The sequence below is a fragment of the Martes martes genome (genome assembly GCF_963455335.1).
Source record: "Martes martes genome assembly, chromosome: 7".
Taxonomy (NCBI): domain Eukaryota; kingdom Metazoa; phylum Chordata; class Mammalia; order Carnivora; family Mustelidae; genus Martes; species Martes martes.
The window spans coordinates 63842325-63965254 of record NC_137894.1 but is presented as its reverse complement, the minus strand read 5'-3'; the positions used below and the strand labels follow the sequence as shown (position 1 = coordinate 63965254).

Here is a 122930-nt window from a genome sequence, read left to right as displayed (position 1 = left end):
CCTGCTTTCATGACTGGACATTTTCAATTGGCTGCTCTTTTCAAGGTGGGGCTGCAAAGTGTGGATGAGCGGGTCTCCACCAAAACAGATCAAGCAGCACCTCTTTATAATAAATAGAGGGTGTCCCAAAAGTCTTACTACAATTTAAACTGCCTGAGACCTTGAAAACTGTAAGATACTGATGAAAGAAGTTGAAGAACACACAAACGGAAAGACAGTTCATGCTTGTGGATTGAAAGAATTAATGTTAAAATGTCCACACTACCCGAAGCGATGTGTAGGTTCAATGTAATCTTTCCAAACATTTCAATGACATTTTTTCCCACAGAACTAAAACAAGCCCTCCTAAAATGTGTATGGAACCACAAGACCCAGAATATCTAAAGCAATCTTGAGCAAAAAGAACAAAGCTAGAGGTGTCATGCCTCACCTAAGACCCCTCCTTCTTCTTCCAAGGCCAGTGACTGTAACGTCACACAGCCAGGAAGGGGGCTAAGAGTTTGTGCACTCACTCATGCAATCATTCTTTCATATGATGTATCTCCCCAGTCCCCTGCCTGCTAGGTGTCCAGCAAGTGCTGTGCCTGCTCCCTGGTTGTACAGTTGACAAAAGCAGACTTGGTTCCTACCCACGTGGGCCTTGCAAAGTAGTAAAGTGTGCTTGCCCTGATGGGGGTCTAGCACAAACATCACTGAAAGGTGGGAAGATGAAGCTGTTTTTCAGAGCAGAAGCACTAATGTAAATGGAGGAACTTCAACTACAGAGGGCTCTATCTCAATCAGCATTCTTGGTTGTGAGCAGGAAACAAGCTCTGGATACCGTATGTAGAAAAGGGTTATTAAAGACTCTCAGGGGTTCACGGAACCACCAAAATGATGCGGTAATGGTGGCAGGAGAAGTGGACAGGAATCAAGACAGCTCTGCAGAATCAAAACCCAGAAAGCACAATACCATCTGGCGGCACCAAGAATGTTCCACTGCACTCGCAAATGACCCAGATATAAAGGAAATGAGAATTCAAGTCCTCTGTGGGAGTGTCCACTGGCCAACTCTATGTCAAAGACCAGCCCATAGCTATTGAAGCAGAGTGAGAGCACGTTCTGTCCCTCTTCCACCAGTGTTCTTATGATGGGTGTGCCCCCAAGTGGGGAAAGGGGTGGAATACTGGGCGGGAAAACAGAAGGAAAAAAAAAAAAAAGAAAGACGCTGTCTACCATATATAAGATCTTACTAGTATAGATTGTTTTCTACACACATAAGCAAGGTGGTATGAAAGTGAAAACTCTCAGTCCTAGAGCAACCAGGGGTTCCGCCAAAACTTTCACTGTTAGAATGCTGTAGAGTGGGGGTGTGGCTCAGGGCGGCTCAGACTCTCCATCCACAGGAATCTCTTGGAATATAAGAAAAATACTGGGTCTGCAATCCAGTGTTTCTCAGAAACATAGTTCCAAACTCAATTTGAGGTAAAAAAAATTTTTTTTTTTTTGCCCAAATTTCCTGGTCTATAAAGTCTCTCCTCTGATCTCAAGGATATACTAGAAGAATAAACATTGTGTCTCTTGGGCCATGAATACTTCAGAGGGTATGGAACTAGGAGGACCCATATACTTTGGGTTTATGCACCACCAGTCTCAAAGACTGTTATCTGTATCAGTAAAATGGGTATTCTTTTAAAGTGCCTACCTCATAGTTATGCCTATGAAAATTTAAATGAGGGACGCCTGGGTGGCTCAGTTGGTTAAGCAGCTGCCTTCGGCTCGGGTCATGATCCCAGGGTCCTGGGATCGAGTCCCACATCGGGCTCCTTGCTCGGCAGGGAGCCTGCTTCTCTCGCTGCCTCTGCCTGCCTCTCTGCCTGCTTGTGTGTACTCTCTCTCTCTCTGTGGCAAATGAAAAAAAAAAAAAGAAAATTTAAATGAGTTAATACATATTAAAGGGAGAGCACTTGGGCGGCTCAGTTGGTTAAGCAACTGCCTTCAGCTCAGGTCATGATCCTGGAGTCTCAGGATCGAGTCCCACTTTGGGCTCCCCCATCAGCAGGGAGTCTGCTTCTCCCTCTGACCCCCCCACCCAATGATCTCTCTGTCTCTCCCTCTCTCATTCTCTCAAATAAGTAAAAATCTTTAAAATAAAAAAATCATATTAAAGTGATTGGGACCATATGCGGCACACAAATGCCCTTTAGACACAAAATTGAACTTGAGAGTGAGAGTGATAATCCCAAGAGATGAAGCAAAATGGGAGGGGAGGGCCCCAGCCCATCCTCTGGGGCAGATACCTGCTGTGCATGTTCCTTCTACCCCAAGGGCAAGAGTTGGGGAGTAGGAGGGGTTTCTTTGGAGTTGATGCTTGGCTCCTTGTCAGCATTGGCTCCTTGCCAAAGATACATTTCTTCCCAAACCTGCCCTAATGGCCACAGTGAGTCCCATCATTCACGGTCTCTGTTCTTGTGATACTTGTGATGTCACAGTTACTTACCACTCCCTCTAATAAAGTTATGTACAAGGTGGCAAACTGTATCTCTCCCAGAAAAATATAAACCCACTGAAGACAGGAACTGTCTTCATCTTCTTGTCCCCAGGGTTTACCACTATGTCTTTTATACAATAAAAGTGTGTTGGGTTCAACAGAATGGTTTCTAGGTAAGAGCATCAAAAAAAAAAAAAAAAAAAAAAAAAAAAAGATAAGCATCAAAAGGGGGCTCAAACAGGCTGCCTCAAAGGAATATTAAAATCCAATAAACTTCTAATTCACATGTGATAAGCACCATTGGGCTAGTAATTCAAGGAAAAACTCAGAATTTGGGGCAAGTATGGTGATTTAAGGCCTTTGGGACCCCCAGAGCAGGTAGCAATTCTCGAACTTGGCCATTTACCACTTTTCTACATGTTTTGAACAACACAGGAAAAGTCCACCTAGGAGGGAGCTCTAGGGGGCTGTAAAGTTGCAACAAGCATTGCCCTGGGGGCCTGGAGACTCCCATGGTTCCAGATGCAGCATGAAGAATGGAGGGAATTCGGGCCTGGTTTGTGGTAACTCTATTCAGTTTAGTTGGGCAGTTGACACAACTCTGACAAAGTTACTGGGTGCCTGAACACAGCAGTGAGAGAAGGAAAGCAAGTAGCCTTTTTCCAACAGCCAAAAGCATTGGCCCTGGGGCCACCAACATCCAAGATCCAAAGGGAGCCCTACCCAGGGTCTTTCTCCAGAAAATGCCATTTTAGGGCTTTCTTGTTTTCTCTCTCAGTTATGCTCTACTTTTGTCCTTTCTTAAGTACATTCTCTCTCCTGTTACTGATTTCTCACTTTTTTATCTGTTGTCTCTTTGCCCCCACCCAGGAGTTTTAACCTCTACTACCACCTCATGCCCAAAATACAGCCTTGCCAAACAGGAGAGAAGTCATGATGAAAATGGAATAAAAAGGCTTAGCCTTTATATAACCTGGGCCGCCCACTTGAAATCAGGTCATTTTGTGAGTAAGCAGTATCATCCAGCTTGGACCCAGGAGACAGGGGGCCTAAATTGTTTTTATTGTTGGGAAGAAAGCCCTTGAAGTCATGTCGAAGGATTTGTAACATACATATGTGATAATGGCAGCAGGATTAATGGGCTGTGATAGTCTAGGCATTGTGAGAAGCAGATACCAATACAGAATTAAACATGCAAGGATTTTATTGGGAAGCTCTTGGGAGAGAAAGTGAGGGAGATGGAGAAGGCTGGGATAACCATCAGAGCAGGATCCAAGTCTGACCCTAAAAGAAGAGAGGGAAGAAAAGCTGAATGGAAGCTTTCTAGACAGCTGTGTAGTCTAAACAAGGTTCAGCAAAGCTATCAGGGGGAAGTCAGCTATTAGAGGAGACCAGTACTCTCCCAGGCAGAGCCACCTGTAGTCTCACAGGGCCCACACCTGGTTCAATGTTCTGTGGATGCCATCTTGAAATTCTCAATAGAATTGAACAAGGGGACCTGGGCTTGCCTTAATATCCCCACTGAGCTCAGTCATTGGCTTGGAGCAGCCCGCTGGAAGCATACTTTAGCAAAAATGTGGCAGTGGAATCCAGAGTGAAGAAGCTGAGGCCTTTGTTCAGTTATGTTCCTGTAGTTGGAGAGCTGTGAGCCATGGTCTCTTGGCCCCCAAAGTCCCCCTCCTGTGCCACATAGATCTCCTTCTCCACAAAGGTGCAGAAAGCAGCTCCTGCATGGGTCTCCGGCCTCCCTCTTGAGGAGCCACTGAGACGAGGAAATTTACTGGATGAACTATAGTCCCCCAAGATCATCACAGCTGATCCCAAAGCCACAATGAATATTCACTTTCTCCCTTCTCCAACATCCATTCTAAACCCCTTTCAGCCTCTGCTCTCACTTTGGCGGGTCTTGAGACAAACCTTGATTCCTGAAGGGTCTGAACACTTGATAGTCATAGCCTCCCTTCTCAGGCTGGGTGGCTGCATGTGTCCTAGTCACGGTTATAGTGAGACAAGGGAGTAGAGGAGGTGCCTACATGACTCACCAGTCCTACCCGTATTCCTCCTGGTCCCCACGGTGTACAATCAGGTTCAGTTACTCCTGCTAGGGTGGCAACTCCCCTCTCGCCTGCTTGTCCCTGACAGGAAACTCCAAAGTGCCCTCTCAGCAGCCATAACTTCTCATTCAATGGGGCCTCCGTTGTGCCTCTGGCGAGGGTGTTCCCTTTGGGGGCCATGCCCCTCAACCATGCAGAGCCCAGGGTTGCGAGGAAAGGAAGCAGATTCCTTGGGGGTCATCAAGAATGATGGTAAGTTAGGCCACTTCTGCTCCCACCCCTTGGTTTTCAGAGCCTTGTGTCCTTCCTACTGAGAACGCAGCACCACACAGAGGGCTCTGATTCAAGAAATGCACCATGTCCTAAAGGACCGCACTCCACCATTTCAGTGTGACTTTAGAAGGCCGTTTCAGCAGTCTATCAGACCAATTAAGTCTCCACTTGAAGTAGATCCCGTGGTTGGACACTTTGCTAAATGGGATTCCACACCTGTGGATGTGACACTTAAGCCTCCAGCGAGAGGCGTTGGTGGAGACTGTGGGCAGGGAAAATAGACAACATTCAGTTGACAGTTTGCTTCAGGGTTATGTTAACGCCCCCACGTCCTGTCATAATATGGTCTGACAGATCTGGGCCTGATATCCAAGAGAGTATCACACTGATCCATTTCACTGATGACATCCAGTAACTGGACAGGACCAGCCGGAGGGGCCAGAATGCTAGCAGGCCTCGATCAGATGCATGCACTTGACAACGGGAGAAAACTCTACGAGGAGTCAGGAATAGGCCATTTCCTTGACATTTTTAGAATTCTAGTCATCAGGGGGTATTCTGGGATATCCCCTCCCCAAATAACAGGCCGACTGCTGCATTGTACCATCCCGTCACAAAAAAGGAAGCACAGCGCCTCGCAAACATCTTTGTGTTCTCGATACAACACATCCCACTCCGCGGGGGGTTTGCTGGCCCATATACCGGGTGACACAGAAGGCTGCCACTTCAAGCAGAGCTGAAGCGGGAAAAGGTGTTGCCAAAGGTTCCAGCCAGTGCCTTCAGCCCTGCCCCCTGGCCACTGTGGGCGGGGAGGGGTTAGGGGGAGGGGGTTAGACAGGTCAGTTGTGGGAAAAGATGCAGTATGGCCACTGGGTGGAGCTGTGGCTCCCGCAGGGCCATCATAAACTGGACTTGATGCTTGACCTCATTTTTCACCTGGTCCTCATAGGCCCCCATTCGAACAGGAGGACCATGATGCTCCTTTGTGTCTCTACGAATCAGGGTCAACTCAGAACCTTTTGTCCAACAGTCCTAGTACACAGTCACCCCAATCAATGGCTATCAGTTCCTAAAAGGAAGAACTGGAGGGACTGTCACAGTCTGTACATGCTAGTGTTGCAGGGTCCTTTCTCCAACCACCTCTTTAGTCAGTGGGTTCCAGATCTCAAAACTAACTCAAGTTTGGGAAGTGAGCAAGAGATCATGACTTGTATTGAAATGACTGCCCTTAGCTTCTTGTTCTTTCAATTCTGCTTAAAAAAAAAAAAAAAAAAAAAAAAAAAAAAAAAAAAAGATAGATAGATAAGGGATCAGTAAAAAATGGTCCATGAACCAAATCAAAACAACCACCGGTTTCTGTAAACTGAAACACAGCTACACTCATTTGCTGACATAGTGTCTATGGCTGCTTTTGTACTACAATAGCTGATGTGACCTATAAAACCTAAAATATTTACTATCTAGTCCTTTACCAAAAAAGTTTGCTGACTCCTGTTACAGATACTAAGCCGCACCCTTGCTATCTCCCTATTTGGCCCCCAGATGCAAAACCAACACCATGCCCCATTACCTATCATCATGACACCCTGCTGGCAAAGCCCACTAACTGCCCTCCAACCTTGCCTTCTAGTGAGGAAGGTAATTCTGGCCTTGGGACTTTTGACAGTTGAATGCCACTCCTGGCCTCCATCAGTCTTCACATATGCTAACATGTTCAGTTTATAATCACTTCTCGGAACTTCTACCATCCCTGGCCTGCAGAACTTCCTAATGATGTTGGTGCCCCTCCTGGTGGTGTGCTCTCTCATAGGACATATTCCTTGTGGGTCTTTTGGTTAAGTAACACACCCTTCCCACATGCCCACTTCCATCCACCTCTTTTCTCCTTCTTGTGCTGCCTGCCGGGATGAAGAAGAAAAGGAAGTTTGGGGGTAGGGGTGGGGGAAACATCCTACACTGCTGAACAGAGGTTTGGTAATGCCAAGGGGGAGACCTTAGCCAAAGCTGAGCATCGGGGAAGGCCCATCTCTCCTAGGAGCAGGCTGTGCTAATGCAGAGAGGCCTCAGAGCACCGCAGCTGGGGCCCCAGGTCAGTTATGGTCCCCACAGGTAGAGGTGTGCAAGACATAGTCTCCTGGCCACAATGGGAACAGAAAGAAGATTAGGGTGGAGGTGACACAGCCTGCTTTAAGTGCCAGTCTGCATCCTTCACGTTAGGTGGGACTCATAAGGTGGCACAAGCAGCAGCTTGTCACCTTACAAATTTGTCACCTCTCTTGGGGAGCAGAGGGTGCGTCAGTAGAATAAGAGGACTCCCAGAGGGACTACAGAGACAGAGGGTGACTCATGTGTGCTTTACCTCCTCTCCTTACCATTATGCTTTCAACCCAGATGGGAAAGGGGCATCTGCCCTCATTTAGAAGCAGGCTCCTGCACTATGTCTCACCCAGTTCCAGTCTCTCCATCGCTTGTTTCTATCAGAGAGGTGTGGGGCTTTGCAGTCAGCCTAGAATTAAAACAGCCTTGCAGGAAAATCGAAGAGTTCTGTGCTGTCTTCCCACTCACCTCTCTACTAACGGAGATGCTCAGGCCTCCACTTCCATTCTTGCGATATTATCAGAATGCATTAAGAGGTTTAGCAGGTGAAATGGTGTATCCATGTAACTCCCTATCTTTGGTATAGTTTTACCACAAGAGTTAAGGTAAAACTCTTACATTCTATTGTTACAATCTCTTGTGTCTAGGGTCTCCAGCACAGGAAAATTCCCCTGCAATGCAGTAGCTTTGGGTTTTTCCCTAAACCAAATCCCTCCTCCACCACTTGTCCTCATCTGGAAAATGGTGACAAGAACAGTGTTATGGGGATGACCTCCTAATACCGCTGGTACAAGATAACATGTATAAAGCAGCACCTGGCGTGTGACAGATGCTCCACAGAGCTGGGGCTCTGAGTGCTGGGCTTGAGAATAAGCTGCAAGTATAGTGGGATCAGAAAGATGAAAATACTTGAAGAAATTGAACAAAACAAGGGGAAAAACCCAATAAGCAATGAGAACAGATGAGTGGCTGATAGCAGGACTGCACCTGGGCACTGGTCATCGTCCTCTTCTTCCTTGAATTCCTGGGTGAGCAAGGCATGGACATACCTATGCCCCTAAGTAGCATCTTCATTATTAAATTAGTTCGTGCATATTAAAACACTCTGAAAATGATAACATTCTAAAGTCACCTGAAAGACAATGACAATGTTAGGTGCTTCTAGTTGTAATAAATGGAGATTTGTTCAGGTTACTTCAGAAATGGGAAAGGTAGGAAGGAGATGGGAGGGAGGCATTATAAAATACCTGTGGAAAAAAGTAAACTTCGCTCTGCACTCAAATCCCATAGGAACCTAAGAAAAGAGCCTTCTACAGGAAAATGGCTCAGGATCCATGGCATTTTGAGAGATCTGATCACCTTGTCGCCTTTTTTAGAAGTGGAAGTTCATGGTTCCTTACTCCTCACTTAGCTATTCTCAGTCTGCTTTCTATGTCTTTTTATTTCTCCTTCAATGACTAAAGGGCTGATTCTGATTCTAATACATATTCCCAAGACAGTAATCAACAAAGCCAGTGAGATTCTCTGTAGTTCCCATTTAGGCAATTTTTACTGCCAGGCTAACTTTTCACCAACTGGCATCTGGGTTTGCTGCCATTGGGTCAGGTGCCCATCCCAGATCCTATCAGCTGAGGCCCAATGTGGAAGTTCGGGGGAATAAAAACAAAGGACTTGCCCACAGCGAGATCTCTGGCCTGGAATGTTTTTCTTAGAACAGGACACTGAGTGTGGTTGATGATAAATTACACAACTGGAAAAGAAAGAGAGAGCAAAAAAAAAAAAAAAAAAGCCCTCAAGCCCAACATCAGACTAAGACTCAGGGTCCCTTGCTGGCTCAGTTGGTAGAACATATGACTCTTGATCTTAGGGTAGTGAGTTTGAGCCCCATGTCAGGAGGTAGACTGACTAAATATTAAAATAATGTTTTTTTAAATCTCTTAAAAAAAAAAAAAAACTCAAAGACTCAAAAAGTTAGAAAAGTGTACTTGTAAACTTTATCAGACATTTCACACAGATTACTTTCAAACACCTCACTGTTTAAGCAAAAGTTCAGACCATACAGAAAAGCATGACTTACCTAAAACTATAGTTGAAAACCCTCAGCCAGGGGTGCCTGGGTGGCTCAGTGGGTGAAAGCCTCTGCCGGCTCAGGTCTCCATCCTGGGATCAAGCCCCACACGGGCTCTCTGCTCAGCAGGGTGCCTGCTTCCCCCACCCCCACCGCCTGCCTCTCTGCCTACTTGTGATCTCCGTCTTTCAAATAAATAAATAAAATCTTAAAAAAAAAAAAAAAGAAAGAAAGAAAGAAAAAAAAAAAGAAAGAAAACCCTCAGCCAAATTTCATCAAAGACAACACTAGAACCTGTAGAACGAGGGAAGCAAAGAGAACCACAAGATGGCAGCATTGTCCCATCCATGCTCTATCGGGGTATAAATCTAAGACTGTGTTCGGCTGTTGAACCTGCTCTAGACTGGCCCACCTTCTTCCTTGAAGCTGTTTTTAAGAGACTGGAACAGCCTGTAGTTGACAGAGAAAGTATAAATCTAAAAAGCACATTCATTATCTCTGTGCTCATTTGATTCCCTAGATTTGGCTATCATGTTTTTAGTCTAACTGAATTAATGGAAGCAGTAACTTGGATTATCCAAGGATTACAGGCTCCTGAGGCTAGTCTACATTGTAAAATTTAATTTTTTATTGTAATATTCCTTATTTGACACTTACAGAATCCAGTTGTTTTATTACAGCTATTTTTAATATCTGTATCTGTCTCTCCTACCAGATTCATTTCAGGCTCTTAACCGAGGTTAATTTCCTGTGGCAGCTTGGCTAGACCGTAGTATCTAGGTATTTGGTCAAATGTCAGTCGAGATGTTGCTGTGAAGGTTTTTCTTAGACTTAAAGAGTACTCTCCCTAATGTGGGTATACCTTAATCATGTGAAAGCCTCTAGACAAAAAGACTTATTAGGTCCCCTGAGCAAGAGGGAATTCCCTCCAGACTGCCTTTGAACTCAAGCTGCAACATCAGCTCTTCCCTGGGTCTCTGGCCTGCAGATTTTGGAATTACCAAGCCCCAGAATCATGGGAGCCAACTCCTGAAAATAAATCTTTCTCCTCTCTCTCTAAACACACACACAAACACACACACACACACCCTATCGCTTTTGTTTCTCTGGAGAGCCCTGACTAAGATACCAACTATAGACCAGGCATTAACAGCACTATGGAATAAAGAAAAAAAGACTACGAATTATCTTTGATCCTGAGATACATGTGAGCACATAACTAATACTGTAAATGTGAAGGCATGTGTATTATTAAGTACTACAGAACACAAGAAAAAAATTCTTTAGGAAGTGGTTTGGAAAAGACTGCAAAGAACAAACAGGTGTCTCAATGGGCAGACATTACAGGATGAAGGACCCCTGCCAGCAGAAATCCAGGGAGCCAAAATCAACATGTAAAAAGGGGCAAAATAAGCACCACTGCCCTGTGGCTATGTGTGACCTCAAGCTACTCTAACATCCACCATTTCCAGAGCTCTACTTTGTTTTTATGTGGGTATCATAAAACCTTGTAAATTAGAAAGCCAGAAACACTCATCCCACCTTACAGTTTAGAAAACTGAGGTACACGAGGATCAAAAAGTCCAAGGCCCGAAGATAATCAGGAGTATAAATCACACAAGCCTGACTTCAGAGGCTGCAGTCCCAACCACTATACTCCGAAAGCCCTACACACTGTAATTTTATGACCAAAGCAGAGGCCAGAATGTTCCGGTCTGTATACATATTTTTGTTGCTTAGGATTCCCACATTCCCTTGTACAGTGTTCAATACACTTTTTGACTGCCTTTTCCAAAGTTCTAATAAAAGTCAAGCCTAGAATAGGAGTAAGCAGCACCCACACGTACTCAGAGATTTTCAGCCCTGTCCTTTTCCAGTCTGGAGCACTGCAGGCCTCCTGAAGCATATTAAGAATATATTTATGATCTAAACCAGAATGAACAGCCAGCTACAACCTTCTTTCCAATTTACAATGAAGTGACAGTAGGAGGGCGACCTTATGCGAAATAGGTGGATTTTACTAATTTATTATTCTGTACATGCCTATCAGCTTCCCTTCTTTTCAGGCTACACAGGTCTGCAAAAGATCATTACCTTTCCTTCTACTTCAGTCTTGGCCTTCCCTTGTCTCTTTCTTGATTACCATTTCCACGCTGCCCCAAATTTTACCTCTCCTTGACCGCCCTTCCTTCACACTGTGTTTCTTTGGAATTTTTGCTCTAAGTGCTTTTCAAACTAGTTATTAGAATGTCTCTCTTGACTACTCTCTTCACTCTCTTAATGGCTTTGAAATAAACCTAGTCTCACCCAAATGCTAACCTGAAGACTGGATGGCCTCTGGCCTCATACATGCAAACAGAACTAAAATAGTATGAAAATGCAAGAGAACAAATCTTAAATACCTGATTAATCTGTATAAACATAGTCTTTGAACAAATACACAACATAGGAACTATCCGGGTGCCTGACTGGCTCAGTGGGTAGAGACTGCAACTCTTTTTTTTTCTTCCTTTTTTAAAATTTGTTTGAGAGAGAGAAGGCATGAGCAGGGGTAGGGGTAGAGGTAGAAGTAGGTTCCCCACTGAGCATGGAGGCTGACGTGGGGCCCAAACTCAGGACCCTGGGATCATGACCCAAGCTGAAGGCAGATAGTTAGCTGAGCCACCCAGGCACCCCTCTATCATCTTTCCGAAAAGGATTTCATAAGTAGCCCAGTCATTTTGTAATACAATCTACAGAGAACATTAAGAGGTAGATAATAGGAGAGGAAAGCAAAGGAATGAAATGTTTGAAATAATATGCATAAAGGGAAATATACAGTGCTATATACAAAACAGATCTTCATAAATGACCTAGGATAATTCGAGACCTTTTTTTTTTTTATTAAATGTGTAAAAAGTAGTCCACATTGTACAAGCTCAAAATCAGACAAATGTACAAGGGTGTATAATTGGCATATTTATGAACTATATCCACCCAAACACTCACTGCAGACACAATCCATATTACATTCAATGTCTGCATATTTACATAATACCACAAAGTAAATACAAAATTAATTGTCATCATTTTAGTTCAGTATGTATGTGATATACTTCAAAACAAAGGCAATTTCTTCCACCAAAAAACTAAAAGTAATTATTTTCAAACTAAATACCAATTCATTATACTGTGCAAAAATATTTCAAGACTAATATAAGGGTTCCATTTAGGTTTAGTCAGTAAGATATGTTTCTATGCTACTGAAATACAGCTAAAGTTTTAGATTGTAATTACCAATATAACAGTACTTCTGATTTACAACTGACCAAAAAATAGTGGCTGCTAATATATATTCTTGACATTTTTAAAAATCTTCAAAACTTAAATGCAATTCAAAAAGTATATGTGCCTTGCCACTCACACAATAAACATGATTTACTTTAATACAGGTCACAGAAATTCAACTAATTAACTAGAATTCTGTATCTATTTCCTGCCTGCTATCTATTTCAGTGTTAAATCTGACTTTGTATCAAAAGCAGCAGTTCAGAATTCACTTCATAAGATTAATCCCAAGTTACCGGGTAGCTTTTAAACTATTTCATTCCTTATAAATATAAATCGCTAGATAGTCCAGATGGGTAGTTCCCTGTATTAGACTTGTATGGGGAGCTCTTAAAATTTGCACGGGCCCACCTCAGAACTAATAAGTAAGAATCTTTCAGAATGTCTGTTTTGTTTTGTTTTATTTTTGTTTTAAGTTCCTGGGTGATAATGGCATGCAGCCTAGTGTGAACCTCTGACCTAGACCACTAGACCAGTGGGTCTCAACTTTTAAGGTATATCAGGAATCACAGGAGGGGTTTAAAAAAAAAAAAAAAAAGACAAAACAAACAAATAGATTTGCTTCAGTTAGATTCAGAGCTTGGTGTCCAGGAACCAGCATTTTAAATAATCACTGCAGCTGGCCCATAAACCACTCTGAAAAACAATGTACCGCCCTTCTAAATGAGGACATTCAGCAATTCAGGTGCCAATGACTCCTGCCCTGGGCAAGTTTTAGCTAGTGTCTGAGGGCAAATGTGGCCTTTTAAGATAAGATCTATTTATACTTTTAAATATCCAGTAAAGTCAAGTAAATTGTGAGATCATAATTCATTCATGAAAGGGACTGGCTTTCCAATAAACTGTTTAAACCTTTAAACAGACCAGTTTTGAGCAGTCAGCTTAAATCTAATGCCCTCTCCCTGATAAATTGGCCTGATATGAGATCAGAGGTAGTGATTCCAGCTTACCAAAATGTAACGTAGACTACAAAAGATACACAGTTTTAAGCATACACCTTAATAGATTCTGTACAGTCTCTATGTAATAGAGATTGAAGACCAGTTGGGTATTAAATAACACCTAAAACAATGAATAATATATTCTCAATCTTAAAAAATGAAACTTCATGTAATATTTCCCTCACATAAGTTCCTACTGAAAATATGGAGGGGAACAATCTAGAAAATACTAAAGGTATCATGCTGCCTCTTTGTGAAGAAGCTATTTGCTAATTTTCTACCATTCTTATTATTATTTATAAAATGGGTAGTTGCTATAGGTATCATTTTACTTTATGAATTTTTTTTAAAAGCACAGAAAAAATAACCACATGTAAGGCCACAGAGCAAATCAGAGGACAGACAGACCTTCCAATGGAAAGTTGGACTCATATCTTATCAATCTGACAACTGGATCTCAGTGTGTGACAATTCTAAGTATTATAAATATTGAAGCCTACTTGAGCATGTGACAGCTCTATCACCCTTGTCAGACGTTAGAAGTAGGGATCATCTACAGAGAACATACAGAACATCAGCACAGAGAACATACGAACGAAGAGCAAAAACATTAGGAATCAGGGGATGGTTAGCAGGATCTGTCTAGAACTTGCCCACCTGTCCCACGTCTAAGATGCTATTTCCTGTGTACACATGTCTCCATCATCTTCTTCACAAAGGCTTATATCAACACTTTTCCAACGGCATGGCATATGCGATTAAACAGTTAGCATTTCTTCTTAACCAACCAATGAAAAGGCAATTACCAAAAACCAGCAATGGGTTGCCAGAAAGGCAAGTTATTCCATAAATAAGAAACTGAATCTTTTAAATCCACACTTACCAAGATGCTACAAAACTCATCCTAGTTTTTAATCACTTAGAGTCTATACCATGTCCCAGTTTATATATCATTCAAGGCCAAAATAATAAATTTGAAAATTATGCACAACAGAAGCTGGAAAATTACATACAAATACTCAAACCGAGTGACATTATGTCTTCTACTCGGGGGGAAGCTTCTTGAATGTGGAAATGAAGATATGGAGACAGCAGTCCTGGGGAAAGAACTGCAAGACATGAGACAGTGGTGTAAGGCACTACCTTCACTCCAGTCTACACTGAGGCCACCCTGGATGCCAGCCACACAGGCAGGGAAGTGGGGACACACACACGCTCTCTTGGCTTCTCACATCCTCTTAGCTGGTTTGGCAGTTAACTGCTTTTCTCTTTCAAATTCCTTCTCACGTTGCTGCTCCCTTTCCAACTCTTCTTTCTGCCTCTTCTGCTGCAGTTTAAGGGCTCTTTTCTGTGTCAAAAAAATTTAAAACCGAGAGAACAATCAAGGCTTATCAGCTGTAGCCTCATTTCAAAGAAGCAGCGCTCTGACTTGAGGTAATCCACATGTGTTAATAAATTTCATGTTTAACTTTTAAATTTGCTCTGGGTAATGTAAGGTCCCCCTTAATATATATAAAAAAAATTAATTTCTTACTCCAAACTTATTGAATGAGAACAGCAGGGAAAATGAAAACACAAGCTCCTTAGTCCAGCTATTAGTAGAAAAGCCCAGAGTAGAATGTGTTTTAAACAGTGAACCATGAATTAAGTATGTTATTGAATATAGATATCTAAGAAGTCAGAAAATGAATACTGAAAAAAACAGAAATTAAACCTCCACTTCTATAAAGAATGTGAAAGAATTTTCGACTCACTTTTAACTTGGATGTCTTTTCATGAAGCATCAACATCTCTTTTCTTATATTCACCAACTTGGCATGATAGTGTTTAGCTTCAGTGAACTAACATGGAAAAGAAATGAAAAGTCAAGTTAAAATAGGCTGAAATTTTTTAAAAGGGGGGGGAACAGATTGAAACAGTACAATGGATGAGTTATAAATTACATTTCATTCCATCTCAACTGGTCACATCTTTTAAAGCCTTAATTACCTCCACATTTTATTTTATTTTTTTTTTATTTTTATTTTTTTAAAGATTTTATTTATTTATTTGACAGAGAGAGATCACAAGTAGGCAGAGAGAGAGAGGTGAGGAAGCAGGCTCCTCGCCGAGCAGAGAGCCCGATGTGGGGCTCGATCCCAGGACCCTGAGATCATGACCTGAGCTGAAGGCAGAGGCTTAACCCACTGAGCCACCCAGGTGCCCCTACCTCCGCATTTTAATGCCAAAATTCAAATTTCCATTTAAACCATTAATAGGTATTTGAAAACACTTGATTTAGTTCAAATTGAAAACAGTTACTAAACATAAAATAGACATTTATATTGTGTACAGGTAATGTTTTGCTTTAAAAACACACATCATAATCCCAAAATTTTATTAAAACTATCCAATAATGCTATTGGTTTCATGTAAGAAAAAGTAAAACATTCTACTGTCTTGACAATGGAGAGCCTGAGCCAGAGTACATAGGACAATTTCAGTGAAGTGTCCGTCCATCAAGAAAAACCAAGCTATGGCCAGAGAATCCTGAGAGGGTTGTGGACAAACCTGGTCATATTCCTTGGGCTTCTAAAGTCAGACCAAGCAGAACCACTTCTGTAAGGACACTTTTCTTCCCAAGTCATGCCATATATAGACATTCCATCTCAACCACAGATGGGAGCAAAGGAAAAAAGCACCTCATTCTCAGGAGCCAAGGTTAACAGAAAGAGAAGACCAAGTAACAATAACGAGAGAAGCACCAGTAAAGAAATTAGCAACCTACATATATCTACAAGTAAAGTCTTAGTCTGATGAGCTCTAGAACTCACAGACTCTCTTCCTTCTCTCTCTCTCTGGGCTTTACAGTTTTCAGATTCTGAATGATAACCGAACCACTCTTGGGCTGAGAGAGTTAAAAACAGGAAGACTCCTGCAGACTGAAGCAATACTATTACATTTTCTTGGTTCATTCATTTAGCATTCATTCACTCAGCAAATGTTTCTTCTGCTGCAATATGAATTCAGTGGGGAAGACAAAAGTAGGTCAGCATAGCCTTGTCCACATCCTTCACAAGTTAGAAAACCATTAAGTGGAAGACTTTGTATTTACTACCCCAGGCCTCTGCCTAATGCTAGAGATGAACTCTGTTTTTGATAATTACAAAGGGAAAACATTAATGACCCACATTTGTTCAAAAAAAGTCCATTTTTTGACATACATGTGAAAGTCCATAAAATCATGCAAACCAAGATACTGCTTAATGTTGAGGTGAAAAGAAAGCTAGCCACAAATTCCTAATTTTTGTTAATTCCCTGTTTCTTAAAACAGAGTATCAGGGGGCACCTGGGTGGCTCAGTGGGTTAAAGCCTCTGCCTTCAGCTCAGGTCATGATCCCAGAGTCCTGGGATCGAGCCCTGCATCAGGCTCTCTGCTCAGCAGGGAGCCTGCTTCCCCCTCTCTCTCTGCCTGCCTCTCTGCCTACTTGTGATCTCCCTCTCTCTCAAATAAATAAATAAAATCTTTAAAAAAAAATAGAGTATCAGTTCCTCTCATCAAAAAGCTATAAAGCTTCTGATGAAATTCACTACTATCACATATACTGAAAGATATAATGAGCTATAAGAGGACCTCTGAAGGGTCCACTTCAGCATTATTAGGTTATGGTATTATGAATGGACCATACAATTAAATAAAATGCTGATTTTTAAAAAGTCATGTAACTGATTAGGAGAGATGCACTTTCCTTAAGGGGAAACAGTACCCTAAAAGTTCCTTACTTTTGGTTCTTTTAGTTCTCTTTTAGAAGTCTTTAATTATTATGAGCAAATCTATTCTAGACATTCACAAATAAGTTCCATTTTCTACTACAAGTTCAACATTTGAAAGATAACAATTCAAGACAATGGAAGTTCTAGTAAAGTAAATCAAGGTTTCCTATTAAAAGACAGATTCTAAACATTAAAAATCAGAGGAAAAGATCCTAAATATACCTAAGTACAAAGTTGTACAGAATAAACCCAGCTATTTCTAAGCCAGTTCTCATTACGCTGTGTCAACTAAATCATACTTACCAAAGCATTAATATCCAACATAGAATGACATTCTTTAAATTTCGAAATCTCTTGTTCCAGTGTGTCTAGTAATACAACTTGGTTCTGTCTGAAACAAAAGCACATAGCCAAAATAAATTGTACATACTGTAAGTGCTGGAATCACATTTCATCTTGGTTAATGTCAAAGGTAAAAATTAAGTTGAATATGTATTGCCTTTCTGAGGCTTATTTGGTTTAACAAAATATTTTTCAAAGTAATATTCCAGGGGACTGGGTGGCTCAGTTGGTTAAATGTCTGATTCTTGATCTCAACTCTGGTCTTGATCTCAGGGTCATGAATTCAAACCCCACACTGGGCTCTACATTGGGCATGGAGCCTACTTGAAAAAAAAAAAAAAGATAAAATAACAATAATAATGTTGTTATTATTACTTCAAAGCCTCATTCTGGTAACTGTATCTTTTATTCTTGCCTAAATGAATAATAATTCTAATAACTGAATCTAACTGTGGATAACTCAAATCACCAAATCATTTAAAATCATTTTATTATTTGCTATTTCTAGCAACTCTATTATCCAAAAAAGTTTTTTTTATACTATCTTGCCCCCAAAACAAGGGGGCAAGATTTTATGTATTTTAAAACTGCAAAATTACCATAAAGGAAATGAGGAGCAATGACTTTTTAGATTAGAGTTGGGGAAAATGCAGTTAGTTATCAATGCATTTAGTGAATACTAAATCAAAAGAGGTAAATAAGATGAAAAAAAAAAAAAAAAGGACTAGGAAACACAAGATTCCCCATTAAGAACCAGTTGTGTGACCTTGGATATTTAGTTTATTTCTCTGGTCCTAAATTTCTTTATTTATAAAGTGAGAAGGTCCAACCAGGTAACTTCTAAGGGTTCTCATTAAAATTCTGATTCAAAACCTTCCACTGAAGAACAGAAGCAAACTTCCCTGATACTCCACTCCAGATCAACCAGTGCTAGTATCACAGGAATAACTAACACTTATTTTCCAGCCAACACTGGAAATCAATAAATAAAATCTTTTAAAAAATAAGTAACTTCTGCTAAAAAACAAAAAAATCAAAAAACAAAAAACAAAGACAAAACAAAACGAAACAAAAAACCAAAAAAACTTCTGCTCTGTAAAAGACACTATTAAGAGAACAAAAAAGCAAACCAAGCACTTGGAGAAAACACTTGGCAAGACACATAAAGGATTTGTATCGAAAGTATACAAGGAACATTTCAAACTCAACAATAAGAAAATAACTAAACCAATTTCAAAATAGGCAAAAGATCTGAACAGACACTTAGTGTATAATCATGAATTTGTCTGATCTTTGTCCCAGGTTCCTGGCATGCCTATTTTAAGACACTTGTAATTTCCCAAATGATAGGAGTATCTTCATTATTCACAAATCTCTCTTGGAGCATCTCAGAGTTTATACTAATGAGGTGATAAGGGCTGGTCATGCAGGAAAGATCAATCATGTGGTTAAAGGGTTGGGGCTTTGAACTTTGTGATATCAGTCCTCATGATACCATGACTGTTACCAGTCTTCTCTCCACAGAAGGGAGGTGGGGGGAGGGTGCTGGAGAGTGAGTTCAATTACATGGCCAATGATCCAATCAATTACGCTTACAGAGCGAAGCCCCAATAAAAACTTAAAACATTGAAGCTCATGGGGCACCTGGATGGCTCAGTGGGTTAAGCCTCTGCCTTCAGCTCAGGTCATGGTCTCAGGGTCCTGGGACTGAGCCCCACAGCAGGCTCTCTGCTCAGCAGGGAGCCTGCTTGCCCCTTTCTCTCTGCCTACTTGTGATCTCTCTGTCAAATAAATAAATAAAATCTTTAAAAAACAACAACAACAACAACAACAACAACACTGATGCTCAGTAGAGCTTTCTGGTTGGTAAACACACTGATGTGCCAGGAAGGTCACGGGCCCTAATTTCACTAGAAGAAGGGCGCCTGGGTGGCTCAGTTGTTTGGGCGTCGGCTCAGGTCATGATCCTAGGGTCCTGGGATCCAGCCCCACATGGGGCTTCCTGCTTAGCAGGGAGTATGCTTCTCCCTCTCCCTCTGCCTGCTGCTCCCCATGCTTGTGTTCTCTCTCTCACTCTATATCTCTCTGTCAAATAAATAAATAAAATCTTCCAAAAAAAAAAAATTCAATAGGAGAAAACACAGAAGCTCTGTAGTGAAGATACTCCCAAAGCCCGCCCCTATGTGTCTCTTCATGCAGCTGGTCCTGATGTGTATCCGTTATAATAAAATAGTAATTCTAAGTAGTGTTTTCATGATCCATAAGTCTAGACACTCTAGAAGAAGATTCCACAGAATATTTAGCTACCATGTCAGGCAGAAATGACTGGCTTTCCTTTCCCTTAAAGTTTTGTATTATCTGTGGCACATATGCTGGGAGTGACTGGGAGGCCTTGATGCAGTATCTGGGGAATGATCCTGTGAGAAAAAAACTATTTCCTTGGAAGGTCCAAGCATGGATTATCTCAAAGTGAATCCCGCTAAGGATACTTACAAGTACTTTGCTAGAGACTTTTAGGACCTAGATCCCAGAACCTCTTTTTTCTTTCTTTCCAATGTTCTTAAAATGATGAACACATGTACAAGAATATTCATAACCTTTCTTATATATAAAGTCAAGTTTTGTTCTTGGTCTTCCCTACCCACTGTTGGCTACAAAGTGAACTTGATTTGTGTCTACCACTACCTACTCCTTCAAACCTCTATAGGCCTGTAAGCCTACATGTAAACCACATGTAAAGTGGCTTAATGAAAATTAAACTGTTTGATAACACAGCCAGTACTGGATCCCAGCTGCCTCTCAGTTCAGTACTCTTCCCCCTAAATCTTTATCAGCAGTGGGATTTGTGGAGAGAGTGATGAAAGAGGCAACTACTAGAAAACACCTCTCTTTTTTCTTTCTCTGAAGTTTGCTTATTTTTCCTTAATGCTACAGAGGTATAATAACTGCTTACTCATCATATTTAATTATGAATTCTACCACTAACCACTGCCTGTGTAATCTTTTTCAATTTACTGACCTTTTTGGACCTCGGTTTCCTCAACTATAAACAGCAATAATATTAATACTTCATAAGGTGTCGGAATTGAGATATAGTATACAAAGTGCTGGGCAAGTAGTCTATATAGTAACAGCAACTGAGTTTACCATCATCATCATCATCGTCACCATCATCATTTAGGTGCCTTGGAAGGTAAGTGAGATTATTTAAAACACTGAATTGTAGCCAATGTCATCAATTAAACTCTGCAATTAAACTGTGCTTCCCAGCTCCCTGTAAGCAAACTGCTATCCAGACATGTTTTGCTTGCAGAGTTTATCTTTCTTCAGTCTGACATACTTCATCTAAACTCCTCTACAAAATTTTTATGACTTTTTGCCACAAAAATGGACTGGCTTTCAAATATAAGGAATACGGGGCCTTGAGAATCAAAATCAACTTTCCAGCAGATACCTATTCAAAACACCAAAGATCACATTTAAAACAAAGATTGATCACTGGAACATCGATGAAAAGGGGCAGGTCTGTCTGCCAGTAATTAGTGCTGAAAACTGGAAGCCAGAAACCAAAACCGACCAAGTAAGCCAGTCCCTCATAGCACTGGTGAATGACCACCAGCCCGAGCACCCACTTAGAGCTGATCTAGCTGAACAATACTCTAAGGGCCATAAAAAATTCTGTCAGAACGCTGAAGAGTTTACAAAGAAATACAGGGAGAAGAGACCTGTGGACTAAACTCTGCCAGGACTGATTCCAATAAGTGTGACCGGAGACCCCAAGCAGCGCATTCAGACACCCCTGCAAAGCAGGACTCTGTGGAAAACTGGCACGTGCCGCCGCCTGGCATTTGCTTGTGGCAGTTACTCACTTTCTACAGTTTTCTTAATGAAAAGTGGTCTAGAGAGCCTGTAAAGAAAAGATTAAAAATTTAAGATGTTCCTGTTCTGCTTTCTTTGTTTTAAAAATCACTGCTTCAATCTACTTAATAAAAAAAGAAATACAAGGAATACCACACACTAGGGATTAAAAAAAAATGCCACTGGAACTAGCAGAAAACCAGGAGTGCTGCCAACTCCCTAACTCCAGGAGGATCCCACATAGAGAACACAGCACCACTTTCATACTCATTTATCACCTTCAAATACAAGGATTATAACATTCCTTACTAATATGTAGAAAATGGACAGTGGTTGATTGATCCTCTCCTTTTGCCCTACTACAGGCTTTTAAGGTAAGTTTTCAAAGGGTAGGTCTTAGAGCAGCAGCAGCTCATAGCTGGTTCATAGCTAACGACCACGAAAAATGATAGGCCAGTTTGGGCAACCAAGCGAGGTCCTACCCAAGAGGAAGTGCAAGTTCAGTCTGCTCTTCTGGGAGCTGATAAAGTTAGTATTTATTTTGCATATTGATCCTACTTGATGAAATCCTTTTTTTCCTCTTGGTATATCCTCCAATCCTTTAGTTAAGTAGACTTATCTCCTAGAACTAAATGGGTCCTCTCAAAAAAAGATACTTACAAACTTTTGGCAACTCATGTGAACCAGCAACTGAAAACCAATGTGGCTCTTACGGAGGCAATTTTGCAACACTACTCAAAAACTGGTGAGTGCCCACCCCGCAACACTCCCAGTAGGCAATGTTTTCATAAAATAATGGTAAAACACCAAAACTAATCAAATAGTCCAGATCAGATTTAGGGGTACCTCTTATAAAAGACCAAACACTCTAAAAGTAGTATTCATACCACTTTTTACATTTAAAGTTTTATTCATTTAAGTAATCTCTAAGCCCAATGTGGAGTTTGAACTCAGGACCCCAAGGTGCAGAGTCACATGCTCCTGCTTCTGGGACTGAGCCAGCTGGGCACGTCTCACTTTTTACATTTAGATTACTAAGTACTCCTTCACTCCCAACTGCTACCACTAAAGACAGAACTACTCAATGTTACAAAATGTTATACCTTAATACAGTTTACATACACATATACAGTAAGTTATAACTATGCCAAGGGGAAATGAGTGCATATAAGGTTTCTGTTAGCTCACGTGAGTTCCTGAAGAGCTTGTTTTGATCTCTGCAAATCTGGCAGGTAGTGAGAAAGCAATCCTTCTGCCAGCTGCTCCACAGCTTTGTCCTCTACAGTCAGGTCCTCTAGTAACCCTTCATCTGACGAAGCGTCACTTAAACCTGTTCCCAGAAAAAAATTAGATGTAGGAGTTGTGTAAATGGACATGGGGGTAAGAGAGTAGAGGGGAGGGAGGGGTTGGCAGTCGGGATCACAGCACACACACAGGATACTACAGGCATCCTTCCTTTGCTTTTTTTAGTTTTACCTTCTGAAAGTCCTCTGAAAAACAGGATATGAACACTCAAAAAATGTTTTTAAACTACTAGTATAAAGAAAATCTGGATTAAAAGAACATTTACACCTGCAAAACATATTCTGTGTGTTTATGTATTTTCAAGGGCAGAGGATTTACAGTTTTCAATGGATTATTAAGAGTCCGAGGCCTAAAAGTGGGAAACAGTCACTGAATGAAAACAATATATTCTTTTCAAAAGCATGCAGAAATGCAATGCCTAAAAAAATTTTCTTCAATTGAATGTAAGTAAAAATGTGGGTCAACATTTACTTTGCATATAGCTTGATATATTATTTACATGTAAAAGGAAGGTTGTTTTATCATTTGTTAGGAGAAGACTTTCAAAGGATTTCTCTTCAGACTTAGCACCTTAATTTACCATAGAAAATAGTATATAATAATTGCATGCAAATCTCAACGTAATGCCAGGAACTATGCTTCATACTTCTCCTTTGAATAACAGTGTAAGCACTTGTATCAGCCATTCAAAAACATCTTAAATCAAGACCCATCATTTACTACTCCTACCAAGTAACAGTAACATGGCAAACAACAGCAACTCTCTTTAAGGAAATATAGAAAACAAGTATTACAGACAAACAACAGAAACGTCAACTTTAAGGAATAATAACTAATACACTTCCCTTACATTATATAAACATTTTAACTCACAGACCTCCCCCTACTCTACCCCAATCTTCTGGTTAATTATGGAAGAATCTAACTTACATTTCTAAATACATCAAGTCACTAAATTCAAGGTACTTTATCTTGAGAGGTATAGTGAGAGGTAAAGGGAGAGATTAAGAAAAAAGAAAGGGGTCCTTACCCTACTCATACAAAAAACAATAGATACACACTAGTATTAATACCAGGTACTAGTGTACCAGTTTCCAAGATTATAAGAATAAACTAAGCAACTCCCCTTCTCTGAAAGGGCAGGGAATCATAATATATAAGAAGTGCCTTTAGAGAAAAAGAAACTGTTATGGGAATTCAGAGGACAGAAAGATCACGTTCGTCTGGGAAGTCTCGGAACGACTTCTAAAAGGAAGTGTGGGAACTGGAGCTTAAGCTTGCAGAATGGATAGAATTTTCTTTTTAAGTATCACTCATTGTAAGAACTTGAAATACAAAAGAGAGAAGTATAATCTGAAAAGTAAAAATACTATTTCTTGGGGCACCTGACTGGCTCAGTTGGTAAAGCACATGACTCTTGGTCTTGGGGTTATGAGTTCAAGCCCCACGCTGGGTGTAGAGATTTCTTTAAAAATAAAATCTTAAGGGTGCCTGGGTGGCTCAGTCAGTTGGGCATCTGCCTTAGGCTCAAGTCACGATCCCACTCTGGGATCGAGCCCCACATCAGGCTCCCTGCTCAGAGGGAAGCTTGCCTCCCTTTCTCCTCCTCCCTCTGCCTGCCACTCCCGCTGCTTGTGTGCTCGTGCATGCTCTCTCTCTCTCTCTGTCAAATAAATAATATATTTAAGCAAATAAATAAAATCTTAAAAAAAAAAACTATTTCTCACTCCCTTACTCCAATCACTCTGTAGTTTCATACACAGGCTTCAAAAAAATTACCTCTGCATATCCATGCATAAACCCGGTTTTTAGGGGCACCTAGTGGTTCAGTTGGTTGGGCAACTGCCTTCAGCTCTAGTCATGATCCCAGGGTCTTGGGATCGAGCCCCACATCAGGCTCCCTGCTCAGTGGGGAGCCTGCTTCTCCCTCTCCCTCTGCCATTCCCCCTGCCTACGCTCTCCTGCTCTCTCTCTGTCAAATAAATAAATAAAATCTTTTTTTTTTAATTTACTTATTTGACAGAGAGAGAGAGATCACAAGCAGGCAGAGAGGCAGGCAGAGGGAGAAGGAGAAGCAGGCTCCCAGCCGAGCAAGGAGCCCGATGCGGGGTTCGATCCCAGGACCCTGAGATCATGACCCGAGCCGAAGGCAGAGGCTTCAACCCACTGAGCGACCCAGGTGCCGCAATAAATAAAATCTTCAAAAAAAAAAACAAAACCCTATTTTAATCGTAAATGAAATACAACACATATTGTTCTTCTCTTAAATAGACATTTTAGATATCCTTCCATATGCATATATATACATCCACTACATTCTTTCTAACATAATAGAATTCTACTATATTTTGTTTACTAGTTTTCTGTTATGGATTATTCTCTGTTACGTTTGTATCCCTCCCCCACCCAAAAATTCTTTTGTTTAAGCCCCAACCACGAACATAAAAGTATTTGGAGGTAGAGCCTTTGGAAAATAATGAGGTTTAGATGAGGACATGAAGGTGGGGGCCCATGATGGGGTTATTATTCTTAAAAGATAAGAGAATCCAAAACTCTATCCCTCCACTGTGTGAGGAGACAGTGAGAAGGCAGTTGTCCGCAACACTAGAAGAGGGTTCTCACCAGGACCTGACTGGCCAGCATATAGATCCTGGACTTTGTAGAACTCCAGAACTTCAAAGAATAAGTGTCTGCTGTTTAAGCCACCCAGCCTATGGTATTTTGTTGTAGCAGCCCATGTAGACTAAGATACCTAAGAATAGGTATTTAGGTTATTTTCACTTTTTGCTATTTCAAACAATGTTACCATTAGTTTCCTTGCTTGTCTTTGCATATCCATGTCAATGCTTCTGTAGGATAATTTCTTAGAAACAGAATGATGGGATAAACGGTTTATGCATTTCTTAAACAGACATTGCAAAACTGCCTTCCTAAGATAGGAATAATTTATACTCCTACTAACAATCTTTGAAGGCCACTATTTCCAAATGGGTAAGAGTTCTAAAAGAGTGGAAGGAATACCATATGGTTTAAAAAAAAAAAAGGCAATATAAGGAAAGGTGGACATAGGAAAGAGGAAAGAGGACGTAGTTTGGAGTGTCTAGAACATAGGACATATGCAATAGTGATCTTATAAAACCATGTGGCCAGCCCATGAGGAACCCTGAGTGTCAAGGTGTTTGGCTCTTTGGTCAGTAAGTAGTAAGGAGCCATTTTAAGGTTTCCAAGCAAGAAAATTACATGACTGTAGCTGTATTTTTGGGAAGGGATATGACAACAGTGGGACAGGTGCAGTGGAAGAGTAAGAGACTGGAAGTGGATAGCCTTAGAACTGTCCTTGAGAGTGAAACTAGAGAGAGGAGATGGAAATTGCATAGCAGAATCCCCTAAATGGAGGTAGGAGGCAAGTGAGAGGAAAGTCAAGAGTAATGTCAAAGTTTGAACTGAGAGTGACTTGGCACCATTAACAGAACCAGACATCGACTTTTACTTATGCACACACTATATGCGAGGTTAGAGCAAACAACCAGGTCAAAATATCCAGAAAGCAGATGGAGAGGCAAGTGAACCCAAGCTGCACATATACACAAGGAAGTCATATTAATAGAAGCAGCTTATGAAAGAGTAAAGAGGGGGCAATCACTGAGGAAGAGCGTGACCAAGAAAGGGCTGAAAGCACTATTTTTTTTTTAAAGATTTTATTTATTTATTTATTTGACAGAGAGAGATCACAAGCAGGCAGAGAGGCAGGCAGAGTGAGAGGGGGGAAGCAGGCTCCCTGCTGAGCGGAGAGCCCGATGTGGGGCTCGATCCTGGGACCCTGGGATCATGACCTGAGCTGAAGGCAGAGGCTTTAACCCACTGAGCCACCCAGGCGCCCTGAAAGCACTATTTTTAAGCAGCCCCTATATTCCTAGAACTGGAGGTAAACACATCTAAAGCCCTGCAGCCTTCCTCATTTGGGGTTCCTCATCTGAACAGAAACTGTTTTGACTGACTACTTTCTCAATTCTCCTAAGGATGGTACATAAGTAGTACCATTCAGGATTCCTGGCAAGACAAGTTATTACAGTCAATGAATGCCTTTGGGTATTCGGGCTTAAATCTCTCCAGGAACTCAGGCTGAGAAAGCTGCTGGAGGAATGTCAACACGCAAGACAGCACTTCATGAGTGTGTGGGTCAATAATATTTGGATACCTCAATTCTCTGAACGACAAAACCGATCATCTTTCTGACAGACTCATCCTCAACTGCTAACATAACCAACAGCCAACAACGTGCTGGAGTCAACACCCAAACGCAGAATGACCTCACCATCACCCGCCCCCCCAAACACCGCTTCCCCTCCAGACTTCGTTTCCCACTCATTCAGCTCCGCACCGGGGCGGACGCGATGCCCCACTTCCGCGATGGGGCCAGAGCCTCAGAGACCAGCAGCTCTGCCGCGCGAAGGAGCCGGGGAGACCCAGCCACTCGGGTCCCGGCCGGCCGCCCCGCCCCCACTGCACGTACCCGGCGTCAGCTTCCCGGCCTCGAGGCCGTGGGGTGGCCCTGCCAGGACCCCGTCCGGGGACGTTGGCCCAGGAACACTCATGTCCTTCCCGCTGGGAACAGGGAAGGGGCAGTTGCGCAGACGGTCAGATGCAATAAGAGAGGACCCAAGGCATCCAGCGCTCAGCCGGACAGAAGCGGCTGTCGCACCCGGAAATGACGAAAGCGGAAGATGGTGTGACCGCGGGTCCGCCCCCCTTTTGTAGCCTCCACCTGCCGGACCACTACCCGCGGTGCTCGTGGGAGTCCGCGCTGACGTCGTAGTCGGGTAGAGGGCGCGCTATCATTAGAGTCTGCGGAGCTGGGGTCGTGTTCTTGCGACCGGTGGTCGCGGAGCGGGCGAGTCGCGCGTAAGGGAAGAACTTAGTGTTGAACGTGATCGCGCAGTCAGGCTTTGTTCACCGAAGCAGGCACAGCTTTTCAGTTTGTCCGTGATACGGGAACGCTTTAAGAACAAGGACTGCGTGGTTTTCCTGCGGGTTGGAACATTAAAGAAAAAGTAAAAGAGTGTTTAGCTCTTTGAACTTCATACTTGCTAATTGGAGATTTGCCAGGATTCCGGTCTCCGCTTGTTGATTGTAGGTGAATGATTTTAAGGCCTGGGTTGCAGTATCTACTGGACAAATTGATCCAAATTACCGGAAACTGCCCATATAGAGATCCTGCGGGATGATGTCATGATTTTAATGAAAAAACTCAGAAATGGGTAGAGGCAGCCTCAGGCCAAATACAAAGATCAGCTATTCCCTCCCTACCTTAGACCATCTCACCTTGAGTGTAATAATGGCTTTCTGATGTTGCACCCCCAAATTGCCGGTTCAGTGTTTTATGGGGCAGCCAAAAAAAGTTTTTTTTAAATGTGGATTTATGTCAAGCCTCAGAAACATGCACCTGCTCCCCATTGCTCTTACCAGTGCATTCACACCCTTTTGGTCTCCTTTCCTCTCAAGATCAGCTCCTTACTACCTGTGGTAAGCAGAATAATGCAACCCCCCCCACCCACCCAGCAAAATGTACACAGTCTTAATCCCCAGAACCTGCAAATATGTTAAATTTCACCCACAAAGAATAGTTAAGGTTGCTAACCATTTGGATCCAAAACAGATTATTCTGGATTACCAAAATGGCCAATGCAATCATAAGGGCCTTCAAAATGAAGAGGGAGGCAGAGAGATGTGACTATGAAGAATGATTAGAAAAGCTTTGCCCGCCAGTTCTGTGGTAACCTCTAGAAACTGGAAAGACAAGGAAGTGAAATTCATCCCTAGAGCCTCTAGAATGGAACTCAGTCCTGCTGACTCCTTAATTTTACCCCAGTGAGACCTGTGTTAGACTTCTGACCCACAGAACTATAAGAAAATAAATTTGTTGTTTTAAATTTGTGGTAATTTGTTACCATGGCAATAAAATAATGCACTACCCTTCAAACATCCTTTGTTCCTTCCCAACATACGACTAAAACTATGCCCTTTGATGTCTTCAGTGTTCTTGCTCATGTTTCAGCCTGGAATATTCTCTTCAAAGTCCTACTCATCTTTCAAGGCTTGATCTAAATAATACCTTTAAAATAATTCACAATTCCCCTCCCCTTTCAACTTCCAGAAATTATAGTAATAATCTTTTCTCAACTACAAAGCATCTTGCTATTTAGCACTTAATCCATTCTTATATGAGTTATTTCCTTTGACTTCCTTTTATTAGATTTTAAACCCTGAGCCGAAAGTCTTACTCAGAGAAAACCATAATGAATTTTCAATAAATGTGTACTGAATGAATGAAGTATTGATTGTCCAGAGCCAAATTCCAAATACCTATCATCTCCAAAGTCTGAATCACACAAGATGGCAATAAACTGCCTGGTAACCCTAGCTGATTATTAGTATTATCCCAACTACATATTAAGGTCCTTTAGAAGAGACCTGTGTCCTACCAGTTGTCTGTAACCTCTTTATCTCCTAGCAGAGTGTTAAGCATATTACTTGGATTTTAAAAGACTGGTTGTTTGAACTGTCACACCCTGCTATTTTTATTATCTTGTCCTCTCTTCTCTTTTGCTTTCAGGTAAGATTCATGTTAGAAATTTTGATGAAGTTTCTTTTTCAACATTTTACTTTAATAAAAAAGGCATCAGCTAAAGAGACAAGGAGGACTTTCTGCCAGACCCATCTTTCTTTTCTCCTTCTCCTTGTCCTTCTTTCCCCTGCAGATTTCAGCTCAATACATCAACTGTTTGTTGAAAATCCACTGTGTTCCACCCTCCATTATGCAGGTACTGTGCACCTAACACTGCATTTGAGAGAGAGCTCAAAGCACAAGATTAGAATTTGATGCTGAAGAAGTAAATTCATTGAGTCATATATGTCTTTCAAAATATCTTTCATCTCCCCATTGGTAGGGGCTGTCCTCTCTCTCTCTCTCTCTCTTTATTTGAGAACTCATGCAAAATATTCCAAATGAGTTTTAATCTTCCTCTTCCTCTTCCTTCTCCTGGTTCATCTGGAAGTAACACAATTCATAACTCTCTTTGCTGTTAGCAACTACACATAACCAATCACCTTGATTATTCTTCAAATATTTTTTGGTGAGATATTTCAAATGCCTTTTAGAAAAAGACACCTCAGAAGTTACAGAAATCTTGCTCTTGCTCCTTTTAATGGTTGCAACCCCTCCACCGAGATTCCCAGCTCTTCCATTCACTTCTTTTCTTTTCTTTTTTAAGTCCAAGCCTGTTTATTTGGTCACCTTGATTCTCTCTTGCAGAAACAGCTCAAAATTGGCACCATCCATGATTCCATCTTCTAGAGGGTGAGTGCAGTCAAGGGTAAGCTTCAGAACTTGGTGTTTTTTTTTTTGGCTCCCTTTCACTAAAAGCTTTTTCTTGGGCACCATGGCAGCAGTGGAGACAGAAAGGGGCCATTCTCTTTTATGCTTCAATCCATTCCAAATACCTCAGTTCCTAAGATTGGACTAGACATTGTAGGGTGTTAAAAAAAAAAAGAGGGATAGAAATTCTGGTTCCTGTCCACCAAGAATTTATATTCTACCATTTAATGTAGTAGGCTTGGAGAACATGACAGTAAAGTGCTAAATTATGTGGAGCAGATCTAGAGGATTGTCAAAGGTATAATGATGTCATGTTAGTTTCCTACTGTTGCTATAACAAATTACCACAAACTCAGTAACTTAAAACAATACAGATTTATTATCTGACAGTTCTGGAGGTCAAAAGTTCACAATCAGCCTCAGTGGGCTAAAATCAAGCTGTTTGTAGGACTGGTTACTCTGGAGGGTCTGAAGAAGAATCTGCTTCCTTGTCTTTTCCAGCTTTAGAGACTGCCTTCATTACTTGACTCCTGGCCCCATGTCTCATTGCCATTTCTCCCTCTACTACCATTGTAGAATCACCTCTTCTCCCACTCTGATCCTCTGGCCTCCCTCTCAAAAGGACCCCTACGATGACATTAAGCCCCCCTGCATAACCTAAGATAACTTCTCCAATCTCAATGTCCTTAAGTTAACCACATCTGCAAGGTACTTTTTGCCATGTAAATCTGTATCACAGATTCTAGAGAATTGAAAGTGGATACCTTTGGGGGCAGGGGCCATTATTCAGCCAACCACAAATGCACAGTTGTATAGGACACAATTGGGAAGTAACTAGAGAAATTTTTTTAAAACTTAGAAGAGGAAATGAACTTAAGCCAAACCTTAAAGGTCAGATAAAATGTAATGTGCAGAGAAAAAAATAGTGAAGCTTTCCAACAGGAAGAAAACACCACAAGTGGCAAAACAATACTTCAGACTCAAGGACCTCAAGATGCTGGCTTTGGGGAAAACAAAACTAACACAGATTCAACAGTTAATAGAAGAACCTAAAGAACCTAACAGGAAAAAGGGGTTGTATAGTCTTTTAGAACAAAATAACTTAAGAAAACAAAGGATAACATGCAGTGTAGTCATATAACTCTGAAGAAGTTGGTCCAAAGAAATGATGTCCAGAAAGAGTTAAATACTGTATGTATTCATAGCAAAAGGAAAACATGCCCATTGGTCCTTGAAATCCAAAAGAGAAGGATCAAATATAATGTAATCCATTAAAGCCATTTATTCATCTCAATTTTGTGGTTTTCCTTAAATTTTCTTACATCCTTTATTTTTGCTAACTGAAAAGGAATACGTAGGTAGGGGATTCAGGTAAAGAAAAAAATGTTCACATTAAGACTTTCTATTCCTTTTATTGATCAACGATGTCCTATATTTAGAACGCTCTAAGATTGATAAATCTACTCCCAGTTTGACCTACTTCTCTCACAGGATTTGCTTCATCTTCCCCTTTATTTTTCTCCATCCTTTTCCAAAAACAAAAGAAAAATGGAGGAGAGGGGACAAAAAGATTTGAGTGAGGGGGTGCTTGAGTGGCTCAGCTGGTTAAGTGGCTTGCCTTGTCTGCCTTTGACTCAAGTCATGATCCCATGGTCCTGGGATTGAGCCCCTTACTGGGCTTCCTGTTCAGTGGGGAGTCTGCTGCTCCCTCTGCTCTGCACCACCCCCATGTTCTCTCCACCTCTCTCTCTCAAATAAATAGATAAAATCTTGAAAAAAAAAAAAAAGAAAAAGATTTGAGTGAAAAAGATGAAGGAACCAGGGCCTACAGAGAAAAGGGATGATAAAGGGAAAGATAAACAGGAGAAAGACATTACAGCCCATGACCTTTTGGTTCTGGTGGATTAAAGCATAGCAAATTTGAACACACTCACACAAGGTATATGCTCACAAAATAATAAAAAAGGAAAGAAGGAGGGGTGCCTGGCTGGTTCATTTGGTAGAGTATGCTATTCTTGATCTCAGGGTTGTGAGTTGAGCCCCACAGTGGGCATAGAGATTACTTTGAAGTAAATAAAATCTTTTAAGAAATAGAAAGAAAGAAAGAAAGAAAGAAAGAAAGAAAGAAAGAAAGAAAGAAAGAAAGAAAGACAAACTGAAGATAGGAAATCAGAGAGGTTGGGGTACTAAGGAAAACTAGTTCACCATCTTACCTATGGCTAACCAATCTAAAGGGTTGCTCAAGCAATTTTAACCACTTTTCTCATATATTTACATGAGAAATATTCTTTTACAGTCACAAAGTGCTAAAATATTTCCACTTGGTGCAAGTCTGCTGCATTTTCCATCATTCTATGAAAATTAATAAAGGAAAACTTCACTAAAGTAGAGTCAGGAGACTAGAAGGGGAGAACATTACTACTCAGTTACAGGAAGAATTGTCAATTATAGGTCCCAACAGAAGAATCTTCAACAGGAAGAATCATCAATTACATGCCCCAACAGAGAAAAATGTACACTGCATCTCCTATAAGAAATCAACTACTGCTGCAATTCAGCCAATGAGAAACTCCTCACACTGAACTTTTACTTTCCTCCAAGGGACTTGTTCTCAAAACGATCCAATTTCCTCCTCCTTCTCCATAAAGTAACATTCTTCTTTGTTGGATTTTCCTTTGGTTATTGATGTAGTATGTATCCCTCCCATTGCAAGTCTTTGTTATTCCTGCATAAACTCATTTTTTGCTGGTAAAATAACTGACAAGTTTTCTTTTTAAGGTGAACAGTTCCTTCCTTGCACTAGGTATGGATTATTTCACCAACACATTCTCTTAACCTTGTCACCAAATGTTTGTAAGATATATGCAGAGGTCAAAAGCAATGGGTTTTGAAATGTTTTAAATAGACTGTATTTTATTTTTATTTATTTATTTTTAAAGATTTTGTTTTTAAGTAATCTCCATACCCAACGTGGGGCTCAAACTCACAACCCTAAGATCAAGAGTCACACACTCCACTAACTGAGTCAGCCAGGCACCCCTAAACTATTTTGAGAGATTTTAGGTTTGCAGCAAAATTGAGAGTAAATTTTTAAAAAACCCACCCCCCCAATCCAGTAGTTTTCATTAAGATTCACTCTTTGTGTTGTATATTCTGTAGGACTGCACAAATATATAATGACATGTATCCACTACTATTAGTATCGTACAGGGCAGTTGAACTGCCCTAAAAATTCTCTGTGCACTGCATAGTCATCCATCCCTCCCCCAAACCCTGGCAATCACTGATCTTGTTACTCTACAGTTTGTCTTCATATATTTGGAATCATATAGTATGTAGAATTTTCACATTGTCTTCTTTCGTGCCGTCATATGCATTTAAGTTTCCTCCATGTCTTTTTGTGGCTCGGTAACTCATTTCTTTTTGGCAGAGAGTAATATTCCATGGTCTAGATGTGTTGTCAAAAACCAACCTCCATGCTTCAGAGCCAAAATAAAAGGCGAAGACAAAGTTTGGGATAAAGAGGCACAAAATCTTTATTGCTCTGGCCAAGAAGGCTGCAGCAAGCCATGGCCTTCAAAACCTGCAAGCCCACCTAGAGTCAGGAGCTGAGGCTTTTATAAGGAAATACAGGGTCTAGCTCGTTGTGACCGGAAGTGCTTACATTCTACTGGCCTCCTTCCGCTTGTCTGGAGGGTTGGCACCTGCTTCTTGAAACAAAAGGCTAGGAAGGGAGGAAGGGAGGTTTGCAGAAAGAAGGAAAAAGACTATTTTAAAATCGAGCTTTGCTGAAGCCTTAGTGCGGCCATTGTGATTTTTGTTCAACTTTAACCCATTTCAGATGTATCACAGTTTATCCATTCACTTATGGAAGAACATCTTGGTTACCTCCAAGTTTTGGCAATTATGCATAAAGCTGGTATCCGTGGACAGATTTTTGTGTAGACCTAAGTCATTAAGCTCCTTTGGGTAAATACCAAGGAGCAAGATTACTGGACTGTAGGGTAAGAGTGTGTTTTGTTTTTTAAGAAACTGCCAAATTGTCTTCCAAAGGGGCTGTTCCATTTTGTATTCCCACTAGGAATGAATGAGAGTTTTTATTCTGCACATCATCACAAGCATTTGGCAATGTTTGTGTTCTGGATTTTGGCCTTCTAATAGGTGTATAGAGGTATCTCATAGTTGTTTTAAATTGTATTTCCTAATAACATATGATGTGGATATTTTCATATGCTCATTTGCTTCTGTTTATCTTCTTTGGTGAAAGTTCTGTTTAGATCTTTTGCCATTTATTTATTTGTTTATTTATTTTAAAGATTTTATTTATTTGACAGAAAGAGATCACAAGTAGGCAGAGAGGCAGGGAGAGAGGCAGGGAAGCAGGCTCCCTGCTGAGCAGAGACCCTGATGCAGGGCTCAATCCCAGGACCCTGAGATCACGACCTGATCTGAAGGCAGAGGCTTAACCCACTGAGCCCCCCAGGTGCCCCATTTGCCCATTTTTAAATCAGGTTGTTTGTTTTCTTGTTGAATTTTAAGAGTTCTCTGTATATTTTAAGTAACAGTCCTTTATCAGATATGTCTTGTGCAAATATCTTCTCCCCTTCAGTCTGTGGCTTGTATTCTCATCCTTTTGATATTATTTTAAAAATGAAAACTTGAGGGGCACCTAGGTGGCTTAGTCTGTTAAGTGTCTGACTTCGGCTCCGGTCATCATCTCTGGGTCCTGGCCAACCCCACATCGTGTCAGCAGGGAGTCTGCTTGCCCCTCTCCCTCTCCTTCTGCCTCTTCCATGCATGCTCTCTCTCTCTCTCTCAAATAAATAAATAAATTTTAAGTAATGAAAACTTGGGCACCTAGGTATGGTTAAGCTTCTGCCTTTGGCTCAGGTCCCGGTCCCAGGGTCCCGGGATCAAGTCCTGCATCAGGTTCCCTGCTCCAAGGGGAGTCTGCTTTTCCCTCTGCCTGCTGCTCTCTCGCTCTCTGTCTCTCCCCGGTTGCCCCTCCCCCCATCTCTCATGACTAAATAATTAAAATCTGTTTTAAAAAAAAAATGAAAACTTGAACAGAACCTAGAACAGAGGGCAGGCTGTCTCCTCGAAAAGAGGGCAGTTTCTCAAGTCTCCCACAACAGCACCTGATTCTTTTTGACATTTATGCGTGGGGTACCTTTCTGAAAAAAGTGCAGCAGTGGAAATAGCAAAGGATGTGATGTCAAAAGATGTGTTTCAATCATAACTAAGACTTTTATTAGCTGTATTGGGATTTTTCTTAATTGCAAGTGAATTAGTCTAAACTTACCAAGCCAAACAAGGAATTTATTAACTCACTAAACTTGAAAATCCAGGTTAGGGGTGCCTGGGTGGTTCAATTGTTAAGCATCTGCCTTTGGCTCAAGTTATGATTCCAGGGTCCTGGGATCAAGCTCTGCATAAGGCTCCCTGCTCTGGAAGCCTGCTTCTCCCTCTCCCACTCCCCTTGCTTGTGTTCTCTCTCTCGCTGTGGCTCTGTCAAATAAAGAAAGAAAGAAAATAAAGAAAATCCAGGAGTTGATCTGGATAGCTATATTCATTTCCCCAAATGAAATCAAGAATATCTTTCTCCCTCTCTCTTTCATTCTCCACTGGACTTTCCTCCATGTTGGCTTCAGTCCAGCAGTTCTCTCTGGAAAACAGCTCCAGGTTTTCATAATTCTTACAGTTCTCAAGTGAAGCCACCTCACTCCTAGAATTCACTTATTTCACTCTGTTGAAAACAAAAACAAAACACCTTGCATTACTTGGATCACAACACCTACCTGTATATCAGTCTCTGCTTCCAGAGGCTATAGAAGATCCTGATGTGCCAGTGCGGGTCACGTGTAGTGGAGAGAGGAGGAGCCCCTTGGTGACAGTCCTGTTAGGAGTTCTAGAAAGGCACAGGAGTAGTTCCTTAAAGGAAAATTACAGTCCTATTACCAAAAGGAGGAAGGAAATTGGCCCAGCCAAAGCAACAGATGTCAACTATATCAGTTATGAGATTTGAATTAAGGCACTTAACCTCTCAGTGCCTCTGGTTTGGTTTGTTTTTTGTTTTTATTTTTATTTTTATTTTTTTGTTTTTTCATCAGGAAAAGAAGTCGGAGGGCCTCCTGGGTGGCTTAGCTGGTTAAGCCTCTGCCTTAGGCTCTGGTCATGATCCCAGGGTCCTGGGATCGAGTCCTGCACCAGGTTCCCTGCTCAGCAGGGAGCCTGCTTCTCCCTCCCCCTGCTTGTGTGAGCTCTCTTTCTCTCTCTCTCTCTCAGACAAATAAATAAAATCTTAAAAAAAAAAAAAAATTCCAGTGAATCATGGCACCTGGGTGGCTCAGTCAATTAACCGTGTCTGACTCTTGGCTTTGGCTCAGGTCATCATCTTAGGATGGTGGGATCGAGCCCCATGTCAAGACATGCTTAACACAGAGTTTGCTTGTCCCTCTCCCTCTGCCCCTCCCTGCCCTTGCGTGCTCGCTCGCTCTCTCTCTCTCTCTCTCTCTCAAATAAATAAATAAATAAACAAAATCTTTTTTTAAAAAATCCAATGAATCAAGTTATTTTAAAATTATTGCCCTAGTCTTTGGCCTTCCTATAAATTTCCTATCAACATGTTTTAAATTATCTTATGAAAGTGACATCTTTAAATTTATTCACTTACCTTCATCTTTTAAGTTGTTTTTCTAAACTGCTCATTTAATGTACTAGATGAAAAAGCACATTTAAAAGCATTAATTTTTATTAACAGCTGTTAAAAACAAGACAACAGTCCCCAAACAAAGGCATTGAAGCCCCAGGTCACCAAACCAGATGTAAATACATTTTTGGCTCTCCCAGAAATGGAAGTTTAAACGAGTTCAATCAGAAACCACCGGTGAGCACTAGTTAGGCCATGTACCTGGGAGACCTCTACCATCTCCTAAAGGAAAGTAACTTTGCAATAAGCAACAAACAGTAAGCAATCTGCTTTCTCACCACTATAAATTCCCAGGTCCTGCTCCTTTCTGCCTGTGAAAGTCTTTCATTTTGTACAGCTCCTTGATGCTCCTTTCTGTCTGCTAGACCGGATGCTGCCCGATTCAAATTGATTTCTGCTCAAATAAGCTCTGAAAATATTTAATATGCCTCAGTTTAACTTTTAACACAGCTAAAGAGTCATTTTCCTTTTTAAGGTTTTGGAAAAGTCTCTGTTACGTGTTCTCATGGGGAACAATGAACTCTAATTTAATTTACATAAAGAGATAAATATAATCTGTCTGTATTTCATCATAAACCTGGCAGAACTAATTCCTTAATGTCAGTAACTACAGCAGGATTTTGCCAGTTCTGGTTGCCCTCAGGCCTATTAAGTAACAAAATTCAACCAAGTGTATTTGAAGACCTAATTGGTTTTGGTCAACAATTCACGGGTCAGACAGCACCCCATCTAGCCAGCAGAGAGGTGCTCTGAGGAGGTGTCCAAAATGGAAAGATTTTTACAGGCAGAGGGTGGGGACAAGAAGGTTACTAGCAAAACAAAAGGACTGTTCCAGAGGAAGCTGTTTGCTAGGGGAAAAGCCAGGGCTCTTCTCATGCATGTTACCTCATCTTTCTTTGGGAGGATGGAGAGGACCCAGGCGACAGACTCCTTGGCACTGACGGAAAGAAACATTTCCTGACTGACAGGTGAAGGCCATGTTTCTTTAGGAGGTTGAAACTGCCATTAGATTGGGTATTAAGCTCTGGTTTGGGAACTCGGTCTAAGTGACACCATTTGGGGCCTTCGATTTTCCCTTTTATAACAATTTTCCCTTCTCAATTACATCCCACTTTGAGATGTGATCAAACATGATGGCCTTAGCACCACTCTCAGCTACTGCTCTGCAGTTCCCAGGTTCTGTTGCCCCTTTGTGTGGTATCCATAACTCCTAACTTTTTAGAATTTAGCCTTTGTGATATAGGTCATGGTTTCTGGTTCACAGTCTTTAAGTTGGCTATTTTCCTCATTCCTTACATGTACCACCCTTAGGGAGAGCATTTGCTTGGTGGTTAGCAGCTGTAAACTATTTAAGGCTTTTGAGAGAATACAATGCCCCAGATTATTAGGATTACTATAAGCAGGGGAATTCCCAATACTTGGAATGTGCTTTAGAGCCATGGTCCCTAGGGCCTATGCCAATCAAAATCATATAAGCCAGAAAAAGACCCCTTAGGAAGAGTCCCCTTTTTTAAGCCAAACAGTTTTAACTTCCCCAGGAGGGTAAATCCAGGCTTAGCACGCGGTGTTGGACCCTGCACAGAGACCTCCCTGATGAACTAATTTTAAGGCCTCTTCTATTATTCAGGACAATTTAACCAGAGAGTCTAAGGATTTGTGTGGGACAGCTATTGCTTTAGCAGCAGATTTTGTAATGATTTTAAGGATTAAGGAGAAGTTTTTTTGTGTGGTTTTTTTTTTGGTTTTGTTTTTATTTAAGGATTTTATTTATTTATTTGACAGAGAGAGACACAGTGAGAGAGGGAACACACGAGAGGGAGTGGAAGAGGGAGAAGCAGGCTCCCTGCTGAGCAGAGAGCCCAATGTGGGGCTCAATCCCAGGACCCTGGGATCATGACCTGAGCCGAAGACAGATGCTTAATGACTGAGCCATCCAGGCACCTTAAGGAGAAGTTTTTGATCAATGCTTCAATTTGCGTTTATGCCTAACCAGGGAAATAGGGACCTGTCAAAAGAAGTGTCCTTTTTAACTTAACAACGTCAGTTTAGAAGAGCAACCAACGAGACTGTCACCAGCTAGACCCCAAGACCTGACTTATACTGCCCACCTGCTTATAGCCACCAACTTTTGTCCCACATTTTTCCTTACGTTCTTCTTTCCAGCTAATCTCTTAACTTGGGCAAGAGACCTTAGGAGGCATGGCATCCCATGCTGGAAACTGAAACTGACCTTTAAGCAATAATGGCTGCCTTGACAAGACCTCCACCTGGCCCAGACCACCCAGAACAGTTCAAGCTCAACCCTCAACTCACACCTGTGCAGATGGACCATGGAGTGACACACAGAGTAATGACTCTCGCCTTTACCTCATTATAATGCCAAAATCTCTGCACAAGGAGCGCATAAGCCTCCTTGACCTAACATACAATGTACGGATAGGTGTGTTTCCTTCAGACGCACACACAATTTTATGTCCACCTCTGTGTACAAGGATCCCCATGATCTCTGTATTTGCTGCAAATAAAGTTTATTATATGTGACATCTCCACCTGGTATAGTTTCTCTCTGTGACTCACCAAAGGAGCAAACTAATGTTTGTTCAGTTACAAGAGGTCTTATTTTGCTTGTGAAAATTAGAGGCGCAGTTAGATTCTTTTCCTAGCCTGAAATAAAAGAGGTTACCGTCCCTCCTTAGCAATGACCTGGGAGATACAGCTGAGGATGCCATCCTTTTGGGCCAGTACCAGAAAAGGACGGGAGAAGAAAAAGAAAGGGTTTTATGCTTAAAGTGTGATGTCCTGATCTGACGTCTTGGGAAGTAGTCTACACGTGGATGTCAGCTACTCTTCTTCCGGGTCAATTTGATTTAGAGATCTCCCACATCTTTTCATTTTGGAGCAGTGTTGGTGGTCAGGAGCACTTGGGAGAATCCCTTTAATGGCCTGAGGCTGTTTACCTCCGAGGATGTTTTACAATACCAAATTATTAGACTCTAGACTATAAAAGGCAGGTTTCCTTTCATTAGGATCCAAGAAGACTTCTTAACTTGTTGATGACAGGCTTGAGCATAAAACATTAGAGATTTATAGCAACTGGTCATATTGGCATAAAACAGCAGGGATCCAAAGAAGGTTGTATACTGATAGAATTTCTAGAGTTTTGTAAGGTTTTGTTAAGACTCCTATGATTTGTCCAGTGAATGGGTGCCTTGATCCCTAGAGATGATGGAAAGTATAACCCAAATAGGAAACATAGCCTTTAACAGTTGTTTTGTTTTGTTTTACTGTGAGGGCATCAGCCTTGTAGCAAGGAAAGGTTTTAGCCCATCCAGAAAAAACACAAATACAGTAACAAGTACACATTGATAACTCCTACTAAGTGGCAGCTTAATAAAGTCCAATTGCAGGTGTTAAAATTCTACAGAAGTCTCTACACTTTTGTCTATTCATAATCTGAGTCATCTTAAATATACTATGGATGGGGAAGGAATGCAAAAACCGAAAAGTGGGGTTTGTCAAGGAGCCAGAAAGAAGCAAGCAGCTGTCTTGGGCTTCTCATAGCCTGACTGTTTATTGAATTTATAACCACTCTGTGTCTATTTTAATACTAATTTTTTTCAGTTGCAGACTGCTGCCATAACACAAGGACATTACGATGGCAAAAGTGTGGCAATAAGGGGCCATGTGTACAGCAGAATGGACTTTGTGTACATGTGCCACAATCTTACAAATATAAAGAAGGGAAAGTACTATTTATTTGACAATATTTTCTATGCAAATTTACATAGTGAATAAACCTAATTAGTTTTACAACTCTTTTGGAATATTTCAGGTCAAAAAGACTTTTTTTTTAAAGAATTTGATTGGAGGGGTGGTCTGGGTGGCTCAGTTGGTTAAGGGTCTGCCTTTAGCTCAGGTCATGATCTCAGCATCCCTGGATCAAGTCCCCTATAGCATAGTGCTTCTCCCTCTGACCTTCCCCCCATCTTGTGCACTCTCTCCCTCTTTCAAATAAATAAATAAAATCATTAAAAAAAAAAAAGAATTTGATTTGGGGAAGTTTGTTAAAAATGTCAAAAAAAAAAAAAAAGGTTTGCAAGCACTTATCTAAATAGGATCATGGATCATTATGAAATGATACTTAGAGGGTAAAGAAACTTACAAAACCTCATCAAAAGCAGACTAAAAGTCCAAGAAAACTTCGTTCTTTTAACAGAGATAAGACCAAATTTTAACTTTGTACTGGTTTAATTTTGATATAAAAACATTATTTTTATTAAATTTATTTTAATCTTAGCCAGCTTGACCACACATTAAAATTTTTTTAGGATTTTTTTTTTAATAAGCCACTGATTTTTGTTTTCTATATTCTGATCTTGTCCCATTGTTACTAAAACCCAAGTTCAGCTGCTCAACCTCGAAAGCCAGTAGTTGAGAGACAAGTGTTGGTCAGAAAGGAGAGGTTGCTAGGGGCACCTGGGAGGCTCAGTCGGTTAAGCAACTGACTCAGTTTTGGGTCAGGTCATGATCTCAGGGCCCAAAAATGGAACCCTTTGAGGGGCTCCACATTGAGTGCAGAGTCTGCCTGGGATTCTCTCTCCCTCTGCCCCGCCCCCTGCTCGTGTGGTCACATGCTCTCTAAAACAATAAATAGGGGGCACCTGGGCGGCTCAGTGGGTTGAAGCCTCTGCCTTTGGCTCTGGTGGTGGTTCCCAGGGTCCTGGGATGGGGCCCCACGTCAGGCTCTCTGCTCAGCAGGGAGCCTGCTTCCTCCTCTCTCTCTGCCTGCGTCTCTGCCTCCTTGTGATCTCTGTCTGTCAAATAAATAAAATCTTTAAAAGAAAAAAAAATAATAAATAAATAGATAAATCTTAAAAGAAAAAAAAAAAAAGAAGGAAAGTTTGTTTTACTCATGAGGCCAAGCGACCCGGGAAGATGGTGGACTAATGTCCAAAGATGGTCTCCAAGTCTCCAACCAAGCATGGGGTTTTTAAGGGGAAGGCACTGAGAAGTGGTAGGATTGACGTGCTGGGGAAGCATTCTTAGTGTGAGCCCAAGTGGACTTGCCAGCATTAGGAAAGGCTGTTTACTAATGTGGTCCACCTTGATCTTCTAGGAATGCCTCGTTCCTTGTTTCCCCAGGGTCAGTGTTGTGTTGCAATCTCAAGAAAGCTATGATTAGTCAGGCTATACGCTAGAGGACCCAGGTCAGTGGATTAGAAGTATGTGGCCTTTTTAAAGGGCTGGGAGCACAGTTACACTGTGTTTTCATTTCAAACAAAACTCATTTTAGGACAAAATTATTGTTGTTGTTGTTATGACTACTATTACCATTATTTGTGGGGCATCCCAATTAGGTCTGGGCCGGTGGTGCATGTGGTGAAAGGATTCACCCAAGGCAGAACAAAAGAGACGGAAGTTTATTGAATACACCGCCTCAAGGCAGTGGTGGGCAGGACAGCAAAGGAGACACTGTGACAGGGCAGTGGTGAAGGACCACAGTTATAGGGTAGAGTGAGTAGGTATGAGAACATATGGAATTTTCCCTTTTTTGATAATCTTAAGAACTGTGTCTGGTCACTGAACAGTTAGGGCCTATGGCAACTTCGAGGAGGGTCATGTAATGAACCTGTTTGCATTGCTCCAGCTTGTTGCTTAAAAGGGGCCTCTAAATTATCATCATTATTATTATTACTGAAAATATCTCTCATTTTCCTGGCATAGGGAGATGTTTCTCTTATTATTTTTAGTAGTTTTAATTACATATTAATTAGAATTTTTAACCCTTTGAAACCTTGGTTTCTAATTGTGGGGGCCAAGGGCAGGTCCCCCTAAGACAGGCCACTTTGGCATGAACATTATTTTGAGTTAAAAGCAATTAAAACCCAGAAGACTCGGGGAAAACTCTTTAGGTCCCCCTTGACTGCCTGCTTGTACTAGGAAGAGAGCTTTTAACAGAGTCTCTTTACCTAAGTAACCTAGCTCCATCACAGGGCAGCTTTTGTTTTCCAACATCTCCTCTCACCTTCCTGCTAATGGTCTTTCTCCCTTTTGTATCCCAGACTCTACCCCTCTCCTTAGCTTATACAAACATCATGCTGCCTCACTGTCTTTGGAATTTCCATTTCTGTGTGGAAATGCCTGTACATATAGCATTAAACTAGATTTTCTCCTGTTTATGTGTCACATGTCAATTTGGTTCTTAGTCCAGCTAAAAGGACCTCAGAGGGTAAAGAAAATTCTTCCTCCCTGACACACTGAAAACTAAGTAAGTGATTGCACTCAGTCTGTCATATAATTTTTTACATTTGCAAATTAATGAATATTTAAAATTTTTAGAAGCATGTCTTTTTAACTTATCTAAAAGTAACATATTCAAATAACTTTAATTTCTCTTTAATAGAAAGCCAAAAGTAGATAAACCTATGTTTAGTAATTAGTATTCTAGTATTTGTCTTATTTGGACATAATCTAGATGTTTAATGAATTTAGTTTAACTCTTAGCAAAACTTTTAAGAATTTTTTTTAAAGGTTTTATTTATTTATTTGACAGACGGGGATCAGAAGCAAGCAGAGAGGCAGGCAGAGAGAGAGGGAGGAAGCAGGCTCCCTGCCGAGCAGAGAGCCCAATGCGGGGTCCGATCCCAGGACCCTGAGACCATGTCCCGAGCCGAAGGCAGAGGATCCAACCCACTGAGCCACCCAGGCACCCCAAAACTTTTAAGATTTTAAGTTGCCAAAAAAAACTGGGGGAAACTATTGTTGGAGAGGGCCCTGACCTCTTACCTGAATCTTTTTATTTAATCCACTTGTTTTTTATTTTAACAATTATAGTTAGATTGCTTCCAAAAACTTCATGAAACATTAAACAAAGTCAGTCATTATTTTAAGCCATTTTTTTGTTGATAGATCTTAGAAGAGATAACAAAATTATTTGGCAGTAAACCCATATAGATAAAAGTTTTATATTTGGGGTGTCTGGGTGGCTCAGTCATTGGGCATCTGCCTTCGGCTCAAGTCATGATCCCAGGGTCCTGGATATAAGCCCTGCATTGGGCTCCCTGCTCAGCAGGAAGCCTGCTTCTCCCTCTCCCACTCCCTCTGCTTGTGTTTCCTCTCTGGGTATCTCTCTCTATCAAATAAAATCTTTAAAAAAAAAAGTTTTACATTTAGTGTTCATATAAGGATCCTGAGATCATAACTCCAGTGGAAGATAGACACTTAACCTGAAGACAGACTCTTAACGAACTGAGCCACCCAGGCGCCTGGCTAAAGCTTTTCAAAAATATACTATGGCTTTTTGTGAGTGGGGACGAGAGCAGAGAGTGCACCATGAAGGCCTCAGGTATCATTTCAAGAGTACAAGGTGAGGGGCACTGCCTCCCCACCCCCAAATGCAGCCCTCCACCCCCCTATTGCATACACATCTTTGTACCTCATCATATTGTTGCCCAGGCCGCTTCTGGTACTTTCATTGTGGGATTGTTGGGTGTGATGGTCAAGAAAGAATTCTTGAGATGTTTGATGTTGTTTAACAACTTAGTAAGTTTACTTAAGTGGTGTGGGGTCAGGACAGAAAGAGCTGCCTTTTTCTGGTATGAAGCTGGTGAGGAAATGCTTAGCGCTCCGGGGGGGAGGGGACATGCAGGAAGTGTTAAGAGTGTAAATCTCTTCTTCAGATTTCTACCTCTACTTTTGCAAGATTTCTTTGGCACTTATCGTTCAGCTCAATATTCCTCATTGATGAGATGTACAAGCAGTCATGCGACCCTTTAAGAATGTAGCGGCCAGCCCCTATCTGATCCTTGTCCAAACTATGCAGACTACCGGTCAGCCTTTGGGGTTCAAAGTGAACATTTTTCTTCTTCTATTGTTCATCACTTTGTGTCTCAGCAGAAGGAGAAGAAGAAGGCTTCAAGGGAAATTGCCCACTGTGGACGGGTGTTCAAGAAATCCCCCTTATGGGTGAAGAACTGTGGCCTCTGGCTGTGGTATGATTCCCACAGCGACCCCCACAACACCCACCAGCAGTACCGGGACCTGAACACTGTGGGCGCTGTCACCCGGTCCTACCAGGACATGGGTGTCTGGCACTGTGCCCAGGTCCACTTGATCCAGATCACTAAGGCAGAGGAGATTGGAGCCAGCAAGCACCGCCTAATGGCAGTCAAGCACTTCCAAGACTTCAAGATCAAATTCCTGCTACGCCATGAGGTCCTACCTTGCCAGCACAAGCCATGCTTCACCACCAAGAGACCTAAAACCTTCATTTAGAGGCAGAACTCCCTGTCCCCAGGTCTGCCCAAATCAACTCCTTGAAAAACCAAAAAAACAATAATGGATAGATAGAGAGATAGATAGATAGACAGACTGATAGCTAGCTAGATTTGTGAAGAAGACCCTTAAGATTTGTATTTGTCCTTGGCAAGTCAAGTTTTAAGTAGACTTTCCCTCTTGTTTTTACTTGGTAAGTATTACTTCCATGGAATTTGCATTTTAAGGAGATGGACTAGATTAAGAATTCCTAGAAAAGACGAGGCAGGACACTGTATTTAGTATGAAGGTATGGGGTGGGCAGGGGGAATGCAAACACTTTCTAGAAGGACTTTCCTTCTCTTTAGGCCAGAATTTTTCAATACTTAGAGGCCTTTTGAGATGAATAAGCGAGGTTTTGGGATTGGTAAAAGGATTGGTCTTTGAATTGTTTTCGGAACCACACTTCTGGTCCTGTACCAACTAGATTGTAAAACACAGAGAGTCATTTTTCGTTTCTCAACAAAACGAACGTTTTTCATTTTTCTTCTTTTCCTCTGGGTACATTTAGCTTAGGGGAGAAGGTCTTTAAAAAATTTCTTTTTAATCAGTGGGCACCCGGGTGGCTCAGTCCACCAAGTGTGTGTCTTCGGCCCAGGTCGTGAATGCAGGGGTCTAAGGATAGAGCCCCAGATTGGGCTACCTGCTTAGCAGGGAGCCAGTTTCTCCCTCTCCATCTAGCTTCTCCCTCCCTGGCTCGTGCTCTTTTTCTCAAATGAATAAATAAAATCTTAAAAAAAAAAATAGGCACACTTGATGGCTCAGTCAGTTAAGTGTCTACTTTTGGCTCAGGTCATGGTCTCAGGATCCTAGGATCAAGCCCTGCTCCTTGCACGATGGGGAGCCTGCTTCTCCCTCTCTTTCTGACCCTCCTCCTCCCTTGTGCTTTCTATCTCTCTGTCTCAAGTAAAACAAAAATTTTTTAAATAAAAAAATAAAAATAAATAAAAATAAAATAGGCATCCCATTCTGTTTAATTTGGGAAGCTTTGCTTTCAAGTGCACTTCTTAAATGAACAAGTTTGTCTAATTGAACATTTCCCATAGTGGCCTCTGTAATTCTAGTTTTGTTGGTTTTTGTTTTTTTTTTTTAAGACTTTATTTATTTATTTGACAGAGAGGGAACACAAGCAGGGGGATTGGGAGAAGGAGAAGCAGGTTTTCTGCTGAGCAGGGAGCCCAATGAGGGGCTCGATCCCAGGACCCTGGGATCATGACCTGAGTTGAAGGGAGACACTTAATCGACTGAGCCACCCAGGTGCCCCTATTCTAGGTTATTTTTAATAAAATTGTTTTATCTTGCTAGATATCTACAACTTCCAGGACTATGGTTCTTAGACACAAAACAAGCAGGCACACCAGAAGGTAACGTGCTTGACTCTTCAGAATTTAAGGACTTCATTAGCTAACCCTTTGGGTTTTTTGGAGCCAAACTAGTACCTAAAAGGGGTGTGTGGCAGGGTTGTGGATTGTGTGTGTTTTATAGTATACCTTGTGGCACAGACGTTTTCTTGAGGTTGGTGGGTGACCTAGTGTCAATCTAACCCATTCCGTGACCAACTTATCCTATCACAGGAATCTTCTTTTTTTTTTTTTTTTAAGATTTTTTTTTTTTTAACTTATTTATTTGACAGACAGAAATCACAAGTAGGCAGAGAGGCAGGCAGAGAGAGAGGGGGAAGCAGGCTCCCTGCAGAGCAGAGAGCCTGATGTGGGGCTCGATCCCAGGACGCTGGGATCATGACCTGAGCTGAAGGCAGAGGCTTTAACCCACCGAGCCACCCAGGCGCCCCCTATCACAGGAATCTTCTTCAGGTGGCTCACTCTCTAACAGCCTTTAGATATGTAATACGAGCCCACCAATTTTTGCAGCTTCATAGCCTCTAAGATCTGGCTAGCAATAGCCTTTATTTACACAGAATAAGACAGACACACCTCCTCCTTAATATCATAATAGTACTGTGTCCTGGCCAAAAGAAGGCCTTGTGCACACCACCACCAATTTCCATGGAGTCTTGCTGGGTTTTCCACGTGGGGAATTGCGGTCTAAAGGTTTAGAGGCTTGGCTCTGCCAGCTCAGTAGGGCTCCAGCAAACATGTCAGCTCTGTTGGCTCTGGGCATAACTGTCTGTCAGCAGAGCCAATTAGACGAAGAGCTCAAACACAAAACAGAGCAGACCTGAGACCAAGAGCAGCTTACCCTTGGAAGCCCCAAGAGAGGCAGTGACTTCAAAGGGATTTGCAGATACCACACCTGTGATTCTCACTCTCTCCAAATGCTGCTAGAAAGTGTGCTGTGGATCCCTCCACTGCCACCAAATCTTGTCAAATAACAAAATTCAACCAAGTGAATTTGAAGACCTAATTGGTTTTGGTCAACAATTCACGGGTCAGACAGCACCCCATCTAGCCAGCAGAGAGGTGTTTTGAGGAGGTGTCCAAAATGGAAGGTTTTTTACAGGCAGAGGGTGGGGACAAGAAGGTTACTAGCAAAACAAAAGATTGTTCCAGAGGAAGCTGTTTGCTAGGGGAAAAGCCAGGGGTCTTCTCATGCACATTACCTCATCCTGGACAGGACCCAGGTGACAGACTCCTTGGCACTGATGGAAAGAAACATTTCCTGACTGACCAGTGAAGGCCACATTTCTTTAGGAGGTTGAAACTACCATTAGATTGGGTATTAAGCTTTAGCTTGGGAAATCTAAGTAACACCATTTGGGGTCAGCAATTTTTTTTCTTTCTTCTTTTTTTTTTTTTTAGAAGACCCATTCCTTACCTTTTCCTTCTCTGCTCTGTGTCACAGTAATCTGTGTTCCCTAATCCCTGTGTCATGTGGCTTCCAGCTCAGTTTGGCTAGTGGGGGACACTGGGAGGGACTGGAGGCTGGGAGATTGGAAGGCGAGAGTAAAAGAGAAATCAGGGTCTTTCCCCCTCTTTCCTCTCTGCCTCAGGAAGCAGCTCAGCTGGTGCAGTGATCAGTTCCCCTGGCGGGCCATGGCTTCCAACCGGAGAGTTCTACCATGGATTCCTACTTCGTCAGGTACGTCAGTCAGAGTCCAATCACAGGAGAGAGAACGCACCCAGTAGTGTGAAGGAGGAAAGTTTAGTATGAAGAAGTATTCACTCTAGCAGACACTGGAGTACTACAGGAGTGGCAGGTAAGAAATAAAGAGAACTCTAAACAATTTTAAAATAGCAGATACAAAGAACAGTTAGAACCTGGCACAAAGAGAATGAATCCAAGTACATCCTTCCCAACCTCACCAAACTAAGAGTTAGATCTTACTGGAGACAGAATTGCCATGGCTCACTGGATGGTGGTGAAGATTGCTAAGGGGCCATGCCAACAGAACTCACTGAAATACTGAGGACACCCAGCCCCAGGCTGGTGCTTTCCCTTGCTACTCACTGCAAAGCCACTCCAGGGAATGCTGGGAGAAGCTGCCTGCAGGGAGGTGCCATGTGCCACTGGCTAGGCGATCCTGCAGAAGCTGGGCATTGGGAAGCAAAACAGACTATGGGAGCACCGGTAAGACAAGCACAGGTCATGAGGAAGAGGGAGGGAGAAAACAAACCCCCAAACTTCTCCTGAAATGTTTCTTCGGCGCCTCCTACTGACAAAGCGTAATATTATGCCAACCGACAAAGAAGTCCTCAGAGTAGTGTTTACAGGACCTGTTTTAGTTTACTATTGCTGCATCATATATTACCACAAACTCAGTAACTTACACAGTAACTTACACAGTAACAAACAGATTTATCACCTCCCTCTTTCTGTGGTTTAGGAGTCTGGCTCATTTTGTCTGGGTCCTCTGCTTAGATCTCACATGCCTGAAATCAAGGCATCAGCTGCTGCAACCTCATCTAGAGGCTCAGTGAGGAAAGGATCCCCTTCAAATTCATTCAGGTCGCTAGGAGAATCCAGTTCCTGACAGGGAGGTAGGACTAAAGCCTGTTTCCTTGTTGGCTGTTGCCTCAGGACCACTCAACAACTGGAGGCCTCTCTTGCCATGTGGTCCCCTCTACAGGCCCTCTTAAACTTTGAATCTCTTATCTTAGGAAGAGTATAGTCTCTTTTTAGGGATCAGCCAAGTGCCATGCCCACCCAGGAAAATCACCTTTTTTATTAACTCAGTCACCTGATTTAAGACATAAGCTATATTTGCAAAAGTCCTTCATCTTTGCCATCTGATGTAATCCAATCGTGCATGTGAAAATCCATCATGATCACATTCTCACCACACTTAAGAGGAAGGGATTACACAGCATATATACCAAAGAGGTAGAGATCTTGGGGGCCATCTTAGAATTATGATGATGCAGCATAGATTTGGGGTGGAATAACCCTAACTCCTGGGTTCCAGAAACATTACCTCCTCTCCAGCCAAGAACAAAGCCACTGTCCACCGTTGCTAATCTCTGAGTTGCCTCCCCGTGCCCTGCTGATTTTTTTGGTTGTTCCATCACCTATATATTATGACTTCCTGTGCAAAAGTCTTTGTGTCAAACACTCAGAATAGTTCTTTTTCTCTAGTTAGACCCTTATTAAGACAAAGTTTTGCTGCCTGTGTCTTTTCACTCAGGCAACACTGGGTAAAATGATAAAAGTGACGAAGTTGATAAATGGAACTGGGGTCTGGATTACGTGCTTCTGCAGTTTGCTTGTGCCCTCGTGCCCTCTGACCCTGCTTGTACCTAATTCAGATGGACCACTTCCAAATTACAATGGCTTGCTGGTAGACCCATGTGGCTTTATGACTTGGTGGGTCTTACAGAACTCAGCTCGTAACAGCTCTGGCCACATGGATACTTGCTGTTGCATAATCAGATGTTCCATTGCTATCAAGGCCCAATAGCAGAATAGGAGCTGATTTTCTTTTTTTTTTTTTTTACATTTTTAAAAAAGATTTTATTTATTTATTTGACAGACAGAGATCACAAGTAGGCAGAGAAGCAGGCAGAGAGAGGAGGAAACACGCTCCCCACTGAGCAGAGAGCCCGATGTGGGGCTTGATCCCAGGATTCTGGGATCATGACCTGAGCCGAAGGCAGAGGCTTTAACCCACTGAGCCACCCAGGCGCCCCTAGGAGCTGATTTTCAAAAGGGTTTTAGGTCTTGTGCAGATCACAGACCTTGTTCCAGAACATAGAATCTACCACGGTGATTCTTCTATGGCAGTTTGTCATACACTGCACAAGGCATGTTTTCCTACCATTAGTATTTCCAACATCACAGGGTCTTCTAGATCTTAAGTTCCAAGCAACAGTGCTGCTTATTCCATTGGCTCCAGGAAGCCTTCCATGCTACTGAGTAAATGGGTTGGAAGGTGGGATATGCTGTTTCCAGAACACAAAGAAATCTATGAGGTGTTGTACTTCCTTCTTAGTGGTGGGAGGTACAACTGTCAGGGGTGAGTGTCTGCATTATGTAAGCGGGGCTCTCAGTCACCAGATTCCCCATGAGATGATTTATGTGGGGATCCACTCTCAGAATCAAGACAGTCAGAAGGAAAGTAGCAAGCATAAAGCAATTTATTAAAGCTCAAGTACACTCTCAAGGTGGGAGAGCTGGCAGGTTCCTTGTAGTAGAACCAGCCCCTACGTTGTTTTGGAATTGGATAATTTTGGGTCTCTCTGGGCAGGGAGGAGCTGTGACTTATAGTGGGGTTGTCTCTAATAGAGGCTGTTTCCAATCATCTGGGAAACTTCTCCCACAGGTTGGGAGGGAGGAGTTTTGATCCTTTAAGATTTGTACCAGAACTGTCAAGGCAGCTTTTCTCAAAGGGATGGGGGAGGGCAGGCTGGGCCCACAATGCAAATTGTTTATAATGAGTCTAGGGGTTACCCTGGGGCAAAGTAGAAGAGGAAAGGGACTGTTCTGCACCTGTGGCTCTTGATCTGTCAGGTCTAACGTCTTGAAAGCCACAGGTCAGGATGTTGATCTCCTGGGCTTATAATGTGTAGTTTTGTGGGTTTTTTTAAAGACTTATTTATTTGAGAGAGGAAGAGAGTGCATGTGGAAGCAGGGGGTGTGCTAGGGAAGGAGCAGAGGGAGAGAATCTCAAGCAGACTCCCTGCAGAGTGCAGAGTCAGGGGAGATGGGGCTTGATCCGAGGACCTATGGGATCGTGACCCCAGCAGAAACCAAAAGTCTGGGCTCAACTGACAGTCACCCAGGTGCCCCATGTGTAGTTTTGGTTTTGTTGTTGTTGCTGCTGTTTTTCGTTTTTAAATCACCATCCTTGCCTCCAGTTTCTATCTCAATCATTCCCCTTCAACGACTTGGAGCTCTCCTTCAGGGCATTCCTTTCACTACTCATGTCTAGCTTCTACCTAATGTAATCACGGTAATTTGTCCTTTACTTTAGAAGGGAATGTCCCAACATGCCTACACCACCCAATCTCTAAAAACTTCACTGACTTTGTAGGCCCCTGCATCTTCACAGGTTTTATCTCTCACTGACTGGAGCACAGGTGTCTTTCCAAGTTCACCAGCATACTTGTGCCTTCTGGTTCCTCCAGTCTAATGAAGTCATCCACAAATGTAACAGACCACGTGATATCCTGCATCTCCAGGTGATCCAGGTCCCTTTGTACTGTGTCAGAAGATGAAAAGTTAACATGACTCTAGGACAACAACATAAATGTGTACAGCTGTGTCCATCTCACAGGAATGCAAACTGCTTCTTGTTTTCTTTTCTTACCAGGATGGAAAAGAATGCTTTTCATACTATCCACAGTCCGTACCTGAGACCATATTAATCTTCTCTGGCAAGGACTTCCACTGACTTCATCCACGGAGCTCTCATCTGAAAATGGACTCTGATACAGAAACTGGGCAAAGAATCATGACTTTTGGGGGGTGGCTACTCTCAGCCTCCTGATCATCTATTCTTGATTTCTTATTTTACAGATTTTTTAAAAGATTTTATTTATTTATTAGACAGACAGAAATCACAAGTAGGCAAAGAGGCAGGCAGAGAGCATGGGGGAGGCAGGCTCCCCGCCGAGCAGACAGCCTGATGTGGCGCTCAATCCCAGGACCCTGGGATCATGACCTGAGCCAAAGACAGAGGCTGTAACCCACCGAGCCACCCAGGTGTCCCTAGACACACATCTCTTAACCATCTTCATAACTCACTACGTGTTAGAATTCTCTGAGGGCCACTCCGCCCTTTCCTTTATGATAACTGTACCCACTTTGCTTCTGATAATTTTAGTCCTACCACTTGGCCTTTGTTACTTTCAGATCCCGTCATCCCCATGGATATCAGATAGCAAAGTCTAATGATGCCAGAGATTACTGCTGAAGCCCCAGCCTGCAGAAGATAGTCACCACGGAGTTTCTCAATGATTCTGGTGCCCTTTTTACCAGCACATTCTTTATCATTTTAGAAAATGGATTCTTCTGCAGAACATAGTCAGCAAATGGCTTTTTCAGACTTATCTAATACATCCACTCTAGAATACACATATCTCTGAGACTTTTAATCCTTTACTATCTCCCAAAGCAGTCTGAATTTTCTATTTCACTTTTCCAAAGCTTCCTCAAAAACCATTCCTGCAGCAAATTAACACTGTTCCCCAGAGTGTTAAATCCTGTTAGAGAGAATGCTCTCGTAACCATAAATTCTTCTTTATCCAACTTTTTATCTCACCCCCATTAACTGAATGTCCTTCCATGAATGTCCCATGTATACTCTCCCAGCTCCTGCTAATACATGCTGGCTAGACGCTGCAGCATGTGGTCCATTTCCTCCCTGAGCAGCTATGGCATGTGCGAGGCTATGTTGTTACTTGACCCCAGCAATTAGTCTGATGGCCAGAAGGCAGGATGGGGTTGATGTCCATGTTGTCTAACAAGGTAAAGGCCTATACCTCATCTTCAAGTAGAGGATGGTAAGTGGCCTTTCACAGGAAGGAAAGGGTCCCTTCCTCAGGCCCAGAGGGTCCAGGGGAATCCGAGGATTCCAGATTTTTAAGTTCCTCAATCCAGATGAGATACCCAATCTCAAGTTTCACGGTCCCACTCCTTCCCATTCATGACCCTAACATTGGTGTAACAGACTTGGCATGGCTAAGAATTCACTCTTCTGTGGAGTTTTGCTCTTATTTATAAAGTCCTGGGCTCAATCTTCAACTTTTGCTTCCATCTGGCTGTGGGATTTGAGAGTCTGCTTATAAGCGGCCAAGAAGGTCCTCTGGCTTTCACATTTCATCTTGAATTGGAGGTTAATTGCCCTCAGTATTTCATTGTTTTGTTTTGTTTTCTCCTCCAATGCTTTAGTAGCAGACAACAAACATCATTTAATTCCATAGTCCTTGTAAGTACTACTTTTCTCAAACATCTCAAAGAACTGAGTTATTATGCCTCATGTCCCTTCCACTATCCCAGTTGTCAGTGAATCTGGGTTATCAGTGAAATTTTTCGCTATAGTGAAAGTTCTAATAACTGCACAGCTGCGGCATGCCAGGCACTACCCAAACTCCACCTACTGCCCCTGATGGGATCCTCCTTGCTGGCCAGCCAGTGGGCCTCGTGGCTAGGACAGCTTGGGCACTGCTGTGGATGGGACTGTCTAGGAAATAGATTCTGAGGTGCAAATTTGTATGCAGGAGGCTTATTGGAGTGCACTTTCAGAAACAATACCTGTCAGGAAGTGAAAGAATCCACTGCTGGCCATTCCTTCCATCTCACCTCAAATTCAACACATCCAAAACAAAATTCCTTTTTTAAAAGTTTTTACTTGTTCACCTATTTAAGTAATCTTTACACCCAACATGGGGGCTTGAACTCACAAGCCCAAGATCAAGCATCACATGCTCTCCTGAGGGAGCCAGCCAGGCAACCCATAACAAAATTCTTTAATACAACATTCAAGCGCCATCACAATCTGGTCCCTACCTAATTGGGTTCTTGCCCTTCTGCACTCACTGATATCCTGCCTTTTCCACTGGTTATTTTCTAGATACACATACTCTTCTTTCTGACCGGGATGCTCTGTTTAGCCTTCTCCGTTTACCAGAATTCATCGTCCAAATTGCATATTGCGTATCTCTCTAAGAAATCTTTCTTAATGCTACTATCAGAATTAATCTCTTCCATCAGGCTTTGTTTATACCTCCAATGAAGCAGTTACCATAGTCTGCCCTGTATTATGGTTAGTGAATTTGTATCTTTCTTTCTCCCTAAGTTGTGAACTCTCTCGGGATTTGTTCAATCAAGTAGTTTCACTCATCTTTAGACATTCCTTGCCTAGCTCCGTCTCTTGCCTGTGGTAGGATTTATATTAGCTAGGATACATATTCAATTGCTGACTCAGGCAAGATAGGAAAAAAGTCTATTTCTATCTCTCACACACAGGGACATAGGGTTCCTTGTAGCTTATAACTCTGTCACTGCTTGAGTGTTAGCCTCATTTCTATGTCCTAGAGAGCCCCACAAGATAGCTGCTGAGTGGCAAAGAGAAGGAAGAGACTGAGGGGAAGATAGAGAACCAGAGACTCCTTTTCAGTTGGCACTATCACTAGATGCCGCCAGCTGACTGAGGTCCAGTTCTCTCTCAATATGATGGCCTTTCCTCCCTCGGTAAGAACTTCTTCAAAGTCACATTGGCCATGCAGTGAGATTCACATGTCTTATTTGTGTCAGAAATAAGAAACAACTCAGGACTGACACAGCCAATAATAATTCCAAGGAACTAGACACCTCATCTTTTAAGGCTTTTCTCTCTTTCAGATTATTATTTGTCCAAAACTTCTAGAGAAGCTGTGTTTTCCCTTCTGTTTAAGGGGAAAAGAAGACAGAGAATGGGAAGACAGACTCACAGAAAAGACTTAAGGGAAACTGTTGTCCCTCCTGCTTATACTATATTCTCTGTATTAACCAAATTTAAAGGCTAGATTTATTAGTGGGACTAGAGGATGTCAAATGTCCCCTCCATAATTCATTCATTTCCCTTTCCCCGTCTCTCTTCTTCCTCCCCCACTCTTGCGCTAATTAATTAAAAAAAAATACCTGGTAGCCCTAATTGTTATAAAAGTTACGCATATTTCTTAAAATGAGGCATACCCCAAAGCTGGAACTAATCCAAATATCCACCAGAAAAGAACAAATAAACAAACTGGTCTATTCACACAGTGGAATCCTAGCAACAGAGAAAGGATAAAATTACTGGTACACACAAGGAAAAATCTTAAATTCATTACGCTGAACAAAAGCATATGGACACAAAAGAGTTCATTTTCTATGATCCCATTTACAATAAGCTGTAGAACTGGCAGAACTAACCCATAGTGATAGAAAGCAGAAAAGTGGTTGCATGGCCCTGAGGGGAAGGGGGCTGGCTAATCAGAGGTATGAGGAAACTTCTGGCTTTTATTATTTTTTAATTATGGCAAAATACATATAACATAAAATTTACCCTTTGAACTATTTTTTTTTTAAACTTTAAATGTTTTATTTATTTATTTATTTGAGAGAAACAGCTGGGAGGAGGGGCAGAGGGTGAGGTTCAAGCAGACTCCATGTTGAACATGGAATCCGATGCGGAGCTTGATCACACAGCCTTGAGATCACCACACGAGCTGAAATCAAGAGTCAGACACTTAACCAACTGAGATACCCAGGTGCCATTTGTGAGTGTGCATTAAGTACATTCACATGGTTTTACAACCATCACCATCTTCTCCTTCCCCAACTGAAATTCCATACCCATTAAATACTAACTCTCAGGGCACCTGGGTGGCTCAGTAGGTTAAGTGTCTGCCTTTGGCTGAGGTCATGAGACCAGAGTCCTGGAATGGAGCCCCACGTCGGGCTCTCTGCTTGGCAGGAAGCTTGCTTCTCCCTCTCCCTGCTGTTCCCTTGTTTGTACTCTCTCTCTGTCAAATAAACAAATAAAATCTATTAAAAAAAAAAAAAGAAAAAGAAAAAGCAACTAGATCCCCCTCCCCCTCTCAGCCCTTGATAACTACCATTCTACTTTCTGTCTCTATGAATCTGACTACCCCATTGTACCTCATACAAGTAGAATCATACAATATTTGTCCACTTGTGATTGGCCTATTTCACTTAGCATAATGTCTTTAAAGTCTGTTGTAGCAGATATGTGTTGTAGCACATATCAGAATTTCCTTCACTTTTAAGGCTAAATAATATCCCATTGCATGTGTATTCCACATTTTGTTTATCTACTCATCTGATGATGGGCACTCAGGTTGCTTCCACCTTCTGGCTACGTGAATAATGCTGCTATGAACATGGGTGTACAAATATTTGTTGAAGTCCCTGCTTTCACTTCTTTTGGGTATATACTCAGAAGTGGAATAGCTGGAGCATATGGTAATTTTAAGTTTAACATTTTGAGGAATTGCCATAACATTTTCCACAAGAGCTGCTCCATTTTACATTCTCACCACTAATGCACAAGGGTTCCAATTTCTCCACATTCTTGCCAACACTTGCTTTCTGTTTGTTGTTGTTGTTGTTTTTGACAGAGAGAGAGAGATCACAAGTAGGCAGAGAGGCAGGCAGAGAGAGAGGGGGAAGCAGGCTCCACGCTGAGCAGAGAGCCCGATGCGGGGCTTGATCCCAGGACCCTGAGATCATGTCCGAGCTGAAGGTGGAGGCTTAACCCACTGAGCCACCCAGGTGCCCCTGTTTTCTGGGTTTTTGATAATAAGCCTTCCTAATGTATGTGAAGTGGTATTTCATTGTGTTTTTTATTTGAATTTACCTAATGATTAATGATGTTGAGCATCTTTTCATTTGCTTATAAGCTACTTGTAGATCTTCAGAGAAATGTTTATTCAAGTCCTTTGTCCAATTTTTAATCAGTTTGTTTTTTCTTGTTGTTCTTGAGCCATAGGAGTTCTTTATATATTCTGGATATCAATCCTTTATCAGATGCAATTTGTAAATATTTTCTCCCATTCCATGGGTTGCTTTTTTTCTTTTTTTTTTTTAATTTTTATTTATTTTTTATTTCTTCTCAGTGTTCCAGAATTCATTGTTTATGCCCCATGGGTTGCTTTTTCTCTCTGTTGATAGTGTGTTCTGATGCACAAAAGTTTTAAATTTTGAGAAAGTAGAACTTACGTATTTTCTTTTGTTGCCTGTGCTGTTGTTGTCATATTCAAGAAATCACTGACAAATCCAATATCATGAAGTTTTCCCCTGTTTTTATTTATGAGTTTTATAGTTTTAGCTCTTACAGTTAAGTCTTTTTTAAAAAATATTATTTATTTATTTGAGAGAGAGAATGAGCGAGAGAGAGAGAGAGAAAATACAAGCAGGGAGGGGCAGAGGGAGAGGGAGGAGGAGACTCTTTCCTAGGACTCCAGGATCATGACCTGAGATGAAGGCAGACACTTAACCAACTGAGTCACCCAGGCACCCCTACATATAGTATATGTATATGTATATGGTATAAAATAAAGGTCCAATTTTATTTTTTTTTGCATTTGGATATCCAGTACTGCTTGTTAAAAAGACTGCCCTTTCTCCATTATAAGATCTTGATGCCCTGGAAAGTCATTTGGCCATATATACAGGGGCTTATTTATGGGCTCCCTATTCTATTCTATTCCATTATTACATATGTCTGTCTTTATGCCAGAATCTAGTTTAGATTACTATAGCTTTGTAGAAAATTTTGAAATTGGGAATTATGAGACCTCCGATTTTGTTCTTTTTCAGGATTGTTTTGCGTAATCAATGTCCTTGGGGTTCCATATGAATTTTAGGATAGATTTTTCTGTATCTGCAAAAAAATGTTGATATGTTGGGCCACCTGGGTGGCTCAGTGAGTTGAGCGTCTGACTCTTGATTTTGGCTGAGGTCATGATCTCAAAGTTGTGAGATGGAGCCCCCAAGTCAGTGTCTGTGCTTGGTGGGAAGTTTGCTGGAGATTCTCCCTCACCCTCTGCTCCTTCCCCTTCTGGCATGTGTGTACACTCTCTCTCTCTCTCTCAAATAAGTAACTCTTTTTAAAGAATGTTGAAATTTTGACAGGGGTCACATTGAATCTATACACTATTTGGGTCATATTAACATATTAAACAAAAAATTTTTGATGATGAAAAAGTTCTATATCTTGATTGTGATGATACATTAGTGTATCATTTTCCAAAATTCATAGAACTGTATTAAAATGAGTATACTATATTGCATGTCAATAATACCTCAATAGGGGCACCTGGTGCTCAGTCGATTAAGCATCCAACTCTTGATTTTGGCTCAGGTCATGAGCTCAAGGTTACGAGATCAAGCCCCACATTGGATTCCCTGCGCAGTGGGGAGTCTGCTTCTTTCTTTCTCTCAAATAAATAAATTTTAAAAATCTTTAAAAATTAAATAAATTAATTAAAATCTTAAAATTATGTCTTGGTAAGTTGATTAAAAACTTTTTAAAAATACCATAGACTGAGTGCTGGAGAAACCTGTGCCAATGGGCATAGAAAAGAAAAAAAGGAAACGCCCCCAAGAAAAACCTGTTCTCTCTCTAGCCAAAGGATCCAGAAAGTAGTAGACTAACAGAAGGCTGGACCCTGGGTCATACGTCATTAAGTCTCACCCTATAGAAACAACATAATCTACATCTTTTATCTTTGATTTTTTTTTTTTTGGATATTATATTCTCTGACCTTCTTCTACTTTTTCAATTACCTCTTCTAAGTCTGTCCTAAGCCTTATTATCTTCTCCTAATTATCAGTAGGCTTCGGCCTCACTTAGATAAAAGTAATAACCTTGTGCCCCGGATGTGACTCTCCAGCCCACAAGTGAAATCTAAATTATTCCTAGACCTTCAGGCCTCCTTGCCTTTTCTCATATAGCTCACTCAACCTGAAATACACTTCCTCCATCCATCAAAAATCTTCAAATCCCAGCTGAAAGGCCCCATTAGGTTTTCCCAGAATCTCTCAGTTACAATAACTGCTCTTTCCTCTGTTCTGGGATTGTTTCATTCTGTCCTCTGCACTAGAGGCCAAGGTCCTTTGGCCTAGGGATTGAGTCTGTTTATTTTAGATGTGTTACCGGCCAATGCCCCAGATAAATACGATGGGTGAATGAATGAATAATTGGGTCTTCAAATTACAAAGACTCCTATAATTTATAGGACTTTTATACCTTTATAAAGCTCCTATAACTGTATAGGGGACAGATTAAACATGGGAGAAAAGTATGGTCCATAAATATGTGCACAGACCTGTGGGTATAGGGGAAGCCCAAATGTAGGTATGTGAGGTGTAGATATCAAGATATGTTCATGGAAGGAAACTCCGAGGTGCTGGGGGTAGGCTTGGTGTAGGTATGTGGGTGAGGAGGTGGAGAAAAATGTGGAGATAAAATAAAAGATCTGAAATAGTTGATATACTGGGAAATGGAAGGGCAGGTGTGGGACATTGAGAAGCAGTGAGTGTACCTGTGGGCAGTCCTGGCCTTTTGACTGCCCAACTTCACTTCACAGATACTTAGCTATTTTTATTTTATTATTGTTTTACTCCTATGGTTCTTGAAGATTTCTTCATAAAATGAAAATAGCCCTGGGAAGTTCCGTAAGTTAACATTTTAGTTACCAATTAAACCAGTATTTAAAAGCAATAGGGTGTGGTGGTCAGTTTTATACGTTGACTTGGTTAGACAATGGTTTCCCCAGTTACACAATCAAACACTAATTTAGGCGTTACAGTGAAGGCGTTTTGTAGATATGAATTAAATCCATAATCAGTAGATTTTAGGTAAATAAGAGAGATTATTCTAGATGATCTGAGTGGGCTTGATTCAATCAGTTAAAGAGTTTTAAGAGAAGAACTGAGGTTTCTCTGGAGAGGAAGAAATTTCTCTGTACATTTTAGCTGCTGGCAGGAGTCTCAGTCTTGCCCTACCAGTGTTCCCTACCAGCTACCACAGTCCTGGAAGCTAATTCTGTGCAATAAAGGTCTTAATAGGTATCGCCTATTGGTTGTTTTCTGGTTGAACCCTGACTGGGACCTGGGGGCTAGGAGAGGCTAGGAAGGAAGAGGAGGAACAGCAAAGGGAGGGCTGACATAGTAGCTGATAATTCGACCCAAGGCAGGGTGTATTCAGGGAAAATAAAAGGCCAAAAAAGACAGGAGCCAGAGGACACTGTGAGTTCAAAGTAAAGAAAGATAAGAAGGGTAGGGACACTGCGCCACGAACTCACTCTTCCGTGGCAGCTTTAATTATTGGCAGCATTAGGGGTGGAGAGGGTGCATTGACCTTCTAATGGAACCTAGTCTCTGCACATTGCATAAAAGTTATTCCTCACTTATTCTTCACTTTTGCTACTTTGTGCATTTCTAATCTTTCCTGTAACAAGAGAGGTTGGTGCATACCTTTGCAGCTAATGCTTCCAGACTCATCTGCAAAGTCAAATGCTCCTGAAAAAGAAAAAGAAGGAAGGGAAAAAAGAAAGGAAGGAAGGAAGGGAGGAAGAAAACAGAGGAGAGAGGGAATTGAGTTCCTTCTATATCTAGAGTGTTTCCCTAAACACCATGAATAATTCCAAGTTTCCAGAAGTTTGCCAAGTTTCCAGAAACTAGGTACATATTTGAATAACCTAATGGCAAGAATATAACCTCAAGTAAGTTGTTTGGATAAATAAACAAATAAGCAAGTTAGTAAAAAGATAGCAATGTATATAAGCTTTAAAAGTAAGAAAATCACCTTTGACTATAGTACAATCATCAAGGGACTTTAAAAAGGCAACTACATGGGCATGACAAAAAAGAGGAATAAACAAAAAGTCAGAAATCCCAAACTAGACTGACTTAAAATTGTACCAAATATTAAAGGAATTCGCAACTGGATGAGAAACGTAACGTGTATTCATTTGAGAGAGAGAGAGAGCATGCAAGCAAGAGAGCACAAGCAGGGGGAGCTGCAGAGGGGGAGGGAGCCACAGACTCCCCACTGAGCAGGGAGCCGGATATGGGACTCGATCATATGAGGCTCCATTCCAGGACCCTGAGATCACGACAAGACCAAGGCAGCCGTTTAACTGACTGAGCCACCCAGGTGCACATCAAAAACATCATGTTTAATGAAAGAAGCCTACGCTAAACAACGTATATTATGTGATTCCTTTTACATAAAGTTCCAGAGCAGGAAGTATGGCTCTATGATATAAACTAATCAAAGCAATGGTTAATTCTAGGGGATAAGGAAAGGGTTCAACTGGAATGAGCAAGCAGAAACTTTTCAGGGTAATTATTAGCCATCAGGAAAATACATATTAAATGCAAGTTAGAACTACAATGAATTATTCCAATGAAATGATGCACAAGGGTAGGCATATAAATCAATGGAATAGAACTGAGAGTCCAGAAATAAACCCATACATTTGCGGTCAATTGTTTTTCTACAAAATGACCAAGACAATTCAATGAAAAGAGAATAGCCTTTTCAACAAATGATGCTGGGACATCTGGATATCCATATGCAAAAGAATCAGTTTGAACCCTTCCTTCACACAATACACAAAAATTAACTCAAAGTGGATTATAGATTTTTATGTAAAAGCTAAAGCTACAAAACTCCTAGGAGGAAAAAGAAGTCTAAATATTTGTAACTTTGGATTAGGCAATAGTTTCTTTTAAATTTTTTTTTTTTTTTTTAATCAGAGAGAGAGAGAGTGAGCACAAGCAAGGGGAGAGGCAGGCAGAGGGAGAAGCAGGCTCCCTGCTGAGCAAGGAGCCTGGTGTGGGACTGGATCCCAAGACTCTGGATCATGACCTGAGCCAAAGGCAGATGCTTAACCAACAAAGCCACCCAGGCATTCCAGGCAATAATTTCTTAGCTATCACACCAAAAACACAAGCAAAAAAAAAAAAAGAAAGAAAGAAAGAAAGAAAAAGAAAAATAAATAAATTAGAATTCATCAAAATTAAATGAAAAAAACTGACAATACTACATGTTGGTGAGGATTAGCAGTAACTTCTCATACTCTCCTAATGGAGGTATAAAATGTTATACGCTCTTTGGAAAACCGGCAGTTTCTTATCAAGTTATATATATATCTATCCCATAACCCAGAAATTCTACTGTTAGGTATTTACCTAAAAGAAATGATGGATTATCTATGAATGTTAACAAAATTCTTTTTGTGGAGAATGTTGTCAATCAGTAGTCCCAATGCATGGAAAGCCCTCAGGAAGATGACAGCAAGGAAAGTTCTCGTGCTGTATGGGAGAAGAGTTAAACTAAGGATCCCTCCTTGGAAATCTTTGTCTTTAACAACTTAACTACCAAGATAGGTGAGTAAGCTTTAAAAAAAAAGGACAGACTGATATTTATTGAGCACTTAATATACAATGGACACTGTGTTACATGGTTAATCTCATTTAGGTTCCACTGGAACCCTAGTAGTGAATATTACAGTAATGTTGCCTTCATTCTACAAATGGAGTATCCAAAGAGAGTTTGCCCATGGTCACCCAGGTAAATTCATAATTATACATATCATGGCTTAAAGAAGTGGATCTGTCTCATTTATCTTTGGGTTACCAATATCTAGCACAAATTGATTACATAAATGACTGAATGAATGAACTAATGAATGGTAGCACTTGACTGACCTCAGAGAATACACACCAGTGGCTCTATACTAACTCTAACAGCCCTCTTTTTAAGACCCAAATGTATAATTCAAGGTTTTCTTTTGTTTTACATATAGATACTATAGAGCTTTAGCGTTGACAAACCAGTGAACTTTATCTTTCAAAATTCTAAATGTTAGCAATACCCTTGAAATTAAGTTACTGAAAATAAACAAAATGAGGGCACCTGGGTGGCTAAGTTGTTAAGCGTCTGCCTTTGGTTCACGTCATGATCCCAGGGTCCTAGGATTGAGCCCCACATTGAGTTCCCTGCTCAGCAGGAAGCCTGATTCTCCCTCTCCCATTCCCCCTTGCTTGTGTTCCATTTCTTGCTTTGTCTCTGTCAAATAAAGAAATACAATCTTTCAGTAATTAATTAGTTAATTTTTAAATGTTTTTTCTTTTTTTAAGATTTTATTTATTTGACAGACAGAGATCACAAGCAGGCAGAGAGAGAAAGGGAAGCAGACTCCCCACCGAGCAGAGGGCCCGATGCGGGGCTCGATGCGGGGCTCGATGCGGGGCTCGATGCGGGGCTCAATCCCAGGACCCTGGGATCATGACCCGAGCCGAAGGCAGAGGCTTTAACCCACTGAGCCACCCAGGCGCCCCAGTTAATTTTTAAAAATCTTAGTAAGTTCTAGAGACCGACTCTACAACATTATACCTGCAATCAACAATAATATATCAACACTTAAAAATTTGGTAGGAGGGGGGCACCTGGGTGGCTCAGATGTTTGGACACCTGCCTTCAGCTCAGGTCATGATCCCCGGGTCCTGGGATCGAGTCCTACATCGGGCTCCCTGCTCGGTGGGGAGCCTGCTTCTCCCTCTGCCTCTCTCTCTCTCTGACTCTCATGAATGAATAAATAAAATCTTAAAAAAAAAATTGGTAGGAGGGTAAATCTTATGTTAACTGTCCTTTCCACAATAAAATAAAATACAAGAATCACCAAAAGGATTATTTTGTGTGCAAAACTACTGTATTTACAAAAATGGCACAAAACTGAATTCAACAGTCAATGCACATGCGTACTTCCTTCACATCTTCAACAAAAGATATTCTGACACTATGGAATGGAATAAGAATACTAGCCTCAAAGGCAGCTGTTAGCACCAGAGTCATGTAAGTTACAGCAGAATGGGCATATGTTGCCCAAGTAAAATTCTAATGTTAAAGTTGAAACACATTTAGGGCCATTCAAGTTCAAGCACAAAGAAACAAATCTTTCAGAGCTCCATCTATTTTTGTTGGAAGAATGTGACCTTCCTTCCATCTGGTTGTCTTAAATTTCTGTTTTACAAAATCCAAAAGGAAAATACAGAAGAAATCAATACAATAGAGGTTATATTAAATAAGAGTAACATACTAAGCTATAATTAAGATGAATTAAAGAAAGCCAAAAGATTACAATTTTAAAACTTGCTTGTAACTTGTTCAATTAATCCTACACTAGGAGTTAGGTAATATATACAATCATTTTCAAATAGATTACTTTATGTTGCTCTAACATGTTCTCTTTTTCAGTGCACTGTTAAAACTAATCAAAACTCTGCACATGTATATTCCCTTACAATAGCAGCACACACTACTGCTACCTGCAAAGCTGTCATTCTCAAATGACTTAGTGAGTGAAAGGAAATGAAAAGCAGAGAAGTAACATATTAAGGAGAAATAATGGGAATTAGAAGATTCAGCTCTTTTAATCAGCCAGCCACTTGCTAGCCACAAGGGACGGTTTCTGCTGAGGAAGATCCTATGGAGTGGGAATGTGGTCACCAGTGACTTCTGTCTTATCTAGAACTACAGTAGGAAGCTGCTTATTCTTCATTTTTGTTGTTATTGTTGTTGTTGTTGTTGTTGTTGTTGTTGTTGTTGTGTGTGTGTGTGTTTAGGTAGGCTCCATGCCCAGTGTGGGACTTGAACTCAAAACCTTGATTCATTTTTGCTTTAGCCATGTTATAATCCCCAGAATCAAGATATTTTTGCCCTTTCTGCAATTGTTTCCTTAAGAAATCTGAACCTCGACACTTTTTTGTCCCGGATGAGGACACCTTGTTTTAAATGTTGCTTCTTCAGCTTTCTCTACACTAGTTACTGTATCTTCTATTTCCTTCTGCTCCTCTGTGGAGGCTGCCTCCGGGACTGCACAGACATACTGCTCAAGTCGTAACCTGGCTTCTCCTTGCCAAAAGGATTCAATCAAGTATCAGGCTTAGTTAAGACTCCTAAGTCCAGGACTCCAAAGTGTGGGGTGGATACCTTGTTACAATCACGAGATACTGAATTTGGAGATTTAAATCCCACACGATCTTGGTCAAAAAAAAGCAAAGAAAGGAAATCTAACAACACAAAAAGAAACATGAATCAGACTTGGTCAGCTCTGTTGTGACATTAACACATGAGAGTGGAATGATTCCACTCACAGACTTCCCCTTTTCTAACAATATTAAGGAACAGTGAATTTCTTCACCACAAGTCAGTGTAAGATCCTGACCCTCATACATAACACAGTGCAATCACACTCGACTCTCCTTTGACAAAAGGAAAAGGGGGAGTAGTCAGAACCACTGTAGCTTTGAAGGTGCAAAATAGTCCATTCATGTTCATGTTCAATATCTGCCCCTTGAAAAAAACCAAACTGTAACCAGAAGTGAAGAGAGGTAATCCTATCACAATCTTTCTCTCCTCCCCACCCCTCATCCTTACACTTTGGGGTCACTTCGATATGTGTCCTCCTAGTTTGGTGTGCACGCACACCTGCACACGATATATTTAAGCTTAAGTATTTTCTTAACCATATCATGCTACCATCTGCCTTTTCTACTTAAGATGTGTATAGGTGAACCTCGTTTATTTTTTCCTATTGGCTGCCAAGTATTACATATATCTACTTAAAAATCACTCATTGAGGGGACACTTTTCATTCTATTTCATTTCTTTTTTTCTACTTTTAAATGACTTTTTTAATTTATAGAAGTAAAACTTACTCATATTTTTAAAAATTCAGACTGTATTGGGGCACCTGGGTGGCTGTTGGTTAATCATCCAACTCCTAATTTTGGCTCAGGTCATGATCTCAGGGTTGTGACATTGAACCCCACATTGGGCTCCACACTCAGCACAGAATCTGCTTAAGATTCTCTCCCTCTCCCTCTGCCCTCCCCACCCCCAATCCACTCACATCCTCCCCACCCCCCCAAAATTCAAAAGGTATAGACATGTCTAAAATGAGAAAGAGGGACGCCTGGGTGGCTCAGTGGGTTAAAGCCTCTGCCTTCGGCTCAGGTCATGATCTCAGGGTCCTGGGATCGAGCCCCGCATCAGGCTCTCTGCTCAGCGGGGAGCCTGCTTCCCCCTCTCTCTCTACCTGTCTCTCTGCCTACTTGTGATCTCTGTCAAATAAATAAATAAAATCTTTAAAAAAATAAAAATAAAAATAAAATGAGAAAGAAAAAGTCTCCCTCCTCCCATCCCCACCAACCACATCTCTGCCACACCCATTACTCAGGTTCCATCAAGTTTCTGTTTTAAGTTCTACTCTCGATTACCACTGAAACTGTAATGTAATCCATTTACACCCCTTTTGCTTGACTTACCAACTATAGATATTATTTATCAACTCCTCATAATGAAAAATTAGGAATGTCTTGTTTAAATTAGTAAGTGCAGGGGTGCCTGGGTGGCTCAGTCTGTTAAACATCTGCCTTTGGCTCAGGTCCTGGGATCAAGTCCTGCATTGGGCTCCCCTCTCAGTGGGGTGCCTGCTTCTCCCTCTGCTTGCTGCTCTGCCTGCTTGTGCTGTCCATTTGTCTGTCTGTCTCTCTCTGTCAAATAAATAAATAAAATCTTAGAAATAAATAAATAAGTTCATAACCCACAGATGAAAAGGAAATATGGCATTTCCCTATTGAACAACTTTAGCCTGCTCTAATAATGACTCATCATTTGTGGTAACACAACTTGGTTACTACAAATAATAGTTTAATTAGGGAATTATACTAGTTTAGTAATAACTTGGATTTAGATACAGATAAACTCCTCCAGGGGCCAGGAATACCTAAGTTCCCATCAGGGTCCTGCTGCTAGTTAACTCTGTGGCTATAAACACATGACCTCACCTCGCAGTGTCCTAGTTTCCTATCTCTTCAAATAAGAATGACAACTATCTCACAGATCCGAATGAGGATTGAATTAAATAAATCATGCCCTTGAACACGATTTGTAAAACACAGAGGTATCCTCAGCGCCTTTCCCTTTAGCCATCTGTGTCCTCCCCAGGATGGGTGCCCTGCAAACAAGGCAGAAGGTGGGCGGACGGATCAGGCAGCAAGGTCAGGAATCCTCACCGTGCCCTGCCTTGCTGCTTCTCGGGTTTCAAGCCCCTAGGAGACCCGATAGAACGGGGGTGCCAGCAGGAGTGGAAGCTGAGCCAGCACTTGAGTCAGCAGGGTCTCTCATGTATCCCAGGAATGAGAAGTCCTAAAGCAAAATGAGAAGCTGGAAGGAGAATCAGATGCCTATTGGCAGTGGCAGTCACAACAGAGGCACCAACCTATACAGTCTGGGGCAGGACTTAAGTGTCTGACCCAGGACAGGGAGTAGGACGGGAGAAGCCCGTGGATGTCTTAGTCTCTAAGACAGAACCCAGAACTAGATCCTGAGGTAGAAGAGCAGAAGGGGAGAATTAGCTCCTTAGCTGCAGACAGGAATACATCACCGTCTTGGGTGACCCAGTAGTCTTAGGTTGAATTAGCTTTCCACATTGTATTCCTGGTTAAGGTAACTTGAACACCAAGGTAACCTGATTTTTAATTTCTTTCTGGAAATTACTGTCATTTTCTTTATATGTTTAATTTTTAAAGATTGATTGATTGATTGATTGATTGATGTGACAGACAGAGATCACAAGTAGGCAGAGAGGCAGGCAGAGAGAGAGGGGGAAACAGGCTCCCTGCTGAGCAGAGAGCCCGATGCGGGGCTCGATCTCAAGACCCCAGGATCATGACCTGAGCTGAAGGCAGAGGCTCTAACCCACTGAGCCACCCAGGTGCCCCTATATGTTTAATTTTTATATTAAGAAAAATTCCAAACACACAGAAGTAGAGATATAGTAATAATGAGTATGTAATACAAAACAGACAAGTAGTATAAAATACCCATTACCCAGATTCAATCATTATCAAGATTTTCCCACACTTGCTTCACTTTCTTGCATTTTGAAAAACTAAAATAGTTTAAAGCAAATAATAGGCCCAGGTCATTGCATCCCCACTCACTTCAGTATGGATCTCTAGAACATATGTACATACGTACACTTTCCCACATACCCTCAATAGTCTGTTTTGTATTTATTAGTTTTGTATTTATTAGTTTCTGTGAGCCAAGTTAATGGGAAATGACTATTTTCTCAGGGTGCCAAGCTTCTGACTCTGATGCACAGTGAACTAACCCACTGAGGTTGAATGCCACCATGATCCAGGTCACCAGGATCCTTCTGTTTGAACTGGACTGTAAGGACTGAACTACAATAGTCCAGGTCCCCTTACTTCTCTTTTGTGTACACATGCACCCATTATGCATACACACACACACACACACACACACACACACACACACACACACAACTAAGGGGAAAATGAAGTGAACCCCTTCCATACAGTAAAACAGCTAGTCACTGCAGCAATTCTGGTAGGCTATCAAGATAAATGGGGATGCTACAGAGAACACAAATGAAAAGGTGTCCTCTCTGCTGTCTTGGGAAAGAGTAAACAGAACATCAAAAAGCTAGGAAAGTACTGGGTGTTGGAAAGGGAACTGAAAACCATAAGGCACACCAACAGAGACAGTATGTCATGTCAGGGCGAAATTCTGCTGGTTCCGCCTCACCGCTTCTATCTTGGTGTATAAGAATCTCTCTTGTTCATCTTCTCTTGCCTTCCTCATTATATCCAACGGCCTCCTCCTGACCTGTGGGCCCCCAAGGCAGTGACTTCTCTTTCTCATCCTTTCTCTCCATCTTTCCTATCTCCACACCCTCCTCCTTAAGTGCCTCTTCCATTAACTCCTCCATGTCTTAATTTTAAACACTAGGGACACATTTTAAACACGAGGGACCCATTTCTTCAGCCTAAGACATGTTCAGCACATAGCACTGAGTCTGGTATACAACCTCTGCCATGATCTGAATGTTTGTGTCCTCCCAAAATTCACATGTTGGAATCCTAATGCCCAGTGTGATGGCGGTAGAAGATGGAGCCTTTGGGAGGTGATTAGGTCATGAGGGTGGGACCCTCATGAATGGGATTCTTGTTCTTACAAAGGACACCCCACAGAGCTCCCTCCCCTTTCCCACTCTGTGAGGACACAGTGAAAAGGCACTGGCTATGACCCAGGAAAAGGGTCCTCACCAGAACATGACCCTGCTAATGCCTTGATCTTGGACACCCAAGCCTCTGGAACTGTGAGAAGTAGATTTCTGCTGTTGATACGCCACCCGGCCTGTGGTATTTTGGTATAGCAGCCCAAACAGACTAAGATAGCCTGCTAAGAAATATTGGTTGGATAGATGGATAGATGGATGGATGGATGGATGGATGGACGGACGGACAGATGGTTTTAAGTGAAAGGGTACAACTTTAAAACTTAAATGAGTTCTGATAGAATTTTACTATGACACTGAGGGACCATTTGCCAAAATGGTACCAGTCATAATAGCTGGCTGCTCCCCAGGAGGTTAGAAAAGTGGGAATGTGATACACATGCCCCCCCACCCAGTACCACCAACAACCACTAAGCATAAGAAGGGAAGAAAATGTCAGAATGGAAAGATGATGGGCACTGGGCTGTGACAAACCTGAATGCAAGCCTTGACTCCACCATCTTCTAATTGTGTGACTTTGAACAAAGTATTTAAAAAATTTCATCTATCCCATGTATAAAGTGGAGATAATTGTATCAACCATACAAGGTTGTTATAAGGTTAAATTAAAGCACACATTTAATTAAGGGTCTTAGCACAGTGCTTGATACATATTGGGCTCAAAATATTATAATTTTTATTATATGAAAATATTTATTATCATTAAGAAATCTCTGGAGAGAACCCAGGAAGTTAAGGTTTACTTGTGAAACAGGCAGGCTAAATACTTAAAATTAACTTAAGAGAAAGATGACAAAATGGTATCTCTCTTTTTTTTTAATTTGAGAGAGAGAGAATGAGTGGGAGGAGGAACAGAGGGAGAAGCAGACTCCCTGCCGAACAGTGAGCCCAACATGGGGCTCCACCCCAAGACCCTGAGATCATGACCTGAGCAGAAGGCAGACAACCGACTGAGCCACCCAGGCACACCAAACAAAATGGTATTTTTAAAGGGAAAACTTACCAAATTAATTTACTTAACTTTTGAGGAAGTAAATCACATGTAGGTAAAAGAGAACTTCTTAGGGACGCCTGGGTGGCTCAGTTGGTTAAGCGACTGCCTTTGGCTCACGTCATGATCCCAGGGTCCTAGGATGGAGTCCCACATCGGACTCCTTGCTCAGCAGGGTGCCTGCTTCTCCCTCTGCCTCTGCTTGCCTCTCTGTCTGCCTGTGCTCACTCTCTCTGACAAATAAATAAATAAAATCTTAAAAAAAAAAAAAGAAAAGAGAACAGCTTGATATTATCTACCTGAACACCTTAAGAAAACCTTGGACAGGGGCGCCTGGGTGGCTCAGTGGGTTAAAGCCTCTGCCTTTGGCTCAGGTCATGATCCCAGGGTCCTGGAATCGAGCCTCGCATGGGGTTCTCTGCTTAGCAGGGAGCCTGCTTTCTCTTCTCTCAGCCTGCTTGTGATCTCTGTCTGTCAAATAAATAAAATCTTTAAAAAAAAAAAAAAAAGAAAGAAAGAAAGAAAAGAAAAGAAAACCTTGGACAGATTTCCAAAGGAAAGCCTGAAATAAAAGTCCCGGAAAACTGGAATGTTTCGTGAGGCAATGAGGAACTAAGCTCAGAAACAAAAACAACGGGTGGAGCCTCCAATTCCAGCCAGGGGAGGGAACTACAGGGCCCAAGTGACAGATGCTGGAAAGGCCTCTGATGTATGGCGGGCATAGTAGTCACATTTCTAATTCTGGATTTCTCAAAGGAAACAGTGCAGTCTTCCTCAGGAAGGTAGAGTCCTGTGCACTGGGGGGATCTGACGTAGAGGCATCAGACAACTGTGGGGTTGACATCCATGAGAGGAAGTGGGGAAGGGGTCCATTAATCTAATAGTAACCAAAGCAAACCAGGTGCCAGTCACTTTATCTCATTTATATCACCACAACCCATTGATGGTAACTGTTGTCTCCATTTTACAGAGAAGGAAACTGAAGCTCAAGGAGATCTTGTAATTCAAGTTCTCTCTGCTAGTAAGGGAAGGGGCCGGCTATCAAGAACAGTGCCCGCCTAATAAGCTAAGGTCTGCTGTGGCTCTGGTTCCTCTGTTCAACAGATGCTTACTAAGCACCTACTATGTGCCAGGCACAGAGTCAGGTGCAGGAGATAAGACCCCCCCCACCCAAGTCTCACAGAGCAGATTCTAATAAAGAGAGTTGGAAGCAGCCATTAGTCAAATAGTGCCACTAATGAAGATAAAATTACAAAGTGAGACATGAAGACACGTCATAGACGTGTCTAGACTTGGGATGGGATGGGTGCCATGGGGAAGAGTGGTTCTAGACTTCATCTAGAACTAATGAGGTAAAGGAGTGGTGAAGAAAAGCATTCCATTTAAGACTATTGCCTATCATAACTATGGCCCAAGCCCCAAACAATGCAACTTCAGTGTGGCTACAGCTCAGAGGGGCTGAACTGAGGGTGTGGGGGAAGTGTGGGCACATGATCAGATTTCCATTCTGTAAAGTCCAAGGCATTTAAACAAAAGCCACTGGCATGCTTGGGCAGCCCCAAACAGACCACTCTAGTGGGTTCTGGGACCCCAGCTACATTCCACCTGTATGAAGACAGTTGGAAGGTCCAAACGTTGCTGCCTTAATAGTACATTGGGAAGCAGAGACTGATGGACCCAAATAAAGAGACTGACTCCTCAAGCATCTTTGCTAGCAAGGGGCTCTCTAAGATATGTATATGTGATTAGGAGGAAGCAGCGAGCAGTAAAATCTCTAATAACACTTCTATCTAGTGATGGGTTAGATCAGGGTCAGCAAACTACAGCCCACAAGCCAAATCCAGCCTGTGCCTATTTCTGGGTAGCCCTTGAGCTAAGAATGGTAGATATATATATATATATACACACACACACACACACACACACACACACACACATACATATACACACACATACACACACACACATACCATATATATATATATATATTTAAAGATTTTATTTATTTATTTGACAGAGAGAGATCACAAGTAGGCAGAGAGGCAGACAGAGAGAGAGGAGGAAGCAGGCTCCCTGCTGAGCAGAGAGCCCGATGCGATGCGGGGCTTGATCCCAGGACCCTGGGATCATGACCTGAGCTGAAGGCAGAGGCTTTAACCCACTGAGCCACCCAGGTGCCCCGGTTTCTATATTTTTAAATGATTTTTTTTAAAGGAAAAGACAACTAATATTTTGTGACATGTGAAAAGCATATGAAATTTGCATTTCAGTGCCCATAATTAAAGTCATACTCATTCATTTATTATCATCTGTGGCTGCTTTGACAAGAGCAGAGTTGAACAAATGCGACCAGCACCAAGGTGTGCTGCAAAGCTGAAATTATTTATTATCTGGTCCTTTATAGAAGAAGCTTGCCAATCCCTGGGCTAGTCAGAAGAGCCTGTAAATCTGACCATGTGGTCAGACTACTGACAAATGAGCTTTAGTGGGAACGAGTGCAAAGTAATGCACTTTGGGATAAAAAATATCCTAACTATTTATAAAATGAAGACAGGGCTCTGAGCTATGAGGTCACAACTCAGAAGTAAGCACAACTGGGAGGACTAAAGGCAGCAACAGTAATATTAAGTGAACTTCCTGCCCTAGATGATAAAAATCAACACAATGGCTAGAGTTAGTTATCTGAAGACTTCACCAGATGGGGGCCTGCGGAATGATTTCAGAAAGACTAAACTGAAATTCAACTAAGAAGAAAGCTTTTAATTTTTCACTTTCACTTAGAAATTACATATAGATATTGATGAGGGAATAGAGGCAAGCAAAGGACAAAGCAGAAGCTGACACCCCACAACCCTGCTCCCACCCCCATATATGTGACATTCCTCAGATACTCCTGGCTTCCCTAAAGCTAAGGAAAAGCAAAACAAATAGTTAATTTATAGAGATCACAATCCTACAAGAGTTGAGTCTTCCTCCGCTTACAAAAGCCTTAGCAATTCATAAGAACAAAGCATCTCTATGAATAATCAAGGCGCCAGAAGGAAATATAGACACAATTAAATGTCCTTATAAACTGTGGCCCTGGGGCACCTGGGTGGCTCAGTGTGTTAAAGCCTCTGCCTTTGGCTCAGGTCATGATCTCAGGGTGCGGGCTCTCTGCTCAGCGGGGAGCCTGTTTCCTCCTCTCTGCCTGCTGCTCTGCCTGCTTGTGATCTCTCTCTGTCAAATAAATAAATAAAATCTTAAAAAATAAATAAATAAATAAACAAACAAACTGTGGCCCTGACAGATCCTAGGAGCAGGCAGTGTAGTGTTCCTCCAAGAAAGTTCCCAGCTATCTTCACGTTAATGCCTCGCTAGAGGGAAAACAACCTTAACTTGACAAGGGCAAGGCCTCCAGTATCCTGTGGGTCGTCTTTAGCATTTGAAAGTCCTGTTGGACATCTGCCTTTTTCCTTACCTCCTCCAACTCCCAAGTACATAATCAGCCAATTACATAATCAGCCATCCCTCACAACCCCAAGCAGCAGCTTTTTCCGCCCCCGGGTCCTGTCCCCGTGCTTTAATAAAACCACCTTTTGCACTGAAGACATCTCAAGAATTCTTTCTCCGCCATTGGCTCCGGACCCCACCCCACCAAATCTTACCTATATCCCAAAACCACATCAGATATCAACAGTCTATACATAATCTGGGGAAATTTAATAATAAAGAATTAGAATTTGTGCTGTGTATACAGGACTAATCTGGGATGGGTTATCATCTAGACTTTGTCTATTTAATTCTATAGTTCCAGTGCCTACTTTAGTGACTGGCATATGATAAACACTCAATATTTGTGGAAGGCAGGCAGGCAGGAAACAAAGAAAGAAGGGAAGGGGGGAGGAGAAAGGAGGGAAAGGAGGAGGGAAACTGGGCAGAATCTATAGGGTTTGAAAGCTAGACAGCCTTTAGCCAGATACCGAGAATGAAGAACATCCCAGCAGGGAACCAGGAGCACAAAAGGCCAGGAGAGGTCATGAGGCCTATAAATAATGTCATTAAGATCCGCAGTCACCTTTGTTCTAGCTGTAAGGTAACTTAGTTTCTCATATTCATTGGTTTTGTGAAGAGGACATCCAGGGCAATAAGAGAGTTGTAGCCCCAGGAGAATTAAGTAATCAACCTCACAGCAATTTTGTCAGTCTCTGGGGGCAGCTGGGTATACACTGATTTCCCCAACCTCATCCTCAGGCATCATTTCCATACCTGCAAAGCTACAAACTGATTTGGGGCCTCTGTGGCTCTAACAGGTCCTGGTGTCTTGGGGCCTCTACCTGGCTGTGGCTGGCCTCCCTCTTGAACACCTTTGACCTCTTCCATTTCACTGTGACAGGAATCACACCCAGAGAATTCTGGAGAACAACCAGCCCAGTGTGCTGCTGAGCCCAAAAGGAACAAGGTATCCTTCCCAGGGAAGATACTCTCCCTGCCCAGCAATATCACGGGTACAGAATCTATTCTTGCCACAAGGTAAACTCATCCCAGTATACCAAAAGTCCCAGGTCTTGGGAATCCCTTCCATCCCAAGTAAACTGGGACAGTTGGTCACCTGCCAGATGGGTTTCTCATTTACAATGGGCTTCTCGTCCTGCTCTTCCCCAGACTCCACCTGGGCCGGCTCCACTGTTTCTGCTACCATAAGCCCACTGTAAAGTCCACTTTTAGGCAACAGGCTTGAGCAATGGAAACCTAAGTCGGGTAAAAGGGCCCACAGGGACCACCAGGCTGAATGCAGACAGGCCCATCAGGGGACCCACCTCCAAACAGCCATAAACCCTAGCTGACTTAAGGAGAATTCTATCTGTTCCCATACCTCCTCACCTTCCCCCCTTAACTACAGCCCCATACCACAGCCCCCTGGGCAGACAGTCTCTCCTTTGCTGTCCTGCCCATTTGTATTCAATGAACTTCTATCTCCCCTATTCTGCCACGGGTGAATTCTTTCACAGCCCACACCTCCAGCTTCTACCCCATTGGGAGGCCCCACACCCACCACTCAATATTCAGAGAGCTCCTTCTGGGTCAGGGAAGGGAACGGCAGGGGCTGGGTGGGTCAGTGGGAACAGGATTAAGATCACAGATCTGGAGCCACAGCAGAAGGGGTTCCCAAGGAACCTCAGAGATGTGGGAAACAAAGGCAGAAGGAAATGTAGGTACAATTAAATGTCCTCAGAACCTTCAGCCCATTGACAAATACTTGAGGAAGGGAGAGTACACTGTTCCTCCAGGAGCCTCCCAACTGTTAACACCTTGCTAGACGGGCGGAAAACAACCTTAATGTGACAATAGCAAGGCTTCCGGTATCCCTTGAGTCTTCTTTAGCATATGAAAGTCCTTTTGGACACCTCCTCACTTTTACCTCTCCCAATCCCAAAGTATATAATCACAATCCCAGGGTACCAGGCAGCAGAGGCAGCAGCCCCTCCCTCTTTCTGCCAAGGTTTCCGTCCCCATGCTTTAGTAAAATCACTTCTAGGGTCCGTGGGTGGCTCGGTTGGTTAAGGGATGGCCTTTGGCTCAGGTAATGATCCTAGAGGATTGAGTTCTGCATCGGCTCCCTGTTCCTTGGGGAGTCAGCTTCTCCCTCTGTCCCTCATCCTGCCCCTGCACATGCTCTCTGTCTTTCTCTCTCTAATAAAATCTTTTTTTAAAAAATCACTTTTAAAAATTTTTATTTTATTTTATTTATTTGAGAGAAAGACTGTGTGAGAGAGAGAGCACAAGCAGGGGGAGCTGCAGAGGGCGAGAGACCCCTTGCAGAGGGAGAGGGAGAAATATGCTCTGAGCCTGCAAAATTTGAGCAGGCAGCCAGATTGGGGGGGGGGGCTTGATCCCCCGACCCTGAGATCATGACCCAAGCCGAAGGCAGACGCTTAACCAACGGAGGCACCAGGCACCCCAATAAAATCACTTCTTTTGCACCAAAGATGTCTCAAGAATAATTTCTTGGGAAAAAAAATTCCTGCCAAAGACATTTCAAGAATAATTTCTTGGAAAAAAAAATTCCTTCTTGGCAGTCGGCTCTGGACTTTACCTACATTCCAAAGCGACATCATCAGCTGCGGGAGAGTTGGTCGTTAAGACTCCTGTCTTTCATCAGTGTCTATGTGTTTCTGTGCATACAAGGAAGATTAGACAGTACCTAATAGGAAAAATGGTCATCATTTCCAGAGTTTGAAGGTGAGAAACACCTACTAAAGGGAAGGCTGCCTTAAACCCCATCTGTAAGTGAGCAGAATGTGAGTTAGTAAAATATAAATCACAAAAAGGAGGGTAAAACTTTGTGGGTCAGTATTAAACAGCTGTAATAATTATAGTAATTTATATCTAATTACCATGTGGCATCGTGATTAGGAGGCATTATTGTGTCATGTAAATCATACACCAAGATCTTTGTGATTAGGGTACTAAAATCTGCTCATCCATGTATGCTCCCACGGTCAGTTTAAAACCATTAGAGGATCATCTAGGTTGGCTTAGTCATGGGTTTTTTTTTGCTTCAGGGAATACAGGGAGTTAAATAGCAGGTGAATTTGCTACATTTGATTCTGGAAGGACCCATATAAGGATACTTAAAAAAAAATTAATGCCATCTTTATTTATAAAAGAGTTCTGGGAAAAACTCAAAACACTTTGCAGATTTTAATCTAATTAATCCTCACAATAACCCTAGGAGGGAGCTCTTACACAATGGCCTTCATTGTTTAAAGCCACCAGTTGTTAGAGGCCACAGAAGAGTCACTTGTCTGCATTTGCTTCTCTGTCTTAGTTTTAATTCATAAACATTACAGTGTTCTTTGAAATAAGTCTTGTATAAATATAAACTGAGTATTAGTGTATTCATCATCTCCCGATCAGTATGAGACAGACTAAGCTCACCACTAAGAATTTCTTAGAAACTATAGACCAGCTTCAAGAAATACGAATGTTTTAGTGGAATTTAAAGTTATGAATGAACTCTCTATGATTAAAACATTTTTGCATATAAATCCACGTGAATTTACAAGGCTTCTGCTCTGAGCACAATGTTAGGTGCCCTGGACACAAAAATAACTTAGGATACAAATGAAGTAATAGTAACAGTAATGCGTGTGGTTGTGATTTAGAGATCTAACAAAGTCATAATATGCCCTTCACAAACCAAGGAATTTCTGGAGTCTCACTCTCCTAGAAAGGGACAGATACCAGTGGAGGCTTCTTAACAATCAGCATTTGTCTGTACCCATGTTTTGCATTTTGGTTCAGCTGTAAAGTAGGTAAGGGAATGTTTTCACATGCAAAATCTCACTGGATTCTTACAGTGTTCTAGGAAATAGGTAGGACAAGTACTATTTTCCACTTTGCAGACAGAAAGTGAGTCCTGAAACAGTATGCTGCGAGGGATCATAGTGAAAGGATGGCAAAATTAGAGAAGTGGAAGAAGCTTGTCTTGTCTGAGGAAAGATTCCCAAAGCACATCCAAAGTCAGCCTTCCACCCTCACACCATCAAGCTCCCGGAGCCTCGCTGCCTCCTCCAGGCTCCAGGGCTGGTGTGTTTATGCCTTCAACCTGTCCCAGCATCTATTCCCTCTAGTTTTAGCCAGACATGGTCAGAGAAATTCACAGGTGCATTTACTTCCAAAACTAAGGGAAGATAAAAATGAAGGTGTGAAAACAATGAACTTGTTTAGTGTAGGTTTTGGCTCACATGTCGGTTTGCCTGGCGGGATACATTGACTTGGCCCTCTCCTTTACGTCCTCTTTGTCCAACAAGGAAACTTCCCTCTCCTTGGGCAATTCTCTTAACTACTCTGTGTTCTTCCCCTCCCCTTGGAAGAGGGGTTAAACAGAATCTCCAGCTTCTCTGTTACCAGAGCAATCCACAAAAAGAAGAGATTATTAGACTCTGTAGTTGTGTGTCATATCACCAACCCTTGTCCATACAAAGCTGACAGCTTTCATCCCCTCCTGAAAAAGATAAGGGGTCACATTCCAAAAACATCCTTTGAGAATCTCCTACAATCACCTATTCCAATGGCGAAAGGAGTTCTCAGGAAGAAGAATATGCAACATTTGAGCCTGTCAGTTAAGTGGCAACTTTTCTCATATTTTCATTAAAAATTTTTTTTAAAGATTTAATTTGAGAAGGAGAGAGAGAGAGAGAGAGAGAGCAGAGCAGGAAGGAGGGGCAGAGAGAGGCAGGCTCCCCGCTGAGCAGAGACACACCCCCCCCCAACACAGAGCTTGATCCTGGGACTCTGGGATCATGACCTGAGCAGAAAGCAGATCCTTAACTGACTGAGCCACCCAGGCACCACCCTCTCATATTTCCATTTTTGAAAACTTTTCCACTCCCTCCCCCTTCCTTTCCAAGAAGGATTTCACAGGGTGATGCTGAAGTCTGGAGGTGATGGCAGATCTTTGGTGTATGGAATAGGAATTTCTTCTAACGTACTTCAAGGAGTCTAAGTACATTTCTGTAGATCATTCCATTTGTGTGTGGAAACAGACTGAGAGGATAATGTAGGCTAATGGTTGAGAGCATGAATGGGGAGAAGGGGGAGAAGCAGGTTCCCTGGGATCATGACTTGAGCCAAAGGCAGATACTTACTCAACTGAGCCACCCAGGTGTCCCTCTACTTTAAAAATATTAATAGTTGGCATTGATGGATCACTTACTACGTGCCAGGAACTATATATGCTCTGTTGTTTTTTTAAAAAATATTTTTTTTATTTATTTGTCAGAGGGAGAGTGAGAGAGTGAGCGAGCACAAGCAAGGAGAGCAGCAGGCAGAGGGAGAGGGAGAAGCAGGTTCCCTGCTGAGCAGGGAGCCAGAAGCAGGACTCCATCCCAGGACCCTGGGATCATGACCTGAGCTGAAAGCAAACACTTAACTGACTGAGCCACCCAGGCATTTCTGTACATGCTGTTTTACATGCTTTACGTGCATATCTCACTGAATCCTTACCATAGCCCTGGGAAGTGAGTACTCTCATCAAGCCCCTTTTATAAGTAAGAAAATTGAAGCAAAAATTGCTTAAATGGTTTGCCAGAGATTATAGGACTAAATGGTGAAACCAGCACGCACACACATGCAGTCAGACTTCAAGACCCATGCTTTGAATCATTAACTTTATCACAGTGATGGTCTAAGGATTAAATGAGCCGATATAAATCAGGTCTCTTGCGGAGGTGCTTGGCACATAAAAAAACCTCAAGTAAATGTTAGATATGGTATTATTTTCAGCATTGTCATTTGTTCTGAAAAATGTCTGGGCCAGAAAACAGGTTTTGACATGGGATATTGTGGGGCTACTCTAGTTGACTGCCAGAGCCAAGTGTCTTTTAAACGTCAGACATCTACTATTACCTAAACAATTTGTGTATTATGAGTTACCTGGTTAAGAGACGGGACAAATGGTTAGCAACTTTATCTATTTGCTCATGCAGAAAAGTTCTCCGTACTGGAAAGAACTATGAAGTCTCATAAAAGAATGGCATGCTGAGCAATAGCTGAATTGTAGGCAGGACCAGATTATAACTGATTATGTTTCAAAAGTTCATTTGTCTATTGTCATAAATTCTGAATACATAGAAATAAGGTTGCAAATGGTGGTTACACGCCAAGACTATTCACAGAAGTCTAATCAGCCCATTTTAAAGTTCAATGCTAGAAATCATGCCACTAGCTCAAGGCCAAGCCTAGGAACAAGGGCCCAAGTGATAAAATAAAAAGTGTCTTTCCTGGTACAGAGGCAAGTTGAGATTGAGTGTATTAGTTATCTATTGCTCTGAAACAAATTTTCCCTAAACTTACTATATTAAAACAATAAACATTATTATCTCACAGTCTCTGTGGGTCATCTGGGAGCAGCTTAGTTGGCTGGTTCTGTTCGGGATTTTTCTGGGGTTTCAGTCAACATCTCCTGGGCTACAATCTGAAAGTTTAACTGGGGCTGGAGGATCTACTTCCAATGTGGCTCATTCACATGGCTCTTCGCAGGAGCTCTCCATTTCTCATCACCTGGGCTTTTCTTTGGGGCTGCTCGAGTTCCCTGTGACATGGTAACTCTGGCTTCCTCAGCACAGCTGATCCAAGAGAGAACAAGCAGGTAGCTGCAGTGCCTTTTATGACCTAGTCTTTTAAGTCATACATTGTCACTATTGTCATATTCTATTCATTGTAGGCCACATGGTATTCATTAAGAGAAGCTCACATTCAGTGGGAGGGAGATTAAGCTCTATTTCTGGATTGGGCGAGTATCAGAATTTGTGGACATACATTAAAATCACTATCCAGTTTTTTATCTCCTATCACTCTATTTAGATATCCAGTGATATAAAATAGTAAAAATAAATTGGGAGGCAGAACCGCAGACCTTCCCAACAAAGCTTGCCGTAAGTATCCAAAACAATCCATGTTCTGCCTCAACTTTTCTTGAAAACGTCTATCCCCTTTCCTTGAATGGAATTTTATTTGAACAATTTATACCAAAGAAAGAGCATCACATTCCTGACATATTTGCTTTATTTATGTGTATTTCTCATTAGCAGAATTTCAGCCAATGAAACAAACTGAAATGAAAAATAAAAATAATTTACTCCTGAGTTGGATGGATTAAGATATTTGGGGTTAGGAAACCAAGGCTTGGTAAGCACTGTCCCTTCAGCTGATAATGACCTGAGCTCTCTGGTTATTAAATATCCTAGGCAAGGCTGCCCTCCTTGGTCTTGGGAACCATGGCATCTCTGATCCAGGTTTCCTGATCTGACTCCCATGGCTGCAGCTGTGTAGGAGTATGGGGCGCATTCAAGACTGAAGGATTGCTGGGGAGTCCAAAAACATTTGGTGCTCTGGCACCCGTGGGATGCAAGATTCTACAGTACCGTCTGAATCTTCAGAGGAAGAGGATGCTCCGTGTGACTTTTTATTGTGTATTTTGTAACCTGAAACTTGGTAATCCATGTAGACTACTGTCAAAATACAACATCCATTATCACAGGGTAACTAGGAGTTTCACTACAATTCAACTCCAAGTGTTAGCTAGGGGCTTGCTCTATGAGTTCCCCTGACAATGTTGCTGTTTTTAAATCTTAAAATTTGAGTCTTAAACCCTTTTGAGAATATGATGAAAGCTAAGGGACTTAATTCAAGAAAATACATACAAGCCACAATATTTTGCACATGAGTTTAAGGCCTCCAGAATCCCCTAAAACCTATCCAAGGAATCTGGATTAAGAATCTCTTAAGACCTCAAGGGAGGAGTGGGGAGGCTTATTGCCATTCCATTTCACCATTACAGCTTAGATCTAAATCAGCAACTAATACTCAGAACTCAGTTCTTCTAAATTTGTTGTTGTTAATAGAACCAAAGGCTAAAACGGAAACCCCTACTAGATTTTGTGCTTGGGTTTAGTCCATGTTATAAATGGAGGGAAAAGGAACATGGCAGCGAACACACACAGGACAACACATATCTGATGAAAAGCAATCGTAAATACAAAGGAATTAGAATTGCTGACGACCTTGAGAGGGCCTTGCCCTCTTGAAATTGACCGGATGGTGCAGCAAATTTTGCCAACTTGCCAGAGAAGCAGCAACTCGAGGAGAGAAAGCCGGTTGGTTTCTCACTTGGCAAGAAAGCGCTAAATTCGTTTTCTGCTACGGATCCACAACCGAGGTCCTGACCCAAGATTCCAGAGGCCCTCCTCGGGTGGAGCGAGCGGGCTCCGGCAGCAACGCCCAGCCCCGGGCGGGCGGGACCGTTCGAATCTACCCACTTGGTCCGCAGGCCCGGCTTCATCTGCTCCTGCTTCTCCGCCTGGGGAGGTGGCAAGGCTGCGCAGGAGACAGGGGCATCCCTGTGAGTGCCCCTCGGGGAGAAGCAGGCGCGCGGGGCTCCGCTGCCAGGACCGGCGGGACGGGAGGGGGCTGCGGCGCGCGCCCCTGCCCCTCCCCTCGCGGGCGCCGCAGCCCTGCGCAGCGGGCCTGCGTGTGTTCCTGCCCACCCCTCCTTCGCGCTCCTCGCCTGCGGCGGCTCCGGCGCACGCGCGCGGCCTCGCGCAGGGCGGGGAGAGGCGGCGGCCCCCGGCGCCGGGCCCCGAACCTGTCAGACCCGGGGAGCCGGCCTGGAGCTGCGGGAGCGGCCGGCACGAGGACGGCGCCGCTCCCCGCGCGGCCCCGACCCGACCTGCGCGAGTCGGCCCCGCCGAGGCGGCCGGGGGCGGGGAGATGAGCGGCGGCCCCGCGGCAGCGCCCCAGGTAGACGCGCCGCCCCCTCGCGGAGCCCCGGAGCCTCCGGGCCGGCCTGCGCCCCCGCCGGCCAGGGCTTCGGAACTTGGGGGCAGTGTTGGGGCGCCTTTAGTGTATAACGTGTTTCGTTTTCCACAGGATGGGGAGGGACGCGCGGCAGTGCCAGCGGGAACTGGCGCTCCGGTGAAGTAGGGGCCGCGGGAGCCGCCGGCCGGCCGCCTGCACCGAGCCGTTCCGTGCCGCTCAGCCTCTGCCATGGCCGGATCCGGCGCGTGGAAGCGCCTCAAATCTCTGCTACGGAAGGACGACGCGCCGCTGTTTCTAAATGACACCAGCGCCTTCGACTTCTCGGACGAGGTGGGGGACGAGGGGCTTCCTCGGTTTAACAAACTTCGAGTTGTGGTGGCCGACGATGGTTCTGAAATCCCAGAAAGGCCTGTTAACGGGGCGCACCCGGCCCTGCAGGCCGACGACGATTCCTTACTGGACCAGGACTTACCTTTGACCAACAGTCAGCTGAGTCTGAAGGTGGACCCCTGTGACAACTGCAGCAGACAGCGAGAGTTACTGAAGCAGAGAAAGGTGAAAACCAGATTGACCATTGCTGCCGTTCTTTACTTGCTTTTCATGATTGGAGAACTTGTAGGTGAGTTGTGTTGCCAACTCACTTTCCATTTACCTTGTCCCGAGGGTTGTTGTCCAGCTTTAGTTACACATGATTTGAGGTTTAAACTTTCTTTTCGGGAAGTTTGTTATTTATTGAGATATTGATCCCGTGATAGGAGGAATCCACACGGTTCCAAAGTGCAGGTCAACCTAAGTACGACCGAAACTTTCAGAGATAACTTGGACTTTTTCTTCTGATTCTCCAAACACTGTGACACCTACTGTAAAGTTAAGGACATTAGCTTCACTGTATATCATGTAACTTCCTCTTTAAAAAGTTCTGATAAAACAACCAGGTTAGTTTTTGCATTGTTTAAAATAGTAAATGATCTAAGCGTAGAATCATAAAATTTTACAATGTGAAGTGACCTTACTGAACACCTGTTCTTCCTTCTTTTTCACACATAAGGAATCTGAGGGCCGAGAAAGTTAAATAAGTTGGGAGGACACCTAGCTGGTTAGTGGAAGAGTCACATCCACAGTCTCGGGCTGCTTACTTTTTTCTCTACATTGGACTTAAGTGGTCTCTTCATACTATTTCTTTTTGCATTTACATCCAAGAGATTTGCAAAATTAAATACTACTAAATGACCTTTAAAGTTTTTCATTATAGTAAGGATCTGAAAGGAACCAGAGGGCTCCCCCAGGGTTCATGAACTTGTTTTCACTTTTTAATTATTCAAGTAATACATTGTCACTCTAAATACATTCTTAGAGGTTAATTTCACAGTCACATTAGAGTAACTGCTAACTTCTCTTAATAACAGTTTACAAAGTGACATTAAAGCAGGGAGATAATTCTGCCTTGTTGTTTCTTAATGATGAACCATTAGGAGAACAGAGGTGGCAGTCCAGAATAAGATACTGGCCAGAGGTTATATGTAGGAAAATTATATACATTTCCTACCTTTTTTTATACCTCTCCTCCCCAGTGCACACTTCCGCCATGCTGGCCTTCTTTCTCCCAATGACTCACAAAGCTCTCTCCAGTCCATGAGGCCTTCAAACTGGCTGGTCTCTCCACCTCAGTGGCTTTCAAATTTTCTTGACCTAATTATAGTAAAAACTACACTTAACATTGTGACCCGGGTAGGCATGCATACATACATATGTATGGATGGATGTACACACACATACATATATGTTTAAATATATGTATAACTGAAACAAAAGTCTGATTTCTTGTGATGCATTCTAGTATTTTTTCGGTATGGCCCCAGCCCACTTAATTGATTTTGTGTTCCACAAGTAGATCAGGGCCTGCAGTTTGAAAAACATTGCTTAACCTGGAGTGCCTTTTCCCAAATATTCTCTTGGCTGGTTTCTTGACATTCATATCTTACCCCAGAAGATACCTCTGAGAGACCTTTTCTGACGGACTGAAGTAAATATCTCATCTCCCCTATTCTCTCCCCAACTTTAAAAGCCCTCAGCATCTTGAAATCATCTTGTTTGTATATTCACTTGTTTGATATCTGTCTTCTTCCACTAAAATAAAAGCTACATTCCCAGGAACAGAATAGACCTTCAATAAACTTCTGTTGAATTAATTTTTATTGTGATAGAGAATAATAAATGCTTAAGCTATAAAGAAAAGGCAGGCGTGAAATTGTGGCCAGGTAAGACATAGCCTCTACAGACTAAGATTCAATGACTTGCTTAAATTCACACAGCTAGAATATTGAGTCAGTCAGACTTAGTGATTTTTTTTTTTAAGATTTATTTATTTATTTGAGAGAAAGAGAGCACATGCACACACATGAAATAGGAGGGAGCAGAGGGAGAGGAAGAGAAGCAAACTCCCTGGTGAGCAGGGAGCCCTACCCTTGGCATCTCCATCCCACAATGGCTGACTGAGCCACCCAGGTGCCCCAGACTTGGTAATTCTTGAAGTTAATATTTTGTATTTGAAGTTAAAATCATATTAATCACAATTTTCCCCCTTAAAATTAATTTACTTTATTTTACCTAAGAAAAAATTATTAAGATAAAATTGTCCTGACATACCATTTTTGAAATCTCTTATTTGGTAAATGTTGTTTTGTGAAAGCCACACTAAGTATTTTATTTAAAATATTGACTTTATTTTCAAAGATAAAAATCTTTTGTTAAATAATACAGAAGTGCTAATGGGGGCACCTGGGTGGCTCAGTCTTTAAGCCTCTGCTTTCAGCTCAGGTCATGATTCCAGGGTCCTGGGATCCCCCATATCACATCCCATTGGGCTCCCTGCTCAGTGGAAGGCCTGCTTCTCCCTCTCCTGCTCCCCTTGCTTGTGTTCCTGCCTTCACTGTCTCTCTCTCTCTCTCTCTGTCAAATAAATAAATAAAATCTTTAAAAAAAAAAGCTAATAGGATAAGCATTAACAAATATTCAGAATGTTACATAGAATTAAATTGTATATAGTAGAGCATATATTAAAGTGTATCAAAAGCACTTAGAAAAAAGGCATCTTGTGTAGAAAGTATGGAGTAATTTAAAAAATGAAATAATTTAAAGATCTGAAAGGGAAGACTTGATTTTGAATCTTGGCTTTGCCACTAACTTGTTTTGAGACTTAAGATAGGTCCATTCTTTTCTTCCTTTCATTCAGCAAGTATTTTTTGTGTACTTGCTCTATGCCAGGTACTATATTAAGTATTTGGGATATATAATTGCAGACAAAACTATTATGAAATCTACTGTCTGAAGCACTTAATTTAATGGAGGGCAAAGATGTTAAACATATCGACAAATAAATTTAAAATCCATATGGCCTTAAGTGTTATGAAACAAAAGAACAAGGTACTGTAAGATAGAGTAACTAGTGGGACATAGTTTATGTGTGAGCCAGGTGCAATTAAACCAAAAGGTAAGAGTTACTCAAGTAGAGGAATGGAGGAGTTTTCCAAGTGAAGAGAATAGCATGTGCAGAGGTCCTAAAAACCTTCAATTCTTTAAAAGGACCTAAAAAGAAGGCAAGTTTCACTGGAATATAATAATAAGTAAGAGGGAAAGAGCCCAGACCACCAGATCAGCCAGTTCTGATAGACCATATTATGAGTATAGTTTTTAAGTCTAAGTACAATGAATAGCCAAGGAAGGCTTTTAAGTGGAGAGCGACATGATGGGATTTACCTTTTTAAAAGATTATTCTGGGCCTTTTGTGGAAATGGATTGGAGGGTGCAAGAATGGAAGCAAGTAAACTATTGCAGAGGTCCAGACAAGAAATCATGGCTTGGACTGATGTGGATGGAGAAAAATGTACTGACTGAGAAATATTCTAGAGGTAACATTAACAAAATTGACTATTGGCTTAGATGCGGGGTTGATTCTGAAGTTTCTCACCTAAGAAACTAAGTGTATGGAAATGCATATCATTTATTAGGCAGGGAGAAAATACAAAGCAGGATTTAGGCACGGGCTCAAGGGTTGTTTTCAACATGTTCATTATCACATGTACGTAAAATAGCCAGTAAACATGTCTTGTGAGCTTTAGATATGAGTCTATAGTTCAAAAGAAAGGTCAAGTTAAGAGATACAGTGTGTAGTGCTATCGGAATGGAAAAAAACACCTAAAGAGTCTGTTTTGAGGAACTCCAACTTTAGAAGTCAGGCAAAAAACAAACAGGTATTCCAGAATCTAAGAAATTAAAGTATTTCCAAGTGGAAATAAATAAGTTAAAGCTGCTGAGAGGTCTAATGAGATGAGAACTAGACTATCCTTTGGATTTAGTAATAGTTATTGATTAACGATTGCATTTTTATTGGGAGTGAAAAAGCTTGAAGAATGAATGCAAACAGACTTCCTGATAAAGATGGCAAATGAACTCCTATATCTAAATGTACTTTTTCCTGAAGCCTCTCAAACTACAATAAAGGGATTTCTAAATGTATATAGCCATATATCCATCCACATCTGTGTCTGTGTATGTGTATGTATGTCCGCATAGATGGGAAAACTGGAGAGGAAATAATAACATGAATTTGGGAAACTAGAAAGGAGATAGATAAAAGAAATAACTGACTTAATAGACCCAAGAAAGCCCCCTCCTAAGAAAGTAGTTGGGGAATGCCAAGAATCAACCCAGTTTACACTAACTCATCAGAAACACATAGAGAATTTATTAAAACACACATTGTTGGGTGAGAGCTTCTAATTAAGTAAGTCTGGGATAGGGCCGGAGGGTTTGGATTTCTAAGTTCACAAGGGATGCTGATTCCAGGGACCATACTGAGAACAACTGCACTTCAGAGTCCTAAGTAGGCCCAGAATTGTTTGCACCTGGTACCCCTAGAAATGTGGGTGAAGAGGAATACCAAAATAAGGAAACAAGTTAAACAGATACAATAATTATATAGTTAGTATCCACAGAAATAAGAGATATGTATCTATAAGAATAGGCTGTTTTAAAAAAGAAATTCAAGATAAAAGCTTTTGAACAATAAAAACAAAAAACAATTTGAACTCCATAAAAAAGTTATAAGATGAACTAAGGTAATCTCTCAGAGTAGAGCAAAACAATAGAGACAGATAATAGGAGAAAAAACACAAGAAAATTAGCCTATCAATCTAAACTCCAGGTAATAGGAATTTGGGAAATTGAGAAAACAGAGGAAAAGAAATTGTCAACAATATAGTTTAAGAAATTTCCCCAGAACTGAAGGGTTTACCTTTCCAGATAAGAAGAGTAAACAAAAACCCAGCAAACTGGGCGAAGGAAAATAAAGCCATACAGAGGCACATCATTGTGAAATTTCAGAATACAGGGAGCACATTGTTATCTATTGCTTCAGGTAGCTTCAGTGTTAAACGATTCCCTCTGATTGTTTTTTGACAAACATTTCTTAGGGTTTGCCTAAGGCAGATCCCCAAGTCAAGTCAAAACAGCCTTACTTGTATGGTTTTCCAGGGAACTACTAGGCAGATCAAATAATGATAGTTCTTTGGGAATGGGGCTTGTAAGGAGCTCTAACCACATTTTATACCTTGCAGTGGCTGCCAGGCTAGTTTTCACTATGGTTGCGGCTTGTTGGTTTTCAGGTCAACCACAGAGCAGGAGAGAGGGAGATGGGTCCGAGGCTACAGAATGTTCACTGTTCTGATGAAGATTCAGTTGTTTTCCTTGAGTGAATACTACCTGTAACAGCCTCTGGTTAATTTCCAGAGTTCTAAAAAAGTTGATTTGGACCATTTTTCCTAGGTTCTCATTACTTCCATAGAGGAGATGATTTTCAGAGGTCCTTACTCTGCTATTTTTTGCTGATGATTATCAACACATGGCTCTTTAAATTTAGGTTAACTAAAATTGAATAAATCCCTCAGTTGCCTTATCCATATTTCAAATGCTGAAAAGCTACTGTGACTAGTGGTTCTTCTCCTGGACAGCACAGATAAAATATTTCCATCATCTCAGAAACTTATTGGACAGTACAGCTTTAAGGTGTTATCTTTATTTTATAGATAAGGAAACTGAGGCTCAAAAGCATTAAGTAACTTTCTAAGAGAGTCTCAGAGAGTCCAAAACCCAATGTTATTAGCCACCAACTTACATTTTTCTCAGTGATTTCCAGCTCTTTAATGTCAAGGGAATACATTAAAAAAAAAGTGGTATTTGTATAGAGCACACTGGAATAAATGGATGTGATTATAAGATCACTAGCTTGGTCTCCTGCTGCTCTTGACTCTGCACATCATGCCATTAAAGAGGGGAACAACGGCTCAGCACACTTATGTGTCATAATACCCTGGTCAGGAAGTTAATTGTAACAGTGATACTCAAAATTACCAAGACCAGAAGCATCCACATCACCTTGGGAACATGTTAAAAATGGAAATTCTCCTTAAAAAAAAAAAAAAAAAAATTCTCAGGCCTCATCCAGCCCTCTGGAATTAGAAATTCTGGGAGTGGGGGACCTGGGTGGCTCAGTGGGTTAAACCTCTGCCTTCAGCTCAGGTCATGATCTCAGGGTCCTCAGATTGAGCGCCGCATCAGGCTCTCTGCATAGCAGGGAGCCTGCTTCCCCCTTCTCTCTGCCTGCCTCTCTGCCTATTTGTGATCGCTCTCTCTGTCAAATAAATAATCTCTTAAAAAAAAAAAAAAGGAAAGAAATTCTGGGAGTGGGGCAAGCAATCTGGTGTGTTTAACCAGGGGATTCTGATACACATAAAGTTTTGTTATAAAAAGCTTATTCAATGAATGGTGCTAGGACAATTGGTTAACCGATAGTAGAATGACACACACACACACACATATATATATATATATATATATATATATATATATACACATATGTGTATATATATATATACACACACACACACACACACATACATACACAAAATGAATTTTATATATTATATATACATATAATGCCTGGAAAATCAACATTAAAAATTTTATTCTAAATACCACCTTTAATCTCTCTGAGACATTGCTGTCTGTACCCAAGGGAATCCGTTAATCTTTATCCTTCATTTTGAACTCATGTACATTTTTTTTATAATTTTTTATTAACATATAAGTATTAGCCCCAGGGGTACAGATCTGTGAATCACCAGGTTTACATACTTCATAGCACTCACCATAGTACATACCCTCTTCAATGTCCATAACCAACCACCATGTCATGTACATTTAAAAAATTTCTTCAGTTTAATTTTGTGGTCAAACCTTCACAAACAAGTATCTACCTTCAGCTTTCTTGTAATATTTAGATATTATGGTCATTAATTTCACTAATAGTAGGATTAGTAGGGTGAGTAAAAGCTGCAGTGCTAAAGCAAAATTTCTGTGTTAGAGCCCAGTTTAATGGTTCTTAATTTTTTTTAAGATTTTATTTATTTATTTGAGAGAAAGAGAGCATGAGCTCAAGCAGGGGAGGCAGCAGAGAGAGAAGGAGAAGCAGATTACTCGCTGAGCAGGGAACCTGACATGGAGCTCGATCCCAGGACCCTGAGATCATGTCCTGAGCTGAAGGCAGACAGTTAATCAGCTGAGCCACCCAGGTGCCCCGGTTCTTAATTTTTTTAAGGTCATCGACTCTTCAGAGAATCTGTTTACAGAAATGGACATTTTCACCACAAAAATACACACATTTAATGTTCGGTATAAAATTTCAGGATATCTTGATTTAATTGTAATAGGATAAAGATTTAGTTAAAAGCTGATGTTTTGTAGGATGTTACATATTTTTGGTTTGCTTATGTTTATTATTTTAAACATTATTCTAATTATTCATTATTTTAACTTATTCCTTCTTCCCTCTCACCTTTACCCCAAGGTGGATACATTGCAAACAGCCTAGCAATCATGACAGATGCGCTTCATATGTTAACTGACCTAAGTGCTATCATACTGACCTTGCTTGCTTTGTGGCTATCTTCAAAATCACCAACCAAAAGATTCACTTTTGGATTCCACCGCTTAGGTAGGTAATTGGGAGTTTCTTTCGGTTTATAAAATTTCATAGTAAAACCACAATGAACTGTAACTAGCCTCTGAGTAACTTTCTGGTGATAACCTATTTGAATAAAGCAGATGAAAATAGATAAACAAGATTTATTCAGATACATATATTCCAGGGTACATTCAGTCTAGTCAGCTAAACAGTTTACACATACCTAATAATACAGTAATCACTAACTGTTGTTCCCTATTTCCTAAAGATGTTAACAGAAAAAAGTTTACCTTATAGTTTATTCAACTAGGCAAAACCACATGGGTTTATGCTAATGTGTATTAGCTTCTTTCTCCACACTTCGGGTATTCCAACCAAAGCTACATAGCCCAGATCTTAAGCAGTACTATATGTTTCACATATACTGTGTGGCTAACCTTCATTGCTGCCATTGTATCATCATAATTCTGTAAATGCTGATAAGGATTCTTTGCTTGACCAAAGTTTAGTCAGGAAACTAAACCTCCCGAGCCCATCTGTGCACTTCCTTAAATAATCCTGTTTTAGCAAGAACCCTGCTAAGTCAGTTGAACAGAACCCCCACTCTCAGTATCTGGTAGGTTATCTCACAGGTGATATCTCATTGCACTGGCCTGTCTCTAGTGAAAATTCTCTTAGGTCAGTTTAGCCAGAATCCCCCTCAACCCTTTTGTTTCCTCTTAGTAATTTTCCATCCACTGACTTGCCCATAGAGTATTCAGAGCTGAACCCAATCTCTCCCCACGCACTGCAGAGTTCTATTGCACTGGTCCTGTACCTTTCTTCGTAGCTTCCCCTCTTGAATAAAGTCTTCTTTACCATGTGTTGACAAGTGTCATTAATTTTTTTCTTTAACAATGTACATGTTTTTATTTTCCTATTTTGAATAAATATTAATATTTGAGAGGTTAAAATCATACACTGTTATCCATACAACTCTTTCTCTGTTACTGTGTTTTTAGATTTTTTTTTACTTAAAAATATGTATGAAACAATTTACTTGAACTAGTATGTGAAATGCCGTATGTCCAGATGTCATTTGCTTAGAATCCAGAAGTTGACATTTAGGTAGCTTTAGTAAAACCTGTCTTAAAGATCCAGAATTAACTTGCAGTTTGATTTTGTAGAGACACTGACCTTCTTGGCTAATATATCAGTAAGTTCCTCCCCTTCTTGGTTACTTTTTAGCCTCATCATAACTCAGCATCTAGGTCTTCTAAAATTTAGTCACTGGGCCTTCTATGTAAAACTCCATTGTGCCTGAAAGGCTATATCTCAAGTAGCTATCCAGATCATCAGATTGGGACATTCTCTGGCACCCCACCTTCAGCACACTCAGCTGCTTGCTGTACCAGAGAGCTAATGCCCTGAGGTGTGTCTGTGATTTTTTCCCACTTCACAGTGCACCCACTGCTTACCAACATACTGTACAGTCATTTCTTACCTGATTGCGTTGGGCTTTTTGAACAAATTCAAGATTACTTTCAAACTTTAATTTCTTGTGATTTAAACACCTTCAGTTTAAGATCTAACACTCAAACATAGCATCGACGAATGGGGGTTTTACCTTCCACCACTGTTTGAAAGAGTGTGTTTCATTTTATCCTGCAGCTCTTAACCTTTTAGGTTATAGGCCCCTTGGACCACTAATGAAAGTAGTAGAATTCTCCCCCCCCACCAAAGAAACATTCAATAACAGAACATAGAAAGTCCTACATATAATAAGAACACATAATCATGAAAATCCTATTAAATATCAAAGAAATACTTTATCTAGTCATTTCATTTCTTCATACACAACAAGCACTGTGAAAAGGGAGAAAATAGGACTGACTGTTCCTGTTTATCTCTGCAAGTTTCTGTAGAAAGTCAAATATTCCTTTTTCCTTAGAATTACAAAGTTTACAATTATGGATTAGATACCAGCATTTGACTCATCTCTTCTGAGAGTTCATTCAAATAAAAACAGCAGAGAGAAGCAAGTCACCAATAAACATCTTTCTGGAAGTTAGAAGATAGATGGGAGGGCGCTGAAGGAAGAAACAAGCCAGGAAGCTGCAGCCCAGTGCACACTGAGCCAGGTGCTGCGGCAACCCCACACTTCTCCATAGAAGACTCAGGGACAGAGATGAGCAATAGTGAGAACTGGGGCTGAAAACAGGGACAGTTAATTGAATGACTATAAGTAGGAAACCGCTCACATTTGTCCACTCTGTTCCTACCTTCCTATCCCCACTCAGGTAGCCTGCATTTTCCCCCATGCAAAATACCATACAGTTCTTGAAAGATCTTGAACAAAATGTCTGGCGACAGCTGAGGCTTGTAGTGTAGAAGTTGATGTTCCAAAATAAGTCTTTTTCATATTAGAATTCAGGGTTCTGCACCTGTAATGTGTGGTTCCCCTTCTCCAAAGTAATACTTTTGTACCATTACCAAAGTAATACATTTTAGTCTGCCCTGCCTTGCACCCCTTATTAGTAACCATTTTAATTAGTTTATGGCTTATCCTTCCAGCATTTCCTTTTTGCAAAGAACCGTTTCCCTGTCCTTCTGCCCTAAATGTAAATGGACAACCAACAACCTTTAAGCAATAAGAAAAACAGAAAAATTAGTCCTAGAGGAAAGAGAGGTGACTTTAGAAGCAGAAGCAAATGTTTTAAATCATCTTATTAATATACTCAGAATAATAAGACAGTAAAATATTTTGAAAAAGAAGCATATAAGAAAAAGGTCTTTGAAATGTTACTGCTAAAATTTAAAAAAAAATTCAGTACACTGACTAGAAAATATAATCGAAGTCTTAGGATATATAGAACAAAAAGATAAAAACAGGGGGAAAAGTTTAAAACTTTTATAAAAGAACAATTTAGGAGGTCCAAAGATTGTGCTTATTAAGAACCTCAGGGAAATGTTAAAAAAATAAATAAAAGGGAGTGACTGTGTATAGGCTTCCCGTTGATGTGATGAGCATGTTCTGGAATTAGAGGTGATTGTGGCGTAACCTTGTGCACTGAAACCCACTCATCGGTGGTGCACTTAAAAATTGTTAAACTGGTAAATTTTATGTGGGTGAATTTTATCTAAATTTTTAAAAATTATCTTGAAAAGGAAAAGAGTTACTAAGATACAGGTAGGTATTTCCCAAAGCTAGGGAGGGACTCAAACCTTTACACTAGAAGGGCCTTATGGGATCTTCATTTTCTTCTTTGTATTGCAAAATTTTATGAGGATTTTGCAGATACAGAACTTACTTCACTTATTCTTCTCTTTGGGGAGTATTAGAGAGACAGCAAGGATATGTAGAATTGAATAAAGCTGTAAACCACAGCAGGGGCTGTCTTGTGTTCCACAGAATATACTGCTCCATGAGTATTCTTTTCAAGCTCTGTGAACCTGTAATACCAAGACTTGGGGATTCAGGTCCTAAAAAACACTGCAGAAAGAATCCCCCTAAGAAACTTATGGTGTTACTGTTGTTGAATTTTGTTTTGACATTGTGGGTTGTTGGGGGGAGGTTAGGACAGGAGTTAATTTTTTTCTTTGTTGATCTGTTTTGTAAATATGTAAAACTTATGTTGCAAGAATAAAAAATGAGTTATTAAAAGAAAGGATTTACTCAGAGAAGCTTTATTTTCATTTTGACCCCTCCAACCCATCCTCTAACCCCATTCCTTATTAGTAATGATTTTTAACTTGTTTCTGGCCTATCCTTCCAGCATTTCCTTTTGAAAGTATAAGTGAATATATATATACATATACATATACATACACACACACACACACACACACACACACACACACACATATACTGTACTACCTTACCTTATCCCATCCCCTGCCACCCTGTCTTATGCAAAAGGCAGCATACTGTATACCCAGTTCTTGACCTGGAAGTGTGTGTCTGTGGATGATAGATAATAGTTGTACCATTCCTTAAATTTATTTCCTTTTTGTTTGCTTCTAACAGTTTATACATGCCTAATAGCATTTATCACATTTTATAGCTATTTTTATGAAATCGTATCTTGTTCTAGACCATGAATGAAGTAGGGATGGAAACAGATAATATTAAATAAACTTTTTATGTCTGGCAGTAATAAGTGCACGATATGAGATTATTAGCTGAATTGTTGCTTATTCAGGCTGAGTAAATAAATAATAATATTATTATTCTGAGTAAATAAGGACATGAAAACTGTGAAGCAGATCATTTAATATAGCTCAAGAACCTCCAATCACTTGTGTTTAGGGTAAATTAAACCAGTTTCCAAACTAGGCATAGGGATATTTTTGAAATTTGAGGACTAAAATATCTGGGACTTGAGAACATTTATCTGTAGTCCTGAAACTGTGATCATATTCACAAACTACACTATAAAAAGTTATTTGATTCATAACATAATGGGGTGGAACAGCCAGTCTTCTCAGTCCCTTTGACTAAGTAAGAAATTAGTCAGGAGAGTGTTTCCCCCAGATGTCAGTCAGGAGCAGTCCTATTTGTTTTGGTACTTTCCACTTTTAAAGTTTTGGGAATAAGTTGTCTTCGGTTCAGATCTGAGATCTGCAGTTTTACTAGCTATATGACCTTATAGAGATGACTTAATCTAAGTACAAGGTTTTGGGGGGTTTTTTGGTAAAATATGAATGATAATACTTGCATTGCAGAATTGTAAAGAATACGTAATGTGGTAAGGTCTAAGTACCTGACCTGGTAGACCTGGCCCATAATGAATTCTCAATAAAAGTTAGTTCCAAAATAAATAAATAAAATCTTTAAAAAAAAAAAAAGTTAGTTCCAATCTTGTTTTCCTTCCCTCTTCTGCCTGCCAGTATGTCACTCTGCCCACACTTTTCGCATCTCTCAGATGCTACATACCCCAAAATTATATGTCTTCCCTCTCCGCTAATCAGAATTCTTCTCTGAGCATAACCGTCTCAGCTAGGTAGTGGGAGAAAAGTAAGGTGATTCACCCTGATGATTAAGCAGCAGTTTTTAGAGCTGTGCTTTTTAGCTCAGGTCTTTGGTAATATATGTTTTTAAGATTTACTTATTTATTCCAGAGAGATAAAGGGGGGAGGTGCAAAAGGAGAGGGAACCTCAAGCAGACTCCCCACTGCGTGTGGAGCCCCACATGGGGCTCAATCTCTCCATCTGAGCCAAAATCCAAAGCTGGACGCTTAAGCTACTGAGCCACCCAGGTGCCCCTTTGGTAACTTTTTGGAAATGTGACTAAATTTATTTTAGCACAAATCATTTAGTGAAGGTGAGAAAGGTGGTTTTAGATTTGAAGGGAGGACCAAATAGCTGCCCCAGGAGTCTGTTCCATTCTGGTAGTACATTCCTTTCCTTCACGTGAACTCACAGATTGTGTAAAGTCATTCAGTTTTTCCTTTTCTTTATTAAGTGGCAGCTCTTTTGTGGGAAAAGAGAGAACAGGCTAGAAACCATATATGAGCTATTTTTAAGTGCCTCGATTTGACTGTGGGTATGTCCTCTTACCCTGGAAGTTAATAAAACTTAGAACTTAATGAAACACACTGTAGCAGAAATCCCACAGATCCTTAGGAGGAACAGCACTATTTCCCAGACAAAGGGGAATTGCTATTCGAAAGACAACAGTACAATCCCCTTGCTTTCTACTTTTATTCTTCTCTGTAGATTATGAGCTTAATTGACTTTTATTTATAAGGCTTTTCTTCCAGTTCTTGGGCTGAAGAAGCTTCAAGGATTAGATAAAGATAGAGATCATGTAAATGGACTTAGTAAGAGTTGTTTGTATTTGAAATAAAAAAGCAGGATTTGATTTGGTAATGCAAATCATCAGCCTAGGTTAATGAAGTGACAGTGCAGGAGTCTTTTGTAATAAGCAGAGTGTAGTTCCACTTAGCAAAGACCTTGGCAGACATGGCTAGATGATGGTTCTACTCCTGTAGGTATACAGTTATAAAGCTAAATCTGTGTCATTTGCTATTTCATTCCCTGTTGCTAAAGGAGCAGAAAGTATTCAGCTAAAAATTCTCTTTTCCCCATACATGCAGCCATGGTTAGTCATTCATTTCTTTTTTTAAGATTTTATTTATTTATTTGACAGATAGAGATCACAAGCAGGCAGAGAGAGAGAGGGAAGCAGGCTCCCTGCTGAGCAGAGAGCCCGATGCGGGGCTCGATTCCAGGACCTTGGGATCATGACCTGAGCCGAAGGCAGAGGCTTTAACCCACTGAGCCACCCAGGCGCCCCTAGTCGTTCATTTTAACAATGTCCTCCCACTCCTGACAAGGGTTATGCCAATTAACGATTCACATCTTAGTGAGAATTTGTATCACCTAAACATCTGGAAAAGAATAGATAACCTCCTAGAAACTGGAGTTTTTGCTGAGACAGAAGGAAGACATGAGTGAGGTGGTGCATGTTGGATAGTCAAGAGTCAATTTGAGAGTGCTGGGCATCTTGGGTATGGGGTAGAGGGAGTGGTGAGAAGGTGTTAGAGGGGTGCCTGGATGGCTCAGGCATTAGACTTTTGCCTTTGGCTCAGGTTCATGATCCCAGGGTCCTGGGACCAAGCCCTGCATTGGGCTCCCTGCTCAGTGGGGAATCTGCTTTCGTCTCCCACTCCCCCTGCTTGTATTCCCTCTCTTGCTAAGTTTCTCTCTGTCAAGTAAATAGAATCTTTTAAAAAAAATTAAAAAGATTATTTAGAATAGGAACTGAAAGGATCCAAACATGGCAACCTACTGTTGCCACCGGAATACCAGGCTAAACTGCAAAGTCTGCTTTGCAGTCTGCCACCTGGTATTCCGGTGGCAATAGAAGGCCACTAAAAAGTGATGTCTTTAGCCTAAGTGCATGCAGTAGGATTGTCTGTGGCTGAGTTGAAATACAAATATGAATTCAGAAATCCTAGGCAAATCCAGCACAGCCCACTGATTTTCCTTCTCTTTCCTTCCTATCTTTTACTGGAAGTAGGTAGAAAAGAGAAAGAACATAAAAGGAAGTATAGGAGAGAATGTGTCTCCGCTCTCCTTCCCTATTCATTTTTTTAAACCTCTGAAACCTGTTTTTAGATGTTTGCTATAGTTTTTTGAGACAACAGAAAGGCAAGCATTATGGAATTTAAAGGAAATATACTCATTATTGGCATCCTAGCATTAGCAAAGTTAACACTTATGATAGGCCAGTACATTTAGGCAGCACTCATGAAAAACAATATGCTTGGGTTGAGTGTGGTTTATGTAATTGAAGCAAAGTGATACTCATTCACTGAATAGGTGCTCAATAGTTACCTGTTGATTAAAGGAGTAATACTATAGGTTGGGGAGATAGGCAGTAAATATGTACACAAATGCAGTATAATTATAAATTATAGTAAATGCTAGGAAGCAAAGAATAAGGCACTATAATGGAGAGTAACAGGAGGACAGAGAAGGACTCAGTGTTTATCATATGAACCTTGAAAACCTCTAGTTTTGGAAATTTATAGATGTGTTAAAATATGCAATAAACATTTTCCACATTTTCTAGTACTATCAGAACTTGACAGTCATCTGTGTTTTCTCCCATTTGATTTTTTTCTTACCATTTATGAGTCATTTAAACCAAAACTGCCTATTCTCTGTATGTGAAATTCAGGGTATATTTTGGTCTTAATAGATCATTGACCATAAACATGTGTTTATATTTCAGCTGAATTAAAAGACCTAAGTGATGTTATAATAAAAAACATATATTCACTCATCTTACTCCCTCCTCCAGTGCTCCAGTTCAGTCAGATGGAGTGATTTAATTATTTGTGTGTAATGTAGCAAAATATGTTGGAACTACTATAGTAATAGATTTTCTAGAATTTCCATAAAAATCTCTTTCAAGAGTTTTTCATTTATAAATTTCCATTTAGTCAAGTTTATCTAAAGTTACTGGGGTCATAACTTTCATGGAAATCTAGGGTTTCAGTTGTGAAAATTCTGGGTCTTCTATCAAAGATGAAAAATCCATGCTGTCGTGTTCTCCTTTGTGTTGAAAAACTTTTTTGTATGTTATGTGACCAGAGACTAACCCGGAGCAAGAATAAGAAGACTGGAGCAAGTCAGAATTTGGTTGTTGATGGAAAGCTTCCCTCTCTTTTAAATGTTGGGAGGCAAAAACCTTGCCTGTGTTTATCTACATTCTGTCATGTTAAAAAATACTTTGAAAGAGGTGCCTGGGTGCTCAGTTGGTTAAGCATGCAACTCTTGATCTTCAGCTCAGGTCGTGATCTCAGGGTTGTGAGATCAAGCCCCATATCAGGCTCTGCAATGGGTGTGGGTTCTTCTTAAGATTCTCTCCCTCTGTCCCTCCCCGCACCACACCCCCTTCCTTCTTCTCTTAAAATAAAACAAAACCTATGAAAAAAATTGTAAATGCTACTTTGTCCTAATCATGATATTTCACCAGTTTAATTTATTCACAGTGAAAGAGCTTTTATCAAAATAAATGATCATATTACTACTAGGATTTTTAGCTATGTAGTATTATCTGTGCCTTTTACTTCTCAGTTATAAATCTCAGCCCTAAAAATATACATAAGTTTTTTTCTGTTTTTGCATTTATCAGTATTCTAAGACATTTTGACAGGTGATTAGAATAAAAAATAATAGCCGAATGTCTTTGCTTTTCACCAACGGGTTGAGACACGAGTCACATTCCTTATTAATTGCTGGAAAAGGGATATCATTGATATCAGCATCCTAATATGTCATTTTGGCAGTTTCTAGGAATCAGCTGAATTCCATTACTATTAACTGTGGGTAGACATTGGGATCCCTTTTATGCTATTCACATGGGTGAAAACTGGTGTGGAAAACTGCAGGCTGCAGGTGTCTAGTGGGCCTTCTAAGTGTGGGAATCCTCCCTGCCGAGGATCTCTGTTCATGCTTTAGTCTGACTTTCATTTTACTTTATTTTGAAATAAGATAATTTTATTTCATTGGTTTTGCTTTATATGAAAGTTCACTAAGAGGTGATTTTAAGTGTTTAGGAAAATTATCACTAGGATATGGAGTTGCCAGATTTGGGTGTGTGGCCTGGGAGGGCACACACACATTCTTGCAGGACTCCCAATATGTCTGAAATATTGCATGGGACATACTTATACTAAAAAATTATTTATCTGAAATGCAAATTTAACTAGATATCCAGTATTTTATCTGGCATACCTACTGGTGTAAGTTATCATTTATCATCCAAACCAGCACACTTTTGAGAGTTAACTAGGGTTCTTTAAATAATTATGCCAGGACAATGGTATAATTAATAAATTGGGGCTATCCCAGGAAAACTGTAAAGTATTATCAACTTAATTATAGGGAGTTTTGAAAGAATTTTTAATTATTGGTTTTAGATTTTCATAAATAATCACAACTTAAAGACAAAGTTAATGGCATAAACTTATATAGCCATGAATTTTTATAAGTAAAGAGTGTTGCTTTATAATTTTATATTAACAATTTGATTAAGTCATCTTTTTTTTAAAGATTTTATTTATTTCTTTGACAGAGAGAGATCACAAGTAGGCAGAGAGGAAGGCAGAGAGAGAGAGAGGGAAGCAGGCTCCCCGCTGAGCAGAGAACCTGATGCGGAACTGGATCCCAGGACCCTGAGATTATGACCTGAGCTGAAGGCAGAGGCTTAACCCACTGAGCTACCCAGGCGCCCTGATTAAGTCATCTTAAAAACTATCTGACCTCATTGGTAGCTTCAACCTTGACACATGATTAAAGTTCTCTTTTCTGGGAGGGTAGAGGGGAAGAGTTTGAGAAGAAGAATTGGTTGGGTTTTTTTTTTTAAAGTAAATTCTATTCCCAACATAAGGCTTCAACTCACAACCCCCAGATCAAGGGTTGCATGCTAGACAGCTAGGTGCCCCAGAATGGTATTTATTAAATACCAATTTTAAAGAGAAAGTTCTTTTACCTTGTGAGTAAAATGAAGCTACCACTAGTAATGAACTTCACAGTTTAAAAATATTTTATTTTTTTTATATATGGGTACTTTACCATCAGCAGTTATAACTTAAGAGGAGAAATTCCATGCATTTTCTGTCTTGTATTTGGCTTAATTCTTCTCTTCTAACCAATTTACTTATTATTTTTTGGGATTTAGTAAATAACCTATTACTTACATTTAGCTTACCCTTCTTAATTATATAGCCTTTATCATCTCCCCTTGCTCAACCTAAGTAACCTCATTCAGCAAATCCATCCATCAGTATTTGCTACATGACAAGCACTCTGCTGAATGTCACAGTAAGTGTGACGTGGAATGGAACTGGTCCTGTCCTCAAGCTGCTGAGAGTCTGCACTTGATGTGGTAGTTTCTCCACAGCTTTGTGTATTTCAGAGTGTCCTTCCTGGGTTTTAGCCGTATGCATCTTTTGAAGTGGGACGATTAGTATGTCAGAAATAAGTGTATCATGGTTTTGAATAGGAGCTGTATGTTGTCTTATGCCAGCGTTTGTTCTGCTAATGCACAGGATTTTATTGGAGTTTTAGCTACATTAGTGAGATGTATTCAGGAAACAGCTAATAACTGCTAGATAATTTTTTTGTGTTGTAATTTATGCATCAAAATGAAAATGTATCAAAGCTCAATATATTTGAACTGCCTGGAACCTTTGAGCAATAACTTGACTCAGATAGCAGTTTCCCAGATTGTTTTACCTTTAACAAGATTACTGTCTGGTTTTTCTAAAGGAAAAATTTTCTTTAAAAGTATTTTCTTGCTTTTATTATTTTGAGTGTCAATAGTTGTTTTATATTATATATATATATTATATATACTTTATATATAATAAATATATTTTATATTATGTTAATTATTTTAAAATGTAAATATTTTCCATTGTCCTATTGTGTTATCTTGAAAAGATATAAGATTATTCTACTATATACTTAAATGGTAAAAGTTTATATGATATAAAAGCATATATAGTGCAGTCATCCCTGTCTCCCAGTCACCCATTTTCTTCATAACCAGTTTTTTATCAGCATTTTGTATATCCTTTCAGAGATTGCATGTACAGATATCATATATATATAATATATATATATCTATATATATACTCTTTTTTCTTTTCACATATAGCAACATGCCATACACACTTTGCTTTTTTCACATAACACTGTATCTTGGAGATTACTCCTTATCAGAACATAAAAAGCTATATCCTCTTTTTAACAGCTGCATAGTATTCTGTGTTATAGGGCCCCTACTAATCACTTTTTATTGTTTTCAGTTGTTTGCTGTTTTATACAGTGCTTGATGAATAGCTTCATAACATACCTCATTTTGTACATATGCAGCTCAGTTAGCATGAATGTGTGTATCATTCCAAGAAGAATTGCTGGGTCAAAGTGCATTCATGAATACTTATATGACTTGTTTTTCTTTAGTCTAAAGGTAATATGTGTTTGTGGTAAAACTTAAAACATTTCAAACATTACTGAAAAGAATAAAATGAAAACTAAGTTTCCAAAGCTCTCGTCCCACTTCCTAGATGTAACACTTTCTTGTCTTGTGATTATCAATTTGCCTGATTTTTTTCCCAACGTAAATGGCTTTATGATATTTTACTATATGGATATATCATATTTTATCCATTAAGTTCATCATTGGTGGACATTTAAGATGTCTCTAGATATTTTTTGATAATAGTGAATTTACAGTGAAAAACCTTATAGGTATATCTTTGCATATATATCATGAGTTCTATTGAATAGATTCCTAGAATCAAGGAACACATGCATTTAAATTTTTGATTCATTTTACTAACTGCTCTCCAAAAAGATAGTTCCATGTGACATTTCCACCATTATATCCTTGCTAACTATAGCTGTTAACAAACTTTTGAATATTTACCAATTTAGTAAGGGACAAAGAATAATCATACTCTTATTTGAATTTCTTGTATTGTGATTAATTTTGATAAATTGGTTGTTTCTGTTAATTTTCTGTATATTAGTATTTGTGTCCTTTATCCATTTTTGTTATGGGTTCTTCACTTTATTGTTAATTTGTAAGTGTACTCTTTTACTGGGAAATTAGTCTGTGAGCATGTATGTTACCAATATTTTTTTTTTTAGTTTTTCATTTTTTACCATGTCTGTTTTACCATAGTCTGTTAAATATACACAGTTTGACCCTAAAGAGATGAGGAGGAAGGTGCAGAGTGGTGAGAATGAATTAGTGGAGAATCCAGAGCAAACTACTCAACACTTTTTAAATAAAGAAAATAACATGAAAGAAATAATACAGTGTTTTTAATCTCTTCGGAGGAAAGATATAAATAAAAGATTGTACAATATTTAGTTTGTATGGAGTGTAATAACCATGCTACAGATATATTTGTTGTTTATATTTTTCCCCTCCAGAGGTTTTATCAGCTATGATTAGTGTGCTATTGGTGTATGTACTTATGGGATTCCTCCTATATGAAGCTGTCCAAAGAACTATCCATATGAAATATGAAATAAATGGAGATATAATGCTCATCACTGCAGCGGTTGGAGTTGCTGTTAATGTAATGTAAGCTTTATTTTAAAGAAAAATATAAAAGCTTTATTTTTTAGAATAGTTTTAGGTTCACAGCAAAACTGAGTAGAAGGTGCAGAGATTTCCTGTATACCTGCTGCCTTTACACATGCATAGCCTCCCCCATTATGAATGTCCTCCCTCAGAGTGGTATGTTTGTTACAGTGGATGAACCAGCATTAACACATTACCCCACAGTATCCCTAGTTTACATTTGGGTCCATTCTCTTGGTGTTGTATATTCTGTGGGTTTGGACAATTTTATGATGATATGTATGTACCATTATGGTATCATATACTGTATATTGTTGTCAATTAATATTTAATTAATTTTTAATAAATTAATATTTTTAAGTTCTATGAACTTAGAGACTATTGTACATGCATTCACTAATGTGCAGTGGTATCTTTATGTATCTTAAAATTATATGGTATGTTAATTTTTCTTATATTAGTAAAACATTGATGGAATTCTAAATTCCTCATTAGTTTGCTCAGTTATACTGAAGTTTGACAAATAATTTGGAATTTAAGTGGGACAAAGTTTTTTTTCTTTTATTATAATTAACAAGACTTTTTTATTTTATTTTATTTTATTTTTTAAGATTTTATTTATTTATTTGACAGACAGAAATCACAAGTAGGAAGAGAGGCAGGTAGAGAGAGAGGGGGAAGCAGGCTCCCTGCTGAGCAGAGAGCCCGATGCAGGGCTCCATCCCAGGACTCTGGGATCATGACCTGAGCCGACGGCAGAGGCTTTAACCCACGGAGCCACCCAGGCGCCCCCCTGTGTGCCTTTCTAACTCATACCTTAGCATTCTTGCTCAGTTTATTTATTTTTAAAAATTATTTATTTATTTATTTGTCAGAGAGAGAAAGAGAGCGCACACAAGCAGGGAGAACAGCAGGTAGAGGCGAGAGCAAGCTCCCTGCTGAACAAGGAGCCCTATGTGGGACTCAATCCCAGGACCCTGGGATCATGACCTGAGCCAAAGGCATATGCTTAACAGACTGAGCCACCCAGGCGTCCCTTTTTAATCACTTTAGTCTAGCCACAATGGCTGTCCTGCTTTTTTGAAACACACAGAGCACATTTTCATCTAAGAGCCTTTGCTCTGGTATTCCTTCTGCCTAGAGCACCACCACATGCTGCTTCCTGACTTGATCCAAGTCTCTGCTCAGAAGGAATCTCAGGCCTCTGACAGACCACACTCCCCCAGCCCTCTCCATCCCCTCGCAGCGCTTTACTTCCCTTCAAAACATTTGCATCGCCTGGCAGTATATTATGTATTTATCTGTTTACTTCTCTGCCTTCTCTACTGGAACATAAGCTCCATGGGAATAGGAATATGTCTGTCTTATTCACTGGTTTTTGTTTTTTTAAGATTTTGTTTATTTATTTGACAGAGATCACAAGTAGGCAGAGAGGCAGGCAGAGAGGGGGGTGGGAAGCAGACTCCCTGCTGAGCAGAGAGCCCAGTGTGGGGCTCAGTCCCAGGACCCTGAGATAATGACCTGAGTCAAAGGCTGAGACTTAACCCACCAAGCCACCCAGGTGCCCCTTATTCACTTTTTTGATGCCAATACTTAGAACGGTACCTAATACATAATAGGTGCTCATATATATATTAAACGAATGAGTTCCTTGTTGCCTCATTAGTGTCTGATTTGTAACAAATCCTTTTATCAACAATACTAGGAAGAATAATAATGTTTTCTTGTATTTTTGACAGAATGGGGTTTCTGTTGAACCAGTCTGGTCACCACTCCCATTCCCACTCCCTGCCTTCAAATTCTCCTACCACAGGTTCTGTGTGTAGACACAACCATGGGCAGGACAGCCTGGCAGTGAGAGCTGCATTTGTACATGCCTTGGGGGATTTGGTACAGAGTGTTGGTGTACTAATAGCTGCATACATCATAAGATTCAAGGTAATATGATTGCTATTTTTTCTATTTTAAATTATATTTAATTTCAATATTAAGAATATTAACGCAATTGTCTTTTATCAGTATACTGGATACCAAAGCCAGTCTTACTCATTTTGCATTTAGGTAGGCTTAATTGAGCCATCAGTATAGCTCTTTTGCTAGCACTAAACACAATAGTATCATTTTACAGAGTAGCTTGTCTGTAGCTGGCTTCCGGACTGCCTTCACTGGAGAACTCAGTTTTAAGCCATGTCACTGAACTGCTAGGTACTGGAATGAACGCTGGACTAGAAATCCAGAGACTGGGGTTCTAGTCTTGGCTCTGCTGTTAATGCTTTGACTTTGAGCAAGTCCCTCCTCCTTTGTAGGAGAGGCTTAGACCAGATATGTGGCTGCTTAAAGTCCTTCCAGCTCTGATATTCTACGGTTCTGGGTGGAAGATTTAGAGAAGGCACAGAGGAAAACCATAGAACAAATGATTAAACTTCTGGAAATAGGTCTTAGAAGGAAAGGCAAAAAAAAAAATTTTTTTTTTTAAAGAATCTAGGAAAGAGTGAAGATGTTTTTCAATTGCAGTATTCAAAAATAAAAGTACTCTTTAGTCCTGGTATAGAAGGCTAAAGAACAGGGCACAGAGTATGGCTTGTTTTGCTTTACAGTCTGTTTTACGTTGGTCTATATTTAATCACACAATTTTGGTCTGTTACCTTTCAGCCAGAATACAAGATTGCTGATCCCATCTGTACATACGTGTTTTCATTACTTGTGGCTTTTACAACATTTCGTATCATATGGGACACAATAGTTATAATACTAGAAGGTAAGATCTCACTTTCATATCCCCAGTGTGGGTTTCTTACCTCCCTTAATCAGATTGGGGGTGGGGGGCATTCTAGAGTAAGAGTCATGTCTTTTCCTTTCTCTTTACTGATGCTTGTTAGGCTACAGTTAAACCACTTCATGTGTATATAACATATAAGAATTGATGTACTCTTCCCTCTGTTACCCATTTGATCCTTACAATAGCTGAGAGAGGTAGGTAAGGTGGACATTATGCCCACTTACCAATGAGGAAATTGAGCTTCAGAGGGGTTATATAACTTGCTTACTTAAGGTAATGCTGCTAATAAACTGTGGAGTGAGGACAGAAATACAACTCTTGATTCTTGGCATAATTATGTTTAGTGGTTTATTCATTCTTCAATTCCCATTTAACTTGCTACTTTGTTATATTTTCAACATTCCTACTTACTGATCCTATGACTGAGTGTGTAAGTTCTCAACACCAGGTTCATCATCATTGGATATTCCCTTCCCCCCCCTTTTTTTTTTGTGTATCCTAGCTTATTTGTTAAAGGAAGTATTCAGATTTGATATTTCTTTTTAGCGAGAATGAACATTCTAAAAATTATTAACCTCTTATACATATCTTGCTTTATGTGTGCATGGTTTATCTTAAGGTATTATCTTAAGGTATTTAAAGTGTCCATTTAAAGTGAATTTGGTAAAGCCATTTGGTTTCTTTGGGGGAAAACAAAAAGTTCTATCAGTAATGTATAACTTTCTTCCCCAAAATAAACTTTACTTATAAATGATATATTCTGAACTAATAGGTGTACCAAGCCATTTGAATATAGACTATATCAAAGAAGCCTTGATGAAAATAGAAGATGTATATTCCGTGGAAGATTTAAATATCTGGTCTCTCACTTCAGGAAAACCGACTGCCATAGTACACATACAGCTAAGTATGTTGCTGACAGTAAATGCTGGGGTTGATGGACTTTAGTATTAAACATCTGTGCTTATAATTAAGTAGGAGGACTTTTCTGCTGTAAAGATTTGCTTTAAGGGGAGGGACCAGGCTTTTCAAAAGGTGAGTGACAGATCAGTAACAACAGCAGAGCAATAATTTTTGATCTCTAAGATGAGACTTTTTTTTTTTTTTAAGATTTTATTTGAGAGAGAGAGAGAGAGAGAGAATGCACAGAGGGGCAGAGGAAGAGGGAGACTGCTGAGCAGGGAGCCTGGGAACATGATCTGAGCCAAAGGCAGACACTTAACCAACTGAGCCACCCAGTCACCCCTAAAATGAGACATTACAAATTGATTTTTGCGTTCAGATTAAGGCATGAAGAATATTTACCATGCTTTTTCTACAGAAGAAAACCTGTTTTTATTTCTTAAAGTCATTTCACAGATTGATGCTTTTTATTTATTAAAGTGATATGCAAGGGCGCCTGGGTGGCTCAGTGGGTTAAAGCCTCTGCCTTTGGCTCAGGCCATGATCCCAGGGTCCTGGGATCGAGCCCCGCATCGGGCTCTCTGCTCAGCAGGGAGCCTGCTTCCTCCTCTCTCTCTGCCTGCCTCTCTGCCTACTTGTGATCTCTGTCTGTCAAGTAAATAAATAAAAAAATCTTTAAAAAAAAAAGATAAAGTAGTGTGCATATGGGTTTATTTATTTTTTTTAAAGGCAAAAGACGGGGTGCCTGGGTGGCTCAGTGGGTTAAAGCCTCTGCCTTCAGCTTGGGTCATGATCCCAGGTTCCTGGGATCGAGCCCCGTGTCGGGCTCTCTGCTCAGCGGGAAGCCTGCTTCCCTTCCTCTCTCTCTGCCTACTTGTGATCTCTGTCTGTCAAATGAATAGATAAAAATCTTTAAAAAAAAAAAAAAGGCAAAAGACTTAATTGATGTCTAGTATTCTTTCTCTACCTGCTAGTGGACTGGAGGGATTGAAATATGAGAAGGCATCCTGGCTTTGGAGACTGGTGTATTTCTCTAACAGAGTAGCTTCAAGAGGGGAGAAGTCAAACTAATAAAAATAGGTTCACTGTATGCTGAGTTTGTTATTCCCCTATGTCATTGTAACTATGTACAATGAGTAGTAATGGTATTTTCTTGACATTGCAGTTCCTGGAAGTTCATCTAAATGGGAGGAAGTACAGTCCAAAGCAAAGCATGTATTATTGAACACATTTGGCATGTATAAATGTACTATTCAGCTTCAGAGTTACAGGCAAGAAGTGGACAGAACTTGTGCCCATTGTCAGAGTTCCAGTCCTTAACTTTATACGTTTTCGGGACTACTGCCTTATTTATCCTGCAGTCACAGACCTGAGAGCAATAAATGCGCACACCTGAATGAGACAATGGAATCCCTGCCAGCTGTGTCCATATCAAGCACGGGTCTCTCAGAACAATCACTCCAGCCAGACAGTGCTAATTTCTGTTTAATGGTAAAATGAGACTTCACCCTGACTTTCAGAGGAAGATGTTTCCAACACTATTTACAGAATAAGATGTGACTCTACAGATACCTCAAAGAAGACAATCCAAGACCACACTTCATTAATTATGACAGAGTACATGTCTTAAAGGAAGCATCAAGAATTCAGTATTTGCATTTAAAAATCCTTTTTAAAGACCATTTTTTATCAAGCCAGTGCTGGAAAACTGAATTTTTTTTATTATGTAATCTTGACATCCAGCTTCTGGAATTTGACACCCGGCTCTCTTTTTACAGAAATTATTTCTCAGCAGATTTCAGAAAGTACTAGACATTATCCAGAGAGTGGAATAAGCATGTATTCCCATGTTTCAGAAATGTTTTATTTCACAAATAACAATGTTATTATTATAGTTATACTTTATAAACAGTTTTTGCCAGATGTTATGGGGTTTTGCATCTCAAAGTTAACATTTTGGGTTATTTGTAATCTTGATCAGAACCAAATCTTTACATATTGTGATCACTGTCATGAGGATTATTTAGGAAATATTTTCAGTACTATTCTGAATGGCAGAAGTTCATCTTAAATTCTAGTTATGATATGATCATGTAAAACAAAATACAGGAGTAAGGATGGAGTGTGGAATGTCAGATTTAAGTCTTCCTGAAGTCACTTTTATTGTTCATGGAATTATCTTTACTTAAGACTAGGAGGAGACTGCAAAATGTGAACAGTGATCCTCTGCAAAATGAGAACAGTGATCCTCTGTCCTTTCAAGAACTGAAAGTTTGCTTGGTACCTTGCTTCTGGCCTCCTTATCAGTTAGTCAGTTTGTGCCCTTTCAGGGTAAAACTCTGGAGGACTAAGGGTCAGTTTGTGATGCCCATCTTTCACATGTGTATTAACCACATTCCTTCAGAGAGATTTTTGTTTGATTATATGAGTTAGGGATTCTCCAGGGACTCCAGAAACCCTAAGATATAATTTTGAGGTTTTCCAATAATACCATAGCAGAAATGCCCAAAGAGATAGGGAGAAGACATTATTCTGAGAAAAAAAAGAAGAAGAAAGAAGAAAAAAGTCAAGGGTTTTTGACCTAGTGTTTGTGTTTTCTTAAAGCACAGGAATAGGGTTGGACATTCAGTCTGTGGTATGGGGAGGTTAAACATGATACTTTCCAACGGAATGCAACCTAATTGGTAACAGTTGTGTTAAAGAGGCAGCTGTGAATATTCACGTTCCATTTTGCAACTGTTGGTTTTGAAATTATCTTTACGCACTTTAGGAGTCCATTTTCACAGGGACAGTTTCTTAACCAAGAATGGCTGTGGCTCTTGGGGTTCTCAGAGATCCAAGAGTAGTGTACAGTGTAGGACAGACAGGTTGTGAATTGAAAGCCGACGTAAACATGCTGATGACTTACAATATCAAAGAAGGATAGGAAACAGATTTCATCTTTCTACCAAGTACCTCACTATAAGTAAACCGAAGATAAAACCTGAATTTACCTAAGAGAGGATTATGAGTTGATGGTATCCCCCCAAAAAGGGCTGAGGAGGTATAATTGTATCTAATAAAACCCAGTAAATGTTTATTGAATTGAATTTAAAATTAACTTTAGGGGATTCTTACTGTGAATCCATTTAAAATAATGATTTGAATTTTTCAAAATTCGGGTGGTATGTAAACTGTTTAAATACAAATTCTCATAATAGGGAAGGCAAATAAGAATAAATGAGAAGCACTTCAATGGACATCTGGGCATTTATGGACTTTGGGGTACCTAGCACAAGAAAGGAAAAGAATAATCATTATAGGCTAATGGATTTTCACATATTGGTAGTTGTTTCTTACGTCTACTGAGCTTGTTTCTTGTAAACTTCCCTTTGTCTTGAGTAGGCATATCTTACGTTTCATATCGACCTGTCCTTGAAAATTTACTTGATAAAACAGTCTAAAATCCACTTGAGGACTGAAAAGGAGCCTTACGTAAAATGCAAGAAACACTGAAAACTTATGTAAATCTTAATGATTGTGCTCTATTTAAAGTGAGGTACACATGAAGTTTCCTCTTTGTCTTTTGTGACAAGGATTACAGATTTTGTATTTGAGGTCTGTGGGACTGAGAATTGATAGATTTCACTTTTTATTAACTTGACAAAACCCACAAAGGAGGATGTGAATTTAGCAGGTACGACCAGGGGACCATGGTCTGCCTCTGATAAGGAGCCTTGTGTCTGTCCCTCACCTGTTGAGCTGCAACCCTGAGTTACACCCCCAGCCAGCCCTCACAGGAAGAGTTCTCCACCGTCCTGTGACAAGCGGTGGGGATTTGTGGATAAACACCTAGTGTGGTTAATTTTGCAGTGGGCAGTTCTTCAGTGTGATCTATTTTAATTAACATTTCCAAATAATCAGAGTTAACTTGTGTACATAAAACCTGTGTTTCACAACTCTGGCCAGAGGTAGCATTTTGATTTTAGGGAAAAACCTATTTTTCATTAACGACCATGCTGCCTTAGAAATCTCATGTGAGGAAGAGGGTTGAGTAAAGTATCTTTCAGAGGGCTTTGAAGTGCCGAACCACAAGCAAATGGAATTTGCACATACACTTTCCATTAGCTGTGCCTCGTGTAATGTGAGCCCAGATTTTCGCAGCTCTCAGCTCCCATCAGTATTGTTTGCCAAATCACAGGAGCTCCTGTTTTACTGTTTTCCTTACAAATTTTGGTACTTTATTTACATTTTCTAAAATAAATTTTCCTGCTCTTAAAAGTCTCAGTATTCTGGTTCTGTCTCTTGAACCCAGGTGTCCTCACTGACAGTGTTTGTCTTTTCAGTAGAATTTTCCCAGACTAGACACAGGCAGGATTAGATACATGAGCTTCCCTTTCATTTTAATGTGAGGAAAACCATCTTTCAGAAACAAAGTACCACTTATAAATGTATTTCTGGGTGAGGAAGAATGCTTTTTTTTCAACGCTGCTTGTTCCTGATCCAGATTTCTCTGCACACTGAATTTTAAAGAATAAGTATGATAGAAATAGGCTATACTATAATCATGAGTGAAGATCATTTCTAGTAAGACGACTCTGGGTCTTGTTTCTCAAACAACTATTCTCATTACTTTTGAAGATAGTCATTCATTTCTGAAACAAGCACAATTAGCTAAATTCATTTTCTTTTTTCTTTTTTTTATTTTTAATAGCCCAGTGCAGGGTTTAACTCACGACCTTGAGATCAAGAGTCAGTTGCTTAACTGACTGAGCCCCCTGGGTGCCCTAAATTAATTTTCTTTTTATGAATTTATATAAATTGGCTCACCATAATGAATAGTGTGTTCTTACAGAATTTGAGCCCCTTTGGGATAAGGTTTTAGGCAATTCTGCTGTTGACTCTACCTATAGTAAATTTAAAGTTATAGAATATGTTAATAGATACAAGACTAGTTCATTTGGCTCAGTTTGTCTTTGAATCAAGCTCAGCTCATGAGCCAGTTGGGTATTAGTCACAAATGAATAATGACATCTTGCTGTGTGCTGTGTTGAGGGGAGATGAGTCTCAATTCCAAATGATTAAGTTTTATTTCTAACTACAGATCTGCCCTGTGAATCTTGCCAGACAGGGCATGAGATTTATTTTACAGCTCACCAATCAGGGGTATTTTTGCGATGTTGGCAGGAACGTGCAAATTAGAAGAAATTGTCATGGGGGAATTCCTCAGTATTGAATTGTATATGCGCATTCAGGCATCCTGTAATTGATTTCTCGCTTACAAAGGGTTTACGCTGTTCTAATCATATTGTAAGGACCAACAAACATTTTCTGATTTTTGTAAGACTGGAAAACATTTATGGAGACTTTCCCAATTAAATCTATGACAGTGTCAATTTATAATAATGTAATTAAGTATATTCTGATGTAACTGCAACACAAAATTGAAATGGCCAGTAGTATGTCAGCTTTGCACCTGGAAGATACTGTATATTTGGAAAGCTTTTGCTTCTCTAAAAAAATATATATGTTATTAAGTAAGCCATATCACAGTTTAAGAAATTGTATATAATTTTCCATTTACCCTTTCAGAAACCAGGTATTTTGCATATGATTGATTTTGGGAAGATTTTGAAGCTGGGATTTGCCCATGTAATTTAAGATCAAAGTATAGTATATGTATATGTACTGTATTTGCAATTTTCAAATTGTAATTTCCTATACATTTATTAAATAAAGTATTGTTTTGCCGTGTGGTTTATTAAAAAATGAAAATAAACAATCCCCCTTAAATCTCTGGGTTTTTTTTTCCATTGATTAAGTAGTAGTAGGCCTTAAAACACAATAATAATCTTTAAAAGCATTAGAAAGTGAATTATAACCTAACTAGTTTTACCAACTCCGATGGCAATGCCCTCTTAGACGTTTAAGAAATAAACCTGAAAAAAACCTTCCCGATAAGGAGAAAAAGATATTAAAAGAATCTGTAACTTTTTCTATCTGTCACTTTTTTTTTTTTTAAGATTTTATTTATTTATTTGACAGAGAGATCACAAGTAGGCAGAGAGGCAGGCTGAGAGAGAGGGGGGAAGCAGGCTTCTGGCTGAGCAGAGAGCCCAATGTGGAACTCGATCCCAGGACCCTGAGATCATGACCTGAGCCGAAGGCAGCGGCTTAACCCACTGAGACACCCAGGCGCCCTATCTGTCCCTTTTGATATCCCTGCAGCCCCAGCAACAATGGCAGAAAGGGAAGAGCAAGGCTCCTGCTCCAGTAAGGTTGGTGTGGGCCTTTGTGAAGTCTGGGCACGCTACCTGCTGATCCTCCGGGAGTGTAGACAAGGGCTCGGTCCGAGCACTGTGCCTCATGGGCCAAGTCTGGCCTGTAGCCTGATTTGTGCAGCCCAAGGAGCTCAAAATGGTGTTTATAGTTTTTAATGGCTAAAAAAAAGTCAGAAGAAGAATATGATATGAAAATTAAGTGGGACTTTATATTTCAGTGTAGGGGGTTCAAACACAGCTCTGCTCCTTTGATCATGTGTCGTCTGTGGCTGCTTTCATCCTTCAATGGCAGAGTTGAGGAGTTGGGACACATATATTTGCTATCTGACCATTTATAGGAAGTTTGTCTGCCCCTGGTGTACACACTGTTAATTCTCTTTGAAGCCTATCACTTTTGGGTGTAGCAAACTTTTCCAATCTGGCTTGGACGTTTCTGAGACTGGCTAATATGAAGGTCACCTGAGCCACTAAATGTTCTTTCCCTCCCCTTTTTTCTTTTCTATATCCTCCTTGGAGTTTGGGGCAGAAAGAGGAAAAGAGTAGCAAGATTTCAAACATTTTGTGCCTTATGCCCTAAATGTTTACTAGCAAAGCAGTTTTCTACCCCAAACACCAGGATCGTTTAAGAATACTTTTCAAGGGGCACCTGGGTGGCTCAGTTGGTTAAGTATCCAACTCTTGATATCAGCTCAGGTTGTGAGTTCAAGGCGGTGAGACTGAGCCCTGCATTTGGCTCCATGCTCCATGGGGAGTCTGCTTGGGATTCTCTCCCTTTCTCTCTGGCCCCTTTCCCTGCCCTCATCCTGCATGTCTGCATGCTCTCTCCAAAATGAATCCATCTTTAAAAAAATACTTTCCAATATAAAGTTTTATTTACTTGATTTTTATGAGACTGACGCGCTACCTACTGCGCTAACGAGGCACCTTTATTTACTTGATTTTTAAATGTTCACTTAAGTTATGACAAAAAGGGAATTTAAAATGTATTTATGTTGAGTACCTTATGTAGTTTGTGCCAACTGGGAGCTCACTAGTGAAAAATAATATTTTATCTGCTAAATAAGATGAAAATTGGGGAGTTCCTGGATGGCTCAGTTGGTTAAGTGTCTGCCTTTGGCACAGGTTATGATCCCGGGGTCCTGGGATTGAGCCCCACATCAGGGTCCCTGCTCAGTGGGGAGACTGCTTCTCCCTCTTCTCCCCACTTGTGCTCAGTGTTGCTATCTCTGTCGCTCTTTCTCAGATAAAATATTTAGAAAAAGAAAAGATGAAAATTGGTTATTGGGCTTTTAAAATATGTCCTCTCAATTTTCCAGTCACTCAGGGAAAAATACATCTATTTTTGAAATATTTGTGAAATATGAAAATAGATGAAAGATACATCTATTTTTGAAAATAGTAATGAAATATAGTTTAGATAAGTTGTACTAGGGAGATGTTAGATATTATTTGATTACTTATCTAGCTAGAGCTATCTAAAATGTGTCAATTTTTTTGGTCCACATCAGATGCTAAAATAAATTCTAAGCTGGGGTAACAGCCTTACAAACTTTTTTATTTATGCCAAACTTTCAGTTTTATTTACTATATCAGAATAATGTTCATTTATAATTCATTCCAACTATGACCTATTATTATTGCTGGAGGCTATGAAATAGCCTAAGCATAAGCAGGAAGGCTGAAGCCTTATGACTAAATATCATCTCTACATAAATCATCTGTTAAAGATTAATTAAGAGGTTTAAAAATCCAGCCTCAGTCAAATATCACCAAAGATCTCATCCTTTTTAAGCAGCATTCTGGTTTAAGGCTCTCATGTGACTTTTACAGAACATGAACTATAAAGTTTGGCCTATGGGTATTACCCAGTAAATATGGAGATGATACTTTGTAAGTTACCAAATAGCTTCCATGTCTCCTTTCCTGAACTTCTCAAAAATTCATTCTGGTTTGACTTTCAGATTCCTATTGTCTATGTTTCACTTGCCAGTTTCTGCATGTTGGTTTATGGGGTTTTGTTGTGTGGGTTTTGTTGTTGTTGATGCTTTAACACTTCTCTTCACTTTAACAAAATGTCATGGAAAAAGTGTGTGGGGGTTGGTTTTTTTACAAACTATATTGAGCTATTTCTTGGTAAGAAAGTAGGATTTTTTAAAAAAGATTTTATTTATTTATTTGACAGAGAGAGAAAGAGGAAGAGCGCACAAGCAGGGGGAGCAGCAGACAGAAGCAGAGGGAGAAACAGAGGGAAAAGCAGGCTCCTCGGTGAGCAGGGAGCCCTATGCGGGACTCAATCCCAAAAGACCCTGGAGTCATGACCTGAGCCAAAGGCAGATGCTTAACCAACTGAGCACCCTGGTGCCCCAGATATTTTCTTTACTGGAAATTTTCAGAGACCCTATGAATGCAAGGACTACCCTAGGGCAAGTGACCTCTGTTCCCTTGACTTCCCTAGGACTGTAGATCTGACCCCACCTTCCTCTGTTACCTTTCCTCTACTTCCTTCCCAGAGGAATCCTGCTGATAGCGTGAATTATTACAGGGATATTTGCCTCTAGACAATGATTCTAGTCGGGGCATGAAGAAGTGGGGTGAAGATGAGAGTTTCCTGGACTTCCACGCATTAAATCACAGTCACCTGGGAAGGCTATGAGCAAATCCTAGTTCCAATACGCTCTTAATTGCTTTACAGTTTGGCTGGAGTTTCAGCATTATCTGAACACAAGCCCATTCCATCCTCTCTTTGCTTTCTTGTGTAAGAATATTTTCCAAAGTGCAGCATATTTTTTAAAGTGCCAAGACAAAGTATTATATATTTTAGCCATATATATGTGTGTGTGTGTGTGTGTGTGTGTGTGTGTGTGTGTGTATATATATATATATATCTGGTTTGAGAAGCATTCTCATCTTTAAGACACCATGATATTGAAATTGGGACATCTCAAAAAGTTGGTTCAGTTGGTTGGAATTTTTTATAAGATATATATTTTTTGGAATTTTTCATAAGATATATTAAGACTACTTCCAGAAGCCATTCATTTTATAATCATTCAACCACGAATTGATCTTTGAAGACCACCTCCTCCCTACTGAACATGTTATGGACTAGAATACAAAATTCCTAAGGATTTTTCAAATTAAACAGGAATGTTTAATGTTTTTGGAGAGCATCTTAGGTCATACCCTCACTCCTACAAATATAAGATCAAACTCCCATTAGGGATAGCTTGAGAAACTCTGGCTGGTAGGATAAAACCCACCCTCTTGGTAATGACATACAAAATCTTTCTGATTTGGTGACTGCTCACTTCTCTACTGACAGTTCCATTCTTTCCACAACTACTACCCTACCCCGCCATGTGTCAGCCATACCAAACCACAGTCAACTTTTGGTTAATGGGGGAAATATGTGCCAACATTTTTTTTTAGATTTCAGACACTGTACTGTGCACTTCATTAGGTAATTCTCATGATGGTATTTTGAGGAATATTATAATCATCTTACAAATGAAGAAACTGAGACCAGGAGAAGTTAAGTGCCTTGAAAAAAGTCAGGTAGGTAGAGTCATAATGCAGAAATAGAAGGTCACAGACAACTCTTAAATATAGTTATAATTAGTAAACAAGTGATACAAAAGGGATCCAGTGTAGACTACTGTAGTTGAAGTCACAACCAAGTTTTAGATAATAGATGTATAAAAATAATGTAAGTATAATAGTTCAGGAACACTCAACTTTTTACAATTTATATGCATGCTTGGCCAAAAAGTAGCCAGAATTTTACTCTGTTTCTTAGCTAAGTTCTTGTTTTTTGAAGCACCAGAATGGTACTAAATCAGGTTTCAGCATATTGTTCTCACTAGCATTTCCTCTCTTCACTCCTCAACCCTCACAGCCATGATGGGGAAGTGTTGGGACCCAAGCCACAAGGGCTGGGCTCCTTCTGGCCTTCCCTCAATAGCCCACCACTTCCTGCTCCCAGAACAGTGCACTTCCGTGTCCACACCTGGTCTTGTTTGTGAGGAGGAGGGGCTGTTTCACATTATAGTCAACATACATGGGGATCCACTGGTCAGAGCCATCCCCAAATCTTTTTTTTTAGATTTTATTTATTTATTTGAAAAAGAGAGAGCTCAGGTGCACACACAGCAGGAGGAGATGCAAAGGAGAGGGAGAAGCAGACTCCCCACCAAGCAGGGAGCCAAACACAGGACTTGATCCCAGGACCCCACAATTATGACCTGAGCAGAAGGCAGACACCCAACCAACTGAGCCACCCAGGCGCCCCCATCCACCAAATCTTAAGTCAGTGCTTACATTGCTTGGGGAGAGGGAAAGGTAGATAAATCAAGGAAAAGGGGTTGTGCCCACCAATGGACAGGATTGAAATGACCAAGAAACAGCTTAAGAAATTCTATATTGGGAAACAACAAAAACACAAGCCTCCAGTAATTCACAGAAATTTCCAGGAAGTCAGTGAACTTCCCACAAGCCATGGAATTATGGGTTAAAGCTGATCTCATCTGGGTTGGGAGTGGGTAAGATCTAGTAGATATCTGGGTTAGTAACTAGGAAGCTCCAAACCAAAGAGATGCTTTCCATCTGAGTTACACAGAGGTATAGATTCAGAGCAGACTGTTTAGATTTCTATCCTGACCACTCCCTTCCTAACAGTGAGATTTTGGGAAAACTTACTGAACTTTTCTGTGCCTCAGTGTTTCTGTCTGCAAAACAGTAATATTAATTGTCCCTACCTCATGTGACTTTTATGAGGATTAAGTGAGCTACCTAGTGGAAGTGCTGAGAATACATCATTATCACCAAAAGTTAATCTCTTGACAAATGCACTGCCTAGGGCAGCTGGGGTGGCTCAGTCGGCCGGCCGGTGTCATGATCCCAGGGTCCTGGGATTGAGTCCCACATCTGGCTCCCTGCATCTGCCTCTCTCTGTCTCTCATGAATAAATAAAATCTAAAAAAAACAAACAAACAAACAAAAAAAAACAAACAAACACTGCCTTTTTTTTTTTTCCTTTTACTTGACTAACTGAGCAGTGCTGGTCTTGCAGCTCCCAGAACAAGGCAAATTTGTTAGCCTCTGCTCCTTTTCCCCTTCTTTATCTGAAAGATCATTTCCCCAACTTCTTTACCTCACAAAACTCATCTCACCCTTAAGGAATCTCCTTGGGCATCATCTCCTCCAGAAAGCCTTCCTTGCCCTCCCTATGTGAATTAGGAGCCCCTCCTCTGTGCCCACCTCCCCCATTTGGTCGCTGTGGGAGCCACCACTGTCTGATCAACCCACAAGCCCCTTGGGGGAGGGACCTATGTCTTCTGTTTGAATTTCCAGTGTTGGAGACGCAAGAGGCCTGTGTGAATGTTCCACAGTTGGAAAGTATACATCCACTAAATATCTATTTTTGTATGGAAATTTCTTAAGTAGCCCTAAGAACCCCTATGCTGTAATCTCTTTCCCATAACATAACTGAAACCCTAGCATAAAATGGCTCCTCTGAAAAAAATGTTCCAGATTGGCCATCTTCCAACAACAAAGACTTAGTTTCTTTATACTTAGAGTATGTACAATTACAGTACAGCTATTCAAGAATTTCTGATTATTTTCCGTATTGTTTGAACATTACAAGAGAAATTAGACTCTCTCCTGAAACACCCACAGACAATTGCACAATTAACTGCAACTAAATTGCTGTTAACAGCTAGCAGTTATCATCACTCCCAGAACCTGCTCATCTCCGGGAGCCCAGTGGTAGCAGTTCCTGTCAGTTCCCATCTTGCTGGTGACGGCTTGTTCCTTTAACAAAGACACCTTATTTTTAGATGAACAGCAGCTATTTTCATCTTGAAATTGGGGAACAGCTCACACTCCTTTGAAAGTCTTGATGGAGTTTAAATCAATCTTTATTCTCACTTTACAACGTTATCACGGAGCATACAGGAGCACACTGGAACAAGAGGCGGAAGAGAAGATTCTGGTCTCAGCTCTGGTAGGCATCTCATTGGACATTTGTTGAGCCTCAGTCTGGCTGTCTGAATACTACTACTACTAATAATAATAATAAAACACTGACTGAATGTTAGCACTGTATATGCCAGGCACTGCTCTAAGAGCTTTTCGGGTATTCGGGAATCCTACCAAACAACCCTATTTTATTGCCCTGGTTTTACAGATGAGGAAACTGAGACAAGGAGAATTGAAGAAACTTGCAGGTCAGCCAATCAGTGGCAGAGCTGGGATTCAAATCCAGGCAGGCTGGTCAGCCTCTGTACTCTTAGACTTTCCCATGAGATGGGTGCTGGGACGGACCTCCTGAATGAGCTCACTCAGAATTTCGTGATGCTCTCGGAGCACCCATCGGGGCTGCCTGCATGCGCAGCTGTGTGGATGGGATGAATGTGAGGAGGACCACAGCAGGAATGTGCCTGCTTCATCAAGAATTGGGCAACTGGGGACACCTGGGTGGCTCAGTCAGTTAAGCCTCTGCCTTTAGCACGGGTCATGATCCCAGGATCCTGGGATAGAGTTCTGCATTGGGCTCCTTGCTCAGCGGGAGCCTGCTTCTCTCTCTGCCTCTGCCTGCCACACAGCCTGCTTGTGTGCTCTCTCTCTGACAAATAAATAAATAAAATCTTAAAAAAACAAAAAGAATTGCACAACTGGATGGACAGGTTACCTTAACTCTGACCCTATCTCTCCCAGAACTGCCTGAAGCTTACTAACATTTTTTACAAATAGAGACCCCAAGGGGGATATGCTCTGCCTCTTCTCTGTTGTACTTTGTTGGTGAGAAGTTGAGAGGTGGCATAGCGTGATGGCAAGGAGAAGGTTTGGATCCAGCCTGTGGGGATTCAAATTCAGTCCTGTGAACTTAATCACTATGAACGGTTATGGTGTCCATAAAATGTCTAGCACTGTGCTTGCTGGTCAATAAATTGTCATCTCCTTCTCTGGCTCCCTACTCCGTGAGAAATCACAAATGTTCCTACTGGACATATCTACTTAGTATAACTCAGGTAGACTCTCACACCAGGGATTCATTGAAGGATGGAAAGCAACTAACTGTTATCTGAGATTTTATGTCAGGTCATTTCATACCCATCAGCCTCTTCTCAATGGGGCAGAAGTGACCCCGAGTTTACATTCAGGTTCCATCAATATGAACTGCGGTTGATTACTTGACCTCTTTGGGATCTGTTTTTTTTTTTTTTTCATTGTTAAAGGGGGGTCTTAATGTTAGCTGGTCTCAGGCACCTGCTGGGGGTGCACTGAATGGTGGCTGCAGTTGCTGTTATTCCTACATTGGTGTCCTGAGCTTCTCTGGCCTCACCAGAAGCTTTCCTGACACCCTAAAAACAACTACAAAGTCATAACTTCATCACACAATGGAGATGCAGGATCTGCTCCCCAAGTGAGTCAGTCACAACCACCCCAGCACAGATCATGCCGTCAGTTCAAGGAGGACATCTTACTGCGCCCCACTGCCTTCCACCGAAATCCTGGGCTCACGGCTGCTTCTGGGCAAAGCCTCCACAGGCAGAAACTGTGAGTCATGAGCAGAATGACCTAAAAATTCTTAGGAAGATTCTTGGTGCAATACACCCACACCCACTAACTCAGGACCTAAAAATAGTTTTCCTCTAGCAGGAAACATCAGTAGAGATGTGTCTATATCGCGTCGAAGTGACAGTAAATGTTCAAATTCTAGGGAGTTCCCATGAGCAGATCACTCACCCACCCTAGGACAGGCACAATTAGTCCTAGCACAGCGTGTGTCTCCCTCTCCCTCCCCTAAGCAGCTAATGCCCCCCACTACCCAAAACACCAAATTCACCAACTACCTCCCTATTCTCCAAAAACATGATGATCCCTGTACTTGCTTCTGATTTTCACAGGCTCCAACAGTAGGAGAAGAGAGGCTTCATCCTTCACCTTAATCCCACACCCCTCCTGGGGTCATCCCAACAGCCTAAACAGACTTGAACTACTCTACTTTACAATCACACTGGATTCTTCCTCTTACTCCTCAGTGGACTTCACACACCCAGAACCCAACGAAACAGAATCCACTAGACTGTAAGCACCTCAACGACAGGGTCCACATCCACCTTGCCCCAGCCCATCCTTACTGTCTAGCACAATGAGAGGCACAAAGTGGGTCTCAATAGATCTTCACTGGATGAATAGTGAATGAATAAATTCTGATACTAGAGAAGGAGTGAAAGTCTCTCCCTGGTACAGAAACACAGGAGTAATAAATACTTTCTAGAACTGTGCTGCCGAATGTGGGAGCTACTAGCTACCTTTGGTCATTTAAGTTTTAATTATTCGTAATTAAATAACATGGTCAAGTTATACCTACCATATGCTCTAGCCATTCCACTCCTAGATACGTATGCAAGAAAAATGAAAGCATATGTCCACACAGAGACTTGTATAATGATGTACATAGTAAATTGATTTGCATTGCCTCAAAACTGGAGAAAAGAAGCAAATGTTCATCTACAGATGAATGGATAAAAAAAAAGTAATATATCCATACAACAGAATACTACTGAGTGATAAAAAGGAATGAACTATTGATATAACATGGATGAATCGCTGAATAATTATGCTGAGCAAGTAGACAAAAAAATAAATATTGTATAATTCCACTTACATAAAGTTCAAACTAATCTATACTGACTGAAAGCAGGTCAGCAGTTGCCTGGGGATGGATAGAACAGTACGGGGGCTGGGGCGGCGGGGGGCGGTTGAGGGGGCTGGCATGCCTGAGTGGCTCAGTGGGTTAAGTGTCTGCCTTCCGCCAGGTCATGATCCCAGGGTCCTGGGGTTGAATCCCACATTGGGCTCCCTGCTCAATGAGGAGCCTGCTTCTCCCTCTCCCTCTGCCGCTCCACCTCCTTATGCTCTTTCTCTCTCTGGCAAATAAATAAATGAAATCTTTTTTTAAAAAAGAACTATAAAGGGCGAGAGGAAAAGATTACAAAGGCACATAAGGAGACCCTGAGCTGAGAGAGATGCTCACTATCTCGACTGTGGTGATAGTCTCACAGGTATGGGTGTCATACACATACCAAATATTATTAAACCATACCTTTTAAATATGTGCAGGATATTGTTTGTCAACTATATCTCAATTAAAATTGGATGTTAAAAAAATTCAATAAAACTAAAAATTCAGTTCCTAAGTCCCTTTAGCCACATTTCGAGCACTCACTAGCTTTATGCGGCTTGTGCCTACCACACCAAACAGCAAAGATATAGAACATTTCCATCATTGCAGAAAGTAGCAGATTCACAATGGCCTTCGAAGCCATCAGCACAACCTGTCACCAGAGCGTAAATCTGCTGTAAAATTCCTGGGCAGCCCCTGTGGCCTCCCCTGTCCCCAGGGCTCCCCACACCCCAGCGAGATTTAGCCCCTGGGCAGGGCTCCCCAGCTCTGGGTTCCCAGCCTCCTGGCCTTTCACCCTCCCTCCCCTGCAATTCCTTCCCTTTCACCCCTTCACCTCAGTAGATCTCTCAAATCTCTCAGCAGAGTAAACCTCGCTTGATCCTGGCCCTCTAGCTACTGCCTACTTCCCTCCCTCCATCGCAAGCAAAGTCAGGCAAACAAGCCTGCAGTCTGTCTCTGCTTCTCCTCCTTCTCACCCGACTTTATTGGACTGGGTTTCACCGCCTCCTCTTGACCAAATATCTCCCCCAAGGTCACCAGTGCTCTTTCAAGTGACACCGCTGGAGGTATTTCAGCCTTTGAAGTTACTAGGTTTCAAACTTTCTCTGATTTCAATACATAAACCATCATAAGGTTCCAAAATTAAAGCCATACAGAAGCGACATGGCAAACATCTCACTCTTGTGGCTCTCACTGTTCTCACTATCCATCCCCCACTAAGTAACCACCTATCTTAGCTGCTTAGGTGTCTTCTTCCAGAACTTACCCCTCACCTACCTCCACAAATACCCCATCGTCCCTCCTCTCCCCATCCCTCCACACTCAGTGCCCTGTTCAACCAGAAACTGCTCTCTCTGAGCTTTCCCGCCCATGAGAGTGCTTCCTCAGGCTTTTGTTTAGGTGACTTATCACTGGATCTGCAACTGTTTTTCTCAAGGCTTTATTCCCCCCCCCACCTCCCGCCACCCTAGCAGTTTTAGGTTCACAGCAAAACT

General features: G+C 40.9%; 4 protein-coding genes and 1 pseudogene across 5 annotated transcripts; 2 read left to right on the top strand and 3 right to left on the bottom strand.

Moving 5' to 3' along the window:
• Positions 1-11484: 11484 nt before the first annotated feature.
• Positions 11485-82785, bottom strand: BLOC1S6 (biogenesis of lysosomal organelles complex 1 subunit 6). Its single transcript, XM_080807887.1, has 8 exons — positions 82657-82785; positions 35662-35794; positions 27002-27513; positions 22372-22513; positions 17287-17374; positions 14985-15071; positions 14463-14578; positions 11485-14339 (listed from the first exon to the last, which is right to left on the bottom strand). Exons 3-8 carry the CDS (start codon positions 27081-27083, stop codon positions 14174-14176), a joined length of 681 nt encoding a protein of 226 aa, XP_080664013.1. The 5' UTR covers positions 27084-27513; positions 35662-35794; positions 82657-82785; the 3' UTR covers positions 11485-14173.
• Positions 29501-29929, bottom strand: LOC308346668 (large ribosomal subunit protein eL22-like; the record flags this gene model as incomplete). Its single annotated transcript, XM_080809717.1, has 2 exons — positions 29501-29749; positions 29783-29929. The coding sequence occupies 2 exons, from the start codon at positions 29927-29929 to the stop codon at positions 29501-29503; spliced, it is 396 nt and encodes a 131-aa protein (XP_080665843.1).
• Positions 43905-44846, top strand: LOC308346667 (large ribosomal subunit protein eL20-like; the record flags this gene model as incomplete). The annotated part of the gene is made up of 2 exons (XM_080809716.1): positions 43905-43938; positions 44395-44846. 2 exons carry the CDS (start codon positions 43905-43907, stop codon positions 44844-44846), a joined length of 486 nt encoding a protein of 161 aa, XP_080665842.1.
• Positions 64211-68581, bottom strand: LOC308346666 (cAMP-regulated phosphoprotein 19-like; annotated as a pseudogene). Its single transcript has 3 exons — positions 68446-68581; positions 64442-64692; positions 64211-64341 (listed from the first exon to the last, which is right to left on the bottom strand). The product of its transcript is annotated as a cAMP-regulated phosphoprotein 19-like (transcript).
• On the top strand, positions 82030-112254 carry SLC30A4 (solute carrier family 30 member 4). Its single transcript, XM_080807886.1, has 8 exons — positions 82030-82166; positions 82296-82803; positions 90088-90234; positions 102647-102800; positions 104540-104738; positions 105453-105558; positions 106352-106486; positions 107648-112254. The coding sequence occupies exons 2-8, from the start codon at positions 82413-82415 to the stop codon at positions 107800-107802; spliced, it is 1287 nt and encodes a 428-aa protein (XP_080664012.1). The 5' UTR covers positions 82030-82166; positions 82296-82412; the 3' UTR covers positions 107803-112254.
• The last annotated feature ends 10676 nt before the right edge of the window (positions 112255-122930 follow it).

What these genes read in the sequence shown, in the direction of transcription:
- BLOC1S6 (XM_080807887.1), bottom strand. Translation starts at nt 27,083, where the DNA reads ATGAGTGTTCCTGGGCCAACGTCCCCGGACGGGGTCCTGGCAGGGCCA. An exon ending in GGCCGGGAAGCTGACGCCGG is followed by an intron (nt 22,514 to 27,001) that starts GTACGTGCAGTG and finishes TTCTGGGAACAG; the next exon opens with GTTTAAGTGACGCTTCGTCA. An exon ending in CAAGCTCTTCAGGAACTCAC is followed by an intron (nt 17,375 to 22,371) that starts GTGAGCTAACAG and finishes CTTTTGTTTCAG; the next exon opens with ACAGAACCAAGTTGTATTAC.
- SLC30A4 (XM_080807886.1), top strand. Translation starts at nt 82,413, where the DNA reads ATGGCCGGATCCGGCGCGTGGAAGCGCCTCAAATCTCTGCTACGGAAG. An exon ending in TTTTGGATTCCACCGCTTAG is followed by an intron (nt 90,235 to 102,646) that starts GTAGGTAATTGG and finishes TTTCCCCTCCAG; the next exon opens with AGGTTTTATCAGCTATGATT. An exon ending in AATAGTTATAATACTAGAAG is followed by an intron (nt 105,559 to 106,351) that starts GTAAGATCTCAC and finishes CTGAACTAATAG; the next exon opens with GTGTACCAAGCCATTTGAAT.